Raw genomic sequence first — 144,179 nt, forward strand, 5'->3', positions numbered from 1 at the left:
TGCAGAAGTTCTCTTACTCATATGAATATTTGTAGTTGGTGGTGCCTCCAGAGAGACAGATACTATACAAACCTATAGGTATGCCTCAGTTGCCTCCAGGAACAAAAAGTATAAATATTTATACAGGCAATAAAACACCCAAAATAGAAAACACAATTTTATTTAAAAGGTTATCTGAGCAACATACAATGGCAAATGCAGTGGATTAATGCAGCGTTAGTTATTATAACTGTCTGAGGTCAGTAGGTAGCACTTCTATAGTTCAGCTAATGGCTGCAGCTTTCAACTGCAACATAAACCTAACCAACACTCTTATTATACACAGATCCACCCCATTCCTGAATGCACCGTCTCCTTTAAGTTTATAGTCCTGGGCTCTCCTTTGTGCATTGGCATGCTGGAGTTCAGGCTAGTGCTCTGTAAGTCTGGCAAAGGCAATTTAGTTGAAATAAAAAGGAGTGAGGTGATTTTGAACTGTGACCAGTTTAGGATTGCACAGTACGAGCTGATAATACAGACAGTTATATCAGAGAGCAATAGCCTGTGAATTTGATCATACAATAAATCCCTCCTTCTTCTTAGACTTAAATGTAGCCACACAGCCTTAACACTGCATCTTCAGCACAGAGAGCATAGACCCAGCACTAGCATGTTGTCAACAGTAGCTCAGTCTTAACCCTGGTCGCATATCTTCAAACGCTGCAATTCAACAAAAGGGCTCCATCACAGCTTTTCTTTGCCCAAACCACAGAAAGGAGCAGCAACTCTCAGTTTCTGACCTGGGAAGCCCAGTTCAGTTCCAAAGGGCACCCACCAGGGGATCTGTAGTCCTTGAAAGCCAGTGTCTAGTACACAGAGGTTGGTCTAATCAGAATATCTCGGATAGAGTTCAGAGGATCCTCAAATAAAGGCCTACACCATTTTCTCCATCCCATAATGCTTGTTCCATCCTATAATTTTTGTATTTTTATATTTTTGTATTGTTTTTATAACTCCCACAGTCCTGTGCTCTGCTTTTTTAGTCTCCGCCATATCTTTGGAAGAAGCATGGACCTTGCAGAGCTCAATGCAGTTCTAATGACTGTTTCTAATATAGGATGCACAATTCTCATAGAATATCAGGGTTGGAAGGGACCTCTGGAGGTCATCTAGTCCAACCCCCTGCCCAGCGCAGGACCAATCCCAACTAAATCATCCCAGCCAGGGCTTTGTCAAGCCTGACCTTAAAAACTTCTAAGGAAGGGGATTCCACCACCTCCCCAGGTAACGCATTCCAGTGTTTCACCACCCTAATAGTGAAAAAGTTTTTCCTAATATCCAACCTAAATCTCCCCCACTGCAACTTGAGACCATTACTCCTTGTCCTGTCATCTGCTATCACTAAGAATAGTCCAGATCCATCCTCTTTGGATCCACCTTTCAGGTAGTTAAAAACAGCTATCAAATCTCCCCTCATTTTTCTCTTCCGTAGACTAAACAATCCCAATTCCCTCAGCCTCTCCTCATAAGTCATGTGTTCCAGACCCCTAATCATTTTTGTTGCCCTTCGCTGGACTCTCTCCAATTTCTCCACATCCTTCTTGTAGTGTGGGGCCCAAAACTGGACACAGTACTCCAGATGAGGCCTCACCATTGTCGAATAGAGGGGAACGATCATGTCCCTCGATCTGCTGGCAATGCCCCTACTTATACACCCCAAAATGCCATTGGTCTTCTTGGCAACAAGGGCACACTGTTGACTCATATCCAGCTTCTCGTCCACTGTCACCCCAGGTCCTTCTCTGCAGAACTGCTGCCTAGCCATTCGGTCCCTAGTCTGTAGCGGTGCATTGGATTCTTCCGTCCTAAGTGCAGGACTCTGCACTTGTCCTTGTTGAACCTCATCAGATTTCTTTTGGTCCAATCCTCCAATTTGTCAAGGTCCCTCTGTATCCTATCCCTACCCTCCAGTGTATCTACCACTCCTCCCAGTTTAGTGTCATCCGCAAACTTGCTGAGGGTGCAATCCACACCATCCTCCAGATCATTAATGAAGATATTGAACAAAACCAGCCCCAGGACCGACCCTTGGGGCACTCTGCTAGATACCGGCTGCCAAATAGACATGGAGCCCTTGTTCACTACCCGTTGAGCCCGACAATCTAGCCAACTTTCTACCCACCTTGTAGTGCATCCACACAGCCCATACTTCTTTAACTTGCTGACAAGAATACTGTGGGAGACCGTGTCAAAAGCTTTGCTAAAGTCAAGGAACAACATGTCCACTGCTTTCCCTTCATCCACAGAACCAGTTATCTCATCATAGAAGGCGATTAGATTAGTCAGGCATGACTTTCCCTTGGTGAATCCATGCTGACTGTTCCTGATCACTTTCCTCTTGTCTAAGTGCTTCAGAATTGATTCCTTGAGGACATGCTCCATGATTTTTCTGGGGACTGAGGTGAGGCTGACCGGCCTGTAGTTCCCAGGATCCTCCTTCTTCCCTTTTTTAAAGATGGGCACTACATTAGCCTTTTTCCAGTCATCCGGGACTTCTCCCGTTCTCCACGAGTTTTCAAAGATAATGGCCAATGGCTCTGCAATCACATCCGCCAATTCCTTTAGCACTCTTGGATGCAACGCATCCGGCCCCATGAACTTGTGCACATCCAGTTTTTCTAAATAGTCCCGAACCACTTCTTCCTTCACAGAGGGCTGGCCACCTCCTCCCCATGCTGTGCTGCCCAGTGCAGTAGTCTGGGAGCCGACCTTGTTCGTGAAGACAGAGGCAAAAAAAGCATTGAGTACATTAGTTTTTTCCACATCCTCTGTCACTAGGTTGCCTCCCTCATTCAGTAAGGGGCCCACACTTTCCTTGGCTTTCTTCTTGTTGCCAACATACCTGAAGAAACCCTTCTTGTTACTCTTAACATCCCTCACTAGCTGCAACTCCAGGTATGATTTAGCCTTCATGATTTCATTCCTACATGCCCGAATGAGTTTGTAGGACTTCAAGTACTATAATAACCAGAAAACAATTTGACAGCTTCCTTTACTTTATATTCCTTTCCTAATTCTAGTAACCTGTGCAATGGGACAAAGCCAGGAATGGCTTAAAAAGCAAGGAATTGAAATTAGAAGGTCTGAAAGTCCTTCTTTGAAGACTTTCAAGTTTAACTGATATTTTTCTTATGGGTTTGTTTGTTCAGTAGTGTTTTTGTAAACTGTTATTGTTTTAGCACTAAGATTTATAAAGTTATTGGGACTATTTCCCCTTAAATGCAGCCTAATATCTATTAGAATGAAGCTACTCCCCCATTTTAGAAGTATTTTTTCATATTTGCGCAACATAAATTATTGCACTGTGACATCACAGAATATCTGTTCGGACCTGATAACAAGGGATGTCAGTTTATGCTTATTGGACTTTGACTTTTACCTAGTTACCAGAAATTTATTACTAGCACTGAATAAAGATCACTATGTAATAACTCATCATTCAGAGTTCAGATAAAAACAGATTACAGGATTTTTTTTTAACCCTTTGAGCAGGTTTCCTGCATTGTAATAGTGAATATTTCTTAGGTCCTGGTTTTGCCACAGAACCTACAGAGCTCATTGAAAAAGCAGGGCCCTTATATTTTGTTTCAAATAAGCATCGGACCCAACAAGTACATTACAGTTATTCCATTTTATTTAAGACTATACTTTATGCGGGGGGTGGGGGGGGAAGAGACCAAACAATCGTGAAAGCAACCAGCCACACAAGACTTTTCAGATATTACATGTTCATTATTAGCCTATACTTTTTAGAACTATACAAGCCACAATGACGTTATTGGTCTTCACTGCTGAATAAAGATTTTTACCCCTCTCCCACCATACCGCTGCCCCTTTTAGTAGCAAAGACAATATTTTTCAGGGTCACTACATGGAATCCAGTTACCTGTGGATCTGGGATGTCTTCAAGATAGGAGTAAACTGTTTCCTTTGGGAAGACCCAGCTGTAAATACCATCTTCAGGAGGCACAATGATACATGCACCCTGAGAAGACAGGCGAAAACAAAAAGTCTCCCCCTAAACACATCTAAGTACAGAATAGCCAATGACAGTACCTGCAGGGCTGCTGTCCTGATGGCCCCTTCCAACACGTCCGTATTTTTGTTCATCAGCATCAAAGCATCTTCAGGAGAAACTGGTATTTTGGTGTCCTCTGACAACAGAATTGAGCGCTTGTACACTGCTGCAATGTAGCTGTCCAAGGCACAGGCCTTCAGGACAGGCAGAATAAAAGCTGCAGTGTAAACATGAGGCTGGGAACAGGCCATATTTGAAGCTTGATAGTTGCTCAAAATGACTGCAAGTGCAGGCAAGGTGGGGGGGGACTAAATCAGAAAAGGGATTGCCTCGCTTGGGAAACGTATTCCCTATTTAATCAAGGCATTCTGTTGCAAGAAGCCAACACTGTGCAACACACAGTTACCACATCTAGAAAGTCTTACACCATAAAGGACAAAAGGCCTGCACAAGTAATGCTGTGCCATTTTAATTACCTTTTTGTTGCCATAGAAGTCACTGGGAAAAAGCTGCAGAAACACAGCAGTGCTGATGTAGAAACAGAGCAAGTCTGTGGCAGAGCCAATGGTGTAAATGTAAACAAACTTGTTTGTCTTAGCGATTGGCTGAACAAGAAGTAGGACTGAGTGGACTTGTAGGCGCTGAAGTTTTACATTGTATTGTTTTTTGAGTGCAGTTATGTAACACATAAATCTACATTTGTAAGTTGCACTTTCATGACAGATTACAGTACAGTACTTCTATGAGGTGAATTGAAAAATACTATTTCTTTTGTTTATCATTTTTACAGTGCAAATATTTGTAATAAAAATATACATTTTGATTTCCATTACAACACAGAATACAATATATATGAAGCCAGCCCAGTAGAAAAACAAGTAGGGGAAAAAATCACAGCAGGATCTGGTTACTCTTTACCTTGTTACTTATTTATACATGCCGGGCTAAATCCTTCTGCCTTAAATCACACAAGCAATTTATTTACTGAAGTAGGATCGTTTGCATGAGTAAACCAAATAGGATTTAATGGAAGGAGATAAAAGATGAAAGGAGCCGGAACTCCTAGGAACAGCATTTTAATAAATAAAACTGATTTTAAAAATAGCTGATACAGTTAGACAATCTTGAGAACAATATTTTAGTAAGGAAAACTAATTAACAGCACACCTTCTTTAACCTGTTTGGGCCCAGAACCATTTTTAAGATTAAAAAAGCCCCAGAACATTAAGTTCTGAAGTTGCACAGATTACCAAGATTATACAAAATAGGTGAGAATAATCTAATGCTAATGAAAAACCCATCTGAACCGAGCTTTCACTGGCCATTCGAGAAAATAAATCGCTTTGTTACTAAAATCACTCCGAATACACTGCTCCAAAGTGGCACAGAGGATGAAAATGATACATACACTACAGCTAACTGGGAGCAACAGAATACTTATGAAAAAACAGACCATACTGACCTTTAACTACCCATTTTGGGCAACAAAGTAATTATGTATTAATAAAGCCACTAGAGCTGTTGATTAATCGCAGTTAACTCACGCAATTAACTCAAAAAAATTAATCACAATTAATCGCAGTTTTAATTGCGCTGTTAAACAATAGAGTACTAATTGAAATGTATTAAATATTTTGGATGTTTTCCTACATTTTCATATATATTGTATTCTGTGTTGTAAAGGAAATCAAAGTGTATTATTTTTATTACAAATATTTGCACTGTAAAAATGATAAACAAAAGAAATAGTATTTTTCAATTCACCTCATAGAAGTACTGTACTGCAATCTCTTTGTCATAAAAGTGCAACTTACAAATGTAGATTTGTGTGTTACATAACTGCACTCAAAAAACAATACAATGTAAAACTTCAGCGCCTACAAGTCCACTCAGTCCTACTTCTTGTTCAGCCAAATCGCTAAGGCAAACAAGTTTGTTTACATTTACAGAAGATAATGCTGCCCTCTTATTTACAATATCACCAGAAAGTGAGAACAGGCATTTGCATGGCACTTTTGTAGCCAGCATTGCAAGGTATTCATGTGCCAGATATGCTAAACATTCATATGCGCCTTCATGCTTCGGCCATCATTCCAGAGGACATACTTCCATGCTGATGATGCCCGTTAAAAAAAATGCGTTAATTAAATTTGTGACTGAACTCCTTGGGGGAGAATTCTATGTCCCCTCTGTTTTACCCACATTCTGTCATATTTCATGTTATAGCAGTCTCGGATGATGAGCCAGCACATGTTAATTTTAAGAACACTTTCACTGCAGATTTCACAAAAGAGGGTACCAATGTGAGATTTCTAAAGATAGCTACAGCACTCAACCTGAGGTTTAAGAACCTGAAGTGCCTTCCAAAATCTGAGAGGGATGAGGCGTAGAGCATGCTTTCAGAAGTCTTAAAAGAGCAACATTCCAATGCGGAAACTACAGAACCCAAACCACCAAAAAGAAAAAAAAAAGAAAAAAAAATCAACCTTATGCTGGTGGCATCTGACTCAGATAACGAACATGAACATGCGTTGGTCCACACTGCTTTGGATTCTTATCGAGCAGAACCCATCATCAGCATGGACACATGTCCCCTGGAATGGTGGTTGAAGCACGCAGAGACATATGAATCTTTTAGTGCATCTGGCACATAAATGTCTTGCGATTCTGGCTACAACAGTGTCATGAGAACGCCTTTTCCCACTTTCAGGTGACATTGTAAAAAAGAACCAGGTAGTATTATCTCCTGCAAATGTAAACAAAAACTTGTTTGTCTGAGTGATTGGTGTAATAAGAATTAAGCCTGAGTGGACTTGCAGGCTCTAAAATTTTACATTGTTTTATTTTTGAATGCAGTTTTTTTGTACATAATTCCTCATTTGTAAATTCAACTTTCATGATAAAGAGATTGCACAACAGTACTTGTATTAAGTGAATTGAAAAATATGGTTTCTATTTTTTTATAGCACAAATACTTATAATCAAAAATAAATATAAAGTGAGCACTGTACACTTTGTATTCTGTGTTGTAACTGAAATCAATATATTTGAAAATGTAGAAAACATCCAAAAATATTTAAATAAATGGCATTCTTGTTTAATAGTGTGATTAATCATGATTAATTTTTTAATTGCTTGACAGCTCTAAAAGCCACCCAAAACACTCAGTTTCGACACTGGATAAAGAATTAAAATATTGCATATAATACAACTAAGTGAAACTGACATAAATACTGCTTGAAAAAAACAAAAACTAATCTTCAGGTGCCCACTCCAGTCAGTATATCAGGGTATCCAGAACTACATATTGTTATGTTATTGTTTGGGGATTGATACTGCTTTTGGGGATTGATCCTGCTTCGAGCAGGAGGTTGGACTAGATGATCTCCTGAGGTCCCTTCCAACCCTGACATTCTATTGGGGGGAGGGATAGCTCAGTGGTTTGAGCATTAGCCTGCTAAACCCAGGGTTGTGAGTTCAATCCTTGAGGGGCCATTTAGGGATCTGGGGCAAAAACGGGGGATTGGTCCTGCTTTGAGCAGGGGGTTGGACTAGATGACCTCCTAAGGTCTCTTCCAACCCTGATATTCTATGATTCTATGATCAGAGCAAAAAATATAAAGGTAAAGTGGGCCTATACCAAGAAAAAAACCCTGAGTTTTAACCCACACAAAGAATTCTAGAAGTATCTTTATTGAAATTGATTTAATTTGTAAGTACACTAAAATCTTCATTCTTTAAACTTGTAGAACATTTATGGTGGCAAATATTTTACAGAAGATACTGGTTACTTCCAATTAATGCTGTTTTCCACCTAAAGATGAAAACCCTTTGTTGTTTCTCAAATGCTTAAGATGGCATAAGCTTCTTACATACATTTACAAATATTTTGTACCTAAATGCAAGGCTTCATATAACAACTGCCTGATATTGTTGTATGAATAGCAAGATGTTTTATGTACAAATATAGCAAGGTAATTTGATGCTAGACTAATTAGCAATGTAAGAAGCCATTTAAGTATTGAATATTTATATTAATGGGGAAATTAATTACTGGCAGTGCACAAACAAACCCTCACCCAATACAGGAAAAAAATTCTCAGAAAATGAACTGGGGCGGGAAGAAAAAAAAGAGAAGAAAAAGAAGTTATTTGGACCTTTATGGCTGCAATACAAACAAAGGCAACTACAGAAATGTTGCACATTCTTTAAAACAGACTATATATGGAGGAGCGGAAAGTGTAATCTAAGCCAACCCCAAAGGCCTGGAACCTAAGAAATAGTGCCCATTTAAATCTAAACAGGCACAAAAGAGGTGTGTTTTCCTACAATTTCATGAAAATAAGAAGGGCATAAAAGACTCTGAAGTGAGCACCTCGTACTTACATTCCCTGCTACTCTGCTAGCTGAAAAGCATTACCCAATACACCTTATCCATCTCTCCAAGCAACCTCCACAAACAGATAAGAAAACAGAGAAGAAGCAAGAAGAAACCAACCCAAAGACACCTGCCCAAACTTTTAAACATGGATTGATAAAAGAGAGTTAATTAAGACACTGCCAAGGGGTTAGATTTAAACTTGTAAAATGATTTTATTGGGATATTAAAATGCTATTGGAACTTAAGATACTAACAGTTTCTCCTGTTAATCACCAAGTGGTTAGACCATGTATTCTTGGAGGAGATGAGGGCTAAAGATTGGTAAACAGAGACACAGTGAGATTTAATTGGATTTAAGATTCTTAATATTGGTTAATTGGCCCCTTTAAGACAGCTCCTTAAATGGCTTCTTCTAAGTAACTAATTTAAATAATTTTCTTCAGTTATAGTTAAGATTGCTTAATTTGCTGGCTATAAACTGACTAGTTATTTATAGTTATAGTTTTATTAAAAACCAACAGGTCCACCTGCCCTGAAATCTCAGGAGCGCAATCTCTGTTTAAAGCTCTCCACAAAGTAGCATACATTAAAAAGAGTGTAACGGAAATAACCAGTTTATAATTTGTGTTCAATGCTTTAATAATAAAATAGCATTAAAACTGATTATTTGCTTGGTGTTAATCATGGTATCTCCTAAGGTATGTTAAAAAAACAACCATAGGAAGGACTAAACAATGGAGCCACTCCGCTGAATTGGCAGTAAAGAGAAACAATTATTCAAAATACGCCTATTCCATTTCTTGTTTCTGTAAGTTGATTTTTTAAGTAATTTTCAAAGGAAAAATTACTTGGCATCCAACAATTTTAAAATCCCCTTTCAACTCACACATTTCATTTTGACCTTTTCAAACAGAGGGAGGCTCCCCATCCTGCCCTGCAGCCAGGAAGCATGGGCTTCTGAGGACCCAGGAAGCTTGAACTAGTTGCAGGCCAGGTGAGCAAGTTGGTAGGAAACCTGCCTGATTTCCAATAGAATTGTGTCTAAAACACCACCTTTTCATGAAACTTTTGATTTCATGATAAAACTGGCATTTTCCAACAGAAGAATGGTTCCATCATGAAGTTTCCCACTAGCTCTACTGCCTGGGGGAAGCAAAGATGAAAATTGCAAATCTCAGAAAAATCCAACATCCTTTCAGCCAAGATTCTCAGTGTACTGTGAAGAGCTGTCTTGTGTAAGCATATCCGGGGTGGAAAAGTCAGTCAAGTTTTGAAAGCAGCTTTTGTTGAGGCTGTGGGTTTCAAAATTATACCCAAGTCCTCAACAAAAAATGTCTGTGTACAGGTATGAATCATAGAATATCAAGGTTGGAAGGGACCTCAGGAGGTCATCTAGTCCAACCCCCTGCTCAAAAGCAGGGCCAATCCCCAATTAAATCATCCCAGCCAGGGCTTTGTCAAGCCTGACCTTAAAAACTTGTAAGGAAGGAGATTCCACCACCTCCCTAGGCAACGCATTCCAGTGTTTCACCACCCTCCTAGTGAAAAAGTTTTTCCTAATATCCAACCTAAACCTCCCCCACGGCAACTTGATACCATTACTCCTTGTCCTGTCCTCTTCTACCACTGAGAATAGTCTAGAACCATCCTCTCTGGAACCACCTCTCAGGTAGTTGAAAGCGGCTATCAAATCCCCCCTCATTCTTCTCTTCTGTAGACTAAACAATCCCAGTTCCCTCAGCCTCTCCTCATAAGTCATGTGTTCCAGACCCCTAATCATTTTTGTTGCCCTTCGCTGGACTCTCTCCAATTTCTCCACATCCTTCTTGTAGTGTGGGGCCCAAAACTGGACACAGTACTCCAGATGAGGCCTCACCAATGTCAAATAGAGGGGGACGATCACGTCCCTCAATCTGCTCGCTATGCCCCTACTTATACATCCCAAAATGCCATTGGCCTTCTTGGCAACAAGGGCACAATGCTGACTCATATCCAGCTTCTCGTCCACTGTCACCCCTAGGTCCTTTTCCACAGAACTGCTGCCTAGCCATTCGGTCCCTAGTCTGTAACTGTGCATTGGGTTCTTCCGTCCTAAGTGCAGGACCCTGCACTTATCCTTATTGAACCTCATCAGATTTCTTTTGGCCCAATCCTCCAATTTGTCTAGGTCCCTCTGTATCCTATCCCTGCCCTCCAGCGTATCTACCACTCCTCCCAGTTTAGTATCATCCGCAAATTTGCTGAGAGTGCAATCCACACCATCCTCCAGATCATTTATGAAGATATTGAGTTGTCCTGCACCAAAGAGTCTCATTCAGAACTCAATTTCAGAATATTTAGGTTAAAAAAATAATTGTTTGCGATAGGCACCTAGAAACAGGAAGAGCTATAGGATGCCAAGACGGTGAAAGAGTCCCTGACAGCCTATCAAACAGGGTTATCAAGGGCAAGCGGTCAAAGAAGGGTGTGAGAGACAGCATGCTTAAGCAGCTAGACCAATCATGAACAAAACATCCTAATTTTCCAGAGGTGTTCAAGTAAATAATACTGAAAACAAGGTATCACTGGTTTCATTATCATAAGCCAGCTGACCAACCTGCCACTGGCCCCACAGTCCATCACCCTACGATCCTCTTCTAGCATTTAGATTATCTTGGGATTCAGCTTCTGCTGACTTCAAGACTGGTATCAAAGGCATGCAAGGGATTTGAGCTACCCCAGATCCCAAAGCACATAAAACCAGAGATTTGGTGTGATTCATAGTCCGGCATGCACAATGGGGAATCACTGCAAGTGTGCCTTTGAAGAGAGGCAGGGAGCACTGCATTGGAGCAGGTGGCAAGAGCTACCCCCACCCTTCCCATTCCCAGAGAGAGAGTAAAGCACAAATAGGAACCACATGGGAAGAAGCAGAGGTGGTCAAATTTGGAATTTCTGTTCCATAGAATATTACAACATATTGAAAAAAATTCATTCTCTTGGAAAGTTTTTGACTAGCTCTAGTGAGAGGTTCCTTACCAAAAAACAAGTAGCACTTTGGCATCCTCCCCACTACAAAGCAATATCCAAATCAAGTGGAAACATGGTTTAATTATTGCTGCATGTTAATAGTACAGCTGGGGACAGGGAGCCTAAGGCTGAGAAGCCGGGCTGGCCTTACCATGAGGCGGCTGCCTCAGGTGCCAGACTGTGGGGGGGCGCCACAAGGACCCAGAGTGTAGAAAATTGTGTGTGGTGCATATGTATTCTCTCTGCTCTAGATGCACAGAGATGGTGGGAGTGCTGTGCTGGAGGAAGGAGGGCACAAGAGACATAACAGGCAGGCAGGAGAAAAGGTGAGAGGCAATAACAGAAAGCAGCAGGAGCTGTAGGGAGAGAGAGGAGGAGGAGCCTCTTATGTACCTCTCTAGCACGCCCAGGAGCCTGGACTGATTAACACCAGCTTCTCAGGGAGCTTCCTGTTTCCTGCTGCTTCCCTGAACCCACTTGAGGAGAACAGGCAGTCAACTGAAGTAGTAGGAGCCAGTTAGCCCCTTAAGACGTTGATATCTTCCCTCACTCAGGCCTTGCTACCAGCCTGCTTATTTGTCCCCTTCAACTGAGTTTTGAGAGCCACTATAGCTGGCACAGAATAGCAGTCATGAGTGAAAGAAGAAAACGCCCCTCTGGGGCAGCATTCAGAAAAAAAGAAAGAAAGCAAAGGAAGCTTTTCTATCTAAGCAAGAAGGAGCTGTCCTGAGATACATAGACATAAAATGTTCACGGCGAGCCTTCCAGCCCCAGTGAGGATGTGAGAGGTGAGGAGATGCCTGATCTTCTAGTTAGTCAGAGTGCAGGTGACCCGGCAGCTACTGCAACATCCATATCTCCGTCTCAAATGGATGTAACCCTGCACATTTCTGAAGAAAAGTGTAAATCAGAGAAGAGTGTGGTGGAGGCGCAAGAAACAGCTGCTGCTGAGTTTAGTTCCTTAAGTCTAGATGATCCAGGACTGTGGACCCACTTGAGCAGCAGTCTGAGGGACTTCCTTGTACTGCATGGGCCACAGCAAGTGAAAAACTTCATGTTCCCCAAAGTCAATGAAAATAGAAGTTTCCATCCAACACATTACTAGTGCGAAATCCCCAATAGTGACAAAGTGGAGAGGCCATGGCTTACGTACTCAAAAACCCAGAATGCTGGATACTGTTTTTGTTGCAAACTCTTTCAGTCTAATGTTCCAGCCACATTGGGTTCTACAGGAATAAAGGACTGGAAAAATCTGGCTAGAAATCTAGCATGCCATGAGAAGGCAGCAAATCACCAGAGAGCATTCCATAGGCAGAAAGAGTTTGAGATGAGACTAAGGTTAAAGGCCACCATAGATGATCAGCATCAAGAGAGGATTGCATCAGAGTCTCTTTAATGGCAAAATGTTCTGAACAGGCTCATTGCCATTGTGAGAATGCTTGCTACCCAAAACCTAGCACTGCATGGCACTTCAGATCAGCTGTATGTGCCACACAATGGAAATGTCCTTAAAACTGTGGAGCTGATGGCTGAGTTTGATGCTGTATTCCAGGAGCATCTAAGAAGAGTCACCGCCCAAGAAATGTGCGCACAACATTACCTTGGAAAAACAATTCAAAATGAGATCACACAATTACTGGCAACAAAAGTCAAAACAGAAGATTGTGGCAAATCTGAAGTCTGCAAGCTATTACTCTGTTATTCTGGACGCACACCTGACATCAGCCATACGGAACAAATGGCTTTAATGGTGCATTTTTTTAACAGATCCTAGTGAGAAGGTCCCTGCAATGGTGACTGTCAGAGCATTTTCTAGAATTTATTGACACTGATGATACTACAGGAGCTGATATGACAAATGTGCTTCTTCAAAAGCTGGAAGATACGGGAATTGTGATAGCTGACATGAGAGGTCAGGGCTATGATAATGGTGCCAACATGAGAAGAAAGAGGAGTGCAGACACAGATCCGAAAGTTAAACCCTTGAGCCTTTTTTGTCCCATGCAGTTCTCATTCATTGAACTTGTGATGAATGTCAGTGATGCAGCATCAGCATCTAGTGAGGCTGCTGAATTTTTTAATGTAGTTCAAAGCATCTGTCTTTTTCTCTGCTTCAACTCATTGATGGCAAATTTTGAAGCAACATCTGGGAACATCCTCTCTGACACTGAGAGCCACACGATGGGAAAGTTGAGCGGAGGCGATAAAGCCTATCAAACACCAAATTGGGAAGGTAGATGATGCCATAGTTGCCATTATGGAGGATAATGCTATGACAGGAACTGTTCGTGGGAGAACAGTGGCAGAGGGAAATGGAATCACCAGAAACATACATAACTTCAAATTTCTGTGTGGCTTAGTGTTGTGGCATTACATATGGTTTGAAATAAATGTTGTAAGCAAGAGACTCTGAGGTGTTGACCTTGATATATCTGGAGCAATGGAACAACTGGACAAAGCAAAGTCATACCTACAATCTTACCGGTCAGATGAGGGATTTTGAAACGTTCTGAAGAGTGCACAGAAGTTGGCAGAGGAACTTCTCACTGAAGCTATTTTCCCACCCATTCAAGAATACAAGAGTCACCGAAGAAGATGACATTTTGATTACGAGGCATGGGATAATCCCATAAGAGACCCCAAACAACAATTCAAAGCTGAATTATTTAACCAGGTGCTAGATTGTGCAATACAGTCAGTTGAATAATGTTTCATGCAGCTCAAGGAACACAGCAGTATATTTGAGATGTTGTATGATATTCTAAAACTGCTCACTATATCTGAAGAAGGCCTACACCAGCAATGCAGGGCACTAGAGACAGTGTTGACACACAATGACATGCGTAATATTGTTGCAAGTGATTTAGGTGATGAACTGAAAGCCCTTTCAAGATACATTTCAGCAGGATCAACTCCAAAGGCTGTTCTGGAACATATGTGCACAAATAAGAGGCCACCCTCTTTCTAAATGCTTTTGTTGCTCTGCGCATACTTCTAACACTTCCTGTAACAGGTGCCAGTGGAGAACGCAGCTTCTCCAAGCTGAAGTTAATAAAAACACCTCTACGCTCCACAATGACACAGGAGAGGCTGGTCGGCCTTGCAACTATCTCAATAGAGCATGAGCTGGCCCAGACTGTGGACCTTCAATAGGAAGCAGTTCAAATCTTTGCAACTAAGAAGGCTCGGAAATCACCACTTTGATTATTCAAACAGATAAAAATGCCAGTGCTTACTATGCAGACAAGTCACATTTGCTGTTCAGGCATTTGAAAGATAAGCGTTACTTAAAATTTTTGAACAAGGCTTTTTAAGTTGTTAGTTCTCCTTTATTGGGGTAGGTAGCAGAGCAGTACCATGAGAGTAGAAGAACAGGAAGAAGGCAGAATTGAGACCTTTCAAAGGTTTGGCCTAAGCGAGGGGGCATGGGGGTGTCATTTGAGCTCCCCGCCTCAGGTTGTGGATCGGCTTTGCTGAGAAGGTGCCATCAGAACATGGCTCCAGAGATCAGGAGTGTCCATGTCACTAGAAGTCCTCAGAGTAGAAGCTAAAAAAGCTACCAAAACCACTCCCCTCACTCTCTTCTCAAGTAAGGGTGCCAAAAATCTCTCCTAAAGAGACAGAGGAAACCCCCACAGCTTCTATAATACCAAAATCCTTAGCCAAGAGAAAGGGCTACCTCTCCCAGTTCAATATTGCGACAGTTGTCATCAGCCAAAGTGCTTAAAATCCTCTTGGTATACAGCAAAAATGCTGCTGGCAGGTCGATCTTAACAAAAGCCCCTTGAGTTTGGGGCTCACTCCCCTCACTCCTAATTGCCTTCAGAGCCTATTTGTTTCTCCAAGACTTTGGGGAAGGTTGTGGTAGGGGTGGGGTTTATCATTAGAGTGCTGCTGGCTGCTCTCAAGACGTGAGGCTCACTGGGTGCTCCTGATACAAGTTATGGTGCTTTACAGCGATGGCAGAGTGCTCAGAGCTTTTTGAGACAGAAATCTTTCATGTATTTTTTATATATTGAAGAAATAAACTCCGCTATAATTGCAGAGGTAAGTGGCCCAACTGGCATCCACTAGTAATACAGGCCCAAAGTCCACCCAACTCCATCTTCATCACAAGCCAAATTCAGTCCTAGTCTAAATAGGCCCAACACCATACTACTTTAATATGACCCACTGTGTAAACTCAGCCCTCCCACTTTAGCCTTTCCTTCCCACTCCTGAGTTTATTAGGATGACATGGGAGATTGCGGACTTCCTTTCCACCCTCACTTGTAATCTCATTTGGCTAAAGAAATTCACAGAATTTAGAAATAAGAAGTTAATTGGCTTTATTTAACAGATCACTACAATCACTGCTTCACTATTTCAAAATTCCCTTTGAACATCTTATAGTATATTTTGATATTTTTAACCACTATCTTCCCCTTTAAAAAAGTAAAATACACACACATTGGGGGAAAAAAAAATGGTAGTGACAGACTCTCTGGAATAGTCCCCAGCAGATATAAATACAAAAAGTAGAACATCTTGAAATAAAATTCTTTCACATTGGACAAAACCACTCTTCAGAACACTGTACAGTGAACACAGATAAGCAGACTGACATCTAATAGTTACCAGTTCAACCAATGCACAGCAGGAACATCCAAAAGAAAGGCATTCGATATTTAATATCCAAGTTTCAGAACAACCCTGGAGCAATGTATTGCAATTACAAATAAACCACAATTCATTGTGCATTATGGGAAGATATCCCTCCGCCCCCCAGCTCTAGAATTATGCAGCATTGCATGTTTGTGCGTGTGTGAAGTCCACTCTTCTCATCACTAAGTTAACTATAAAAAATGAACAGTGATCCAAAAATATTTCTGGCTATGTCTCACTAGCCAAAAGGTGAACTGTTTCTTCATTTGTACCTGGAGGAGTCTGCAGGCTGGATCTGTTTGAGTGGAGGGGAAGGGAAAAGAAGGAAAGGCAATGTGTGACAGAACTTCTGGATACTTTTTGCATACATAATGCTAGCATTATTTAACAACGCACAAACAAAAAAGCCAAACAAACAAATACAAGTGTGGTCTGTGCCCCCAGAAGTTTCTTCCCTTACTAAGTTGATTTTGTTTTCTCTTTAATGAAAGCCTTTTAAATCTGGTTGGAAATGGATGTAAAGAATAAAAGTACCACAGTACCTTCTTCTTCGTGAGGCCTCTAGGATATAGAATATTCCAATAGCTAGTCCCTTTAAAGAAATGGACACCAATTATTACAGTTGTAATATTTGTGTTATATTTTACAGTTGCAGTCTGCAATAAAAGCAACAAGCAAGAATACTATCTTTACTTACACTTAGTAATGCCCATCCTCCTTGTATGGCGGCAGCCCATTCAAACCCCAGCCTCTCATTTAGGAATCCACCTAATGTTGGTCCTACAAAACCTCTAAAAATATCAAAGAGAAGTATGGGTACCTCAAAGAAGAGATTACAACATCCACAGCTAAAAGAGATTCTTTATCACAATACGTTGAGACAAGAGGTTTCAGATCTATAACTTATGTACAGATAGCACATCAGCTGGCAGACCTCTAATGAGTAGTCCCATGCAAGAGTGGTTTGACATAAGGACTGTCAGTGTAGTCCATGCACCAATTTGAGGTTCTGTGAAGTGATGGGGGTAAAAAGCTATGCAGAATATAAAACTAACCTGTGTTTTCAGACTTGTGTCTTATTGACTCCTGTGTCCATGCAGAGTCCCACTGATTTAAATGGGACCATGCCCAGGTCTGTGCTAGAATTCAATGCAGGAGTGGGGCCTTGTGTTCAAAGTTAGACTACTTATACAGGGGCCTGGTTTTCTGAGGTGCTGAGAACCTTACAAGGTCCATTGATTTCCATGTGAATAGTGCGTGTTCAGCTTTTTTGAAAGCACAGTACAGTATCATTCTCATGCAGTATCACAACATTATTGTTTACAATTAACTTCACTTCTTGTAAAAAGCTAGTTCAGTTTACACAACCTAAAGACATATTTAGCAACAGGAGGGGACTGGTACAGGTGACCTTGCACTGTACACATCTTTACTACGTCCACCAGGCTGCTGTCATATACCCAGCATTGCTCTCAACTCTAAGTAGGACATCCAGCATTTCAGTCACTCAGCAGAGAGCATCCACTCTTGTTCCGTTAAATCCCATCAGTTGCGGATGATAAATCAGGGCAGACTAACACTCTGGAAAATGCTGTCCAAAGCTATGGTTTGTGCTCCTGTTGCCTGTGTGCTGCTAGCAACACAAGCAGGGTGGGCAGAGCACTGGCTGTGGCATACCTCACGTCTTCCTCAGCTTCCACTCACTTGATGGCAGCAACTGGGTGAGAAACTCTGGGACCTCTCCTCTCTATCCAAATACATACAGGGCGGGATTCAGGGGCAGGTGACCCAGGCAACTTGGACTTGGGACACTGGGCTCAGGGTGCTGTTTTTCTCTTTAAATGACAAAAAGGGAAAATAGAATGTTTGAAGTAAAATGTTTCAGGTATTCCACATGTGGATTCATTTTTCACTAACCTCCTAGAATGTTCTGGACCTTTCTAGAATCTTGTGGAACCTTCCAGACTTTGAGAACTACATTTTCCTTGAACCTCCTAGAATGTCGTCAGCCATGCCCTCCTGGGTATGTAAGGAGCGGGGTGTCAGTCAGTGACATATAAAAACCAAGTGAAGTGAGAGCTCAGCTGCAATATTGTGAACCTTGTTTTATTGTGTGATTGTGAAAGTGTACTTGTGTTTTAAGACTTGAAGAGCAACTAATAAAGGACATATTTAATGAGACACCAGAGATATCTATTGAACCCCTATCTAAGCAACAATATAAAAGAAATACGTTACTTCTTTTGCTATGCTTAACACGTAATGTTTGATGACTTTCTAAGACTGCGGAACAGACTTTTGCTCTCCCCAATACGGTCTGTTTTCCCCCATAGAAAATAAAAGATACCCTCAAAAGATGTCTTCAGGAGCTCAGTATAGGAAGTGAAAAGCTCAGTTGCAATCTAGATTGCAGCAAGGGGTAAATTTAATGGGAAAATATCTGAAACAGAACAATATAGACTGGGCTTTAGGTAGTAGCAATCGTCCCAGTGCAAAGAAATTGAGGAGCAAAACATAAATGATTGAAGTCCTATTACTAAGGAATTAACAGATTTACCTGAAGACAGGGAATGGAAATGTGAGTAAAGTGATGGAGAATCGCCCAGTTTTCCTGGAGGCATAAAGGACAGCAATGATAAAGAATGTGGCTCACGTGAAAAGGAGAGTAATGTGAAAGAAAAAAAAACTGGTTTACATGAAAACGAGAGAAATGATAAAGAATCAGCCTGGCACGATGACAAACAGCAGTGAGAAAAATTGCACACCGCAAATTGATACGTCAGATCCTGATTTATGGCCAGCAAACCTAAAAACCTCTGCCAATATTGATTGAACATTTTTGAATGGGCCGGGCAAAATTGAGGATATGATGTTTCCAATAAATGGGCAGAAATGACACATTTCAAAGTCACGCTGCAAAAGAGTGCTCAAGAATGGTGAGAAACTGAATTGACATGGGCTAGTTTACTCAAAATCAACTGACAAATTGTTCTGTTAGTGTTGCAAAATATTTGACAAAACCAAATCATTGCTTGTGCTTTCCAGGTACAATTACCAGCATAATTTAGCTGATACTCTGAAGCAACATAAAAAATTATCCAGACATTTTACAGCCTACTCCAAATGGATGGAGGTTAAGTCCGGGCTCAAGCTGAATAAATGCAGACACACAGAAAACGAACGCATTATTAAATGTACTAACCCAGCATTGGAGGAATGTGCACAATCGTCTGATCTCAAAATTACGTGCAAAGAATAATTTGGCTTTCTGGGGCTTGGCAGATATGTTCAACAACTTAATGGTAATTTCCTCCATTTGGTAGAGCTCCTTGGGAAATACAACATCATGAGTGAGCACCTACATCATCAAGTAGTTCATAAAGAAGCTATGGACCATTACTGTAGCAAAACAATTCAAAATGAATGGATTGACCTTATGGAAAGGAAGGGACTTAACATATTGATGTGGCTTGGCAAAGCGAAGTACTTTATGCTGTAATAATGGACTGCAGTCCTGACATTAGTCACAATGAACAGATGTCATTTACAGTAAGATTTGTTGATAAGGAAGGCTGTATCCAAGTAAAGAAACACTATCTGTTTCCAGTCAGTGGATGGCTCTACTGGACAAAGCTTAACAGTAAACATCTGATGAAGTGAGCTGTGGCTCACGAAAGCTCATGCTCAAATAAATTGGTTAGTCTCTAAGGTGCCACAAGTACTCCTTTTCTTTTTGTGAATACAGACTAACACGGCTGTTCCTCTGAGAACTGTTTATGAATGTTTTGAATGAGAATAAAATAAAGTTTCAGGATTGCCGCAACCAAGGCTACAACAACAGCGTGAACACGAAGGGAAGAAACAATGGCATCCAGGCAAGGATCCTGGCACTAAATCCAAAAGCTTTCTTCATGCCTTGTGGTTGCCATTCCCTCAACCTAATTGTGTCAGAGACAGCAGCATCTTCTTTAGAATCAGTATCTCTCTTCAGAGTATTGCAAAGGATATACATCCTGTTTTCAGGATCAGCTATCAGGTGGGAGATCCTCATGGATAACGTGACAAATCTGACCATGAAGCTGCTAAATGACACTCATTGGGAGAGCTGTATCGACAACAGAAAGCCAGTGAGCTACCAAGTGACTGAGGTTTAGGACGCCCTGATAGAACAGGTGCAGTCGAGTAAAGCAGAGGCCAGAATCCGACCCGAGGTGCAAAGCCTGGCAAATCAGATCACGGACTTCAAATTTCTGATCTCAGTTGTGGTTTGGCACAATATCCTGTTCCAAGTAAATGTTGTAAGCAAGGCACTACAAACTCAGTCAATAGACATTGCAACCGCTGCTACTTTGACAAGGAGCTGCCTTGATTTCCTTGTGGCCTACAGAGATAATGCATTTGAAGGTGCCATCACTGCTGCCAAAGAAATGGCAGAAAACTTAGGAGTTGAGCCTGTCTTCAAGGAAACTTGTATTCATTGGAAGAAGAGAGAGTTTGGTTATGAGGGGAAGATGAGGTGATGGGAAGCTCGGAAGAAAAATTCAGGAGGGAGTTTTTTTGCTCACTCATTGATGCTGCTCAAGTATCCATCGAAGAAAGGTTTAGACAAATGAAGTACCATGAAAAGACCTGGGGTTTTTTGTATGCCCTTAGTAAGCTGCCAGTAGACAGAAAATCACTCAAACAATTATACAGATCTTCACTGGATGCAGACACATGGGGTATGTTCGGATGTCAATGATAAAGACCTCCATGTCGAATTGGACAACATCCATCACATTTTGCAACATGGGAAGCACTCTTCACTCCAAGTTCTCCAATTCATTCGTAATGCAAAGCTGAATGACACTTTACCTAAGGTGTGGACAGCTTTGAGGATTCTGCTCACAGTGCCGATCACAGTCACGAGGGGTAAGCATAGCTTTTTGAAGCTCAGGCTCATTAAAATGTATATCTGATCAACGATGGCTAAGGCTGCGATTCTGCCATGGAGATAGTGGAAGTCACGGATTCTGTGACCTTCCGTGACCTCAGTGACTTTTGCAGCTGCAGTGGCCAGTGAGGCTGATCCCAGGGCCAGCTGCTTGGGCACCCCACAGCCAGCCACACTGGCCCTGGGGAGCCCCCAGAGCAGCTGTGTCCTGGGGGCTCAGGAACTGCTAAGTTTTAGTCGGGGTATATATATAGTAAAAGTCATGGACAGGTCACAGGCCATGAATTTTTGTTTATTGCCTGTGACCTGTCCATGACTTTTACTAAAAATACCCATGACTAAATCTTAGCCTTAATGATGGTCAATGAGAGACTGACATCGCTTGCTATTTCATTGCTTGAAAACGCCATTGGCCAGTCTTTGGATCTCTGACACTGTACTTCAGCTCACAAGGGCAGAGGTGAGAAAAGTGACCTTCTGAACTAAAGGATTATGGCAGGGGTAGGCAACCTATGGCAAGCTGATTTTCAGTAGCACTCACACTGTCCAGGTCCTGGTCACTGGTCTAGGGGGCTCTGCATTTTAGTTTAATTTTAAATGAAGCTTCTTAAACATTTTAAAAACTGTATTTAGTTTACATACAATAGTTTAGTTTAGTCTAGTCTGGTTTAACAAATGTTAAAATGTATTACTGGCACACGAAACCTTAAATTAGGAGGTGAATAAATGAAGACTCGGCACATCACTTCTGAAAGGTTGCCGACCCCTGGACTAGAGTTAACATTCTAAGGCTGTCTCCTACTGTAACACTATTTAATACGGCTCCACCCAGAGTTGGTGCATAGTTCAATTTTGTGATGTTCATATACTTCAGTTATTCTTAAAATTAAAAAGTTTCTATAAGCTTAGAGGAAAACATTTTTTATATATGGCATGAATAAATGCAGATTTACAGATCCTAGCATGCAAGTCTTATATGACAGGGATAAATCATGCATGCAAATCGTGCATCAAAGTCATGAAATGGTCTACAAATGCAAAATTTTTATATATATAAATTTTCAAAAGTTTAACAAATGAGGGGAGGAGCACCAAAGGCACTCCTTGCCTGGGGCGCCATTTGGTCTAGAGCCAGCCCTGAACACACCCACCCACCCACCCTCAAAATGCCAAATTAGCCACACATCAAACTGTCCAGACAATGAAGGGGAAAAGGTGGCAATTGGCAGGAGAGCGGAGGGGGAGACAGAGGGAGTAGTGATGGGAACATCACTATATCCTTCATCTCAGGCACAAGCATCCCTCCCTGTACTATTGGGAGGTTCATGGTCACTGTCTTTAAACTAGCACACACCAAGAGTTTTGATAGCCAAGAAGTAACCACACACAGGGGAAGTGCAGGCTCACCCAGCCTTAGTCACCAACAATTATTTCTTGATGTGAAAGACACCACCATCTAAAGGAAGATTAGTTCAGACTCCGTCCTGTTATCCCTTTCCTGCACATTTTGAGTCACTGCAGAACATGCCCACCTGGCAGCAATTAAGTAATGAGCCTTTGGTCCAAGGTTAACACAATGACAGGCATAAAAGTTAAGTGATTTTTCTTTATCAATTTGTCACTGGGAGACTGGCCCCTTTAAGAGGAAGCAGGGTCCAGCGCATCTGTGACTGACTACCTGCTGCCCAACTAGGCTTAAGAAGAGGTATCCGGGAAACAGGAGACATGGAAGGGCTACCCATGGATCTCTCTCTCTCAACACAGGGAAAGAAGGGAAAAAATTACACAGGCAGCAGCTGAAACGGTCCCTGAAGGAAGCTACTGGGAGCCTAGAAGCACAGACTTTGGCAAACCAGTAAAGTGCCTGAAACCACTATGGCTTATTGCTAAAAGCAGCCAAGTCAGCAGGCTGTAAATTAGCCAAGTCAGCAGGTTTAGCTTAACAAAGGCAGGGGGGGAGGGGGGTTGGGTGCCACAGAGAGGGCAGCTTGACCCACATCCTTCCTGATAAGGATTGTGTTGAAGTTGCTGATACATGCGTTTTAGAGGAGCAGGATGTGCCCCAGGAATGTCTACTGGGGCCTCAATGCTGCAAACTCTGGAAAAACCCACACCTGGTTAATCGATAATCAGAAGGAACCTCTCGCTTGACCATTGAAACTGCTTGCTTAACAAGTTTGCTCTAAGGGACATGTCATTCTATTACTAATGTATAAATAAGGGGAAAAAGTTTGAGGTAGGGGGACTCTTCAGGCCTGGACTCTCCCTCTGGATGCATCTTGTGTTTCCCACCGGCAGTGTCTGCCACTGTGCCACTCGAGAGCCACACTCAGCTTTGGTAATTATCAAGGGTTGGGGGTGTTTTACTAACCTCTTGCAGATGTGTGTATAAGTTCTTGAGACTAAGTAAAGTTTAGCTTGAAGTGAAAGCACTCTTGTGTTGTCCTGTTTGTGCCAGCCATCTATTGGTCGGACGGCCGTGTCTCCCCTGATTTATTTCCTGACACCACCTCTCACAGAATAAAAGTAAGAGCTTTGGGTTGGAAGAATCCTGGGTAACACCCCCTAGAAAGAGGGCTATGCAACCCCTGAACCTGAGGGGACAGAGACTGCAAGCCAAGGCGGCTTCATTTTGAATCTGGGCAGAAGAGACTTTATTTCAAAAAAGTCTTTGGACTTCATAAAGTAGAACCCAAGCAGGGGAATTTCATGTTATACCTTTGGACTTTGTGGCATTCTTAAGGGGTCCTGAGAGCACAGAATATTGAGGTAGGACATTGAAGAGCCATACTTAGCCAGCAGGGAGGTGCTACAGGGCAAACCAGCTCTTTTACACACTTAAGCAGCCCAGCAACATTACAGTAACACAGAGCAACCAAAACACCAGAAGTTTATAGAGCATGACTGTGTACCTACCCAAGGGACCACACTGCACCACAGAGCCCAGACACCAGTCCCAAAGCACTTAGCCCCTGCTCGAATCCATTCTCACTGGAGAAAGACAGACAGGTTATTTCCACTAAGTACACTACTTTCCTTTTAAAGTGCTCCATTGCTGGGGGAGGTGGGGAATGTCCCCCCCACAGGGAAATATGAACTACATTAATATACACACAAGTGCAGCCACTACAGCACAGAGAAGTTTCTCTGTGCAGAGGATCTACAACCTTTTTCCCCATGTCTTGCCTATTAAGCCATCTGGCACCACCTCCCTAGGAGAAGGAAGAGAAGGACAATGTTAAGTGGTTTCAGAGTAACAGCCGTGTTAGTCTGTATTTGCAAAAAGAAAAGGAGGACTTGTGGCACCTTAGAGACTAACCAATTTATTTGAGCATGAGCTTTCGTGAGCTACAGCTCGCTTCATCGGATGTAGCTCACGAAAGCTCATGCTCAAATAAATTGGTTAGTCTCTAAGGTGCCACAAGTCCTCCTTTTCTTAATGTTAAGTGGGATTCACAGCACTACAGTGTAATCACCTTTGAGAGTGTGATAAGTAGATATTAATATCACACACAGTCAGTCTTGTGATGGGGTATAGGAGAAGGAAAGCTGAGAGAGATGGGTCTGAAAAAGGGGAAAGCCCTTGGTTCCAAGGAGAAATACACATTGGCTAAACATGGAACCAAGAGGACCTCAGCCCACTATGGCCAAGCAGCATGAGAGATGGGAAACTGTATTTTAAGTAATCCTGACTCCTGCGGATAGAATTGTTGCTATGGTGTCTCCCAGAGAGACAATGGTATTTGCTGGATATTAATCCTTCCAAAGTCCCCTTAATAAATACATACATTAGTCTTATGGCTTGCTGTACAAACCACCAAAACCAGCTGGACCCCATGACCCTATTGAGATCATCACACCCCCTTACCAATAGATAAAATTCAGAAGTGCTTAAGTGATATAGAAGCCCAGCTCATTTTTTTAAAAAAAGCCAGAAAGACACTTGACAAGAGCCTAAGTCACTTTTTCAAAAGATTCACCCAACATCTGAGGCTCAGATCAATTAATTAATTACTTCCCCCCTCCCTCCCTCTCAGAGAATGAAAGGGTGGCTGGAAATTGTTTGCAGAGCTTCCCATTATTAGTAATATAAACAGATCGAATTACTTACTAAGCACAACTGAGCATCTCAGGGAACAGTGGGATAGAAGTCAACGCAAAGGAAAAGCCACAAAAAACCAGCACTAGGACAAACATCCAGAGTTTGCTGCAAAATAAGCATTTAAAGAAGTTTTACGCCATTCCTTTCAAATTAGACTTTACTTTCATTAGTTAGGACTGTTACACCAGTTCTCCATGATTCAGAGATTAGTTTTCCCTTCAAAACATCGTTAGCTGTAATATTTGTTTTAAATCATCCAGTAAATAGCCTTGCATGTTTTGACAGAAGAGATTTCTTAAGAGTGCAGCTCCAATTTGAAAAATGGACTTTGTGAAAAACAACAAAATTCTGTGATTCCATTTTTGTTGCGTCAATGATTTCCTTATGCAGGGAGCTCAGTTTATAAACAGAGAATGGTTTTACGAACTGCTGACCCTGAAAATTCATCCTGGGATTGTTAAATCCAAGATATGGTCTTTGTTTCACAACACTAAAGATTCTGCAGTCCACAGTTACATCGGTGTAGAGATAGAGGATGGGGGGAAAAAAAACCCTACAAGCTACTTCCTGAAGTTTCTCCTCCACTCACCCCTCCTCCCCAAATGTTTGATATTGGTTATGTTCTCCTTCAAAAGTTAGAAAAAAAACAACCAGCTCTACACCTTTGCAACCCTGGCCATCATTGTTATTTCACAGATGTAATAGAATAGATCATTGGAAGACAATAGGGGTAGCACAGGTGGCTTTACAAATGGAACACAGACGCTCTTTGCTTTTTTTTTTTTGGGAGGGGGGGGGGGAGAAGAATGATTTTCCATTGAGCGGCATTTCAATGTCATGAATATTCAAGGAGAGACAGGCACTGTAGTTTATTTCAGTGTAGTTAGTTGAGGTAAACATCAAATGCAGGCTATAGCATTTACCTCATCTAGCTACACGGAGGTTAAACAAATAAATCAAAACACAGTACCTATCTCCCATTAGATATAACATCAAGATGGCTCTCTCAGTGGGAACTCTCCCTCCCGCCCTGTGAAGGCATAGCTGTAGTTGCTTATGCATCCCAAGCACTAACCAAATAAATCACTTTGCTCTCCCACAGCCATGTTGGTCCTGGAGGACTTACCAGTAATAACAAAACTAAAAACTTTATTATTCTCCACCCCACACACAGACTAAAGTGAGCAGATACAACTCTGAAGAGGCACAGGATGCAGGTCAATACTGAGTTATTTTTTCTAGTCATTTTTTAATTATAACCGTATGTAAGTATTCTGAAGCTCCCATTTGTATTCTGCTGCTTGAGCAAGAAAAACAGTATCTCTTTCCAAAAGCTCAGTAGATAAAATCCTCTTGTATTGAATGGCTACATAAAGTGGTCATAATTAGACAGAATGCCAATTAATGGGGAAAGCTCACTTGATAGGGTTAGAGATAAAAGGCGGTAAACTGTACCTTTCAATGTGCAAGATGGGAGCAGGTCCTAACAGGAAAAAGGACAGTGCTGCCAGTAAGCCCCCAAAGACCAACCACCATTTCCTTAGGTGCTGAGAAAGAGAAATCAAAGGTCTAAAGAAATCCAAACTCAACCAAACTCTTATTTGCTAAACTAGCACATATGCAAAAGTAACTTGCGTAAGGTGCTTCTGGCCCACCAGGGAAAGGAAGATACTTGGGACTCATTCAGATGCATTTCCCTTCCTTCAGAAGCAGTTCAAACCTCTTGTGGGTGAAAGCAGGGAGTGGGATTTAGAACAATAATTTTTTAGAGAAAGTTAATATTTTCTCCCCATCACAACAGCGTACGAGTCCTTACACTTAACATTTGCCACTCAGCATTAGTTATGGCAGCACAGTATCTCCTATTCTCAGTGTAAGAAGATGCTGCAGACATGACCGGTATTAGAGGCAAATTTGTTTAACTGGATTACCTCAATCCCAAGCTTTTAAAAGTGGCCCCTGGGGAAAACTCCTTTACATTCTGACTGAGGCTCCATAGGTAGATGTATGGGAGAGGCACTAATTAGTACATTTCCTATCATGCCCTCTCCCTGGCAAGTGTGCCTACTGTGGCGATTACATCGGGAAGCTTGCAGATGACAAAATCAGGAGGTAAGGGTATTTCAAGTCACTGTGACTCTCTTGCAAGCAGACTCTGCTACCAGGGGCCCAAAGCTTGGTTTTCACCAGCAGTATGATTCAGGACCTACTTTTCAGCAGTATTTTAAAAAAAAAAAAGTTTGCATGTGATGCTAATGTAATATTAATCGCTCCCAGTACTATCAAGCGCTTGCTGCCATACAGAGTTGACCATGCATCTAATTTTGGATGTTCAATGTCTCTGGTAAATGGCAAAAGACCACAGGAAAAGCAGTGGCAGCCAATTATGTATCAAAAAGTGACACATACTATGTCAAAATAAGTAGACATTTGCACCTGTGATCAGATAAGGCTTAAACAAAGATCTCCAAAGGTAAAAGGCTGTCACCAAAGCCTCCTAGCCCACACACATACAGAGCTCCTTTGAAATATATTCCTATAGTGAGCTTTTCATTAAGAGTGTCAAGATATGGCTGGCCAGTACATTTGTCCAGAAGGGGGGAAATTTCTTTTTAATTTCCTTATTGTTTGTTCACCACCCTACACCCTCTCCCTCCCCCCCGACCCAATTCCAGCTCTACCTGGAGTAGTGATTCTTTACATCTAAGAGGCAGATCATCCATTTAGCCCATGTAAAACTCCAGCTGTGTATCAGCTATAATGTACATAGAAACAGTAAAGATAATGAACAAGTGTATTTGTGATCTTAGTGTAGCCCCAGATCCTACAAAGGGATCCACTGACTTGATGAAAACGTGATTCAGTGCAGGTGTAAAGGCCTGGCAGATGGATCCTTTTGCAGAATTGGGGTCTTGGTCTAAGACTTCAGAAATGAGATTTCTCTGCTTTTTTACTTTGCATATTTAAGCTAGTCACGTACATATGACACTATACAAGCAACAAGAGATTTTACTCACTGGTATTTTATCACTTAGAAGCCCAAATAATGGCGAAGACAGGGAGTAGGAGAGTGCCAACGCTAGAAATACTAAACCCACATAACCAGCTGGTAATTTGAACTGTAAAATACAAAGTTTTTTTTTTTTTTTTAAAAAAAAGCACAGAATGATTGAAGTATTCCATAAGAATCACATTTTAAGTTAAGTGGCTGAAGCCAATAATTTTAACTCCTTATGAAATATATTTTTCAATACTTGCTACTCCAATATCAGCAGTAGTTTTGGGGTTCCCCCTTAACCCCAAATCTATTCAATTCATCAGATTCCATCACTCCATAGACATGTATGGCTCAAGTGTAATCTCAAAGGTAGACAGAGATTTGCCCCCAATCCTGAATGCTGCATTTTAACAGCTCAGAATCTGGGGTGTTTGAAATCTATATCTCAGAGTTCAGTACAAGTGGCTTTGGTATTTACATCTCCTCCAGTGTTTAGTTTTGTTAATAGTAGATTACTACAGCATTTGTACCTTCCTACTAGGTGAATTTATTTTACAGCATGACTTGCCTTTAAGATTTCTTTTTTCCAGTTTAAAAGCTATAATTTGATATTTTTTTTTGAGTAATAAACCTTCTGTTGTTGTTTGCATTGTTGTTGCAGCCATGTTGGTTCCAGGATATTAGAGAGACAAGGTGGGTGAGGCAATATCTTTTAATGAACCAACTTCTGTTGAAAGAGACAAGCGTTTGAGCTACACAGAGCTCTTCTCCAGGTCTTGGAAGGGCTCTCAAAGTGTCACAGCTAAATACAAAAGTATGGAACAGACTGTTTAGCATCAGTAGTTAGCATATAGTCTAAAGGGTCCATTAATGTGAAGTAGCTCATTAACACCCTGCTCATAGGTCAAAAAGGTGGAGTAGTGGGTTACAGATTGTTGTAATACACCATAATTCCCATGCCTTTATTAAAACCATGATTTTAGTGTCTAGCAAAGTTATGAATTTAAGAATGTTCTGTCTTTTGAAGGTGCTGTCCAGTTTTCCTTTGAGGAGGAGGACGACAACTGAGAAGTCAGATATGAATAGGGTGACCAGATGTCCTGATTTTATAGGGACAGTCCCGATATTTGGGGCTTTGCCTGATTTAGGCACCTATTATCCCCCAGTCAATTTTTCACACGTGCTGTCTGGTCACCTTGGCTATGAAGTGATTGTTTTGTGAGAAGTGTCCGCCCATTGGTGATATGGTTTTTGTCTTTTGTCATTTTTGTTTGTGAGTTCATTTGAGAAAATAATGACTGTCTGGTTATGAGTGGTTATTGGGGAATATAGTGCACTCGATGAGGTACACCACATGTTGTGACTGATATGGATGTGTAGGACCCATGGATCTGGAAGGCTGCACTGTGGGGGGTATTGATCATTGTAGCCATAGAGATGTGTCTTCAAGTTTTGCTTCTGTTGTTATGGCAGGATCTGGTGCCATTTGGAGTTGGTGGGTTCTGGTGTGTGGAGAGCTTACTTCAGATGACCTTGGAGAGATGAGGGGTTGTTTCAAGGCCAAAAAATAGGATTCAGGAAATATTTCTTTCAGGATGAGGTCCTCACAAAGTATGGGTTATAATTATTTAATGATACCCCATAGGGGTTCCAGTATGGGGCAATTGGTAACTTAAATCTGTCACAACCTATCTGCCTGGGGTGTCAGGTGATCAGGCTGAGGCCGCAGAATCGTTCGGGAAGGAGATGAAGGAGCACACTAAGTGACTAAAATTTTAAAGCTTTATTAATAAAATAAAGTAAAATAACAGCAGAGAGTGCTGGGGGTTCTCCACGTCACTCAGAGGAAGGAAGAAAGTATTAGTGCCCCAAGCCCTAACCCACTTTCATACTCACACACGTACTACCCAAAGCTGGCCAAGCCGGAGTGTAATGTAAGAAGGGGGGAGGGGGGAAGGGTGGACAGGAGTTCTGTCCTGTGTATTGATTGTCCAGGGTCCGCTGTTGATCTCCAACCTGCCCTGGCTCTTGGGAGGATTTTTAAGCCCTTGGTTCTTCTGGGGGCATTCTGTTCAGGGACCTCTGTTCCCCATGCTCTTTGTACCAGACCAAACCAGCTTTTGCAGCTTCCTTGGCTTTCCCAAAACACTTACCGACTTCAGGGATGTGAGGACAGTTATTTTTCACTTGCTGACCTTCGCCATCTCACTCATTTTCGCAGCCCCTGCAATTTTGTTCAGCAGGTCTCCTTTTTCCACAGCTGGTCAGGGTTGGAATCTCAGCCCCCTGTCTTTCTTGGCAGGTAGAAGAGAATTTGTTGTGTGCAGTGACCTTGGGCTGGAGTCGTCAAGTAAACTTTGGGTTTAGCTGGAACATTGAGTTAACCTTCTCCTTTCTCCTCCCCACCTCCCCTTTTGGCCTCTCAACCTGCAAAGAAATTTTTCACTCCACATTCATACTTTGCCCTTCCCAAGATCCTTTCCTTTACATATAATAGCATTAGCAATATATAGAACCCTTGTGCTTCCCCAGGGGACTCCCTGAGTGGGGGGGGGGCAGTTCTATTGTGACAAGGTGACAACTAGGGTCGTGCAGAGACTGTTTTATTTCCATATTGAAGAAGATTCTCAGGGTGTTTGGGGGGCCTGTTCCCTGATGCAATCTATGTCTCTGGTGGAACGTCCTTGTCTGGTGAAGGCAGTTTTAAGTGTCATAAGATATGGATCCCGGACTTTCTCTTCAAAGCATATTCTGTGATATCTGAGTGCCTGACTGTAGATAGATTTCTTGGTGTGTTTTGGGTAGTTACTGAATCTGTGAAGACAAGCGTGGTGATCCGTGGGTTTCTTGTACACAGTTTTCTGTAGGGATCCATTGTTTAAGCTGATTGTGCTGTCCAGGAAGTTGATGCTGGTGAGGGAGTGTTCTAGAGAGAGTTTGGTGGATGGGTGGTGGCTTGTTGAAGTTGTGGTGGAAATCTCTGAGGGAGTTTAGATGAAAATGCTATCCATGGATCTCTGGTACATCATTGGTTTCATGGTGCATTTGTCCAGAAATTTTCTCTCAAGGTGACCCATGAACAGGTTGGCATATTGGGGAGCCATCCTAGTACCCATGGCTGTTCCCATGGTTTGAACAAACTGTTTGTTGTTGAATTTGAAATTGTTATGGGTGAGGATGAAATGGAGAAGTTTGGTGATGTGTTTGGGGTGAATATCTGAGTGTTTATGGTCTTGTAGATATTTGGAGGTAGGCAGTGATGCCTTCATTGTGAGAAATGTTGGTATAGAGGGGGTGACATTCATGGTGGTAAGGATGGTGTTTTGAGGGAGCTTGTTAACGTTGCAGAGTTTTTGCAGGAAGTCTCTTGTGTCCTGGATGAAGCTGACCTTTTGTGTGGTGAGTGGTTTGAGGATGGTTTGTATGAGTCTGGATATTCCTTCAATAAGAGTGCCATGGCTAGGTATGATTGGTCTGCCTGGGTTCCCTTGTTTGTATACCACAGCAAGCATGTAGAAGATCCCTGGGGTGGTTTTGTGCAGGACGAAGTTGTAGAGTTTCTCTTGGAGTTGCTTGAGGAAGGATTTGATTGTATCTTTAAATTCCTGGGTGAATTGTGGTGTGGGGTCTTCTCTGAGTTTGTTATAGTAGGCATTGTTGGAAAGTTGTCAGTTAACCTCACTGATGTGGTCATCATGGTTGAGAATTACGACAATACTCGCTTTGTCTGCACGTTTGATCATTATCTAGTGGTTGGATTTCAGGGACTGTACAGCTACCCTCTTGGCAGTGGAAAGATTGTGCTGGATATGATGTTTGTTAAGGATTTCACAGTCTATTTTTTTCCTGAAGCAGAAAAAGTGTGGTTTTGTCCAATGTGGGGTGTCCAGTAGTGTTCCCTCTAATTTTTCCCACATATATGTGGAATGAATTTTGTTATGTGCACCATCACCTCCATATTGGTGCACATAACAAAATTAATGTGGCAGGAGGTGGAGCCAAGGGGTTCAGAGTGTGGGAGGGGGCTCAGGCAGAGGGTTGAGGTGCAGGGGAGGAGAGCTCCAGCTAAGGGTGGGGGGATGGTGACAAGGGGCTCAGGGCTTGGGCAGAGGGTTGGGGATGAGGGCTTTGGGGTGCATGCTGCCCCAGGGCTATAGGAAGGAGAGAGAGAGAGAGAGGACCCCCCCCCCAGTGTTCTCTCTCCGCTGCAGCACCTGGGTTCAGGGGGGAGAAGAGGTGCCTCTCCCTGCTGTGGCAGCTCCGAGGCTGGGGCCACGGGATAGGTGCCTCTTCCCCATCCGCGTCAGGTCTGGGCCGGTCTGGGTTGCGGCCGGGGTGCCTCTCCCACCCACAGCTGCAACAGGTCCGGGGCGGGGACACCTCTCCCCCTGCCGCAGCAAGTCCAGGGCTGGGACCAGGGGATAGGTGCCTCTTCCCCATCCACGGCAGGTCCGGGCTGAGGGAGGGGAGAAGGAGGAGGGGCACCTCTCCCCCAGCCACAGCAGGTCCGGGGTGGGGCTGGGCTAGGGGCAGCAGGGAAAGGTGCCTCTCCCCACCCCAGCAGGTCCAGGGATGGGATGGGAGAGAGATGCATGTTTGCGCAGCTTAGAGGAAACTTAAGTGTCCAGTCAGATGATTCTTTTTTTCTTATGACTGTGGGTGGGGATGTAATAGTGGTGGGTGATTTTGTCACTGTTGTGAAAGAATACTTGGAAGCAGTCAATGGAAGAGTTATTATCATTTTCCCACGTTAGTACGGTATCAGGGTCTGTGGTGGGGCAGAAGTTTGGTCCCTTGTAAAGAACAGATAATTCAGCTGCAATTAGGGGTACTCTTGATAAATTGATGATGTTGGGTTGTCATACCTGCACGAGGAAATAAGGAAATCGATCAACAGAGCCAGACGTGTACCCAGAAGCCTCCTATTGCAAGACAAGCCCAAGAAAGAAACCAACAGAACTCCACTGGCCATCACATACAGTCCTCAGCTAAAACCTCTCCAACGTACCATCAGTGATCTACAACCAATCCTGGACAACAACCCTGCACTTTCACAGGCCTTGGGAGGCAGGCCAGTCCTCGCCCACAGACAACCTGAAGCATATTCTCACCAGCAATGACACACCGCACCATAGTAACTCTAATTCAGGAATCAATCCATGCAACAAACCTCGATGCCAACTCTGCCCACATATCTACACCAGCGACGCCATCACAGGACCTAACCAGATCAGCCACGCCATCACCGGTTCATTCACCTGCACGTCCACCAATGTAATATACGCCATCATGTGCCAGCAATGCCCCTCTGCTATGTACATCGGCCAAACTGGACAGTCCCTACATAGAAGGATAAAGGGACACAAATCAGATATTAGGAATGGCAATATACAAAAACCTGTAGGAGAACACTTCAATCTCCCTAGACACACAATAGCAGATTTAAAGATAGTCATCCTGCAGCAAAAAAAGCCTCAGGACCAGACTTTAAAGAGAAACTGCTGAGCTTCAGTTCATTTGCAAATTTGATACCGTCAGCTCAGGATTAAACAAAGACTGTGGATGGCTAGCCAACTACAAATGCAGTTTCTCCTCCCTTGGTGTTCACACCTCAACTGCTGGAAGAGGCCTCATCCTCTCTGATTGAGCAAACCTCGTTATCCCTAGCCTGATTCTTGCCTGCATATTTATACCTGCCTCTGGAAATTTTCACTATGTGCATCTGATGAAGTGGGTATTCACCCACAAAAGCTTATGCTCCAATATGTCTGTTAGTCTATAAGATGCCACAGGACTCTTTGCCGCTTTCACTAAATAAGGACACTACACCAGAGAAGAGGATCGTATCACAGACCAGACCTCCCTAATAGCCCAAGAGAGCTTGCTCCATTACAGAGCAAACAAAAATTTTGATTGCATATACCCACTTGACAGTTACCACCCCACACCAGAGCCCGTATAGGGCATCATTAAACAATTACACACCATGCTCAATGGGAACTACATCCTGAAAAAAGTCTTTCCTGAACCCCCTCTTCTGGCCTTGAAGCAACCCCCTCCCCCCAACCTCACCAAGCTCCTCATCAGAAGCAAGCTTCCTGCAGACTAGGGCCCACCAACTCAAAATGGCACTAGACCCTGCCAGAACAACAGAAGGAATATCTCCACTGCTATAATGATAAATACTTCACCACAACACAGCTTTCAAGATCCAGTGGTCCTACACGTGCCTATCACAATGTGAGGTTTACTTCATCCAGTGCACTCAATGCCCCAACAATCAGACAATCACTATGCTGTCAAATAAACTCGCACAGAAAAGTGAAAAGACAAAAACACCATATCACACATGGGTGAACACTTTTCACAAAATTATCACTCCGTATCTGACCTCTCAGTCCTCCTCCTCAAAGGAAACCTGTGCAACACTTTCAAAAGATGAGCCTTGAGCTTAAATTCATAATGTTGCTAGACACTACGATCAAGGTCTTAATAAAGATACTGGCTTTATTACAACAATCTGTAACCCACTAACCCCACTTTTTTTTGTTCTATGACTGGAGGGGTGTTAATGGGCCACTTTACCTTGAATGGTCCCTTACAATATGTATTAATTTCTTATGCTAAAGAAGCAGTTCCACTTTGTATTTAGCTATGACACTCTGAATACCCTTCCCAGACCTGGAGAAGAGCTCTGTGTAACTCAAAAGCTTCTCTCTCTCACCAACAAAAGTTGGTCCCATAAAAGATCATCTTACCCACTTTGTCTCTGTAATATATAGAGAGATTCAGAACAGGGCATGGGAGGGAGAGGAAAGTGGTCTCAGTGATTCAACAAACAATAGAATAAGAAGTTAGAATATTGTAGAGTAGGCTTTGTTCGCTTGTCATTTGCCTTTCCCTAGTTTTATAGGCCAATGGCATGAACAATTCACAATTCTAGATTTGAAGAGCTCAGTCAATTCAAATATTCCAAGATTGCAGCTATTTCAATTAAAACCTCAAAATCTGTAAATACTCTTCTTACCCAATCACATGCACACGAACCCCCTGCCACTCACACATGCATTATCTGTTCATCTTATCCAGAGACTTTAAATGGAAAAGAATCAGGAAAATTTTGCACTTGGCAAAGTTGCAATTAAGCTTGGTTTTCAAGTTTCCTGATGGGGAAATATAATGACGACATCATTAATACATACCTAATGATTTTGTTAGCAGGCACTTTATTTCAGCAGGTCATACAAGCATACAAACAAGTTACATTATCCATCTTAATGGATAAGTGACAAGGCCGAGATAGCGTCTGCAGAACAGACTGTTGAAACAGTTTGTGTGGTTTTACAAGCAGAGGTGGAGCCAAAACAGCTTAGCCCCAAAATAAGATGCTTTTGCTTAGGACAATGTTCTGTCACAGTGACTATTATCCCAAGGACAAAGCATTTACTCATTTTATCTGACAGACAGGGGTGCATGAAAGGGAGAGTTGCAGTCACAGTTTGAATACCTTAGGGAAGGAACTTGTGCAACTGGAAAAAAATTTAAAAGAGCACTGTGGAAATCAAATTACTCTGAATGGCAAGTCAACAATATACAGTATTAAGCTTGGCTAACGCCGATGACAAGCACGTTTGTTAAAAAAATCCAATTTATTAGGACATCCATTTTAAAATATTTGAATTAAAGTAATCCATATTGCTGAAGTCATTAACCCATCTCTTGCACATTAAGATGACTCACCTTCTCTGAAATGAACAGTGACATAGTGGGATCCAGAAAGCCTAAACACGCACTTAGTGAAAGTCTAGTAAAACAGAGAAATAAAACTTTTGGCAGAGTAATGAGCATCCACAACGAGTCCTTGGTAGCGATTGCATCTGTTTTAAGAGAAGAAACGAAACTGTGTTCTTTTGGTAGCATGGGTTGTGTTTAATTTGATATGCTCATAACCCACTCTCTTGCTTCCAAGATTTGGTATTCTCCTGCTCCCACTGCTTTAAAGATGGTCACCTCATACACAGCCTCCAAAATTGGAAGATAGACAAATTAACCCGGGGGGGGGGGGGAGGGTGGAGGAGGGGAGGAAGAGAAAACAGAACTTAATTTTTCCTATTTAATGCCTTCATTTTAGATTAAAGTAATTGAGCTATTGCCTATTAAGTGAAGCAAAAATATTAAATACAGCCATTTCTCTACAGTACACCATCTGCCATTACATAAAATCAGACTAGATAATCTAATAATTCATTCTGGCCTTAAAAAGAAAAAACAAACACATTGTGCATCATAAAACCACATGTGGAAGTTCTCCCTTTTCAGGGTATTCCTAGTTCAGACATGTGCTACCAAAACAAAAAAGATTTTCAGTTGTCAAACCAAATTCATAAGTGTATTCATGGAGTTACCTGATCAGGCTTCCTGCACCTTGGATACGAACTCTAGACAAGACACATTTCAGGTGCCATTGTGATGTCTTTTCATTTCTAAGTTATGTTCCATTGCCCTGCTCCTGCGCACACTTCAATATGTGCATGATCTCAATGTGTGTACAATGAGACTGCTACTCATATGCATCATCTACAAGATCAAAACCTATGACTATTGTATAATGACTTCCACATAGCAAAATTCCAAAGCTGCATAATTCAGAGTATTTATATCCAAGCTATACACATCTTTCAAAGACAGACAAATTGTTAACCAGCATATCCCATCTAGTGGTAGTAAGCAGGATACAGACTCATATGTATGTGTAAAAAAAAAAAAAAAGAAAAAAAAGAACAGGAGTACTTGTGGCACCTTAGAGACTAACAAATTTATTTGGGCATAAGCTTTTGTGGGCTAAAGCCCACTTCATCGGATGCATAGAATGGAATATATAGTAAGAAGATATATACACACACATACAGAGAACATGAAAAGGTGGAAGTAGCCATACCTTAATTAATTAAGATGAGCTATTATCAGCAGGAGAAAAAAAGGAAAGCTTCAAAAAACAGACTCCAATTAGAAACTGCTGAGCTTGAATTAATATGCAAACTAGATACTATTAACTTGGGTTTGACTAGAGACTGGGAGTGGCTGGGTCATTGAATCATATTGAATCTATTTCCCCATGTTAAGTAGCCCACACCTTCTTGTCAACTGCCTAAATGGGCCATCTTGATTATTACTACACAATTTTTTTTCCCTCCCCTGCTGATAATAGCTCATCTTAATTAATTAAGGTATGGCTACTTCCATCTTTTCATGTTCTCTGTATGTGTGTGTGTGTGTATATAATCTTCTCACTATATGTTCTGTTCTATGCATCTGATGAAGTGGACTGTAGCCCACGAAAGCTTATGCTCAAATAAATTTGTTAGAACAGGAATACTTGTGGCACCTTAGAGACTTTTTGCGGATACAGACTAACATGGTTGCTACTCTGAAACGTGCGTATTATATATATGTGCTTTCTCTCCTGTGATTTATTAGAGTTACTTACCATCCCCTCACTTGAAGCTTTATAGAAAGCCCACAAAGTGTTTAGCCATCCTCCAAAGTTATCACGTCTCCAATGTTCCATTAGTTTTGTAGTCCAGCAATCTGGTGATGACTACCTTCTAATATTAGGCTGTTCATATTATATGGACCATTAACTTCTAGCTACCTTTTCTCCCCAGAATGCATCAGGGTTCAAAATACTGCATGCAGCTGAATTCTCTTGTATGTGTTAATTATATCTTGAATTGTGTGGAATACAATACATTGGAATCCCTTTGTCCTCGGTACTGTAAGCCTCCAACTAGCCTCAAAATGCTACTAAGCAAAGACAACTAATCATTTCCAGTCCCAAAGCCCAGAGACACATGTAGAAAAATCTCACTGCATTTCAATGCAACAGAGAAAGCTAGCATTTACAGGGATGGACAGAAAACATTTGGTTCATTCCAAGCCACATGCACCCATTATTTTTAGTTATGTTCAACAAGGACCTGATCCTGCACCATTAAAATCAGTTGCAATTTTGCATAAAAGACTTCTTATGCCTGATCCAGCTCCAGGAATCTCATACAGATAGTTACACACAAGAAGAATTAAAATATTGTACTAGAGTATGCATCTATCTATCCATCCATCTCAAATTTGAAATACTGAGCAAAGGAAGTGGGAGGAGAAGAGCCTACCGTATTTTGGTAAGAGGTACATGTTCAGAGGCACCAGGATCAGCACTACACATCCTAGCACTATGAAAGGGACTTCATAGCCAAAGGACTGATACAAAAAGCCACCTATAGGTGGGCCCAGCACCAGTCCAAGCCCTGTAAATGTTTCAAGACAGCCCTAAAGAGGGGGGAGAGAGAGAGAACAAACATCAATTTTTGGGTGCATCTGAATTCTTCAGCAACAGTCTGGAGACAAAAATCACTTCCTATGAGGAGCATTCAGTGTGATGAGGTTGGTTAGATAGAAGTGAGGCTCTGTCATTGATCAAGAGCTAGAACAAGTCACAACCATCAACAACCACCTTCACATGCAAGGACAGCAAAAGGAGTCTGAAAAGTTGTCTAGGTAAAGGAATCTGATCCTCTTATTACAGCACAGAAAGGACAGGACCAAGTATAGTTCTTACTTTTTTGGTATTAGCCACTCAAGTACTGCCTAACATACCTGGTTCCTGGGGCAAAATACCTCCATTGCTGTTTCATATACCCAGTACATCTGCAGGGATGCCAGCAATGAAGTGACTACATTTCCCAAATACAAAATTACATTAGAACCTGAAGGGGAGAACTTAGTAAGCATATTGCAATGAATCATCATTAAGTCACCTCTTTGGGGCTTGGGTGAAAGATGCCTTAAATTAAATAACTTTTCTACCTACATACAATTGGTCAAGTTCAGCCCCTGCATCTATCTAATGAAGTCCATCAAGTCACAAAATGGGTATGTTTGACCCACTAAGTCTGGTTTCTTTTATCAGATGCTACCTCAAAGAATAGGATGAAGGGGGCCTATGTGGACTTAGTCTCCATTAGTTACATCAGGGGTAGTCAACAGGCGGACCGCAGGCCAAACCCAGACCACCACATGCTTTTGAATGGACCCAAAAATCTATTTACTTATCATATGTTTTATAATTATTTTCTCTGGAGTCTGGACCGTGACCAAGAAATTTTGATTTTGACAAAAATAATTGACTACCCTTCAGTTACATTGTTGGATCAGCCTATACTTAAGCTAAGAAATGTTCCTGGGGGAAAAAAAAAGAAGAAGAAAAAGGAGAGTTGTTAGCCATAATATCCCCTGGGAAGTGATAGAACAGTGACAAGAAAACCCACATAAGGGCATGTCTAGACTAGAAAGATGTACTGCTTGCACTATATGGGTAATGCTTTCACCAGTATCATTATTCCCATGCAGGAAGGAGAAAAACTGCCCTGGTAGAAATCACCTTTACACTAGTATACCTGTGTCTACACAAAGGCTTTTGCCACTATGACTATTTTGGTTAAAAAAGGCCACCCATAATTAAAATATGGGTAAAACTTAAATGTATACCAGACTTGTGTCTCCACTTGGTCTCCTTTGAGTTAATTTGCTCACACACACCCAAAAAATTAGGATTACTTCTATCTAATTGAACAGCAGCACCAATTCCTACACCAAGTCTCCAGCCATATCCATGTCTTAGATCCCTCCTCCCATTGCTACTGGTTTGCTGTTTTTAAAGCAAGGGCACAGGATTAGTATCATGCAGGGTTTGGTCAACACTCCCTCCCTTCTGTCTACTCCTAGTGAAGCCATCACCAATGCAGCTGGACACAACAGCATAGGGCACTTCGTAACAGTCCCACTTAGGGTGGCCAGACAGCAAGTGTGAAAAATCAGGACAGGGGGTGCGAGGGTAATAGGAGTGTATATAAGGAAAAAGCCCAAAAATCAGGACTGTCCCTATAAAATCGGGACATCTGGTCACCCTAGAATGGAGGAACCTTTAGAAGAAAAAAAATCCCAGATGTGATGGTTTAACTTCTCGCTGAAGCACCTGGTTAAAGCGGATTTGATCCTTAAGCAGAAAGCTGTAGGATAAGCCAGATCATTTTCCTTTGTTGTGTGATGTCATATGACATACGGAATTCAGTTTTCATGAAGACTAGATTAAGTGGTTGCATTTTTAAAAAGCTTTCAGATTGTACGTTGTCTGTCAGTATCCTACCCATGTTTCAAAGAAGGCCGGTAAATGGATCACAAAAAGAACATAATCAAAAATCCCTCCTCAACTAATCCTCAGAAAGACATGAAGGTTTTTTTTTGTTTTTGTTTTTGTTTTAAAAAAAAACACACTCCTGCATATGTTACTGAATGAGCTCAGTTTTACATCCTCATTCCTTCCATTGTTCCAGGACTTGCATAACTTTTATTGCAGTTGAATCATGATTATTCACCTAGGGTGATATAGTTTTTTTTTAATTCAAATTAGAGACTTTTGTCAGGCTTTTTAAGTTTGAGGAGCTTATATTAGACACCTGACATGATCTGTAGGGTTACAGTGGCTGTCTGGTACGCACAATGCACAAAGATGTAGGAGAGTCATTAAAACACTTTTATTCTGGACGTTCGGCCATAATGTGTAGTTCTGTACATACCATTACTGTAGCTATGTTATTGGGAAAAGCCTTTGCAAGAATAGAAAATGAAGCTGTCACTGCTGCAGCAAAGCCCATGGCATCCATCGCTCTAACCAGAAAACACAAACCAATGAATACTAGCCCATCAGGTGCTCTGTCCAACAGACTGAAAGAACAAGGAAACAAAACAAAATGAAATAAAACAAACCAAAAAGATAATAGCTTTAAACAGTATGGTCTAGTGGTCAAAGCACAGGGCAAGTCACTTGCCCTTTGTCAAATGGGAATAACTCTTACCTATCCATCACAAAGAAAGAGCTTGAAACATTTAGACACCTAGCAGGCAATGCAGGCTCCCCCACCTCCATCAGAGTCCAAGGACAGTGTCCTGGTGAGAAGCTCAGTTCCACTTTCACTCTCAGGTGCTGTGGAAGGTGCTGTCCCAGGACCTGCTTGGGTGCTCCAGCTTTTGCACGTATTTGATATATTAGAAGCTCCAGTATCTCTAGTGTATGTCTATACTGGATTGTAAATCCATGCTAAGACTCAGGTTTGAGCCCAGACCTCCTTTAGCATCCACACACAAATATTCTGACTTGGGTCAATAAGCTCTCAGACCCCGGTCCTAGGACATGGGTGGAAAATTAACACGAGATAATATATGGAAGAGTCAATTTTGGCTTATGCCCCAATGAAATGATTATTGGGGGTAGCAGCATGTAGCTGCTAAAGGCAAAACACATGCCAGCACCCTTGTGTCACCCCCCCACTCCCAGCCGCCACATTGAATTCAAAATGGATTCCGGGAAGTGAAAACAAAAAGTTAAGCAGTTATGATGAAATTTTTTACTAAATATTCAGCCCCTCCCCTTGTGTCAAAGATGCTTTATGGAGATAAAGAGCCTTTTACTGATAGTACATAATGCCATACAAATCGGTACCATTGGACCATGCCAAGCTGGCTGTCCAATTACTCTCAGCTGTAATGGGGATGGGGGAGAATTTATAGCCCACAGGTGCCTTACTAACTGTCCAAAATGCACCTGGGGTTGTATCTACTCCAGGAGTCCTGTATTAGGAGTCCAGAAAGATGCCAGGAAAGGGGGGTGCTTTTCAGTCCCTTTTACTGAGCTATGATCCAAACAGGGGAGGGGTAAAAAGTTATTTAGGCTATGGATGCCCTATGAGGAATCCAGGCTGTCCTTGGTGTGTGTGAATAGTCTGTGGGTGCCATATAAGGAGTCCAAATTGATCTGGGGTGTCTGTATGTAACCATGGGGGCTGTAGTGTAAGCTTAAGCTGCACTGGGGTCAGTGCAGGACTGCAGGGAGCTTGCAGGGAGGCTTCACTATCTGCAAGAGAACTCAGCATCCTGTTGCTTTCCCCACAAGTTTTCCACACAATCCCATTTGCTGATGATTGCAAACTTTTCCCGCAGCACAGACTCCAAACGGGTGGTCACATTTCAGTGCAGGGCATGCTCATTAGGGCCTCCTCCGTAGGCCCTTCCACTAGTAGATGTACTGGCCAGGCACTATAAGTCTAAAATGATTAGAAAACCATAGGTAGTAAACCATGACAAGTGGTCGCCCTTCTTCCACCACAAGGGAAAAAATGGACTGGAATGTTAGAAATAATTTAAATTGATTTTGTAAATCAGACCTTATCATAACGTGATTGGTTTCTGCTCAACTCTCAACAGTATCTAAGAACCAACTTTTTCTAAGAATAAAACCCAAAGTATCATTTTTGACCTTGACTTTTGCTACAGATGAAGTCAAACTTCTTTTTGAAATACTCAGACAATAATGTGTTCTTTCATTTGTCTTGCCAGCCCTTTCACCTCTGCAGGACAGTCAGTCAACCAGGACCTTTTTAGGGGTCAGGGGAGGGGGCAGCCCTATGCGGCTACAGAGATCAAGGAGGAAGCAGGAAAGAAGAATTGATAATTGACACCCTGGATAAACCAGGTCATCAGCAGCAATACCAATGGGATGAGGACGTATGCCAGGCTGACAGAGAGAGAGGCTGCAGCACATTAGAAGAGATTGGCAGTATAGTTTCTGGAGCCGAAGCAACACTTGAGGGAGAAAAATCAAGTGCAGCAGAAAGGTTAGGGAAGCTGCTTGTGCTCAGGGCAGTGAGACTGAAGGTTCCAACCACAGTTACATCTGTACCTCCTGCTCCTGTCCCACACCCTGAGCCCCACCACGCTACTGTATCCTGCAGCCCCAGAACCCTTTGGACTATTCTGTGATCGGGTGGTACATGCTACAAGGCATGAACCCCAGTTGGAATGGGCACGTGTGCCACATTCATTCTTCCAGTCCTGTGAAGCAGCCAGTGCATACATGACACACTAGAAAAGCCAAAGAACTGGGGTGGGAGGCACTCAGGATTGGTGAAACAGAGCTGGAGTTTTTTTCTCTCGGAGTGGACAGGATTATGAGTCAGTTAGCCACCTGTCTCAGCAAGAGAAAGACCAACTTAGTGGTGCTGAACTGGTACCAACTCCCTGCCTCACCACTTTGTTAGCCACCCAAACAATCTCTGGAGAAGCTGTGCCAGCCTTTACTGTACCCTGCAGGTTAACATTGTAATCCCCACGCTCCCTAGAAGAGTGTTCCCTGTAATATCCAGATCCTGTCACTAGACACTCGCAGAAATTACCAAGTTGGCTGTCTCCAAAGAGAGTGTACTCATCAGCCTGTTTTTCAGTTCAAGATTCACACTTTACTAAGTACAAAAGCACCGAGATAAATTTATAATAAACCCAAGAATAAGCTTATTGATTAAAGCCACAGGCGTAAGTGAAACTGACTAAAATGGTGAAAGGAGAACTGGTTACAAATAAGTATAACACTTCTCAGAGACTAATCAAAACTTTTAACAGGTGGAAAGCTTTGCCTAAGCTAAGTTTCTTGCCTACAACAACCTCTCAGCATCACCAGCCTCAAGGCCAGGATCTAACTTCCATGGAAGCAAAAAGCACTGTCCATTTTGTTCCCTCAGTGATGGACAAAATGTTGTTTTATTTCCCCAAGACTCATTGTTTTGATCTCGGACACAAGACAACCTCCTGGGCTTTAAGTCTCTAACATCATCTTATGCTGATTACTCGTTTATGGTTAAGCTGATTGCTTCCCTCCCTCTCTCTGAACTTTACTCTTTTGTGTTTCTGGCTTCCCTATTTACTCTGCAGCAACGCTTCTCTTATCTAAACTAAAGATCCCTGTAGCACCCCAAAATACTGTGGGGTTTGCTCATCAAGTGGGTTACTACCAGAACAATTGTGACAAGAAAGTGGGGAAAGGGATATGCTGAACCTGTGACATATGAGGGTGGCAGCTTGGAAGTGTTGCTGGACCCAGTCTGCCAAGTCCAGGGGCATATGAGGGTGGCAGCCCAGAAGTGCTGTTCGACCCAGCCTGCTCAGGCTTACTCTATTCCGGTGCAGTACCTGTGGCATACAAGGGTGGCAGCTTGGAAGTGCTGCTTGGCCCAGGCTATTGAGCCCAAGGACATATAAGGGCCAGCTTGAGAGTGCTGATTGACCCGGTCCACTCATACTTGCTCTGTTAATGTGTGTGTGCTCATCTGATTTTGGGGCTGGAGGAACCCAGTCCTGGGGAACCTACGTCCTGCAGGATACCTCCACTGGGAGGGGACTTGCAGAAGGGAGGAATAGAGTACCATATGAAAACAAGTGACACAAGCAGTACAATAGAATTACAGAACCCCTGCCCCCCACACCCCCAGAAGAGTAACTCTAATAAATGAGCATACCCCAAAGTAATGGGCAAATCTGGTAACAAAACAGCCCCAGTAGGATTTCAATCTGTCAAAGGCACACTGAACCACCATTCTACAGCTACTGAAGGTGTAATTAACCTTTTTTGCCAGGCCTTCTGAGATCAGGGTACTGTTTCATAAGCCATAAGGGGTATGTGGAATTCCCTAGAACAACAGTAAGGACAGTTACTCTATTTTTGACCATCTCATTTGGTGGGAATAGTGTCCCAGCCTGTCCATGAAGATAAAGTCCTGTTCTGCAGAAAACCTCGGCACCATGTACTTTGCTGGAACAGCCCACATTAGCACCCATGAATTAGCCTCCGTGGTCAACCAGGGCCTCCATAATGATTGGGTTGTATCACTTGTAGTTTATGCACTCATGCTCCTTGGGGAGAGCAAATTAAGGACACAGGAGTCCCATCCATACCCCAGTGCAGTTTGGAAAGCCCAATCTCTCAAAATTATTTCAGGGACTTCGTTTATGCCCATTAACCTTTAGGTAAATCTCAGTTCCAGTTACCATGCAAACATCCACCAGCACAGCTCCCAACATTGACTTGCCAACACCAAACTGGTTAGCCATGGATCAGTAGCAGTCAGGGGCAGCCTTCTTTCAGATGACTATAGCAACCTTGCTCTTGACCAGCCTGGCCTCCCTCACATGTGTCCTGATGCTGAAGTGTCAGGGCAAGCTGATGACAAAGCTCCAGAAACATCTGCTTCTTCATGTGAAAGTTCTGGAGCCACTGCTGGGCATCCCAGGTCCACATGATCTGATCCCATTAGTCGTTCTCATGGCCCTGCTCCAGAAGCACCAGTCAACACATGGGGAAAATCTGCAGTTATAGCAAGAATCATGAACAGCACCCACCATCTGGAGTCTGCTACATCTGTATTCCTTTCTGAGAAGTGCCTCCAGTAGGACCAAAAAAATCACTATTAAAATAACCACCAGTGTCTCATGGACACTCTACTGTTTTCTGAAATGGGAGGGAAAGTGCAAGTTAGACAAGTTCTTCCAACAGTGCTTCACCCATGGTTATGGCTCTGGTTCTTGGGAGGGGGTGTAGACCCAAAGATGACTCAGCTGGATGCGTTGGCAGGCTGAGACAACTTCCAGTCGAGCGCTGTAGGATGGACAGTCAAGTTTCCCCACAATACACAGTGAAACAAGGCCTAGAATGGCTACAGCTAGAGGCTACACTAGGAAGCCTGGAATATGCCCCAAGAATAAGGTTTGACTGGGGTCAGCATAGCACAGTATGGATGCGTCAGCATGATTGCGAGACCCAGGTCCAGAAATGATAAACTCAGGTTCCCTATGCAGTGTGGATGCAAAACAAAGATACCAAGTCTGCAGACTCAGATTCCACAGACCCAGGATGATAATGCACTGTAGACATACCTCTAGCAGGACCGGCTCTAGGCACCGGCAAAGCAAGCACGTGCTTGGGGCGGCACATTTCCAGGGGCGGCGTTCCAGCCATCCATTTTTTCGGGGCAGTTGCGCTCTCGGAGCTGCGTCATTTAGACGAGGCGAGGGCACCGTGCTCCTGGCTGCAGTGGGAAGGGGAAGCCCCAGCCCTGGGATGCTGAGCTGCCAGGGCCCTGCCGCTACCTGGGGAGGAGAGAGCGAGTCCTGCCGGGGAGCCGGGGCTGCATCACCTCATCTGTGCACTGGCTGCTGTGCTGCCTTGTGCCTCCCCTTATATTGGGGCTTCTCTGCGCAGCCAGGCAGGGGAGGGGGGGAAGCCCCTGCAGGCGCTGGGAGAAGGTGACGTCACTCCCTCCGCTTCCAGCGCCGCCTGCAAGCCCCAGCCCCACCTGAGCTTGGGGCAGCAAAAAAAAAAAAAAAAAAAAAAAACACACACCCATAGAGCCGGCCCTGATCCCTAGTGCCTGGACAGGAAAAGGAGAGCTCTGCCTGCTGCTGGGAAGGGGAGGGAAACAGTCTCTAGCCCTCCTCCAACTCCCCTGCCCCGCTTTGGGGGCAGAGGGCCAGCACAGCATCCTTCTTCCCTGTGAAGAACTCCAGTGCCTTCCTCCGATACTCCTCATAGTTCTGACAAGCAACTTCCCCACAAAGCTGAACTTGATTTCACAGTTTCACAGCTGCCCAATGGGGAATAGACACTTTATTTTTAAAAAGCCTACACATTGCACAAGTTGGTGCCTTAGCTCCTACAATGGCAAACAGGCAAAGTTTCCAATTTCCAAATGCATTTAAAACAATTGAAAAATCCCCTTTTGTAAGCTAGATTTTGTATGCACTTATTACCATACTTACTTGAGGTTTTTCCAATAACTAAACAGCAAATTGCATTTATGGCGCCTTCCAGACAAGGGTCTCAGTCCTAAACAAGCCTTATAGCCCTAGGAGTTAGGTAAGTATTATTCCCACTTTACAGAAGAGGAAAACTAAGAAAGAGAAGTTAAGTCATCAGCCCAATGTCAGAAACAGAACTGAAGTCTTTTGACTCCTATCCCTGAGTTTTAACAGTAAGACCATCTGTTTTTTGTAGAATTAACAACACAATGCAAATTTCACACTACAAATAAGATGCAAGAAAACACACTCACCCAAACAGAATTGTAACACATCCTGAGACAAACATCCCAGCTACAAACATGAATTTGGCTCCAATTTGTACAAGCTGCAATTGGTGAAGAATAAATATTACATTTTAATTATCTCCAGTCCATTTTTATCAAGGAAATTTGGGGAGTTTTGTTATGAAATAAAAAACACTGTGTACATTCTAGAAAAAGATCACTGACTCCCCCCACATTTAACTTGTAACCAAACCATTTAGAGTATTTTTAGGTTAAGTGATTTAACCTACTTTTTCCCAACAGTAAGTCACTGGTAGAGCTAACACTCTCACAGCCATTTGCTGTAGCCTCTATACAGTGGCAGAATGCCCCAGCATTCTTATACCAATTCGATGGAGTGACTCACATACATCCAGCATTGCCTATAGTAGGCAGTAATGGTGCTATTAAGGTACATGATGGAAACGGCCATTTTAGTCAGCTCCTTCTTTGCTCATCTATCTAACAGACTAGAAGCTAATCCAAGACAACAGGGTATGCAGTACAGGGCATATAATCTCCAAAAGGCAGTAAACACAGGATCTGTGGAAGACTAATTATTCAGGGAAAAGATCATTCTGTCATAGAAGCCAATTTTAAAAGAAACTAGTGACCATCTCTGAGGTAGGGAACGCACCTCACTTCTCCCCATTTTCAGAAATGCCAGAGGCAAGACAGCATGGCCTGCTTTCACTACAGTCTCTACCAGCTAGGAAATGGATGGCTGAGGGCATAGCCTATGGCCAGGTCACCTTCAACAATATAACCCTGTGGGACTTCTAATTGCATTCTAACCCTCCCTTAGCATGAGCAGATATTTCAGTTTCTTTGGATTGTTTGGGTCTAGAGAACCAATTCCTGTACTGCAGCCTGTTTTCCTGAAGCCAGTGGTTTGTCCTGCTTTCAGTGAAACCCTGAGATGTCTGATCACTGATATAGGCTACTCACTTGTCTCTTCCATTAGTAATGAATTGTGCATTTCACACAGCAGCACCCCCAGTGGAGGCCTCTCAGCTGCTCCACAGCCCCCACTCACTTACCTTGCAGTTGAGAAGTCACATGCACTCCTAAATATTGTCAAGATACATAAAGACTACAACTCCAATCAAAGCTACCTGTGGGGCAACCTCGTGGCTCAGCAAGAGGAATATTTTCAGCCTTTGTGAAAGCACTTGGAGAAGTGTAACTTATGTGGGGGGAGGTAGCAGAAGAGAGAGACGGATGTAGACTGATGGAAAGGAGCGAGAAAGAAGGTAAACTTAGAACTGGTCAGGAGGTGGGTAGAAGAAAATGAATGCAATAATGTAAATATATTAGCAGTGCTGAGAAAACAGCCAGATGCCTCTTTTTCCTCCTCTACATTACCAGTCTATCGGGGTGAAAGTAAAATTGAACTCCGACTGGTACGGTATCGCCCCAGAAGGGGTGGAGGCCTCAGGCAGAAGGGGTGGGGCTGGAGGTCAGCATCCCCCAGCCAGCCCATCTGCACTGCCTGGCTCACGCCACCCGGAGCTCCAGCAGGGATTTAAAAGGGTCCAGGGTGGCGGCCGGAGCCCCAGGCCCTTTTAACTCGCCGGCCCCAGGGCAGCTGCTCCTTTCACTCCCTGTTGGCAGCCCGGGGAGGGGCAAAAGGGGCAACGACATTAAAATGCTGTTGCGGCAGCACTTAAGTAGACCCCTTAAAGCGCTGTCGTGGCAAAGTCAGCTGTACAGACCGGTACTGGTGGCCACTTTTACAGCAACCCATACTGCCTTACTTTCACCCCTGTGGTCTGTTGTAAGGGCTTTTATTCTTTTTCTTGTAGATTGAAGGGACTTTACATTGGAAACACTAGAGGTCTAATGACACTTTTATTGAAAAGATTTTCAAGTACTATCCCCCTATCCCCCCCCACACACACACAGTCCACCCTCCCCCCCCCCCCCCAAAAAAAAGGAAGGGGCAAAAGATAACACACTCTTAACACTAAAAAAAGTGTAGTTAGGGCCTTAAAGCAGCCTGTACACTAAACTTAAGAACTATATTTGATAGCCATATTTAAGGTAAGAACCTAGAAGACATTTTCCAGCTTTAAAATGTTTTCTTGCAAGGTTTAGCTCCATGCCCACTGACTGGCCAGACTGTAATCACTGCAGTGAGGGGGTGGGGGTGGGAGGAGTGTCAATTTTGAAAGAGACTAACAAGGGGTTTCTCAAATCTTTGAGTACTAGTCACGAAGAGAGGCAAAATTGAAATTAAAAGAAGATACTTCAAAAAAAGTTCTCCTGTCCACTTTTTTTTTTTGATTACAGCATATTCTGGCCACAGGTTTGACTAGGGCAGTTAACTCACAAATGAATTGCGATTAATCACACTTTTAAACTGCACTGTTAAACAGAAGACTAATTGAAATTTATTAACTATTTTGGAATTTTTTTTGTATTATAGTCTGTGTTGTAATTGAAATCTAAGTGTATATTATTTTTATTACAAATATTTGCACTGTAAAAATTATAAACAAAAGAAATAGTATTTTTTAATTCACCTCATACCAGTACTGTAGTGCAATCTCTTTACCCTGAAAGTGCAACTTACAAATGTAGATTTTTTTTGTTACATATCTGCACTCAAAGACAAAGTCCACTCAGTCCTAATTCTTGTTCAGCCAGTTGCTCGACAAACAAGCCTGTATACATTTTCAGGAAATAATGCTGCCCTCTTCTTATTTACAATGTCACCAGAAAGTGAGAACAGGCATTTGCATGGAACTCTTGTAGCCGGGTATTGCAAGGAATTTATATGCTAAACATTCATATGCCCCTTCATGCTTCAGCCACCATTCCAAAGGACATGCTTCCATGCTGATGACGCTTGGAAAAAAAAAAAGGGTTTATTAAATTTGTGACTGAACTCCTTGAGAGAGGATTGTATGCCCCCTGCTCTGTTTTACCCACATTCTGACATATTTCATGTTATAGCAGTCTCTGATGATGACCCGGCACATGTTGTTCTTTAAGGAAACTTTCACTACAGATTTCACAAAATGCAAAAGGTACCAATGTGAGATTTCTAAAGATAGCTACAGAACTTCACCCAAGGTTTAAGAACCTGAAGTGCCTTCCAAAATCTGAGCAGGATGGGGTGTGGACCATGCTTTCAGAAGTCTTAGAAGAGCAACATTCCAATGCAGAAACTACAGAACCTGAACCACCAAAAAAGAAAATCAACCTTCTGCTGATGCCATCTAACTCAGATAACAAAAATGAAAATGTGTTGGTCCGCACTGCTTTGGATTGTTATCAAGCAGAACCCGTCATCAGCATGGAAACATATCTTCTGGAATGGTGGTTGAAGCATAAAGTGACACATGAATCTTTACTGAATCTGGCACGTAAATATCTTGTGATGCTGGCTACAATAGTGCCCTGAGAACACCTGTTCTCACTTTCAGGTGACACTGTAAACAAGAAGCGGGAAGCGTTATCTCCTGCAAATGTAAACAAACTTGTTTGTCTGAGTGATTGGCTGAACAAGAAGCAGGGCTGAGTGGACTTGCAAGCTCTAAAATTTTAGATTGGTTTTGTTTTTGTATGCATTTGTTTTGTACATAATTCTACATTTGTAAGTTCAACTTTCATGATAAAGAGTTTGCACTACAGTACTTGTATTAGGTGAATTGAAAAATACTAATTTCTATCTTATGGTGCAAATACTTGTAATCAGAAATAAATATAAAGTGAGAACTGTACACTTAATATTCTGTGTTGTAATTGAAATCAATTTGAAAATGTAGAAAAATCTAAAAATATTTAAATAAAAAAGTATTCTATTGTTGAACAGTGCAATTAATCATGATTTATTTTTTTAATCGCTTGACAGTCCTAGTTTTGACCTCTTCTCCTGGGAGGTCTGTCTCAGAGAACAAAGCACACAAACTATTGCTTCTAACCCAGCTGGCTGAATGTGCCGTCAGAGAGAAAGCTGCCTTCTTTTTAAAAAAAAAAGAAAAAAAAAACAGCAGCTTCTCTACTGTAGAGTGCTTGCTGATGATCAGCAGAGTAACTTAGTCTCATGCTGCTGGTTGTCTTCCTAATTTCTAGCTGAATTTACAGGTGTCCAGACTCTTCATTGAAAGGAAGAGCGCAGATGTCTGTAAAAGCAATTGGAAAATAGGAAGACAAAATAAATATGTTTACTAGAGTATGGAATGAGTCTCAGAGTGCCCATAATTAGTTTTTCCTGACCACTAAACACCCGGGAATGGGTGACAGCGGATGGATTACTTGATGATTACCTGTTCTGTTCATTTCCTCTGAAGCACCTGGCATTGACCACTGTTGAAAGACAGGATACTGGGCTAGATGGACCTTTGGGCTACCCCAGTATGGCCATTATTATGTTTACATATCTTTTCACTTGCTTAAAAGAGCAAACATATATGTCAGCAGTCACAAATTGGTTTATCTGGACCAGACTCTGAGTAAGGTTGTTAGGTCCTATTCCATAAGGAAGTCAGTACTGAAAACTGTAGAAATACTTACATAATTGCCTACTATTAAAGAAGTCAAGAAATTAGATAAAGCAAAGCATCCAAAAATCAGTCCAACGACTGTGTCACTGGCACCCTTTTTTTCTGCCTGTAAAAGGAAACACCATGACAGCCAGACTTAGGAGAGAGACCTCAGTACACAAAGAAAAATGTTAGCATTAAGTAAAATACTTTTAATCAAGTCTTTCATCTTCATCCTTCTTACATTGTACCTGCCAGTATGGTCATAAAGCATTTTCTCTTTTAAAGAATGGGAGATTCAGCAGTAACTCGACAACAATTTAAAATTGCACCACAATTCAGTATTTCTATAGTCAGGAGCAGAAGCAGCATCTATTCCACGTGGAAGCAGGTGTGAAGGAAGGAAATTCTAAGTTGCTTTGTTGCACTACAGGTCAGCTAATTGGACCTTACTCAGGGACAGAACGCATTCCCTAAGTCCGTACGCAGGTGGAACCTGGTGTGCACAGACCTCATCCCCCCTGCAAGGAAGTGGCAAATGAAGGAATCTGCCGTCTCCACAGCCTGGTTCCTGTACCCCCACATCCCGGGCTGCCACAGAGGACACCCTGCAAATTTTGGATCCATGCAGAGGAAGGGTGTGGAGTGGGCAGGGGGAAAGATGACAACATCTCCCCACTGGCCTTATAGAAATTACCTGGGAAGAAGTAATATGTTCTGTAACTGTACTTTTCCTTTCCGCTAGAACTACACTGCCAGGGGGGAAGAACCAGAGTGACTCCAGCACTGGAACAGAGGTACAAGGCCTCTGCGCAGAGAGCACTGGCCTCTCAGATCCTGGTGGCTATGCAGCCTCTGGGGGCAAGCTTTGAAGATCACTCCATCAGGCAGGTGAGTGGAACACTGAAATGTTCCAGGAGAAAACCCTTAGCCCTCTCTTGTAGGCATTGCCCCAAGGCCTGCCTCTCTCTTTCTCTGAGCAATTGCTTACTCTGATGTGTCATGGGGCTCTACATGCATTTATTTATTTTTCTCAGCTTGCACATTAAGTTTGCTCAGTTTAATATGACAATAAAGGTGGTTTTCCTATCTGCCAGCCAGGCAAATTTTAGCCTGGGAAAGACTGAGGGGGAAGTCATAAGTGGATGGGGGAGGGGAGGGAAGAGTGATATCCAGAGGATAAGGCATTGGAATGGGAGTCAGAAGACCTGGGTTTTATTCCTGGTTTTCCTACTGACCTGCTATGTGAGGCAGGGCAAATCACTTCACCTCTCTACGATTTAGCTGCCTCAGTTAAAATAGGCTGCAAGTGCTTTGGGACAGGAACTGTCTCTTACAGCGCCTGGCACAATAGGGGCTTGGGCTCACATGTAGCCCTAGTGGTGATGCTGCAATATAAATGATTATTTAAAGTAGAAGTAACTTAAAAAGATCTACAAAATATGCAAGTAATTTGAATAATAGTTTGCAGAGCTGTATATTGTTTACCTCTCTTGGAAAAAAGGGCCCCAGGATTGAATAGCAAATCATCGAACTGAAGTTCAAACAAGCTGTTGCTGCCATTGTGAAGAGCTGATCTCTGGTAAACCTGCTTGACTCTTCACTGGGAACTTCTGGTCTGCCATTTTCTAAAACTATAAATATTTGTATTAGGCTCTGATAAACTGGGACACAATTTCAAGCTGTCTGTTTACAAGAGATGTGCCCTCCAGGAATTTGGAATTAGTAACCTAAACCCATGGGTCAGGAAAAGGTAATTGATGTTCTGCCATTAAGAGCCCTAAAACCCACCATTTCTGAATATATTACTGCACCGTTTTACAAGGCAGTGTCTACTCTGCACAGCTTACAAGCCTTGGTGCAGCTGTAAGGTAAGCAGTGTAGCCACTCTTCTTGACAAAATAAAACCACCCCACAACGAGGTGTTTTTTTCCCACACCCCTGAGAGTAGGGTGACCAGACAGCAAATGTGAAAAATCAGGACAGGGGAGGTGTGTGCGGGGGGTGGGGTGTAATAGAAGCCTATATAAGAAAAAGACCCAAAAAATCGGGACATGTGGTCACCCTACCTGAGGGACAATAGTTTTAATGAGAAAAGCGCAGTGTAGACATAGCTTAAGTGAAACCCTTCCCACAACTCTGCAAGCTGACCTGTATAGCCTCTTGCACCCAGGGTCCCCTTAACTTCTGAGAGTCTCCCAGTCTCTTTCTGCATTGAGCAGCTTGCAGCATCAATTATATATATAAAAAAATCTTGCCACTGTGACTCACACATAGCTCCACTGAAGTTAAGTGGATTACTTGTGGGAGTGAGAACTTCCCATCTGAGTAGTGGCTGCCTGATCAGACCCCAGGGTACCTTTAAGTGAACTGTCAACTTCTAGCATATAAAGTTGCAGTAGTTTGTCTGCACAGTATTAATGTGCTATAAAAAGGTCTATAGCTCATCCCTCACATACACTTTGTTTCTGGGTCTCTGGGCTGTAAAACAATCAGCTTACAAATAAAGATGTAAGAAACATTTAAGATACAAAAAGAACAGGAGTATTTGTGGCACCTTAGAGACTAACATTTATTTGAGCATAAGCTTTTGTGGGCTACAGCCCACTTCATCAGATGCCTAGAATGGAAGATATTTATATATACAGAGAACATGAAAAGGTGGAAGGAGCCATACCAACTGTAAGAGGCTAATTAATTAAGAGGAGCTATTATCAGCAGGGAAAAAAAACTTTTGAAGTGATAATCAAGATAGCCCATTTGTGAGGATTTCCCCATGTTAAGTATCCTCACACCTTCCTGACAACTGTCTGAAATGGGCCATCTTGATTATCACTTCGAAAGTTTTTTCCCCCTGCTGATAATAGCGCCTCTTAATTAATTAGCCTCTTACAGGTTTCAGAGTAACAGCCGTGTTAGTCTGTATTCGCAAAAAGAAAAGGAGTACTTGTGGCACCTTAGAGACTAACCAATTTATTTGAGCATAAGTTTTCGTGAGCTTATGCTCAAATAAACTGGTTAGTTGCTAAGGTGCCACAAGTACTCCTTTCCTCTTACAGTTGGTATGGGTACTTCCACCTTTTCATGTTCTTTATATATATATATATATATATATATATATATATATATATATATATATATATATCTTCTTACTATATGTTCCATTCAATGCATGTGATGAAGTGAGCTGTAGCCCATGAAAGCTTATGCTCCAACAAAGTTGTTAGTCTCTAAGGTGCCACAAGTACTCCTGTTCTTTGCCAGCTCTTTGTATCCATCAAAGAAGGTTTGCAATAGATAGTATTTAAATTTACTACTTTCTTTCTCTCCACTCCGCCATGCGTATATTTTAAGCGTTCCTGATATTCTGCACTCCAGAGTGAGGTTGAGGCCAGAAGAGAGTTCCCAGAAAAACAAAGATACCCTTTTGCTCTTTTTCCAAGGTATTTTAAGACAGTTATTTAACGGGTTTGGCTTCAGGCCCCACTAGTAAGGCTTTTCGGTATTTGTCTAGGGTCAGAGAGTTTTTAAATAGCCAGCAAGAAACTTTCGAATTCGTCCCTTCATAGTCTTTATAAACAGACAAAAAGCTCCTGCGAAGCTTCAGCTACCCTTCACACAAAGTCAAAAAGCCAATTGAACACATTACCCAAGAACAGAAGATGAAATGGGTCAATTTCAACAGTGGGAGATGGAAACATGCACGGCAGTATGTGCCAGACAGCGATCTTCGTAGTTCTGAGTTCTTCTGATGTGCAGAGTTTAGTTACAAAAACAACCAAAGGGCTGAGGGGGTGGCGGGGGGGGGGGGGGGGGAGTGCAGACAAAACGCGTCCACTGCCCTCAAAGTTGCAGTTACTCAGAAAAAATCAGGTCCAACCTTAAGGAAACGCAAACCACTAACCTCAACAAAAGAAGTCAGCCGGGTTTCAGAAGCGTTCAGACAATGCTTGGGTAGTCACCCAGTTTCTGCGGGGGGGACCCACAACCCAAAAGGTTAAAGAGAGCAGGATCTGAAAGAAACAAATTCTCCTACACTCACCTGGGGTTTGCAAAGTCTCCTGCGTCTCTGCTTCCCAGCTGCCCATAGCGAGGGGTCATGGATATCGCAGCCCAATGTAGCTTCACCAGAGTACCAACGTCCCTCTGAGAATCTACCCCGGTTTTGCACAGGGAAGAGATCCTGACCGCAGCGAAGAACAGATTTAGGACAGTAGCTTCAGATGTTAGTGAGCATGCTTAGCCCACCCTAAACCCGCTCATTAGCCGCACGGGGGGAGCGGCTGACACAGCCGTTCCCTCCTAGTTTTTCACTGACAAGACACAGGCTGCTTCACCATATTTGCTTAATCCGCCAGTCAGCGGCTTTAGTACATATTGATCCTTTTTCTACTCTGAGAATTTGTGAAGGGTGATAAAGAACAGCTGCGAATTTATCGTCACAGCAAAACAGGGACATTACACCTGAGCACTGGAATCACATCCATGGAAATGTTCTGTGGTTATTCTGACAGGTTTCAGAGTAGCAGCCGCGTTAGCCTATAGCCCCAAAAAGAAAAGGAGGACTTGTGGCACCTTAGAGTCCACTCCTTTTCTTTTTGGTTATTCTGTCATTCAGTGTTCCAAGCGCAAGACAAACCTGTGAGAGCCACACAGGGGTGTGTGTGTGTGTAGGTATGTGCAGCATGGAGCAAAGTAAGAGTGAGCATTACCTAACATTTAGGACAAAGACTATAATGATCATCTAGTCTGCCTTCCTGCATAATACAGGCCACAGAACCTTATCCAGTAATTGCTACATCAAGACCATAACTTCTGTTGGAGCTATGTTTTAGAAAGACATCCAGTTTTCATACAAAGACTCTGAGTGATGGAGAATTCACCGCATCCCTAGATAATTGTTCCAATGATTAATTACCCGCACTGTTAAAAAGTTGCACCCTGTCTTGCTTCCTGTTCCAGTCATTGGCTCTCATTAGGATGGTACACCTACAGGAGCTGTCTATAACTCAAGCTTCAGCCATTCATGATGCCAAAAAGAGCTGCCATTTCCAGTAGAATGTGTCGATCTTTATTTGCTTATGCTTTGATCAGCAGTGAAATAGTTGGTATTGAGATTTACATCATCATCATTAAGGTCAACATCCCCTGGAGATGAACAGGAGCAATTCATAGTTTTCTGGGCTAAGGTTCAGGCAGAAGCTTAGGATTTTTCTTCCATTCTCCCAAAGATTTCCAGGTGTATATTTTTTGAAGCAGATCTAACTTATTCTGCTCCCATGAAGACACAAATAGGGCAGCAGGTCAGCTGTCCCCCTGTGCAGGAACAATGGAGGTGAGGAACAATTTTGAAAGACATCCCAAGAAGACAGGAATCTGGGCATGGTGGGTGGGTACGGCTGGATGCTGGATGTTACCTGTTTTAGGTTTTCAATAAAAAAACCCACCGAGTTATCTAATGCGTATTTCTGACCTGCTGAAATTTAGTGGTTTCAGCCTAGGTCAGTTCTCTTTCAACTCAAAAGGAAACTTCTATAGGATGCAAATTGAAAACTTTAAATTTCACAAAGCTTCAAGAAAGTCTTATTTTTTCCTCTTACTTGTTCATTTGAGTTTTTGTGTACTTTTTTATGTTATTGACATTCATTGCACATTGTGATAGACACTTTTCATGTACAGGGTGGGCCACCTATGCCCACCCTCATGGCCAGAAGTGATACTGCAGATACACCTCACCCTACATTGTCCTACTGGGGTGTCAACAAGTGTGCTTGCTCAGATCAGGGCAATGAGAAACCAAGCACACTAATTAACATAAGTATGTCTCCCTTTTAATTAAGCTCCATGAAAGGAGCAGTTGGAAATCACTTTAAAGGCCCTTACCTCAGGACTAAGGTTCAGAACTCCCAAATCTTAAAAGTCCAAAACAAAAGTCTCGCTGTTGTCAGTCTCTCTGAGCTACAGAGAGAGAGAGAGTGAGAGTTCTTACATGCTCTTCCTTCCAAGCTGGCAGCAATCTCAGATAATGGGGCTAAAAGGAGACTTTGTCCTACCCACAACTGCTCTGGATGGGATGGCATAAGAGTCTGTGTGTGTGGAGACTGCTGCAGAAGTCACTATGAACAGATCAGTGGATCTATGTGGTGCTATCAGCTGATGTTATAAACTTTATTCCTGTGGTGCTTGGGGGGCGGGGTTGTGTCCCCAGGCCAAAGGTACCTGTAGGTGTAGCTGGGGAAGCTGACTTGGGATCGGCACGGAGAGGGAGGATGAAGAGACCAGCAATAGGAGTACATGTTCAAACGGAAAGAGAGCTTGCTTTGAAGCTCCCTGCTGTTGGGGAGCAGCTGCCAGAAGGAGCTTTGGCTATGGAGGAGTGGATTAGGTCCCCTTACTCTTGCAGATGGTTTGCAGGGCATGCCCTCCATTTTCAGTTCTGCATGGGGTTTAGAGGAGGGGCAGGGATACAGTGGAACTTTAACACAGTCAGGCTGTATCAGAAATGTAGAGGTAAAGGGCAGTTTAGCAATCACACATGTGGCTTCCTCTTCCCCTGTGAGTGGAGATGGGGGTAGTACTGGGATCTCCTCTGTTGTAGGAGCTCCATTTGCTTTACTCCACTCGGGATTATTAAGGGTATGAGTGGACGAGAAGGAAAAGTGGTCCAAACAAGGCATTTTTTTAGAATCTGAAGTGGTGGTTTTTTTGTTTTGCTTAACCATGGGGATCCCAGCAACACAAAGGGAAAAATCGGGGCTGAAGAGAGAACATGAAAGCCTGTTGGGAGTTAGCAACTGAGGAATGGTGACAATAAGGAAGGATCTGAGGTATCTGTTTCCAGCAATGGGTCCTCTTAGGGGCCACCTAGGAAGAATCCTAGCAGCAGTCACAGCTGGCAGGACTGATCTTCTGGGCGAGATTCCTCATAATGGAAGAATTATTTTAGGATGCCTCAGCAGAGATAGGTGATTTGACTACTGTATACAGGGGATGGGGACAAATGTCCAACTAGCAATGTTGTTGTTGGGACTCCGGTTAAAATAGTTAGGATTGCACAGCTGAAAGCTGTGATATGTTTGCCAGGCAGCAGAGAATTCTGCTTCAGCTTTTACTCTTATATTCTAGTGGATTTTTCTGGGAGCAGTTTGGAATGAGGAAGGGGACTAGGGATTGAGAGTAACTGTTTTGTTACCCCAACCTTGATTAAACCTGTAACTACTTTCTTCCACAATTAAAATATCCATGAAGCAGATCTTCTGATCTGGGTTCCATGTTACGTTAAAGTGGTGCAGCCTCCAGTTAAAGCTGATTTAGGGTTTGGAATGGTGAACTAAAGGCCCCTGTCAAGGCTGATTCCCCACTCTAGCGCTGCAGGTGCAGAAGATGGGGTCCCACAAGCAATGAGATATAGGGAAATTAAAGGTGCTAGCGCCCCTTGCCTTTTGGCACTGTCCTCTGGCAGCCAGAATATGAAAGGCAGAAGTCCATTACCTACCTGTATAGCCCTGACCAGGCCAACAGCCTTTCCTGGGTTTTATCCTTTCCCAGGTGCCCCATGGTTGGTATAGTGTGGGCCAGCTGTAGGAGCTCCCATATAAGGGGTTTAGGCATCAGGTTAGAAGGTGGCACAATGTCTAATTTCTCCATTCAAACTGGGGAAACACTGGGTGTTCAGTCTGTCACAAATATTCTGACAATGAGTAAAGCACTCTTGGAGTGTTGAGTCTTTGTGCTGGTCTGCCACAATGTGGAAGTTGTGAGGCAGGGCACTGTACTCCAAGACCATAGCTTAATCTGAGATGCCCTTTTGCTGGGCACCAAGATATCTGGACTGCTGGGCTGTTCCCTTTCCAAGATCCATTCTCTGAGAAGGCCCTCCCTAAGGCTCCATGATATCACAGGCACAGGTCCAAGCTCTTCTGTCCTTCCTTTGCTTGTTCTGCAACATGAATTTAATGCAAGTCTCAAAAAATCTGAATAGGTGGTGGGGAATAGATCCAGGCATCTTCTGAGTAGGCTCCTTCTTGCCCCTCCAAGAACTCAGACATTGAGAGAATGGATTCTCCTCACATGAACACTGGAAGATATTTCCAGTCCTGCCCCAGTAGCAGCAACCAGAGTAAGCAATCCAAGACTCCCACCCAGTCAGCCCACCTGGTTCACTGCCTGTAAGATTAGAGGCAGACAACCAGACATCACCATGGATGCACAAGAATCAAAGAGGTTGTCCTGGATTTAAGACCTTGGGCAAAACCAAGTCCCTTTGATGCAAGGTGTGCCTGCAGCCCAAGTCTAGCAGACCTTCCATGATAGTTTGGTCCAATTTTTACTTGGACTGCTTAGGGAACGAGGGAGGCTTACACGTTGGTTGATTGCCTCCCCAGACAGACTGAAACTGCACCTCAGACCATCACATTCCCTCAGTGGGCATTCACACTTGATGTGACCCTATTCCCTACAGCAATGATAAATCATTGGACTCTCCCCAGTGGGTGGCCACAACACCTGGGCGGCTGAAGCTTTGAAAAAGTCAGTCTTTTCAGTTGGGGCTGTGGCCATGGGTGGACCCTGGTTCCAAAGTTGAGTAGCTCTGGGCCAAGCTCTCCTGCAAATGTTTCTGGGTCTCAATGGTGTCATCTTTTGTCCCCATTCCAGGCCAGGCTAGCCCATTGTGGGGCTGGGTTTTCCAGCCCTGGGCACCTTCGCCTCCAGGAACATTTCAGTCATTTCCAAGGCAGCTGCTACAGGCAGTGGCCAGAATAACAGATCCACACCTGTATCTGAGCTGGGAGGACATGTGAATATTGCTTGAAGACAATTGTTCATTAGTTTCCCCCGTGGTCTTGGTCTCCAGATCCTGGAGTCATTGGGCTACTAGTTCCCCAAACAAAATAAACTACATCGGCAAAAGGACTTTTTTGTTTGTATAACTGCATCCACACTAGGGCTTTTGCCACAGAATAGCTATGTTGTTTGGGTGGAATTTTTTTCACATTCCTAATCAACATAGCTATAATAGCAAAATGTGAGTGTGGACCAGGCCATAGCTTTCTAGGCATTCTGCCTTCTAACTGGCAGCTCTATGGTGCTACATCTGAAGTCACTCAGCTCACCCTGCAGACTTTCTGGTGTCCTTGTGTGGTGCGCAGAAACTTTGCCACCATTACCTGCCCAAGTAACATTTCTGCTTCAGGCTTTTAGGCCTCATTTCCAGAGGTGCTGAGCACTCACTAGTCCAGTTACAATCAATGCATGCTCAGGATGCTCAGCACCTCTGAAACCAGGCCCTAGGATTTTTCCAGACTGATCTACTATGCTTTGGCTATCCAGCTCTGTCTTATGTGCCTAGCAGGTATTTTTAATACACAATCACCAAAACTATCTAGGCACCAATTATATTAAGATTAATCACAATAGGGCAATGTAAGGACAAACGTTCCCAGTTATCTAACTTTAGGACACCACACTCCATGTGGCAGAATAGAATAGAATGATTTTTTTATAGTGAGATTAAGAAACTTTAAAATCCTTTCCCAGTCACCAAGAATAATAAAGTTATACATCCTTCTTTGCAGCTATGTATTTTGATGGTCTATAGAATGCTCACAGTGACTGAGCAGTGATATTGTTTCTCTTCTTTCATTCCTCCTACAGAGCTGCTGCAGGAGCCTGAAGCTGTGAGGTTAGAAGGTTCCTCAGAACAGACTTGATCTGTGAATATCCGCCTCCAGAAAAACAAAACAAAATCTCTGTGGTAGAGTAGAAACTGCCCCTTGAACAACCTCAAGATGATGATAGGGGAAGAAACATTGTTGGCGATTCTCAGTTGAGCAAAAGGACAAGGGCAGAATGTTGGCATATGTGGCACAAATATAAGGAAATCAGGGAAAGCTGCAGAGAGAGGGATTAGAGCTGTGAAAGGAAGAAACGGTAAACCAAGCCTCCATTTTTGAAGGCAGAGAGAAACAATCAAAACAATCTGTTCAGGGAGATGATGAATACTTTCCGTATACCATCACTGCCCCCCTTATAGCTGTAGCTTCCTTACATCAAAAGGCCCCCACGATTACAATTCAGCCCTCTCCCCATTCCTTGCCTACCTCGGTCTAGTGATCTCTCTCAAACACCAGCTTCTTTGTATCCATCCTCTACTTTTAGGACCTGATTCTCTTCTCACTTATTCTGACATAAAGCAGGATTCACTCCACAGAAGCCCATTGACTTACACTCATGTAAAACCAGCATAGGTCAGAGAAATTCCTAGTAACTACTATGAGCACCACCACACAGGGTTTGTAGGCAGCTCACAAGAGTCAACCATTAGCTCCCATTATGGATGCTTAGCAGTAATTTTAAAAAGTAACATTCTGCTGGAACAGTCACGTTTAAAAAAAAGCTATGAACTTTGTATGCTGAGGTATAGCTTTTAAGTAGTTAAGTGTGCACTGTTATAGAAAAATGGATTCACTAAACCAGTGTGCGGACTCTTATGTTTAAAAAGGGAAATGATCAAAATGGTTACAAATATTTATAGATTGTAACTTTGGAATTGGCACTTGACACTGACATGTGACAAGATTAATAGCCACAAACATGGGTTCACTTTGAGGCCTAAAAGGAGGAAAAACAAACCATTAAAGTGCTTTCTTGCTTATATCAAGCCCCCAGCAACTTTTCAAGTCACCCTCTGGTCAGGATCCAAATTACATTGTATGACAAACTCATGCCTTGGTGCCCCAGGCTCTTTATAAATGCTGTCACTTCTTTTGACCTTAGCAGATAGCCAAAAAATTAGCAGGTTTTTCCAGTGAATAGGAGAAATTGCTGATATTCAAGTAGTTCTTTGATGTGGTTTTGTTTATTTACAGAGTCCTGTGTCTCTGAACACAGAAGGAATCAAACAGCAGGAAACAACTTCATTGCTCACAGCACCAAGAACACTCTTTTCAGCTGACCTCTCCTGACTTTTTGTGGTCAGGATGAACACTCTTCATCCTGACCACAAAACCTCTCCCCAGGTTTCTTCAAAGGCCATACACCATGTTTGCAGCAGCTCCTTCAGGCTGTTCATTTGGCTCTCTTGGTCCTCTGTGTTCTGCCAATCTCTCTCTCTCTCTCTCTCTCTCTCTCACCTCAAACAATACTCAGCAAAAGCTCTTGGACAGGGTCACATATTCCTTCTGCCTTAGATGAGGGATTGTCTTTTCAGTTATGTTAACTGAAAGGAGTACTCACATCTATCAATCTTAATGTGCTTTTAACTTAACCCACAACAAGGTTTCACCCACCTCATAACAATACTATTGATGAAAGTCTGCATTCATTTTTAAATTTTTTGTCCACTACATGAAAATACAATAAGAATAATTTCCCCTCAAAACACCATGGGAATATGCATTTCTCACTCTGGTACTGTACATTTGTAAAGGCCTGTAAAATATTTTTGACCCTTCCTTCAAGAGACATAACTGACTGCTGTCCGCTGTGATCACACCTCTCTGAACAGGGCCAGCCCCAAAGATTTTAGGAAAGTTTTTTGACACATTTTATGTAAAAAGAGAGATGCGAATCTTTCACTTGTGCTGAAGTCTGTGCACAGTTATCAACATTTTAAAAAGTGTTTTTAAGAGTCATTTGTCAAAATAAGCTGGGAATGTGGGAGTCAATGGATTGTCCAGTTGTTAGGGATTTTTTGGGTGAATTTTGCTGAATGTTAGCACTTTATAAACCTTAATTAATCATTTCAACACTCCTGTGAAGTAGCATTATTATTCTCATTTTACAGATAGGAAACTAAGGTTACATCTACCATACAAAGTTTCATTGATGTAAGTTACATTGATGTACTACCAATGACATTTGCATATTGCCTGAGAGTATGCCTCTTGTCTGCTTGCGATGGCACTCCATTACTCACCAAGAGGGGTAGCATCTATGGAAAATGTGGTGCACCATGGATATTTACATAGATATTTATCCCTGTGTGTCCTGCGCCGCCATCCAGTCCAATGCCTTGTGGGACATTTTTACAATGCTTTGGGAATACTTGTGATTCGCTCATAGATTTCTGGGAACTTGGGATCAAATTTCCATAAAGCCATTTTCTCCAACACATAATGCTTGTTTCATTCCATAATTTTTGTGCTGTTATTACAACTCTCACAGTCCTATGCTCTGCTTTTCCATCTCTGCCATCTCTCTGGCAGAAGCATGTGCTCTGCAGAACTTCAGACAATATTAATAACTGCTGCTGATACAATACACATGAATCTCCTGTATTTGTGGAATTTCAAGTATGACTACAACCATGTGTGTGAGGAGGAAGAAGAGGAGATGTTTGATGATAATGACTGGGTGCTGATGCACAAAGCAAATAAAAATGGCAGGTTGCTGTTGACTCTCACAGAGCAGCTCTACATGGTGGATTGCTGCTTCTGGGACCAAGAAACAAGAACTGGCTGGTGAGGTCACATCAGAATGCAAGTTTGTGATGATGAGCAATGGCTTCAGAACTTTCAGGTGCAAAAGGCCATGTTCCTGGACCTGTGTGCCAAGTTTGCCCTAGCCCTCCACTGCAGAATCACCAGCATTAGAACTACATTGACAGTAGAGAAGTGAGTGGTGATCACACTAAAGAAACTTACAATGCTGGATTGCTATCGGGAGGGATATCAGTTCAGAGTTAAAAAATCCACAGAGGGTTCCATTGGCATCCAAATGTGCAAAGGGATAGTTTTCCCATAGTTATGCAAGAGCTGGTTGCATGATGCTTACATCTTTAAGAACACAGGTCTTTTCCAAGAGCTGCAAGCAGGGACATTCTTCCCTGGTTGCTACATTCCCATTTGTGCTGTTGAAATGACAGTAGTGATTCGGGGGGACCCTACCCTTTGCTTCCTTGACATCAATGAAAGATTCATCTATTCCAGTGGTGGGCAACCTGTGGTTCACGGGCCACACGCGGCCCATCAGGGTAATCCACTGGCGGGCCGCGAGATAGTTTCTTTACATCAACCATCCACAAGCACAGCGGCCCGCAGCTCCCAGTGGCTGCAGTTCACCATTCCCACCCAATGGGAGCTGCGGGAAGCGGCGGTCCGAAGGTTGCCGTCCACTGATAAATTGGCTGAGCAGGTGCAGGATTATTGTTGAATGTGCTTTCAGTAGAATAAAAGGTTCTGGTGATGTTTACTAGCTAGACTGCATCTCAGAGAGAAAAAATATCCCAATGGCTATAGCTACCTGTTGTGTTCTGCATAATATCTGTGAGATGGGGGGGAAAGGCTACCAGCAGGGTGGATCAGCTGTCTGCTGAGTTTGAACTGCCAGGCACAAGGATTATTAGAAGAGCCAGCCATACAAGGGCACCATTTAGGGATGCCAGGGGAGGGCTGCAGCCCCTCCACCCCAAGTTTTGTACCGCCAGTTGGGAGCAACGCTGCTTGCTCCTCTGCCTCCTCCCCTCACTAGCTGGGAGCGAGAGTGACGCACACTGCTTTCGTCGCTTACTCCTCTCCCCGCCACCCCTCACCAGTCAGCAGCAATGTGGTTCACTCTTCTTTCCCCTCCCCTCCCTGGGCTGGCAATTCTTTGCTTGGCCAATAGGAATGAAGAGGTGTATCTGGCAGAGCCAATAGCAGGACTGGGAGTTTCAGCAGCACTTTTTTCAAAATGACAGGTTTCAGAGTAACAGCCGTGCCACAAGTACTCCTTTACTTTTTTCAAATTAATTCCTGAAACAAACAGGCTCAGGGAGTGGTGTGGGGAAGGAAGCTCTGGGCTTAGGTCAGAAGATGCTTGCTGCAGATTTCGCCATTCACCTTCACATGGTGACATGTTGCAAAGGCAGGAGCAAGCCCCTTGTGACACCAGTAGATACAGGGCTGCTCAGGCTGGAGAGGGGGTAGCTGCCCCAGGCACATTTGGGGATAATTATCCCCACAGCCAGACCAGCTTTGGAAGTTTCAGGCAGCAAGAGTAGAGCTGAAGAATGACCACCTGGGATCTTTCCCTGCTGCCAAGAAACAAACACGTGCTGTCACTAGGGTTGTCAACTTTCTAATTCCAGAAAACTGAACACCCTTGCCCTGCCCACTGCCCCGCCCCTTCCCCAAGGCCCCGCCCCCTGCTCACTCCATCCCCCCTCCCTCCATCATTTGCTCTCCCACACCCTCTTTCATGAGCTTATTTTCACGGAAAGGCCCAAACAGGCATATTTATTGTTTTGACAGATGTATTATGCTAAGTCCAGGTTTTATTTGTTACAGGACACTAGAGCTCGCAGCAAATTAGTCAAAAAGGGTAATTTAAAAAAATGAAATTTCACAAACATTTTCATGATTCTTTCCCTCCCCTCTTCCCATTTTTTATAACCAGCTCCATGTTTTTTGTTCACGAAAGTAATTATAATTTTATGTGTGGAATTAGGACCACACATTATCACAGCTGCAATGGGTCCATTAAAGGCCCACTCCTGAAGCCCAAGAGCACAACCACAGAAATGCACACCTGTCCAGATACCTATAAAAATAAATCTGTAGAAACTGACTCCCACACCTACATGCAGATACATGAGTATTCATGTGTACACATCAAGCATGCACTAACACATATAACTCCACATTATTTATTATTACAATTGTTGTTTAGTGCCTGGAGACCCCAACTAAGATCAGGGCTCCAGGGTGCTAGGTGCTGGACATACACATAAGAAGAGAGAATCTGCAACAAGGAGTTTATAATGTAGCTAGACAAAGGTGGGGAGAAATGTATGATACGTTGGCTCTTCTATTATTTTCCTTGTTTGATCTAATACATCCCTTTTTAGCTGAGCATACTTCCACCTACTGGATAGAATATATATTGCATAGGTCATTCTATAGTTCCCTGTACAGAGGTGTAACAAGCCTCATGGTCCACTAGTGGTTGCCTCCCATGATAACCTGGATGGAAAGAAGTGGGGCAAAATTCTATCAATGCTGTGGGTACCAGCAAGGTGATAGAGGGATACATTGCAGAAAAAGGACGGAGGATTCTGGTTTTGGTTTCTTTAGTTACAAAGCTGTGGCTACCAACTTTTGTTCTCCTTCTCCCCCCACTCCCGCCACACACACAAAATCAGTTTTTTTGTTTCTGTGTTTTTTCATTCTCAGAATTTTCCAGTCTTTGTATTCTACTTTGACTCTTTTCTGAACACATTCTTAGGCTACAGAAATCTTTTCAGACACAGTGGAGAAGAATATATATAAATGCTGAATACTGAAACGTAACATTTACAAGGTGTGGGATGTTTCTGGTTTAAATGCGTCTTGTTAACAATTCCTTTAATGTGGGAATATCTGAAATTCTTATAGTAGGTCCGAGGGTAGTTGTCATGTTTTTGAAATGTATCTGGTTTCTGATATACAAATGTGTATTTAAGAACTGTGGCTAAATCTCCAAGGTCTTAGTTTTACTTCTGAATTAATTCACACCCATATGTCATTGTCAAAGTTGGTTATTGAAACAAAACAGACCTCATTTGTGCCATTGAAAATATACCCCAAAGTTTCAATATAGTTCTGTAGTTCTTGCTTTATTTGTAAGTATTATTCTCATTTTACAGTTGGTGAAACTGAGGCATTCTTCAAGACTGAAAGTATCTTCCTATACGCGTGAAAAACACCTGGCATAGTGCAGGCACTACTAGCATAGACATGACAAGTGACTTTTACCAGATCACATAGTGAGTTTGTGGTGGAGCAACTGGGAACAGAACCAAGATGGCCTAACTCCCTCTCCCCTGCTCTAACCACAACTGCATCCCAATAACCATCTCATAGTCGAATTTCATCTTAGGCTGTTGGGCTCTCAATTTATTTGCTATCTTATACAAAAAAACTTTGGCCTGACAATGTCTTTTTAATTATTATTGATACCTGTATTACAATAGTGCCTGCAGGTTCAAACCAAGATCTGGGCCCCATTGTTCTAAGAGTTGTACAAACACTCAGGGACTTGTCTATGCTGCAGCCACAGCAGCGGCAGAGCCAGTGTACCTGTGCCACATAGCGACATAATAGCGTCTATGTTTTCTACAGTGACAGGAAGGGGTTTTCCATCGATGTAATTAATCAACTTCTTTGAGAGGCGGTAGCTAAGTCAAGAGATGAATGCTCCTATCAACCTAGCTGCATCTAAAGTGGGGGTTAGGTCAACCTAACTATGGTGCTTTGGATGTAAAATTTTTCAAGGCCTGGAGCAACAGAGCTGAGGGCTGATGTACACTACAAACTTACACTGGTATAGCTACGTCTCTCAGGGGTGTGAAAAATCCACATGCCTCAGAAGCTCTCCCGCCAACATAATGCTGTGCATATGAGCGGTTATGCTGGTGTAACTATGTCGCTCAGGGGGGTCATTTAGGCTATGTCTACACTGCACTTTCATCGTTAAAATTTTTGTCACTCATGGGTGTGAAAAAACACTCTCTGGACAACAAAAGTTTTAATGACGAAAAGAGCCGGTGCAGACGGTGCTTCATCAGTGAGAGATGCTCTGCGGCCAATGAAGCTACTGCCCCTCCTTGGGGGTGGTTTTATCTTGTCCTCAGGAGAGCTCTCTCCTGGAGACAAAGAGTGGCTATGCTGCCTGCCTTACAACAGCAAGGCTTTAGCGGCACGGCTGTGCCACTGTAAGGTGCGCAGTGTAAGCACAGCCTTATTTGCACCCATCAGAGCCATAAATTATGCTGACATAAGCTGTAGGGTAGACATAGCCCCCTGGGAAAGGAGGTGGGGAGGAGTTGAGCTGTGGGAATCACTGATCTTCTTCCCGCTGGCGGGCCCACGGGAGAACTGACAAACAGCATGGCTTTGTGGGAAAGGAAAGGGGAACTCTGAGCGCAGGGGCCACAAAGGATCCCAAGCAGACATGCCAAACCTGTGGGAAAAAATGCAGAAATTGGGCTGGTTTTTGGCTTAATTGGCTTGAGAGTTGCTTGTTGGCTAGTTTGGGGCTTGTAGCGCCTCTTTGGGGGTGGGGGGGGGGGGATCAGCGCCCGGGCAAGCACCGCGGGCAGGGGGATCTGGTCCCAGGGCCTGTTGGGGCTCTCAGGGATCGGCTTGTTTTGAACTGGGATTAGCCTGACTCGTGGCTCAGTGTGAAAGTCGGGTGCTTATTTACCGCGCGCAAGCTGGCAACTGTGAGCCCAAGACGGGAGCAACGGGAGCAAAGGCAAAAGCAGAGGGGCGCTGACTCCACCAGGGTCTGTGGGAAACGCGCGGACTGGCCCCGGTCTCCTTTCCACAGGCGGTTCCCGCCAGCGGCGCGGTTTGGCCCGAGGCAGCCGGGCCCCGCCGCTCCGCCAGAGGCTCCCGCCCGCCCCGGCACGTTGCGGTGGAAAAAAGTTTGGGCGGAAACACGTCACCCAGCTCGGGAGGGGGTCACGGGGGGGGGCACAGGCAGAGGCGACTGGGGGGAAGGTGTTGTTGTCAGCACTGCTTGTGAACGGGAGTCAGTGACTGACAGACAGTGACACGCACGCACCGAGCAGGGCGCGTTCGCCCCCCGCCCCCCGCTCCAGGGCTATCGCCGGGGATCAGGCGCTTCTGAGGACACCTCTTCCGGGAGCGCGCGGCGCTGCCGGGGTCCTCGCGCCCTTAAGTAGGTGCCGCCGAGGGCCCCGCCCCCTCTTTCGCTGGTGACTCGAAGAGGCTGCGGGGTGAGTGGGAGCTGGGCCGCGGCGCGAATTCAACGCCCGCCCGCCGGGGCATCGGGCCGGGCCGGGGCTGCGGCCACCGCCACTAACCTTCTCGCTCTGCCTCTTGTGTTTCAGCAAATCCCGGGCGGGAGCGACCCCCACCGACCATGGCCGAGGAAGGGTGAGAGCCGGGGCCGGCGGGCGGGCGGGCGGGCAGGGGTGGGGGGGCGAGTCGGGGGGCGCTGGCTCCTGGGGAGCGGGAAAGACGCGGCCGCGCCTGGGCGATGCCGGGCTCAGCGCGCCACGTGCCGCCCATGTGGCTCCGCCGGGCGCTCCTGGCCCGGCCCAGGCCTGCGCGGCCCCGCCGCGTGTTGGGAGCCTGCGGGGTCGCCGGGTCGGGGGCTTCACCCGCAGCCGTGGGAGTCGGGCCGAGCTGCAGCAGGATTGTGTGTCCCTGCGCGCACCCCCCCCCCCCCCCCCCCCACGCGGCCGGTGTGCTGTTGCTCCGGGGCTCCTAAGGCGGGAGGCTGGCAGGTGAGCGAGGCGCTCTGTCTCTGTGTTCAATTGTGTAGCATTGCTGCTGGAGGTGTAATGGATGTTAACACCGCCCTGCAAGAAGTGCTGAAGACCGCACTCATCCACGATGGCTTGGCTCGTGGTATTCGTGAAGCTGCCAAAGCCTTGGACAAGTAAGTCTTACGTTAGGGCTAGGTATTGTAGCGAACAAATGTGTTTGTTTAGTTGTGTTAATGTAGGTGCAGTATCTGGTTTGTATAGGTATTTAGATATATATATTAGCCTGAAAAGGTTTTGGCTTGAAATCTGATCCTTCTGTCTACTGCTATAGGTAAAATGGATAAACCCCAAAATTACAGGTTACAGTCCCAAAATGCTGGGTTTCCTGTGCTTGTGTTATGTAGTTGCATCATGTAACTGAGCGCACACAAACAAAAATAGCTCTCATGAACAGTTGTGGGAGTTTTAGCACACACAACACAATTTTAGTTTAGGAAATCTGAGTCTGAGTGTAGTTTGCTTGAGCCTCTACTTTAAATGTAGTTTAAGACTAGTATGGCCCTTGTTTTGGAGAGCTGATACATTTCTTCTAGGCCACGGATTATTGGAAGATTGAGTTTTTTATAGACAATATCAGTCTGCTAAACTTAATAGTGTGCCTTTAACTGGGGATAAAAATCTTCTCAAGATCTCCTTGAGAATAGGTCTATTTAGGAAAACCTGTCTTCAGCTTTTTGGTAACCTTTAATTTATTTTCTGGTTTCATTCGATGAACTTCTATATAATATATTGCAAAGAAAATCTTATAAAACAGAACAGGAAGCTGAAACTATGTCTGTTAACATATGGTATGTGAGTTGGTCTCAGAGCACACAGTGGCAAAGTAAGATAGAGATGCATGTGTGAATAATCTCTTTAGGTTCAGGTATATAATAGCTTTCAAAACTCCAATAAAACTACAGTGTTTGAATGATGACTCTCAAAAATGTCGGATACCCCTTCACTCTTTTTATGAGTGATAAAAGTAGTCTGACAAACCTGTAAGTTCAAGGGAATAAACAGAAAGATAATATAAAAACAGGAGTGAGAAAAGAAGACAGACTATGTACAGTCAACTGCCTAAAACATACAAGTGTGTTAAGTACAGTACTAGGAGCCTGCTTTTAGCCACATTCATCTCTTCAGATGATCAGATGTGTGGTGCAGGATGAAATAGATGGAGTAGCATCATGGTTGTAATCAGGTCTGGGTGTAATGACTCAGATCCTCATGATATTCACATCTCCCTTCCATTTCTTGCATGAGGAGGATCAGGAGAGATCAGAGCCAAACCCATGCCCAGGATTCAGGTGGATCCCATTCTTTTTCAATGGTGCCCTCCCGAACCTTTATCCAATATATGTTATTCATAGAACTTTAACTTGAGAGATTGTGAACAACTACAGTAACTCCATTCCAGTCGCCAGCAGGGGAATAAAATTGCATACAAAGTTCCAACAACTCCAGTCATTTTAATGGTCAAAATGCATAAAGTAAAGATATAAAATTCATGGCTTGTGCTGCTGGGTTTTTTCTTGCCTGGACTCCTGTAACTGCCTTCTTTCAGGTCTCCATCACTCCCATCTTCCTCTTCAAGCTATCCAAAAAGTATGTATTGCAATAGTGTACAGAGGTCCTAATAAAACTTGAGGTACTGTCATGATAGCTGCTTTGCAAACAGGCAGACAAGATCCCTGCCTTGAAGAGTTTATAATTTAAATTTCAAATATAACTAGTGGACATACATTTTTACTTCACAATCATAGTTGTGCTAATGGATTGCTGTCATTTGAACTATGCAGCGAAGGCCTCACTTTTGCAGTTGACTGCTTGCTGTAATATGGAGGTGTGCCTATATGCAGTCATTTGGAGAATCTGGGCTCTAACTACATTACACTGCATTAAATCAAGGGCAGCGGTTCCATGTAATCAATGGTTTTTGAGATTGTTTCCAAAACTGAAGTGGATTCCTGTCAGTTAAACTAGAACTCTGATATTGATGCAGTAAATCCTTCTAAAGCTTGATTAAAAATTATTTATTCTCTTGTAAACTGAATCTGAACATATTGGTGGGATCAGATAGGTTTTACAAAAAGTTGTGTAATGCAGGCAAATAGACATTGAATATTGTATTTTAGTTCATGGCTTAATTACTAATGAAAATCTATTGACTTCGGAATAACTTGTTGTGTAACTTGTGTATAAATGTTCTTTGTTTTAGACGCCAAGCCCACCTTTGTGTACTTGCTTCAAACTGCGACGAACCCATGTATGTAAAGTTGGTTGAAGCCCTTTGTGCAGAACACCAGATCAACTTGATAAAAGTGAGTATTGAAACTTCAGTTACAAATTGAGAGCTGTATCAGTATTGTACTTAAAAATATACGTGGTGCCATAAGTGATCTGATACAGTAGTCTACTCAGCCAAGACCCATTTCTGTTGGACTAACATTTTAGTGCTATGAACTAAGCATATTAACACTACGAAACCACAAAAGTATAAAATATAAGGCAGAGGAAGAAAATTAAGCTTTTTCAGTAAGTAATGTTGAAGTCCAAGTAGACTGTGATGCATTTTGTGCATTGTAAAACTCAGTGGCTGCCACTTCTGCCTACAAATGAATTTTGTTAGTCTGAGGCTCTTAATTTCAAGTCAAAGCCACATTTACTTTCTTCAGAATCCTGTTAGAGCTGTACAGTGATGATAGTTTGGCTCCCTCTACTGATATTTGTGAGGAAAGCAGCCACAAATGTTACCCAATGTTTCTGAGTGTACAGCGGCTTTGATCTTATTCTGAATGCACCAAGGAAAGTGCAGTTCTAATGTACTAATGTCTTTAACAGGTTGATGACAACAAGAAACTGGGTGAGTGGGTAGGTCTTTGCAAAATCGACAGAGAAGGAAAACCCCGCAAAGTAGTGGGCTGCAGTTGTGTGGTTGTCAAAGTAAGAGTACAAGTTTTTTCCATGTTTCCTCGGTTTCCAAAAAATAAGTAATAAACCTAGAATATAGTTTTAAATAGAAAAATATTTCTACTTTGAAAATTCAGTGCCAGTTTTCTGTTCCAGAAAAACATTGTTTCTTGTATTGAAAAAAATAGGCATACGTGAACTAACATTAGTATTTTATAATTAACTTTAGTGGTATTTTTAGAAACAAAAAATTTTACCAATCCCAGCTCAATCTAATGTGTTTTCTTTTGTTGCTGGTTATTTTATAATGCATAACTAGACATTTGAGTACAGGATTGGTAGAAAACAGTAATGTTTTAGCCTTCAAACAAATTTAATATTACCCTTTATTGGAAAAGATCTGATTCTGTTTTAACAAATAACCAAATGCCAGTAAATTATGTCTGCTTAACTTGAAAATGTTTTGCAGAAATCATTAGGATGGTGCTGGCAATAACAAAGCCATGGTACGAGCCTTAAGGACTTGCTAGTCCTTGAGGTCCCTGAAAATGGCTACATATTTTCCATAGTGGACAGCACTAATGGTTACTCTGAATATTTTCATATTTCTGTCATTGTTCTGGATTTTAATAAATGGATTTCCTGTGATCGCTAAGACTTTGCCACAGATTCCATGTTATCACAACAATTAGGTATGCTTGCCTACATTTTACTATTAGGTTCCCTTAAGTCTCAGGCACTCATATGTTGTAGGGTATTTTGGAAGAGTAGCAGAGTATCTGGGAAAGTGCAGTCCACTTGAGGTTGCTAAAGGAGCACAACAAAGAGATGGTAGAAGCACGCTGCTTTTGAACACACATTTTTTGGTCAAGGTACAGGGGATTATTGGTGTTTTTGAGGGGAGTCAAGAATGAGAATAGACTTTCAAAAATACTGTGTGTGTGTATATATAGAGGGAAAATCTAGCAGTTAGTATGCATGTTTATCACTGGATACCTTTTATCCCAACTTCTGCACAGCTCAGTTTCTTCAAACAGTGGGAAGTAGATGAGGTGTGTGCAACTTATTAGTATATTAAGGAGGCTAAAGTGAATATTTAGGGCTTAGCTACACTTGTGAGTTAGAGCGCATTAAAGCATCCCTGGGCGCCCTAGGTCACTACCCGTCCACACTGGCAAGGCACATAGAGCGCTCTGACTCCGCGGTTAGAGTGCTTTTGGTAGTCCACCTCGGCGAGTGGAATAACGTTTGATGCGCCTCGACTGCAGACGCTCTGGTGTCAGTGTGAACAAGGTGTTGCGTTACTGTGCTCTGATTGGCCTCCAGAAACGTCCCAATATCCCCTTAAGTCAAGTGGCCAGTCTTGTCATTGTTTTGGAATCCCTGCAGGAAAGCGGATATGCCCTTTTAAAGCTCTGTTTCTGACAGCCAGCATGCTTATCTGCTCCAAGACAAATCAAACCATTACTGTGGAATGCTGTGTGAGAGAGAGGCAGGGGGGAGGGAGGCCTGCTGCTGTCTGAATTTACAAGACAGCGTGCTGACATGCTCTCAGCCCCCCAAAACCTACTCTCTCTCCCCGCACATACACACAACGTGCTCCCTGTCACACTCCGCCCCATGTTGCAGTAACTTGCATGCTGGGATAGCTGTCCATAATGCACCGCTCCCAGTGCTGCTGCAAATGTGGCCACGCCAGTGCGCTTGAACCTGACAGTGTGGACAGACTGCAGCGCTTTCCCTACTGCTCTCTGCGAAGGCTGGTGTAACTCAAAGCGCTCTACGTCCGCAAGTGTAGCGATGCCCAAAGAGTCTCTGGTTGTTACTCATGAGGGTGTACATGAAGAAGTATATACATACCTGTACATCGTACTTGAAGAATAAAGTTTGTGTGCCCATATTTCTAACTGCTGAATCTTCCACTAAAGTTTACCCCAACATAGCCAAACAAAAATATATTGTAATTTAGCATTTAGCTTACTCTGAACAAAGATGTATTAATTTTCCAAAGATGTGTGTATTCCATTAATTTACTGTTTTATATTATAGGACTATGGCAAGGAATCTCAGGCCAAAGATGTCATCGAAGAATACTTCAAGTGCAAGAAATGAATGAAAAATAAATTTTGTCAAGCCTGACTAATTTGTCTTTTTTTGATGGGCGGCATCTATCATGATCTCTCAAAAGTACACTTTCTAACCCCTCCTTTCATCTTAGGTCTTTTGAGGGTAGTTTATAATTCATTCAACTATATCCACGTAATTACGCAAACTCTTGCTATCAATTGTAGAGAGAACCTAATTTTGTTTGGGGGGGATTGAGAACCTCTATTGCAGCATCTGTGATGAAAATTTGGCTCCCTCTACTGAAACAAGTGAGGAAAGATGCCTGAATTGTTACCCAAATCTTCTGAGATGCAGCAAAAATTCCTTAAAACTAGCTTATTTTGGCACTTTTTAATTAACACTGGATACATTTTAAGTATGGTTTTTCTATCTTTTGAGAACTTAACTACACAGTTCTAAAGGAAATTCAGGTTTGAATTTGAGATTTCAGCTCAAATATGTTTTTATAATGTGCTGAATATAAGTAACTTTTACCCCAACCTTTGTGAGCTTCTGGATTTTGCTTTCTTATGTTTAGATATGTTCTGATAAGGAGTTCTGGCTTTGACTTCTCTCTGTGAATCAGACTAAGTAATCCTTGTAAGGTCCCATTATACGTGAAATGCTCAGATTATTTTGACCTCTTGACCATACTTCTTCCCTACTTTGTGTACTGGCTGTGGCTTAATTCTGTTAAAAGTGAATGTTAAACTACCACTGTTCTAATTAGATTGCATTTTTGTTAGTGTGGGGAATGCACTGACTGAGTTGTGAGGGAATTTATAGGAACCAATTTGATACCTTCATGCTAATTAATGGTGAGGTGGATTTCCTTTATATAATATTGTGAAAATGTCCCTATTGGAGTTACAATTTTCAAACTTGGCAACTAGATATTGTGATTAAAACTTGTGACAAAAGCTGGACAGCTACAAGAGTGATGTTGGCCTTAGAATGATAAAGGTCCCTTTTCCTACAACCTGAGAAGGAGTTGGCTCAGGTCATTAGGGACACCTGAGTCCAATTCAGGGCTGCCTGAGACTTCTAAAAATCCCTCTGGTGAGAAGAGAGATAAGCTGCTGCAGGGCTAGTGGCAGTAGGGAGAGAGGCTTCTCCCTACAACAGAAATAGCCAAAACGGAGTACTTGTATAGGGGAAGGACTAACACCCTGGGCGCATAACAGGATGATACCCCTCGGGGGGGAGGGGGAGTGAAAGGTTTCCCCCTTTATTTTGTGTTTGAATATTTTTGTGTGGTGGAGTACTTCAAAGCCTAACTTGAAAATATTGATAAACATAGTGGGAAGGAAGACCCACTGTCCAGAGTGTGACTGATTTACTGCAGGCCCTCCTACAACCTGATGGGGAAATGCCTTAGTTTGTGGCTTTTGTTTAGAGTTGAAAATTGTTTAGAGTTGTTTAGAGTTAGAAAATTTTTGTATACCAAATAGGGTGTTTTATCAAACGAGAAACATGAAAGCCTAAGAGTATAGATCTGGTTAATATTTGTCCATACTTTCTCAGCCCCATTTATGTCCAACTTTTTGCAATAGTTTTTTTCAGTTTTAGCCCAGGTTGGTTAAGTGCTCTGAATCAAAGTCACTTGCATACTCCTAGCAAGTGCACAACATTTTATATGTCATGTTTGTGGTGCACTGCCTAGCATTGTGGTCTGAAAATAATGCTATAAACTTGATTGTGTAGGAGATATGGACTTAAATATTTTAGTATTTATTACTGTGCAAAATAGAGAAGAAAGAGCCTTGGTCAAGTGTCAAGTTGGTTTTACTCTTTCCTATTCCATGAAGCCTGCTGTCTTTTGACTGCTGATGGGAATAGATACATCAAGGTTTGCAGACATCATCTGCAAGGGCTAGTATAACAACCTAAATGGAATTACATACACAACTACACTTGCAAAGCTGAGCATTCAAAAATTGGGAAATGCCAGAAAAATGGTTGCCTGCACAACCATAATTCTGCTGCCTTTGCATATGCAGTTTTCTTCACAGGATTTTGGCCTTATTGCACAGAATGGATATTGCATTTTGAATGAGCAACTTTTAATTTTGTTACATGATTACTGTGTATTGTACCATGCCTGTCATACTAAATACTGTTCAAACCCTGCTCTGATTACAGAGTATTTCCTCAGTTTTTTCCATGGGATTCTTTGCTGTAGTTAGGAGTGCTTCACAAACAGTAGTTTATGTTTGCAACACTTTCTCTTCCCCTTCCTCCTCCGCATACCCTGGTGTGTATGTTTACACTGATAAAAGGCCTGTAGCATGGTGGCTGCTGCTGGCCCAGGTCAGCTGTCTGGTTTTGGGGCTACAAAATTGCAATGTTAGTTGGACTGGAGCCCATGTGGGAGGGAGGGACTAAGAGTCACAAGTGCCAGTCTAAGCGTGAACTCCACTAATTTTTAGCCCGGCAACCGAACTCAGCTGACCCAGGCTGTGAGACTTGGTGCTGTGGGTTTTTTGCAGTGGTGATGTACCCTCTGAGGTGACCTGGTATTCCCATTTTATAGATCCATAAGAGAGCATAGGTGCCACTCGGATCCTGAAACTCCTTTCTACTCCTGCGTAATCAGAAAAAGGTGCATAAAATCCCATGGCACCAGGGATTCCATAGTTAAATCTAAGCCTCTGGATATGTGCATACACTCTGTTGCCTCAGGCTAGGTCAGTAGTTCCCAACCTATTTACCATTGTGGGCTGCATGTACAGCTCTCTGTTATGTGGGTTGCATCCACACTGTACTACCTGTATGGCCCTGAGGATGTCACATGGGCTGCAGCTGTGTGCTGATTGGGCCGAAGGTTGGGAACCACTGGTCTAGGTGTACATGTCATGCCTAAGTAGGCTCCTCAATCTAGGTTGTCCCCTTTGCAGAGCCTGAGCCAGTAGGTGTCCTCAAAACATGTTTAAACCTGCACAAAATGGATGCAGGGGTGTGAGGCTGGCTTCCCTTTAGCTCAGTGCTTAGGGTCTGGGAGACCTGAGTTCGTTTTCCCCCTTCTATGTGATATGAAGCAGAGCTTTGAACTTGGTTTTCCCACCTCCCAGGAGTGACATAGCTATTGAACTATGGGGTATTTTAGCATTGGGGGGTGGGCCTCTCATTCTCTCCTTGTGAAGTGGTGTATGATGAATTATTAAATATGGGTTGGGCTAGGGTGAGAATGATTATAGTGCAGTGATTAGAAATCTCACCTGAGGAGGGAGATCCACATTCAAATCCCTGTTCTGCATCAGGGAACGGTACATAACTGGACCCAGCTCCCCCACATATCAGATGAGTATCCTGACAGTACAGGCTCCTAACTCCAGGAGAGGGTTCGCTGCTAAGAACGCCAACCAGAGATAGGTGCCTTCCTCTGGCCCACAGATTGCGCAGGCTTCTACAGAGGGGTAGAGCTTGTGCCCAACCTTTCTCAGGATTTCTGATTGACTGGTTTAGATGACTCCATGCTCAGCATTGGCTTTTGGGGATCCTATTCTTAGACGCCTATGCAATGTACAGAACAGTGATTCTCAACCTATTTACCATTGTGGGCCACACATGTGGCCCACAACATGTTATGTGGGCTACATCCAATGATACCTGTGTGGCCCTGAGGATGTCACATGGGCTGCAAGTTGAGAACCGCTGGTATAGAATGTCTAGGCACTTAACTTGGGCTGTGGATTGCACTAAGTGGAAAAGTGCCTAAAAGGTGGTGCAATGCTGAGAGTTGCAATACCTAAATCTGTGATTCTAGGCCAGAAAGTTAAGATCAAAAGTGACCAATAATTTTGGGTGCACGATTTGAGATCCTGCTGACCTCTTTCCAAAGTACTTAGCTTTTATGTGTTCAAAGCACACCCCATTAATTTCAATAGCAGCGATATGTTTTCAGCACTTTTGCAGATCAGCCCAGGGTATCAAGCCAAGCATCCACGTGATGATCTCATAACTAGTGATAACCCATAAAATGTTTGGCTTAATTGATTTTCCCAACATCACATGGGAACTCTGTGGCAGAGGTAGGAATAGAAGCCAGTTCTGCAGTGCAGACATTTAGCTGTTAACCCAGAGACCATCCTTCCCCTCCCCATGATTCTATTCTTTGTTCACTGGACAAATGAACCATTCTGATTCATTCTCAGAGCACCATTCTGTGCACCTGATGAGCCGTGGTTCTGTAGAAAAAGATGATCATGATGCATATTCCCAATGGATGTATTTCCTAACTTTTGAATGCTTGATTTTGCAACTTTAATTTTCTTCTAACATTTCTGTGATTTCACAGCTTTTTTAAAAAACAATGTGAAGAACAAATACCATCCTATAGAAACCTAGAAATAGTGACGTGGGTAATCAGTATTGGAACCTTTAGATGTTCAGCACAAACATCAGCCACTCATGCTAATGGACTACCTGACACTTTGCTGTCATCCTTTGCATGGACCTGCATTAGAGGGAGATGAGCTGCACTTTGCCAACGGATTTCACAGCTATTTGCAGATAACAGGAATGTTGAGACTCAGAAATCTTAGGCTATGTCTACACTACAGAAGCAATAGGGACATAGCAGCCTACAGTGATGGAAGGGGTTTTTCCACTGGTGGAGGAACACCACCCTGAACAAAGTTGCGTAGACAGAAATGTTCTCTTGCTGACATAGCTGCATCTACACTGTGTATTAGGGCAGCATAGTTACTTTGGTCAGGGTAACGGGTTTTTTCAAACCCTGATTATCATGGCTATGTCAACCTAACAAATGTAGGTCAAACCTGAGGTTCTGAAGAAGAGTGCTGTTGTGGTCACAGATGCTTATGTCTATTTCTGTGCTTCAAGGAAAGCCTGACCTGCTTCTTCTCCAGCCTGTCTGTAGAACAGGCCTATTTCTTGGCTTCTCTCCCTGGCTTCTCATCCCAGTTTTTCCTACGAGGCTCTTTACCTCAGTTTTCCTCCCAGTTTGCCTGCTGTCATGATCTGTCTTGTTCTCAGGAGAAACATACTCCTTGCTCAGTTTCTACCAGAGTAGCTCATAACAGCTGGGAGCAACAGTTGCAGGGAAAGTTCTGCTCAGTCCCTGCAGCTCCAGGTTGGAGCATGTTCAGTCATTCTCTGGGAATAGTGCATGTGCAATCTAGGCAGTATGTGGCAGCTGTCATGGGATGGAGTATGCTCAGTGCAGAATAGAATCTTCAGAGAATTTAGTTGCCAAATTCTAAGAAGTCTCTACTGAGCATGTGCAAAGTTGCTTCAGACTCTCATAATTTGGCCAGATTTGGGTATTTTGGGGAACTGCAAAAGACACATCCCAGAAACCAGGGTGACTCCCTCTCCCTTCCCACCTCACCCCCAGGTCACATTTGAAGTCCCTGCTCCAAAACATGGTGGTGCTAGAGCATCTCAACAAAATAGGCACCATTTTTTAAGATGGGCTAAGCAATGTAATTTCCTCTAGACTCTTTCTCAGCAATGGTTGAACCATGAGCTGAAACCCATCGACACAAAAAAATAGCCTGAGGCTGACACCCAGCATGGAAAATTTCAGTCCCAGCAGTTACAATTCGGGAACCTTACAAAGATGTGAAAACGCTCTCATGAGAAGGGTGAGGCAACCTAAAAATAGACAATTTCACTTATTGTGCACGGGGGGGGGGGAGAGGGTAAGACTCATAGTAATAGCCATCTGAGGACCGTACTTGGCACTTATCCACATTTGAAGTCTGTGAGCAATAGCTGAGTTTTCTCCCCATATTTTTCATGTATATATTCATTATTTGTATTACCATATTACCTGAGTTCCCGGTTCATGACCAGGACTCCTATTCTTCTAGTTGCCATACAAACACAACAAAAAATGGTCCCTGCTCCGAAGAGCTTACATGAATTTTAAATTTTGTGTGCGGTTAAATATGGACAAAAACTGATATTCTCCCCCCAAAAGAAGCCAGCTTGTGGAAAAGATGATGAACAACATAGTCATAAAAAGAAAAGGAGTACTTGTGGCACCTTAGAGACTAACCAATTTATTTGAGCATGAGCTTTTGTGAGCTACAGCTCACTTCATCAGATGTATACCGTGGAAACTGCAGCAGACTTTATATACACACAGAGAATATGAAACAATACCTCCTCCTACCCCACTGTCCTGCTGGTAATAGCTTATCTAAAGTGATCAACAGGTGGGCCATTTGTTTCATATTCTCTGTGTGTATATAAAGTCTGCTGCAGTTTCCACGGTATACATCTGATGAAGTGAGCTGTAGCTCACAAAAGCTCATGCTCAAATAAATTGGTTAGTCTCTAAGGTGCCACAAGTACTCCTTTTCTTTTTGCGAATACAGACTAACACGGCTGTTCCTCTGAAAATAGTCATAAAGAATTTCTTGTGGGGGGACCATCTCCAAAAAAGGCAGCCCAGAACAGCACTGATACCTCTTTAATTTACTTAGATTTACATACCTTTACATTTACATACATAAATTTACTTAATTTACATACATTTTGGCTAATTTTTATTTGCAAATATTTATACTCTCACAACTTCAGCAGGAAGGCCATTCTACCAACTAACTGAATAGCTCAATATGTTCTTTCATGTGTTCTCTTAAAGCTCTGTTCGCTAGTTCTCTTAAATTTCTATCTGTCTTCGTATAGATAACAATTCACAGCAGTAAATCCCATTTTTTCCTTTCTGTAAACTCCCATTACTCATCTTTTTTGATTTATGCCAAATGTAGCTATCTAGTTGTGTGGAAGGGAGAGGGGGTTATCATCTGTGTACACCTGTACTGATTGTTCTCCTGATTCCAGCATCTTCTCCACTTTTCCCATCTCTGTGACTGTGGTCTACACTTAAAATTTATATTGGCAGGGATGTGAAAACCTCTCCACACCCATGACCAACATAGCTAGGCTGACAAAACCCCCAGTGTAGACACAGCTATGCTGTTAGAACAGTGTTTTCTGTAGGCATAAATAAAGTTATGCGGGGAGATGGTGTTGCTACACTGGCAGAAAAAACTCCTTCAGTCAATGTACTCTGTGTCTTCACTAAAGGGCTGTGCTGGCATAAGCTCTGTAGTTCAGTAGTTCTCAAACTTTTTGTTTTGCAGACCACTTGAAAATTGCTGAGGGTCTTGGCAGACCACTTGATGATCTTTCCAAATGTTGTTTGTACCGTTAGCTAACTATTGTAAAGCACTTTATAAAAAAAAAAAAAACCAACCTTAATAATAAAGGTTTTTTTGTTCCACAAATAAAAGCACACAACTCATATTTTAATATCAGTAGTCTTGCCTTTCTAATGCAATGGCTGTGCCCTCCCTCTCCCACCATGGCAGCCCCCGAGCTGGGGCTGGGAAGGAGGGGGTCTCCCCTGCCACAGAGCTGAGGCTGGGAAGGAGGGCCATCTCTCCCCGGCAGCTGCAGCCCTACAGCTGGGAAAAGTCACCTCTTTCTCTTGCTGCCGCAGCCCTGCACATCCCAAATTCCCCCCACTCCCTCTTCTCACCACACTGTCCCCTCCCACCTACCCCCTATTCTCCCCAAGGCCACCACCTCACCTTACATGTGCATCTTCTCCAGGGTCCAGGTACCTAATTAGTGGAACCACGCCTGCACAGCTCCCTTAATTAAGTGGGTGGCCCTTCATTGTCTTGTATGCGGCAGGCCAGGCACACAACTTAGAGGGCACCACAGTTTGAGAACCTCTGCTGTAGTGTATACATAGCCTATGTACAGGCTCTTTTGCATGGGGAGTTTTTCCAGAATAGCTATTCCTGATTGATTAATTCTGAGTATAGATGCTCCTCTTCTGGAATAAAAGTGTTATATTCTGAATTGACTTAATCCACTTTGGAAGTGAGTCAAACTAATTTAGAATAAGGGTATGACTACATTACGTCCTCACTACCATGGCTAGCATTGACTTACAGAGTGGTGCACTGTGAGTAGCTATACCGCAGTCTTCGCCAGCCATTGGAATTCCGGGTTAAGCTCCCAATGTCTGATGAGTCAAAAACATTGTCGCGGGTAGTTTTGGGTATATGTCGTCAGGCCCCCACCTCCCTTCCTCCCTCCATGAAAGCAATGGTGGACAATCATTTCACGTCTTTTTTCCTGGGTTAGCCATGCAGACGCCATATCACGGCAAGCATGAAGCCCGCTCAGCTCACCGTCACAGTACGTTTCCTGGGTGCTGCTGGCAAACACGGTACTGCATTGCTACAGAGCAGCAGCTCCTTGCCTTCGCGGTAGACGGTGAAATAGGACTGATAGCCATTGTACGTTTCCTGGGTGCTCCTAGCAGACCTCGGTGAGGTCGATCAAGGGTGCCTGGACAGACATGATTATCCTGCTCTTAGAGCACCTAATGGGAGCCAGAATCTCCAGGTCATTCTCTTCTTTTTCGTCTCATGGAGATTCAGTCCTGCCTGGAATATCATTCAAGCTGGAGGCTTCTGCCTCAGGCTGCTCGCCCAGCCGGCAGCACCGTGCAGTCGCACCTACCCCAGCCTACCCCTTGCTCCAATGGCTCATGAAGCCTGGACAGTAGTAAGGAGCAGTTCAACTATAGGCTGAGCAAGTGCAGAATGATGGTAGAATGTGCCTCTGGATGTTTAAAAGCTTGCTGGCGCTGTTTGCTGACTAGGTTAGACCACAGTGCAACCAACATTACCATTGTTATTGCTACTTGCTGTGTGCTCCACTATATCTGTGAGAGTAAGGGGGAGACGTTTACGGTGGGGTGGGAGGTTGAGGCAAATTGCCTGGCATCCGATTTTGAGCAGCCAGACACCAAGGCGATTAGAAGAGCACAGCAAGGCATGCTGCGCATCAGAGAGGCTTTGAAAACCAGTTTCATGACTGGCGAGGCTTCGGTGTGACAGTTGTGTGTGTTTCTCCTTGATGCAAACCTGCCCCCTTTGTTGATTTTAATTCCCTGTAAGCCAACCACCCTCCCCACTTCAAAATAAAGTAACTATTGTTTTGAAACCATGCATTCTTTCTTTCTTAATTAAAAAAAAAGAGAGAGAGATAACAGACAAGGTAGCCCAGGTGGGGTGTGGGAGGAGGAAGGGACAAGGCCACATTGCTTATTGTAGCCACACTAACAATCAAACTGTTTGAATGACAGCCTTCTGTTGCTTGGGCCATCCTCTGGAGTGGAGTGGCTGGGTGACCGGAGCCTCCCCCTGCCCCCCTTCCCCTGCATTCTTGGGCGTCTGGGTGAGGCAGATATGAAACTTGGGGAAGAGGGCATGCAGTTATACAGTGGATGCAGCGGGGGGCTGTGCTCTTGTTGGCTTTCCTGCAGCTCCAACAGACACTTCATCATGTCCGTTTGCTCCCCCATTAGCCTAAGCATCATGTCCTGCCTCAGCTCTTAGCACTCACTTAATTCTTTCCTGGCCTCTGCCACTGAATGCCTCCATGCATTAAGCTGTGCCCTACTAGTGCAGGAGGACTGCATGAGCTCGATAAACATGTCATCACGAGTGCAGGGGGTTTTTTGCCTTCTAATCTGCGATAGCCTCAGGGATGGAGATGATAGGGGGAGCATAGAAACATTTGCACCTGGAGGAGATAAAAAGGGAGAGTAAAATTTAAGGTGATACATTTCTGAGAACAAAAGGGAGACTCTTTCACAGTGAATCAAGCAATTCACAACAGACAGCACATGTGCTTTAGGTACAAGGTCACACTTTGCCTTTTATATTGAGCACCTGCTGGTCTGGTGACACATCACACACACACGGCTGGGCAACAGAAATCGGTCTCCAAGCAGCCATGGTAAGCCTTTTGGTACACGGGGATGGCTTCTTACGCCTTCATATGAGGGGAGATACGATTGCTCTCTATAAATATATCAGAGGGATAAATACTGGAGAGGAGAGGAATTATTTAAGCTCAGTACCAATGTGGACACAAGAACAAATGGATATAAACTGGCCAACGGGAAGTTTAGACTTGAAATTAGACAAAGGTTTCTAACTTCAGAGGAGTGAAGTTTTGGAATAGCCTTCCAAGGGAAGCAGTGGGGTCAAAAGATCTATCTGGCTTTAAGGTTAAACTTGATAAGTTTATGGAGGAGATGGTATGATGGGATAACATGATTTTGGTAATTAAATATTCATGGTATAAAGGCCTAATGGCCTGTGATGGGATGTTAGATGGGGTGGAGATCTGAGTTACCCAGGAAAGAATTTTCTGTAGTATCTGGCTGGTGAATCTTGCCCATATGCTCAGGGTTTAGCTGATCGCCATATTTGGGGTCGGGAAGGAATTTTCCTCCAGGGCAGATTGGAAGAGGCCCTGGAGGTTTTTCACCTTCCTCTGTAGCATGGGGCACATGTCACTTGCTGGAGGATTCTCTGCTCCTTGATGTCTTTAAACCACGATTTGAGGACTTCAATAGCTCAGACATAGGTGAGAGGTTTTTCGCAGGAGTGGGTGGGTGAAATTCTGTGACCTGCCTTGTGCAGGAGGTCAGACTAGATGATCATAATGGTCCCTTCTGACATTAGTATCTATGAGTATCTATGTGGGAATGTTTTCAAACTGCAGTACCCTCCTTTTCCAGAGCAAGCAATGGGTTGGGTTTCACATTTAAGAGGAGGGGCTGTGGTTTTCGGGTGGATATGCAGCACACACCTCCTCCCACCCCTCCCCGTGGCTCTTCATCTGATGAAGTGAGCTGTAGCTCACAAAAAGCTTATGCTCAAATAAATTGGTTAGTCTCTAAGGTGCCACAAGTACTCCTCTTCTTTTTGTGGATACAGACTAACACAGCTGCTACTCTGAAACCTGTCTAATTTTATTATAATTTATGCCAAAGATGTTTAGAGCCTTGGATAGGTTAATTTTTAAAATATAATAAAGAAGCAAAATGTTTGTAGAATGACATAATACAAAAGTGAAGTGTCTTGTTCTTCCTGGACTTAGAATTGCTGTACTACGGCTTTGAGTTTTGACATGGGGCAACTGAAATCTTTGGGGGCAAATTAAAAGCATTTGTTTTTATTCTCTTTTATTCCTCTTTTAATAGTATATTGGGAGCATAAACACTGCTCTTTATTGTTGCCTAGGGCTGTAATATTGTTAAGGGACACTCCTAAAGTTCAGTCTGCATTGCAAATTGGAATTTTGTAACCAAGTTCTGTGGTGCAGTTGTAATTGTAGAGTAACTGGGTCCTAAAGGGAAGAATATTGCTTTTACATTTCTAAACCACTAATAATCCAGGAAATGAGAGACCAACATCCTGACTGAACTTTTAATAGAAAATTCTACTTCATTCAACACTTTTTAACTCATTATACTGCAAAAATGTTTGCCAGTTATCTTCAGTGTGAGGAGAATAGTAGACCTATTAATTATAAAAAAAAAAAGTTTACAGCTTTATTCTTTGGAGTATCTGTTTCACTGAAATACAACAGTAAAACTAGTTGGGTAAAATCCTAGCCCATTGAAGCCAATGGGAATTTTGTCACTGATTTCAATGAATCTAGAATTTCAACTGCTGTGTATACACCAGGGATTTTAGGGAAATCTCTCACAGTTGCTATCACAAAAGTACTAGCAAAGGTGGGAGCATTAGTAGCAGTGGTAGAGTGGTTGTTGTGCTGACCCCTAACCCCGCAAGTAACAATGGGAGACTTCCTTAAAATCCTTATTGTACAGAAGGCTTGTATGTCTAGCCACACTTGTGTTTCTCGTGTAATGGTCTGAAGTGAAATGATTTACATTATTTGTATTTAAGAGGTCATAGTTCTCTCTATTAGAACAGATGGATGTTCACAGCTCTCTGGCTGCAGACTCAGTGAGATAACATGTCTTGATCCTAAAGGACTATCTGCTTTCAGAAGTAGAAACTTATTTTTTTAAATGAAAATCTGGAGAGCTCAAACAACTCCATAGGAAGGTCATAAATATAGTAGAATTAATGGATTTCTTTTGTTTTAACTTACAACCTTTTCCCCAGGTATATTTTTAATTTGCTGAGTCAGTTTATGATATGTTAAAGTAGTCATACTTGAAGGCAGGAAGCAATCTGGCTGGTGAATGAGTGGTTTGAGGCCTGTAATTATTTGAATGTACCTCCACTGGTTGGAGGTCATTACTTTCATATGAAATGTTATCAGTTCACAAATTAAAATGCATAGTAAAACATTTACTATGCCTTTAAGTTCCTGTTCTCTAGAATTTCAAATGTTGAATAGCTGGCAATTTTTAAACTTGAAATGGTATGAAATTGAGGATATGTAGAATATAGATCCTATCTCAGGATTTTCTCAGATCCTGTTTAACATTAGAAAAACTTGCATTGCTGTTATGACTTCAATGAAGTTATATTAACAACAAGGAGTCTGGTGGCACCTTAAAAACTAACAGATTTATTTGGGCATAAACTTTCGTGGGCTAGAACCCACTTCATCAGATGCATGGAGTGAAAATTACAGATGCAGGGATTATTACACTGACACATGAAGAGAAGGGAGTTACCCTACAAGTGGAAAACCAGTGCTGACAGGGCCGATTCAGTCAGGGTGGATGTAGTCCACCCCCAATAATAGATGAGGAGGTGTCAATTCCAGGAGAGGCAAAGCCGCTTTTGTAATGAGCCAGCCACCCCCAGTCCCTATTCAGGCTCAAATTAATGGTGTTAAATTTGCAAATGAATTTTAGTTCTGCTGTTTCTCTTTGAAGTCTGTTTCTGAAGTTTTTTTGTTCAAGTATAGCTACTTTTAAATCCGTTATAGAATATCCAGGAAGATTGACGTGTTCTCCTACTGGCTTTTGTATGTTACCATTCCTGATGTCCAATTTGTGTCCATTTATTCTTTTACGTAGGGACTGTCCGGTTTGGCAAATGTACATGGCAGAGGGGCATTGCTGGCACATGATGGCATATTAGTAGACGTGCAGGTGAATGAGCCTCTGACGGTGTGGCTGATGTGTTTTGGCAGTAGCATAAAATGGATCTTGCACCAATGCAGCTTCAGATTTTTGTGACTCTGAAGAGAACATTTTTAAGGGAAAGAGACGGAACTATATCTTGTCCCCTGTAATCACAGATATTCCCATAAGAATGCCAGTTGTAATTGTGTGTGTTGCGAAGTAGACAACTGGACAGAAACTGGACAGTATCAAGTGGACTGGTTACTTAGGGCCAGATTTTAAAAGATATTAAGTGCTTAATGATACAGAGAGGCACCTTAGTGGGATCTTTAAAATGCTTTGGCACCTAACTCGCATTAGCACTTTTGAAAATCCCCCTTGGTACATATCTGCCCCAAATCTGGCCCTTAAGCGCTTTTGAAAATGGGACTTAAAATGTTTTTTGTGAAAAGGAATTCAGTTTAAATGTCCATTTTCAGATCGAAAAACCCAGGTTTTCAATTCACATCTTTCTTGAAGTGTGCAGTCTTCACCCTGGACCTCAGAAATCTTCCCATCAAAAACATCTCTGTGAAATATTTCAGTTTCTACCAGACAGCATGAAAAAAAAAAGTTAGTTAAAAATGTTCCGATCCGCACTAATTATTCTTGTTCGAGTGCTTGATCATGTCCATTCCATGTTATGTGTGTGTGCTCATCACATGGACCGATGCCAGAAGTTTTTCCCTCAGTGGTATCTGTAGGGGACTGGCTCTGGTGCCCTCTGGAGTGGGGCGCATATGCACTGGTAGAAGGGGTGCCGCCAGCTCCCCCCTCCCTCAGTTCCTTCTCACCACTAGGGATGGTGCTGGAACATCTCCTTGCTTCAGCAAGTGCTCTTACCCAGTGGTTCTTCTTATCATTCATTCTGTAAATAGTTCTTAGCCAAGTAGTTCTTTTGTTCTCTTAATAGTTAGCTACTAGTACTGTAGATAAGTTAGATAGTCCCCTAAGGAACTTAGCCTAGGAACCAGGCATGCCCGATCCCCGGACTTCAAGCCTTGTGATTGCTGCAAAAAGCCTATGCCGATCAGCGACCCTCATCAAAGCTGCTTGAAGTCTTTGGGGGAAACCTATGTTAGCAATAAGTGTCGCATCTGCAAGAGCTTCAAGCCTAGAACTAAAAAGGAGCAGGACATAAGACTAAGAGTGCTCCTCATGGAGTTGGCCCTTGCGCTGATCTCCAAGCTGCTGAGATCAGACTCTGCTCTGAGCACAGCAGCATCAGTGTGAAGCATGGCACCAGCCTCCTGATGCCAGTCCCAGTCCCCGGTACCTACTAAGAAGCAGAGGAAGCACACCGGGAGAGGGCTTCCCTGACATCCCATACTGAAAAGAGAAAGTCCAGAGAGCAGCATAGGCCCATGTGAGGCAGCATGTCTCCAAAGCCCAGCCAGGCACCTGCATAGCCAGCTAGGCTATCCAGCCCTCCTAGGGACCCGCCAGCTGCTCCGGGTAGTGGCAGAGGTCCCCGGCAGCTGGAGGTTCCATCCATGCCGGAGGCCTTCCAGACTGCAAAAGACATCATATCTTTGCCGGTATAACTGACGCCACGTCAAGATGTAGTCGTCTCTAGAGGGAAGCTGGCACTGGAGCTATGCAATGGTCTCCATCTATGCGGCATCGCTCCCCGGCACCGCAGCAGTCAATGTCGAAGCAGTGATCCCCAGGGACACCCTTCTGACCTTCCCATACTGACTGGAGTTCCCAGCATCATTCACTGGACTCTCGGCACTGGTCCCCGAAGGTGTGGCATTGCTCACCCAATGGTTGGCGCAGAGCCATATCATGCCACCGATCCCCCGAATCATGCCACCAGTCGCCGGAGCATGGGCATCACTCCTTGGGGCAATGAAATTTGTTAGGACCAGAATGCTGATCCCCGGGACCATGGGACCGGTCCCCGGCACTGAAATGCAAATCGCCAGACTCACATCACTGCCCCCACCCTCACCTCCTCATCATCCTTACCGGATGAGGCAGTGGCGGGACCGTTCCAGACAGTGCCACAGGATGACGCCAAGGCACACAAGGAACTGCTAAAGTGGGTGGTGACATACCTGCAATTCGAAGCAGAGGAGTTGGTGGAACCCTCTCTCCCTCAATTTGACATTCTAGCTACGGAACAGGAAGTGCCATTGGTTCTGCTCCCTTCAAGGGCTCAACAGCAGGTCACTCTCCAACGCTGTTCTCCTGTCTTGGGCAGGCAACCTGATGTACTCCTTTCCGCCAATTCTGCTTATCAGCAGGACCCTCCTGAAAGTCAAGAGGGACAGGGCCAAAGTCCTCATGATTGCCCCAGCCTGGGCTTGCCAGCACTGGTTCGACATGCTCATAGACTTGGCAACAGCGCCTCCATGGATGCTTTCCAACATCCCAGACCTGTTATCTCAGGATCACGGGAGGTTGCTGCACCAAAACCTCGCCTCTCTCCATCTCACAGCATGGATGCTGAGTGGCTGAACCCGGAAGAGCAGGCCTGCTCTGATCAACTCAAGTGCATTCTGTTAGAAAGGAGAAAACCCTCCACTAGAGCAACTTACCTGGCAAAGTGGAAGCACTTCTCCTGCTGGACATCAGAGCGGAGGATCCTCCTGACCCAGTCTTTTCTGCAGTCCATTGTGGACTATCTGCTTCACTTGAAACATCAAGGCCTGGCCTTCTCCACAATCAATGTGCACCTGGCAACCATTTCTGCCTTCCATTCCCGTGTCCAGGGCAGTCTCTCATGAAATGACCATCAGGTTTCTTAAGGGCCTTGAAAGGCTTTTTCTGACACTCTGGGACCCAGTCCCTCAAGCAACACATGGGCCTTCCGGCCTATGGGTGCATATGTCACCATCCCAGGGGTGGGGTTGGCAACAGGGAGTTAGGGGGACCCGGGCCCACCCTACTCCACCATGTCCAAGCCTAGGACCCTAACAGTGGTGGATGGGTCTGCCACTGGGTCAGCAGGGATCCTCCCAAAACACACTGACTCATCTTCAGGCAGCAGAACTGGACTGGAGTCTAGTTCCCCTGGGTTGCTTCCTACCAGAATCTGGGTGTAGGGTCCAGTGATCCTCCATCTCCTTGGGGTACTTGGCCACTGGCAGGTCCTTGGGGTCCTCATCTGTCTCCCCTGATGGCAAGGTGTCAGTCTGCTCCAGGGCTGGGCTGGGCTCCTGCAGAGGTGTCTGCTCCCTAGAAGAGATGTCTGCTGTGTCTCATGGCTCAGCAGCAACTGAGTTCCAGGGCACTCATCTCCTTTCCTACTTCCTGTCCTGCCCTGATATTTTTTTTTTTGGGGGGGGGGGGGGGGCGAGGCAGGGCGGATTTGGCTCCACCCAGCCAGGGGAATTTAGTGGTCCCTCACATTCCAGTTCAGAGGGAGGCCACTCCACCTCACTACATTGGCAATAGCAGAATTTTCCTGTACTTCAGATATTTCATGTTTGGTTATATCTGTAACCCAAGCTTTCACTTAATAGTTCTACTTCCTTTCATTTTTAATCACTTAGAGACTGGGTGATGGAGTTGATCTTTCATTCCATGTTGATCCTGATTAAGAAGGAGGTGGGTATGAATTCTGATAATGCTTGGTGAGACTTATATTCCTGGCTGCTCTTTGGAAAGTAAATTGTTACAAGACCAGTTCTCATTCACATCAGGATTTCCCACTATAATATGCTGATATATTTTGCAGTAGCACAAATGGCAGGGGATCAGGTCCTGTCAGCAAGAAATCGGTCTCCTGTATAAGCACATCTGCAGGTTCCAACCATTCCTTTAGAGAGTATTATTTATTCTGCATGGTTGCCAAGAGAAAAAAATATGTATTCCAGGATTGTTAAACACAATAAGTATGATATTGTCTGGTGTGCACTAATGTCATGAAACTAAAATATATTTATAGTTAAGGCTGACAAGCTGTCATTAATTCCTGCTGTTGTTAAGCATAAGAACTTGAGTTCACTCATAAGGGCTCCTCAACATAAGGACTGTTTACCCAGTTTTATTATTTATTTGTGTAGTAGCACTTAGGTGCCCCAGTCATAGACCAGAGCCCTATTGTACTAGATACTACAGTTACACTGAACAGAAAGATGATCCCTGCACTAAAGAACTTAGAGTTTTTATTAAAATATGACAGGTTTCAGAGTAGCATCTGATGAAGTGAGCTGTAGCTCACGAAAGCTTATGGTCAAATAAATTTGTTAGTTAGTTAGTTTGCCACAAGTACTCCTTTTCTTTTATTAAAATATGGTAATTTTTTCATCCACTGCTGTAAAACATTTCTGACCACACATGAACACATCAGTTTTGCCTGTGTATTTTAATGTGTCACCAGCATCCAATAGCAGTTAGGATTCAAAAGTCTAGATACACAAAAGGGACTTAGAATTGTAACTGTAATTATGGTATTGTAATTGTGATCTGAAGTAGAGCTCTTTGTAGATCAAAAGCTTGTCTCTCGCACCAGCAGAAGTTGGTCCAATAAAATATATTACCTCCCCAACTTTGTCTGTCTTGGTAACCCCTAGCATTTAGGTCTCCAGTCCCCTGATGCCTCATGGAATCTACAGCTCTGCGTTAGGCATCCAAGCTCTCTGTAAATGCATGAGGAGAGTTAGGCACCTAAGAACGGGCTCCATCCCACTGAGCGGGAGCCACCTAAGATAGGCAATAGGAAACAACAAATGACATAGGCACCTAACAGGGGCTATATTCCTCCGCTTGGGATTTATGACTGACTCATGATTAGTGTTAGGTGCCTAAGCCAGGTCATTCCTGTCTCACAAAAAACAAGGGGGAGATGATGCTTCCCCCCATCCTCAATAGCCCAGGGTTTAGCACACCCACCTAGGATGTGAGAGATTGAGGTTCAAATCCCCACTGTGCCTGATGTGGAACAGCGATTGGCACTCCTAGAGGAGGGTTTTAACCACTGGGCTATAGAGGCATTCTTGTTCTGTCAGTCCAGAGTTTTAAGTTTTTCTTTGCTTGAGGGAATTAAAACAGATCGGATTTTTAACCAGGCACAGTATTGTGGTTTGATTTATTTTATTCTGAAAACTGGATAAATTACCAAAGGCTTCTCTCCAATAGTTTGTAACTGTTACTTTGGTTTATTAAAGAAATGATGGGCTTTTTCATTGACTTGAAGAGCAACTATGGCTATATTGCCATGGATCGTCAAGTGAAAAGTTTATGTTGAAAACTTTTTAACATGTGTTTGATGAAAACATCAGTGTACTTTTCAAGGACACAGTACCATTAAACCTTTTCCTAGTACACTGAGATTACTCATGTGAGCATGGTTTTGCAGAGCCATGCCCTAAAACTATGTTTCATATTGCAGAGCAATAGCAAATGATCAAATAATAATATGCATAAGCAAAATGCAAGGTATCACGAAAAAGCTATTATGCAAATACTAGTTAGCTTTCAGATATTAACTGTATTTTTTCCCCAATTCCAAGAAGTGTCTGGGCCACATTACATTACACGAGCCAATAAAAATAATTTTAAAGTCATTATGACCAATGGGAGCCTAAAAAAATTCATCCAAAATTTTTATACTGTTAAAATCTAAGTAACTTTAAAAATATTTGTACTGAGATACATGCAAACAGTACAATATTATATAACATAGGGATACATTTTCATGTAAGTGGAGTACTTGTCTTTTTTCTTAACCTAAGCACTGTATTAAATGTCCAAATTGATATAAAAACTTAGTTTGTACCCACTTCGCTTGTTATTAAAAAAACCTTTAAAGGCCCTATGGTACTTCACATTGCTGACATTCTAGATTAGTATGTGCAAAGTGGAGCTATAAAAATAATAAATACTGTATCTCTGAGGGGAAAAGAAAATATTGAGATCCAAATCAATGCAAACTTACAACCTTGTCTTGTTTTTCTGATCTGATGTTTGAAACATTTGGATAGGTTCACAGGTCAGCAAATGTGATGCTGAACTGGGAATATATTGGGCCAGTTCATCCCTACTGTAACTCTACTGATGTTAATGGAGTTACACCAGAATGAATTTACCCTTTGTGGCTCAGAGACTACAATGCTATACACTTGAGTAATAAAACTACAAGAATACCATTGTGTGATCAGCTGGACATTACTTTAACTGAAATAAACAAGCTACTTTCCCCACCCCCAGTTTTTCTTAAATGTTGAAATAAAGCATTTAGGCCAAGATCCTGCATGCCAAGTTTCTGCCCAGTAAAGTTTTGCAGCCAAGTTATAAAACAGCAAAAAAATATATATTATGCTGACATGTAGACAGGCCTTTATTAAAGCAAATTTTATCTGATGTTTTTTCTTACTCCTAAAATGTGCATAATGCTAATTATGCTGTAGTTTTGCTTGCTTGCTTTTTTCAAATGGTTCTAAAATTTTGGTTTTCGTAGCAAGCAAGTTTAATTCCACATTAAAATAGGCTTTATATTGTGGAGGCAGAGTAAAAAACCCATGCACCCTAAGTGACCTTTTATATTGATTGTATTGTTAGCAACTGGAGTGTTGGATAACATAATACAGATGCCTAGGACAGGTTTAAGAAAGGAAAAAATTCTGAAATGATTCCAATTTTAGAAGTGTGTGTGTTTTGGGGAATAGAGGTCACATTTTGTAGAGCAAGTAGAGCCCCCAAATGAAAAATGAAACACCCTCAGATACCCATACACTTAAATGTGTGTGTAGCTTCAGGTTGTGATGTGTATTTTCCTTTTCAGCCCTTGACTTGAGTGGCCAATATTGAGGTAACACAATTGTTTCTGTTTCACCAGGGCAACAAACAATCTGATATTTAAAAGCTCATAAAGAAAATGGGTATGTGCATATAGAACAAATGCACTAGATTGCAGTCTGGAAGCAATATTCGCTGTAGGGCTTTTGCTTTCCTAAGCAAACTGGATAATGTCTCTTCTCAGTCCATAATCACTCACACTCTACTTGTGCCATTCTCTCCCTATGCATGCATAACACTTATTAATATCAATGTGGGTTTGGAACATACTGAGTGTGTGTGAGTGTTTGCTGTTCATTATTTAGTGAATGTATTTAAAATAGGGACTAAATTAAGAATTCTGGAGACTTTAAGTCCTCTATGCACAAAACCAGTACAGCTTGGCAGCAGAAGTGCAGATTTTCACATCTTTTTCCAAGAATTAGATTAGGGAAAATATGTTTGTGCCCATGTTAAATCCTTACAATCTTTTTTCTGGTAAGGTCTAGGGCCTCCCTCCATGCAGGGTATTGAAATTTGGCAGTGGGATTACCATGCATCAGGGATGTGCCCTTTGCTATCCCCATGAAAATCCACCCAAATTTGGCTAAGTTATGAGCTTTTGAAAAATCACAGTTCATACATGCTTAGTAGGCATTTGTTAGTTTTGCAGCTAAATTCTCCAGAGCTTCCATCTGCAATGAGCATGCTCCAAGCTGTCAGTCCTGTGTCACCCACTGGTCTGAGTACATGCCATCTCCACAGACCAAGTGACCAGGGTCCATCCCAGGGTTTATAGGGGCTGAGTAGGCCTTTCACTGCTATTGCTACTGATGGCAATACTAGGGACTATTTTAGTTCCAGAGAAGGGAACTGAGAGAAAAGAGACTGTGTGCTCTCTATGCTCCCCTTACTGTGCTCAGGCAACATGGAGGATGAAGAGGAAGGAATGCAGGGGTGTGAGAAATGATGGGCAGCAGAGAGTAGGGAGGAGCTGAGGAGCAGCAGAGGGGAAGCAGACTGATGATGGTGGGTAAATAGGTGCAGAAGGAGATGAGAACTGGAGCCAGGGGAAGGGCAGTTGGGTAGGAGCAATGGAGGAGGGGTAGGAGCAGTAGGACAGCGAGGTGGGCATTGGAAAGGAGCTATGAAGAGGAAGGGAGGGGAAGAGGGCATGGATTGGTACAGAAGGGGGCAGAGGTAGGGATAGGACATAAGGGAAAAAGGATCTAACCAATAGACAATACTCCCTTTGAAAACCTGGAATTGAACCCAGGAATCGAACCTAGGAATCCTCAGTCTCACCATTCTTCTATTGTTAGTAAATATCTGAGAAACCGACTGGTAAAATGTCCCCACCCCATCTAGTGCTGGTCCACATAGAGGATGACAACCTACTACAGCTATCAGCGACTCCATTAGCTCAAGTGGTAGATGTTTGTGGAGGGAATCTAAAGTTTTCCTCCCTGATGACAAACCATGTCACTATGATGTTATGTGATGAAATTTGTTTTTTCAGGTTATTTTTTTGAAAACCTAGGAGATTACACACAAAGAAGCTATGTTAAAAAAAACATTATTATGGTTGCAAAGTGAATCACTCAAAAGTTAGGAAATGCCAGAGTTATGGTTGCCTGTGCAACCTTAATTCACAGCCCTTGTGTATATGCATTATGATACAGTCTTTAATTACATGATCACATACTAGTTTTTCTGCCTCATTCAGCGCAAAGGCAAGTTCTAGGAGTGAATCAGGGTTGTATAGTGAAGGAGGCTCTTATTGGTCAGAAAAAGCAAGGATAATATGGTTCAGACAGTTGAATGCTACCTGGACAATTGGCTTTTATCCCTGCCTCTGTGACAGAGCTCCTATGTGATACGAGGAAAGTCACTGAAACAAAAACTTTCTTAGGTTGTCACTGTGTTCCTGATGCTGTAGATGCCCAAAGTCAGACCCCTATGGCCAGATCGGAAGAAGTACAGAGCTCCCACTGCTGCAGCTGAAGTCAATGGGAGCTGTGCTTTGAACATATGAAGTGCTTTAGAATGCTAAAAGAAAAGGAGGACTTGTGGCACCTTAGAGACTCGAAGGTGCCACAAGTCCTCCTTTTCTTTTTGCGGCTATAGACTAACACGGCTGCTACTCTGAAACCTTTAGAATGCTCAGTACTCTGAAAAATCAGGTGCTAGGTATCTCAAATTAGGCAGCCCAAATTAGTGATCACTTTTGGGAATTTTGGGTTAATCTATCCCTGTCACAGTTCCCAAACTGTAAAATGGGATTAATAATACTACCTAATCTCAGAAGGGTGTTGTGAAGGTAAATTAATTGTTTATGCAACACACAGATATTATTGTGAGAGCACCATAGAAATACTTATGAAGAAATTAGTAATTTTGTGGTAAATAGGCCTGGTGGAGGATAAAAAGAAATACTGAATAACTACCCATTCCCTGAATTAAGCAGGGGATCTGTGGAAAGAAGCAGTATGCAATTAACAATATCATAATGCATATGCACAAGGAGGCAAAATTAAGTTTGCGCAGGCAATCTTAATTCTGGCATTTTCTAACTTTTGTGTGCTTGACTTTGCAACCTTGCCATTCTTTCAACATAGTTTTTTTAAAAAAAAATGTAATCTAATATGGTAGAATATATTGTAACTCTTTGTAAGAGCTGCAGTGTCTTTTTTAGTCCTCAGATGGAAACTATTTTTGTACTGATCACACAGATGTGCTGATAGCTGGTGCACCCCGTATGGTGGGATGATCCTTCTCATTCAAGGATTCTGTGATCTGACTACAGATTGTGTTCATCTCTAGACTCTTCCAAATGTGGCCCTAGATCTGCTACAGTACCCAGGCTAAAGGGTTAGTCCATTCTAAACACTGGTTCCTGGTTTAAACAGGAGATGGCAGCGTTGCTACAGCTAAAACAAAACAACAACAAAAAAGCAGGGCAAGACGGCGGGGGGAGGGGGGGGGGGAACCGGATTGAGATGAGAGTTATAGCAGCACCTGCTGCTGTGATCCCATCAAGATGGGCACAAAGGGGAAATGAAACTGGTCAATGCCTTTGAATTGTAGATTTTTACACCTATTTTCCAGTGTTGTAGCCCTGTCCCTTGTAAAATGTAAATGGGTCAGATGTTTAGACCTTTATGGGATTCAGAAAGCTGTGCATGTAAAACAAAGGGCTTTGCTGTACAGCTGTGACATTTTTAATCTGTTTCCCCCAAGTAATAACCCACAGAACAAATAGCCATATCTGCTTTCTTTAACTCAGGTATTGAATTCGAGAAATGAAATGCAAACTGGTAACGATGCCCTGAGTTATTGAAACTTTTGTGAGGATGTATAACCAGTCATTTGTTTTGCAGCTCGCCTTTATACATTGGCGAGACATGGAACACATATGAGTTACGACTGAAGAACACCAGGTCTCATATTAAGCATTTAGGGATCCTTTGGAATGTATGGGGCTGTATAAATGTAAGATAAGCAGCAGTGTAGGTGAAGTTTCTTTCACCACCCCAAGTGTCTGATGCATTACAATGTTCAAAGCAGTTCAATATGCTTACAAGGCACTCACACATATGCAATATATTTGAAACATTCCTACCAAAAGGATTGTGGTAAAAGCTGTAACGTACAGCTTGCTGGGTTTTCACTGTAAAGTAATACAATCTCCACATGTGTGAAGGCTAACGCAATACAGTGTTTTATTTTTCGTTTAGCCCAGGGGATGTGAAATGAAATTTATCAGCTAAAGAATTTACATGAGAATCCATAAATATTTTTCGACATCCATCAGTGGTATATGAGGAGAGAGGGAAAAGACAAAACTTTGCTTGACAGAACAGGTAGCTTTAAGCCTTCATCTTCTCTGTAGGCTATTTTTGAAAACTAGTCATATCAGTCAGTGCTTGAGGCATTAGTATATTTTCTCAATGATAAAAATAGATTTTAAATGTGGGGAGGTTTTTTAGTCACTGATTTAATGGAAATTTTACATTCTATTTTATGGAGTTCATAGAATATTTGTGAATTTTTTTTTCCTTGGATGGTGATGCAATCCTCTCAATCACTTATAGATTCATAGAATATCAGGGTTGGAAGGGACCTCAGGAGGTCATCTAGTCCAACCCCCTGCTCAAAGCAGGACCAATCCCCAATTTTTGCCCCAGATCCCTAAATGGCCCCCTCAAGGATTGAACTCACAACCCTGGGTTTAGCAGGCCAGTGCTCAAACCACTTGTATGTGCAGAGGAGATTAAAAGGCCAAAGCGGAGGCCTAGAAACTCTTGTCTCTTACCACAGATATAAATAGATATCTAGAACCTTTAAGCACAAATGCAAACAGATAGAGGTCTAGCACTTGTATCTCTTGGTATTCAAGAGGCCCAACTAGGATGCCTTGTTTCAGGTTTAAATAAAGACCTTCCTTGTGGACAAGTGACTGTCTAAGCTTGGACAAAACATAAGAGCTAGCTGGATAAAATGTAATATGTCCAGGACTGAGAAGATGCTGGTGGGCCAGGGAAAGCAACTGGAAGATATAATAAGGATTATAGCTACCCCTATGTTTGTGGATGTTTATTTGTTGAGCTGGATGAATTTTTTTGGACAAATACTGCATTTTTGGGGGGGGGGGCAAATAAAGTATCAGGCAGAGGGAAGCTATTTGCAGATTTGACATAGATGTGTCAAATAGCTTTGGACATTTTTTTTTCCAGATCTACAGTCACAAGAGAATTTGTGCACTATTCACAAAACTGGTGGAGGAGAAGGTGGTGCTGTAATCATTATACCTTCTAGTCCACTCATCTGGGAGACCCAGCTTTGAATTTGTGTTTGGGAGCAAAGACTGAACCCATGTCTTTACGCTGCTAGGTGAGTGCCCTACCCACCAGCCTGGTGGGTATTCTGGGGTGAGGGGCTCTCATTATCTCCTACTGAAGCTATCCCACATTAGGGCACTCACTTGGGAGGGTGGAGACCTGAATTCAAGTCCCTGTTCCAGTGTGGGAATTTGAATCTGGACCTCCCACATCTCAGGTGAGTACCCATCACTTTCTCCTCCTCCAGTGTTGTAACTCTAACCCTATCTTTCCTTTGCTTTCATTAAAAATAGTTTAAAATGTCTGGCAATGAGACATTTTGTTTCAGTTTGAACACAAGGTTTTGTCTGATCCACACCAAAGATATTCCACCATTTTGATTTGCTGAAATGTTTGGTTTCTGTTCAATTCACACCATTTTTTTTTGTACAATCAGCCCTACTCATTTGCTACTCCTGTTCACAGTCTAGGAGATTGGTTAGGTTCCAAGCTACTGATGAATGATCGGATTAGTAGTATCACCCAGGATTGCTATTTTACATCTGCACTTGCCCAGAAAGTTGTATCCATGCCTTCCTATTGTTCATCATGTCTTTGCTATCTCAAGATTAAGTTACTCAAATGTGTTCTACATGGGGCTACCCCTTAAATCAGGTCAGAAACTGAAGGGGATGAAGAATTTGTTGGCCCACTTGTTAAGCACAGTATCTTACCATATGGAACCAGCTTTGTTGTTATAGATATATATCATGGTCACCTCTGCTGATGAGCTGTGCATGGTCACCTGCAGCTTGCCACGCTGGCCAAACAGGAAATGAGATTCAAAAGTTCGCGGTTCTTTTCCTGTCTACCTGGCCAGTGCATCTGAGTTGAGAGTGCTGTCCAGAGCGATCACAATGGAGCACTCTGGGATAGCTCCAGGAGGCCAATACCGTTGAATTGTGTCCACAGTACCCCAAATTCAACCCAGCAAGGCCGATTTAAGCGCTAATCCACTTGTCAGGGGTGGAGTAAGGAAATCGATTTTAAGAGCCCTTTAAGTCGAAATAAAAGGCTTCATTGTGTGGACGGGTGCAGGTTTACATCGATTTAACGCTGCTAAATTCTACCTAAAGTCCTAGTGTAGACTTAATAATTAAGGCAGTAATTCAAAAGCCTACAGGTCTTAAGCGTGTAAAGACAATAGCTTAGCCAAACCTAAAGACTCAACATAAACAACTAACCAGTAAATGACCCTATGTCACAAGTATAGGGATGTTATAAGTAAGCCCTGGTCTACACTAGGACTTTAGGTAGAATTTAGCAGTGTTAAATCGATGTAAACCTGCACCCGTCCACACAATGAAGCCCTTTATTTCGACTTAAAGGGCTCTTAAAATCGATTTCCTTACTCCACCCCTGACAAGTGGATTAGCGCTTAAATCGGCCTTGCCGGGTTGAATTTGGGGTACTGTGGACACAATTCAATGGTATTGACCTCCTGGAGCTATCCCAGAGTGCTCCATTGTGATCGCTCTGGACAGCACTCTCAACTCAGATGCACTGGCCAGGTAGACAGGAAAAGAACCGCGAACTTTTGAATCTCATTTCCTGTTTGGCCAGCGTGGCAAGCTGCAGGTGACCATGCACAGCTCATCAGCAGAGGTGACCATGATGGAGTCCCAGAATCGCAAAAGAGCTCCAGCATGGACTGAACGGGAGGTACGGGATCTGATCGCTGTATGGGGAGAGGAATCCGTGCTATCAGAACTCCGTTCCAGTTTTTGAAATGCCAAAACCTTTGTCAAAATCTCCCAGGGCATGAAGGACAGAGGCCATAACAGGGACCCGAAGCAGTGCCATGTGAAACTTAAGGAGCTGAGGCAAGCCTACCAGAAAACCGGAGAGGCGAACAGCCGCTCCGGGTCAGAGCCCCAAACATGCCGCTTCTATGATGAGCTGCATGCCATTTTAGGGGGTTCAGCCACCACTACCCCAGCCGTGTTGTTTGACTCCTTCAATGGAGATGGAGGCAACATGGAAACAGGTTTTGGGGACGAAGAAGATGATGATGATGATGAGGTTGTAGATAGCTCACAGCAAGCAAGCGGAGAAACCGGTTTTCCCGACAGCCAGGAACTGTTTCTCACCCTGGACCTGGAGCCAGTACCCCCCGAACCCACCCAAGGCTGCCTCCTGGACCCGGCAGGCGGAGAAAGGACCTCCGGTGAGTGTACCTTTTAAAATACTATACATGGTTTAAAAGCAAGTATGTGAAAGGATTACTTTGCCCTGGCATTCGCGGCTCTCCTGGATGTACTCCCAAAGCCTTTGCAAAAGGTTTCTGGGGAGGGCAGCCTTATTGCATCCTCCATGGTAGGACACTTTACCACTCCAGGCCAGTAACACGTACTCGGGAATCATTGTACAACAAAGCATTGCAGTGTATGTTTGCTGGCATTGCAACAACATCCGTTCTTTATCTCTCTGTGTTATCCTCAGGAGAGTGAGATATCATTCATGGTCACCTGGTTGAAATAGGGTGCTTTTCTTTAGGGGCACTCAGAGGTGCCCGTTCCTGCTGGGCTGTTTGCCTGTGGCTGAACAGAAATGTTCCCCGCTGTTAGCCATGGGGAGGGGGAAGGGTTGAGGGGGTAGCCATGCGGTGGGGGAAGGCAAAATGCGACCTTATAAGGAAAGCACATGCGCTATGTATGTAATGGTAACAGCAAGGTTTACCCTAAAAGAGTGTAGCCACTGTTTTATAAAATGTGTCTTTTTAAATACCGCTGTCCCTTTTTTTTTCTCCACCAGCTGCATGTGTTTCAATGATCACAGGATCTTCTCCTTCCCAGAGGCTAGTGAAGATTAGAAAGAAAAAAAAAACGCACTCGTGATGAAATGTTCTCTGAGCTCATGCTGTCCTCCCACACTGACAAAGCACAGACGAATGCGTGGAGGCAAATAATGTCAGAGTGCAAGAAAGCACAAAATGACCGGGAGGAGAGGTGGTGGGCTGAAGAGAGTAAGTGGTGGGCTGAAGACAGGGCTGAAGCTCAAATGTGGCGGCAGTGTGATGAGAGGAGGCAGGATTCAATGCTGAGGCTGCTGGAGGATCAAACCAGTATGCTCCAGTGTATGGTTGAGCTGCAGCAAAGGCAGCTGGAGCACAGACTGCCACTACAGCCCCTGTGTAACCAACCGCCCTCCTCCCCAAGTTCCATAGCCTCCACACCCAGACGCCCAAGAACGCAGTGGGGGGGGGCCACCGGCCAACCAGCCACTCCGCCACAGAGGATTGCCCAAAAAACAGAAGGCTGGCATTCAATAAATTTTAAAGTTGTAAACTTTTAAAGTGCTGTGTGGCATTTCCTTCCCTCCTCCACCACCCCTCCTGGGCTACCTTGGTAGTCATCCCCCTGTTTGTGTGATGAATGAATAAAGAATGCATGAATGTGAAGCAACAATGACTTTATTGCCTCTGCAAGCGGTGATCGAAGGGAGGAGAGGAGGGTGGTTAGCTTACAGGAAAGTAGAGTGAACCAAGGGGCGGGGGGTTTCATCAAGGAGAAACAAACAGAACTTTCACACCATAGCCTGGCCAGTCATGAAACTGCTTTTCAAAGCTTCTCTGATGCGCACCACGCCCTCCTGTGCTCTTCTAACCGCCCTGGTGTCTGGCTGCACGTAACCAGCAGTGAGGCGATTTGCCTCAACCTCCCACCCCGCCATAAACGTCTCCCCCTTACTCTCACAGATATTGTGGAGCACACAGCAAGCAGTAATAACAGTGGGAATATTGGTTTCGCTAAGGCTAAGCGAGTCAGTAAGCTGCACCAGCGCGCCTTTAAACATCCAAATGCACATTCTACCACCATTCTGCACTTGCTCAGCCTCTAGTTGAACAGCTCCTGACTACTGTCCAGGCTGCCTGTATACGGCTTCATGAGCCATGGCATTAAGGGTAGGCTGGGTCCCCAAGGATACACATAGGCATTTCAACGTCCCCAACAGTTATTTTCTGGTCTGGGAATAAAGTCCCTTCCTGCAGCTTTTGAAACAGACCAGAGTTCCTGAAGATGCGAGCGTCATGTACCTTTCCCGGCCATCCCACGTTGATGTTGGTGAAACGTCCCTTGTGATCCACCAGAGCTTGCAGCACTATTGAAAAGTACCCCTTGTGGTTTATGTACTCGCCGGCTTGGTGCTCCGGTGCCAAGATAGGGATATGGGTTCCGTCTATGGCCCCACCACAGTTAGGGAATCCCATTGCAGCAAAGCCATCCACTATGACCTGCATATTTCCCAGGGTCACTACCCTTGATATCAGCAGATCTTTGATTGCGTTGGCTACCTGCATCACAGCAGCTCCAACAGTAGATTTGCCCACTCCAAATTGACTCCCAACTGACCGGTAGCTGTCTGGCGTTGCAAGCTTCCACAGGGCTATCGCCACTCGCTTCTCAACTGTGAGGGCTGCTCTCATCTTGGTATTCATGCGTGTCAGGGCAGGGCAAAGCAAGTCTCAAAGTTCCATGAAAGTGACCTTACGCATGCGAAAGTTTCGCAGCCACTGGGAATCGTCCCAGACCTGCAACACTATGCTGTCCCACCAGCCTGTGCTTGTTTCCCGGGCCCAGAATCGGCATTCCACCGCGTGACCTGCCCCATTAGCACCATGATGCCCACATTGCCAGGGTCCATGCCTTGAGAGAAGTCTGTGTCCATGTCCTCATCATTCTCGTCACCGCACTGACGTTGCCTACTCACCCGGGTTCGCTTTGCCAGGTTCTGGTGCTGCGAATCATAGAATCATAGAATATCAGGGTTGGAAGGGACCTCAGGAGGTCATCTAGTCCAACCCCCTGCTCAAAGCAGGACCGATCCCTGACTAAATCATCCCAGCCAGGGCTTTGATAAGCCTGACCTTAAAAACTTCTAGGGAAGGAGATTCCACCACCTCCCTAGGTAACACATTCCAGTGTTTCACCACCCTAATAGTGAAAAAGTTTTTCCTAATATCCAACCTAAACCTCCCCCACTGCAACATGAGACCATTATGCCTTGTTCTGTCATCTGCTACCACTGAGAACAGTCTAGAGCCATCCTCTTTGGAACCCCCTTTCAGGTATTTGAAAGCAACTATCAAATCCCCCCTCATTCTTCTCTTCTGAAGACCAAACATCCCCAGTTCCCTCAGCCTCTTCTCATATGTCATGTATTCCAGTCCCCTAATCATTTTTGTTGCCTTTCGTTGGACTCTTTCCAATTTTTCCACATCCTTCTTGTAGTGTGGGGCCCAAAACTGGACACAGTACTCCAGATGAGGCCTCACCAATGTCGAATAGAGGGGAATGATCACGTCCCTCGATCTGCTGGCAATGCCCCTACTTATACATCCCAAAATGCCATTGGCCTTCTTGGCAACAAGGGCACACTGTTGACTCATATCCAGCTTCTCGTCCACTGTAACCCCTAGGTCCTTTTCTGCAGAACTGCTGCCGAGCCATTCGGTCCCTAGTCTGTAGCTGTGCATTGGATTCTTCCGTCCTAAGTGCAGGACTCTGCACTTGTCCTTGTTGAACCTCATCAGATTTCTTTTGGCCCAATCCTCTAATTTTTCTAGGTCCCTCTGTATCCTATGATCCCTCTGTATCCTATATACTGTATCCTATATACTGCTGGATAATGCATGTGGTGTTTAATGTTGACACCTAGTTGACAAAAAGAAAAGGAGTACTTGTTGCACCTTAGAGACTAACCAATTTATTTGAGCATAAGCTTTCGTGAGCTACAGCTCACTTCATCGGATGCATACTGTGGAAAGTTTAGAAGATCTTATTATATACACACAAAGCATGAAAAAATACCTCCTCCCACCCCACTCTCCTGCTGGTAATAGCTTATCTAAAGTGATCACTCTCCTTACAATGTGTATGATAAACAAGTTGGGCCATTTCCAGCACAAATCCAGGTTTTCTCACCCCCCCCCCACACACACAAACTCACTCTCCTGCTGGTAACAGAAGTGAGCTGTAGCTCACGAAAGCTTATGCTCAAATAAATTGGTTAGTCTCTAAGGTGCCACAAGTACTCCTTTTCTTTTTGTGAATACAGACTAACACGGCTGTTATTCTGAAACCTAATTGACAAAGTGAGCTGAGCGGCCTCCATGCTTGCCTTGGTATGGCGTCCGCACAGAAAAAAGGCGCGGAACGATTGTCTGCCGTTGCTCTGACAGAGGGAGGGGCGACTAACGACATGGCTTACAGGGTTGGCTTACAGGGAATTAAAATGAACAGAGGGGGTGGCTTTACATCAATGAGTATTTCAGGCAGGACTTCACGGAGGGTTCCAATAAGAAATGGTGCACCTAAGTAATTGTTCTCATTGGAACAAGCAGGTTGGTCTGGCCTCTGATTGATACATGGCTAGATTTACCTCGCTGCACCTTCTCTGTGAGTGACTGCAGTGTGACCTAGAGGAATGAGTCCCCTAGACGGGGGGGCGGGGGAGGGAGGGGAGGAAGCAAATGAGTACAAAACAAATCTGGTCTATTTCTTGTTTTGATCCACTCCATCTATCTTTTACATCTTTGGCTGGCAGCAGACGGTGCAGAAGGACTGCATGCCATCCACATCTCATGGCTGCTCGGCAGAAGACGGTGCAGTAGGACTGCTAGCCATTCTCATCTCTTGCCTGCCTGGCAGAAGATGGTACAGTAGGACTGCTAGCAATCCGTATCGCCTGCCTGCTCACCATAAGATGGTTCAATAGGACTGACTGCAGGACTAAAGCGAATGACCTGGTCAAGTCACTTCTAATGTAATCCCTGCACCCATGTCTGCCCAGGCGCTCCTGGCCGACGTGGCCAGGAGCATCTCGGACATGACGATGACGGCTACCAGTCGTACTGTACCGTCTGCTGCCACAAGGCAATGGGTTGATGCTGCTGTGTAGCAATGCAGTACCACATCTGCCAGCACCCAAGAGACATACGGTGACAGTGAGCTGAGCGGGCTCCATGCTTGCCGTGGTATGGCATCTGCACAGGTAACTCAGGAAAAAAGGCGCGAAATGATTGTCTGCCCTTGCTTTCACGGAGGGAGGGAGGGAATGAGGACCTGACGATATGTACCCAGAACCACCCGTGACAATGTTTTAGCCCCATCAGGCATTGGGATCTCAACCCAGAATTCCAATGGGCAGCGGAGACTGCGGGAACTGTGGGATAGCTACCCACAGTGCAACACTCCGGAAGTCGACTCTAGCCTCGGTACTGTGGAAGCGCTCCGCCGAGTTAATGCACTTAATGCACTTAGAGCATTTACTGTGGGGACACACACACTTGAATATATAAAACCGATTTCTAAAAAACCGACTTCTATAAATTCGACCTAATTTCGTAGTGTAGACATACCCCTAGTGTAGCTAAATTGCCGACAGGTGAACCTGCTAAGTCAAAATCCACTCATATGTCATCTTACCTACTGTGGGCTCACCAGTAAAGAATGGCGTGAGTATGCAAGTTCTGATGCTCGTATTATCCCTGTCTATTTTGCTACACTGTAGTGTTTGCAGTACTGCTTTTTGTGCTAATAAAACTCCCCAAATTCAAAAGATAAGGATGTCTCTCCCACGTTAACTGTAATACTGTGGCTGATCTAGAGGCAAATGAATCTTGCCAAACCACAGAATGTTAAACTGGAAACTCTAAATAATACCTGATCAATAGAGCAGGCAACAGGATATTACACCAGTGCACCAGGATCTTCATAGGCTGCCTCATGGTTTCCAAGTGGAGTTTAAGGTGTTGTTTTCACTTTAGAAAGCCCTGAATGACTTAGGAGCTGCCTACTTGAAAGACCATCTCTCTCCACAGCTGATGCTCCCTCAGTTCTAATCAGCAAGGAAACAAGAGTTGGCACTTCCATGGTTTATTAGTGAGGGAGCTGCTGGCACTTTAGAACTCACTTCTGCTTTTGATCTAAAATAAACTAAATCTGTTGACCTTTCTAGCTCACTGCAAAGCTGATCTATTTGTTCAGGCTTTTGAGGAGCGATAGAATTGTGAGGCTGGTGATGGGGGCAGGGGTTTTTGTTTGTTTCGTTTTTCTGTTTGGTCATTGTTGGCTTGGGATTGGAAGGGTGTTGCTGGATTTCTGATTCCGAAGAACTGTATTTTAAAATATTTGTCAGTGGCCACTAGAGTCTGGGATAGGTGCTCTTTAAACTCTTTTTCTGGGCCAAATTGAAATAAATAAATACATAAATATGCCCCCCCTTCTCACCTTATTTATGACCTAGTCATGGCAAATACGTCAATGATCTCTTATCTGGCTTTGGGTTAGCTCCTTGCTGGGGTTCCAAACAAATAGACTCACTGTTTACAAGGCTTCTGAGATTATCCTTTCTACTCGTTGCAAGGACCTAGCTTGTTCCCTCCAGACCCTTTCTGTAGAGGCTGCCTCTGCCAATCATTTCTTGTATAATGTTTTTGCTATCATTTATTTTTTCATTCATATCACAAATGTATGTCTTTTTGTGCCCAGTGTTCTTAGTTAGAATATTTTACAACTATTTTACAACTAAAGTTTTTTATATAACTATTGCTTGAATTCCCAAAGGAAAATATGCAGCAGTTCTCTGTTAAGCTCTTTGTTCAGACTTATTGTTCCAACCTCCAAAATGTGTTTTCACTAACATAATAGTGTGATAAATTGAAGAAGAGGGTGTGCAGTTTAAACATTTGGTGGTGGTTCTGCTAGAGCTGTTATGATGGGCTAGCAATGGAAGTTTTCCTCATTAAGTGAGGTATTTTTTTCCCAATCTATCCTATCTCATGTACTCTATAGTCTCTGGGTCTAGGGTGGACTTTGAAAGAATTGTTTTATGCTCTCCAGATACATGCATTACAGATGTTTTAGACTGATCACTTGTGATAGCTGAGATACTTGGTGTGCTTAGGATGATCTCAATATTGTGTTTAATATCCTATTTCTTTTGGCTTTTATCTTTCAGAGTGGTAGGGCAGGGATGGTCCCTAGCCTCTGTTTGCCAGAAGCTGGGAATGGGCAACAGGGGATGGATCACTTGATGAATATCTGTTCTGTTCGTTCCCTCAGGGGCATCTGGCATTGGTCTCTGTTGGAAGACAGGATACTGGGCGAGATGGACCTTTGGTCTGACCCAGTATGGCTGTTCTTATGTATGTTCTTATGAATTCAGCTCTGTCATCATCTGGAAAGTATTTATGTGTATGCAAGACTTTAATGTCCCCTTAGGAGTCCGTTCTAATACTTCTTGTTTTTGTTTGTTTCTCTGGCACATATTTTCCCCTCCCATCCAGGCTTTCTACATCTCAAGAGAGGAAGGTTGGTTTTGTGATTTAATACACTAGATTGCATCTGGGCTCAGTTTCTGACTCTGCCACTGATTATCCTGTGCAACCAGGGACAAAGTTATTTAACTTCTCTGTTCTTCAGTTCTTCATCTGCAAAGGGGGATAATCCAGGAAGATTGTTGAGGGTAAACTCAGGTAAATGGTGCTTAGAATCATAGAATCATAGAATCATAGAATATAAGGGTTGGAAGGGACCCCAGAAGGTCATCTAGTCCAACCCCCTGCTCGAAGCAGGACCAATTCCCAGTTAAATCATCCCAGCCAGGGCTTTGTCAAGCCTGACCTTAAAAACCTCTAAGGAAGGAGATTCTACCACCTCCCTAGGTAACGCATTCCAGTGTTTCACCACCCTCTTAGTGAAAAAGTTTTTCCTAATATCCAATCTAAACCTCCCCCACTGCAGCTTGAGACCATTACTCCTCATTCTGTCATCTGATACCATTGAGAACAGTCTAGAGCCATCCTCTTTGGAACCCCCTTTCAGGTAGTTGAAAGCAACTATCAAATCCCCCCTCATTCTTCTCTTCTGCAGGCTAAACAATCCCAGCTCCCTCAGCCTCTCCTCATAACTCATGTGTTCCAGACCCCTAATCATTTTTGTTGCCCTTCGCTGGACTCTCTCCAATTTATCCACATCCTTCTTGAAGTGTGGGGCCCAAAACTGGACACAGTACTCCAGATGAGGCCTCACCAATGTCGAATAGAGGGGAACGATCACATCCCTCGATCTGCTGGCTATGCCCCTACTTATACATCCCAAAATGCCATTGGCCTTCTTGGCAACAAGGGCACACTGCTGACTCATATCCAGCTTCTCGTCCACTGTCACCCCTAGGTCCTTTTCCGCAGAACTGCTACCTAGCCATTCGGTCCCTAGTCTGTAGCTGTGCATTGGGTTCTTCCGTCCTAAGTGCAGGACCCTGCACTTATCCTTATTGAACCTCATCAGATTTCTTTTGGCCCAATCCTCCAATTTGTCTAGGTCCTTCTGTATCCTATCCCTGCCCTCCAGCGTATCTACCACTCCTCCCAGTTTAGTATCATCCGCAAATTTGCTGAGAGTGCAATCCACACCATCCTCCAGATCATTTATGAAGATATTGAACAAAACCGGCCCCAGGACCGACCCTTGGGACACTCCACTTGATACCGGCTGACAACTAGACATGGAGCCATTGATAACTACCCGTTGAGCCCGACAATCTAGCCAGCTTTCTACCCACCTTGTAGTGCATTCATCCAGCCCATACTTCCTTAACTTGCTGACAAGAATACTGTGGGAGACCGTGTCAAAAGCTTTGCTAAAGTCAAGAAACAATACATCCACTGCTTTCCCTTCATCCACAGAACCAGTAATCTCATCATAGAAGGCGATTAGATTAGTCAGACATGACCTTCCCTTGGTGAATCCATGCTGACTGCTCCTGATCACTTTCCTCTCATGCAAGTGCTTCAGGATTGATTCTTTGAGGACCTGCTCCATGATTTTTCCAGGGACTGAAGTGAGGCTGACTGGCCTGTAGTTCCCAGGATCCTCCTTCTTCCCTTTTTTAAAGATTGGCACTACATTAGCCTTTTTCCAGTCATCCGGGACTTCCCCGGTTCGCCATGAGTTTTCAAAGATAATGGCCAATGGCTCTGCAATCACAGCCGCCAGTTCCTTCAGCACTCTCGGATGCAACTCGTCCGGCCCCATGGACTTGTGCACGTCCAGCTTTTCTAAATAGTCCCTAACCACCTCTATCTCCACAGAGGGCTGTCCATCTCTTCCCCATTTTGTGATGCCCAGTGTAGCAGTCTGGGAGCTGACCTTGTTAGTGAAAACAGAGGCAAAAAAAGCATTGAGTACATTAGCTTTTTCCACATCCTCTGTCACTAGTTTGCCTCCCTCATTCAGTAAGGGGCCCACACATTCCTTGGCTTTCTTCTTGTTGCCAACATACCTGAAGAAACCCTTCTTGTTACTCTTGACATCTCTGGCTAGCTGCAGCTCCAGGTGCGATTTGGCCCTCCTGATAACATTCCTACATGCCCGAGCAATATTTTTATACTCTTCCCTGGTCATATGTCCAACCTTCCACTTCTTACCCACTTCTAATTTGGGAAAGGTGGAGGTTAGTCTATTCTTTTTTTTTTTTTTACCACTATGCCACAGGGATAATACTTCCTTTCTTCCACTGTTTGTTCTGTCTATTTTAGACTCAAGCAAACTGGGGCATGGGCTGTCTCTCGCCATGGGTATATACAGTGGGTCTGATCATGGAGAGAGCCTGTAGGTGATGCTACAATATAATAATGTTAGGATGGTGTGCTGACTACACAATACTTAGTAAAAAAAAAATTTGCAGGATATCTACATATTTACCAGCATCTGGTCATTTGACGGACTGTGCCTTTGAGTGTCAGTTTCAACTGTGCACTTGTTACAGAACCCTCAAGATCTCGGGGAACCTGAGTGCATGGCATGAGCCTACTTTGTTTCTCTAACACACACATCAAAGAACAGGGTTGGCGGCCAACTGCCCTTAGGGGGGCTGTAGAAGACTGGTAAGAGAAGATCCAGAATGCGTTGAAGTAGTAGGGACCTCTGGAGGAAAGCTTACAGAAACTCAACAGGTTTCAGAGTCTCTAAGGTGCCACAAGGACTCCTCGTTGTTTTTGTAGAAACTCAAGAGGTTCTCTAGTTCTATTTCAGATTTTATTTCAAACTTTAGAGCACAGAAATGAGTTACCATTATGGACAATGGTATAAACAATTATACTGAGGAAAATATTAAAAAAAAAAATTAAAAGCAATTTCCCCATGTAAACCCTTCAAGACTCAGAAAGTAAAGAGATATTGCAACAATAAGGAATGTTACAAGAAAGACTGATAGAACTTGCATGGCTTCAAACATTCGCTAACTGTATATCATTTTTACAAAGGTGAGGCAGGAACTAACATGTTAATATAGTCGCAACGTTAATTATTCCTATGGTCATCACTGGATGTGTGAAAAGAATGATTCCACTAAAGTAAGAAAAGATTCCTTTTTGCTTTACTCTTGAAAACTTGCAAATTCGCTATACTGTAACAAGTATAAGGGATAATGTAAATTACATGAAATTTATAAAAACTCAGAGGAAAATTCTGCATCATTATGCAGCTGTTAACCTCCAAACACCATATCTGGTCTTGAGACTTCTGGGAAACACAGTCATCTCCAAAAAAATAAAAAGGCACAGCATTCAGTCTGCATCAGAAAAGGAAAAAAGTAAACCTTTATCTACAGACCAAATTTTCAAAGGAAACATGGGGATATAGAGTATGGTAATTTCAATCAGATCATCAAGTCCAATATCCTGTCTGAGCGGGCAATATTAGATGCTTCAGATTGTGTGGGTTTGGGGGTTTTGTACCTTTTCTGAAATGGACTGTAACAGGGTGGCCTGCCCTTTAAGGGACTGGGGCTGGCCAGCCAGCCCTGGTCAATATATCAGACCCAGCTCAGAAGGGGTGTGTGTGTGTTTTTTAAAAAGGGCTGGTGTGGTGGCTGAGAGACAGAAACTGGCTCCTGTGATTAACCCTGTTGCAGAGTAAAAGGCCTTGTAGTTCTGACAGCTGGCATGGATAGTTTGTATTACTTTGCAAGTTTTGTTTGAATGAATAAAATGGTGACCTGGAAGAAAGTCTCAAAAGACTCGATGTGGCAGCGAGTCCTTCCTGGGAAGGTCAGGAGAATGTGGGCAGGCAATTGATCCTGGCCTAAAGCCAGATCAAGTGGAAAGCCCTGTGACATAGACATGTTATAGAATAACATGTCCACAGATTAAGTTAGTGGTCTTATGCCTAGACCAGGAGTGCTATAGGCCCCCCCCCATTTTTTTAAAGGTGTTTTATTGAATATAACTGTGGATGTTCCTTGATTAGACATTTACATGGATATTACTTTTTAGAATCCCATTGAGCTCGAGGCCCTAGTGATAACATGTGGCAATGAGTTACATATTCTTTGACTTATGTTAGAAAGCATTCCTTTTGATTAATTTTAAACTTGTCACTATTTTATTTAATTCAGAGTCCCTTTTATTCTAGCAGCAGGTGAGAGAATAAATAAGAGTGTCTAATTTACCTACTGATCTATTGAGGCTCTTTTATCATAGGAAACAAAGTACTCATGAATCAGGGAGTTCAGTGGGAGCATTATTAATTATTATTATTATTATTATTACTACTATTCCTATTTATTTACAAGCATCTAGTTAAAATGTACACTTTCACTAAATGATTTAATTCTCGGCAAATCCCCAAGCAGTTACCTCTAAATATCTAAAAGAGAGGCTGAAAATTTCATCAGCAATCTTAGGAAATCTAAAAATGGTTATATTTTTAAATGTTTTCAAAATATCCATTTTTCTTCTCAGATGAAAGATGTCAATATGCCTGTTAAGGACAATAATCTATAAGGTTTCCAGTTTACTCCTATCATTAGGTGTGGATTTGTATAACCCTTTCAACAGATTACTTTGCAATAACTAAATCAAACTCCATTTTATTAGACTTTATAAATTATCTAACTTTTTGAACTAATCTCTCTGTTTTTTCTGAATTACATGGAATAATTAGTGAGAAATTTCTTAGATACCATTCTAGAAATATGAAAAGGAGTACTTGTGGCACCTTAGAGACTAACCAATTTATTTGAGCATGAGCTTTCGTGAGCCACAGCTCAATGAATTGAGCTGTGGCTCACGAAAGCTCATGCTCAAATAAATTGGTTAGTCTCTAAGGTGCCACAAGTACTCCTTTTCTTTTTGCGAATACAGACTAACACGGCTGTTCCTCTGAAACCTGTCATTCTAGAAATATAGAGCTGGAAGGACACAAACACACACACACACAATTTCCCTGAAAGTATTTATCATCTAACCCAGGGATCAGCAACCTTTGGCACGTGGCCCAACAGGGAAAGCCGCTGGTTGGCTGGGATGGTTTGTTTACCTGCAGCATCCGCAGGTTTAGCTGATTGCAGCTCTCATTGGCTGCAGTTCGCCGTTCCAGGCCAATGGGGGCTGCAGGAAGCGGCGCGGGCTAGGCCACCTCTTCCCGCCGCCCCCATTGGCCTTGAATAGCAAACCACGGCCAGTGGAAGCTGCGATCGGCCGAACCTGCAGATGCGGCAGGTAAACAAACCGTCCCAGCCCACCAGTGGCTTTTCCTGATGGGCCACGTGCCAAAGGTTGCTGATCCCTGATCTAACCTATTCTTAAAAACCTGAAATGATGGGGATTCCACAACCTCCCTTGGAAGCCTATTTCACTGCTTTACTATCCTTATAGTTAGATATTTCTAACCTAAATCTTCCCTCCTGCAGATTAAGTACCTTAATTCTTGTCCTGTGTTCAGTGGACAAGAACAATCGACTACCATCATCTTTAGAACAGCCCATAACATATTTGAAGACTTATCAGGTCACCCCTCAGTCTTCTTTTCTCAGGACTAAATATGCCCAGGTTTTTTCACCTTTCCTCACAGGTCAGGTTTTCTAAGTCTTTTATCATTTTTCCTACTTTCCTCTGGACTCTTCAATTTGTCCACAACTTTCCTCAAGTGTGGCACCTAAAACTGGACACAGCACTCCAACTGAGGCCTCACCAGTGCCAAGCAGAGCAGAACAATTACCTCCTGTGTCTTACATAAACACTCCTACTACCCTTCCCCCACCCCCCAAATGTTACCCTTTTTCACAAGTGGGTCACATTGTTGGCTCATATTCAATTTGTGATCTACTCTAACACCAAAATCCTTTACAGCAGTACTACACCTAGCCAGTTATTCACAATTTTGTAGCTGTACATTTGACTTTTCCTTCCTAAGTGAGTACTTCGCATTTGTCTTTATTGAATTTCATCTTAATTGATTTAAGACCAATTTTCTGAATTCATCAAGTCAGTTTGAATTCTAATACTGTCCTCCACGGTGCTTGTAACCCCTCCAAACTTCCTGTCATCTGCACATTTTATAAGCCTGCTCTCCATTCTATCATTAATGAAAATGTTGAATCATATCAGACCCAGAACATCTTCTTCCCCCCATCCATTAGGCCAGTAACCCTGTCAAAGAAGGAAATTAAGTTGAGTTGTTCTTAACATGTTGATTGCTCCTTATCGGCCTATTATCTTGTAGGTGCTTATTAACTGATACCTGGAAAAATGCTTCAATAAATTATTAAACAAAGTTAGCTGACTGGTCTATAATTTCCAGAGTCCTCTTTGTTCCCCTTCTTAAAGATAGTATCCTTCACAATACCAGACAATTCTTGAGAGTATTCTGGGGTCCAAAGAACTGGCACATGGTCCATCTGTCCCAGCTGCTTTAAAACTGGGAGCACAAAGAATCGGGTAGAAAAATCCTAAGGTAACAATCCATTAGACCTTAAGAAGCTACAGAAATAGCCTTAGTGTGGAAAACTTCCTCTTTACTTTATCAAGACCCTTTACTTCACAGCTCAACTATTAGAGCCAAAGTAACAACCATAAACTTCAGAATCTCAGTTCTCCAACCACAGTCAAAATGGGTCCCTTTCCAAAGCTGGGATGTGTGTGGATTTCCACAGGGGAAAAATGGATCCTTTAGAACACAGCCTTCAAACTGCTCCATAACAGGGTAGCACATGGGGGGTTGTGGGAGGATGACAAGGGAAGGAAATCAAAGGCAAGGTCCAGCCCTGAAAATAGTGTACAAAATTACTAAGTGTCCACCTTAGCCCAATCCTCACAACCTAAAAGTTGTTCAGAGTCTCAATTTTGCTTTAACCCAAAACTCAGACTTCAACTTGGGGTTGTACAACTGCACAATGAACCTACCCACAAAATAGGCAGAAAGTCAGGTGAACAACAAACTATTAGCTTTCCATGACTGCGGGCAGCATTACGTCTAAAGCAAGATGATGCCGGTAGTCTGTAGCTAGAGGAAGTGATCAATTATTGAAGGGTCCATACAGCTTTAATGTTCTTTGAATGTATTATTTGTATTACAGTAGTACCTAGATGCTGTAACTACAACTGGAGCCACACTGTGCTAGATGCTATACAGACACATACTAATGGCAGCCCCTATGGCAAAGAGCCAGCAATTTAAGTAGACAAGACAGATGACAAAGGGTGGAAGGGGAAATGGACAGTGAGAGGTGAAACGTCTTGCCTCGGTCAGTGGGAGAGTCAGGAATAAAGTCCAAGTCCCCTGACTCCCAGTTCAGAGCCCCTAGCCACCAGCTTGCTATGTTTTTATTTTGCCTTTAATGTATGCGTATAATACATTAGTCTGAAAAGAAAAGGAGTACTTGTGGCACCTTAGAGACTAACCAATTTATTTGAGCATGAGCTTTCGTGAGCTACAGCTCACTTCTGAAGTGAGCTGTAGCTCACGAAAGCTCATGCTCAAATAAATTGGTTAGTCTCTAAGGTGCCACAAGTACTCCTTTTCTTTTTGCGAATACAGACTAACACGGCTGTTCCTCTGTAGTCTGAAAAGGGTTCCTATCTCCCCACCCTTGCTGATGCTATTGGAAGTTTATCCTCATTCCCACTTATGTAGAATATTTCCATAATTTGGATACAGTTTTATGAACATTGGCTGTATTCTGGAATGAAGCCAACGTCTTTTAGTTTAAAAAAAAATAAACATACTTTCTTTTAAAGCCAAAGTAACTTTTAATCTTTCTCCATTTTTCTCTTCTCTGCCAATGGTACCATATTTATCTAATTTCTCTGAGGTTTTTGTGCGGGTGGGGATTCTAGACTTTCATTTATGTCAGCAGCAAACTGCCTGAATCTTAATAGCATTTACGTGAGAGCAATTACTCACTTGGGTGCCACCCTATCAAAGACACCAGGGTTGTGTCGTCCCTTTCAAAAATGAATCACTAAGCTGACAGTATTACTAAAACATGACTTGGTTATTAAGTGGTTTTCCTGTAATTTTTCAATAATCAGCAGTAAAACATTATCACAAATGACAACGATTTCCTATTGTTTATACCTGTGACAGTGTAACTTCTATTAAAGTGCACTTACAGTTAGAGAAGTGACTCAAAATGGCACAGTGGGCTTCCATATTTATCTCTTCCAATGACTCGAAATAAAATTTTGTCACTTTAAACCATGCTTATTCTCATGGCCAAACCTGCAATTTGTGTCCTGATTTGGCATGCAGCTTGTCTTCCAATCTGCCTCAAACTTTTAAAAAGAATCCTTTTTATTAGAACTTAGCTGACAGTGTTAAGGATGCAAAAGGCAGAATAGAGTCCAGTTTGTTATTCATAGCTGTGTTGGTTCTATGGTGCAAAGATGAGAAAAATTGCTCTAATCAATCAGATGAGGACATATGTTACTTGGGAAGATAAAGGTGCAGATATGTTGCGTAAGAAGGTGCCATATGAACATTTCTGATCATTATCACATTTTAAGGATAACGAATTGTACATTCTCAGTGAGAGGGGAACATAGGTTTTTAGTGTTGAGTATTGCTCAAATACAGCAAGTTCAGGTAGATATACTAAATAGCATGGATCCAGCATCAACGCAACTGGGGATTATTCAAGGGCCAAGCGTGCAGCTTCTCCAGAAGTAATAGTCATAAATTGAAGTCACTAGTCTGTGGAAAGTTGAGATTCACTCTTTTAAGTCTAGACTGGAGTCTGAAATGACACCAAATGGGTTTATTTGTCCCTATAGCCTGATAGGTTTAATACAGATCTTGGGAAGAAGTGATTATTGAGCTATTCTGTTTCATGCTTTTATCTGTCCTTGCCTATGGTATGAGAAGTGCAAGTTTATATAACTCAAATTCTCAACAGACTTTGGGCAAGGAAAGATCTCATCTGGAAGCATGAATTTGTACAAATCATCACTAGCCTTATAAAATCAGATGTCTTTATTCCACTCTGTCCAAGCACAACTCACCCAGATAAATGCCTGAACTCTTAGGAGCAGAATTTCTGGTGTGGGAAGGAAGTTAAGCAATCCTCTTACTGAACTCATACCAGAAGTCTCCATGCACGCAGATGAAATGAGGCTGGGGAAAATGAACTAAATCAGTTGGACAGTTTAAGATAATTCTGCCAAGAGTGTGGAAGTATGAAACAATAACTTAGTTCAGTAAAAGTTTGTTTTTTCTAAAGCACACATCAGTGTGCAAAAATTGATGTAAATAAATGGGTTGAACAGCTGGATGCAGTGGTGGGTCATTTAAAATCTGCTCTAGGACAGTGTTCTGGTGTTAGATGAATGACAGCTTAGCAAAATCATTGGTGAGGGAAAAGAGGTTCCATTTGATATCATTCTACATATGCAGCAATCCATTTGATATCATTCTACATATGTGGTCTGCCATAACTGGTCCATGCAACTTCTCTGCCAGAGCTTTCTAATCTTTACTTTAATGCAAAATTAAATCTGGAAATCTAATACACAGGGTGTTACACAACTTCCTTTTTTATAGAACCCACAGATCAAACCCAATAACAGGACATCAAGTGTGGTGTCCCCACTCATCTCTCAAGCAGTGATTCAGATAATTACTAGTAGTTTAAATAAATGTGATAGAATGACTATTAGGTGCATTTCTTTTCCATCCACCCTAACAAGTCTAGACTTTATTAAGACTCCTTCACTTTGGGATGCATTGAAATAAGAAAAGCAGGGCACATTAGCAATGGAATGTTGAACTAAACGCTTTAAAATCATAGTCATGCAGGTAAACTGGAAATAAAATGCAGAAGAATGGAAGCCCTCACTTGTGTGCCCTAGATACTTGAGAAGAAGACAGGAGGAGATATGACAATACAAACTTTACTTTAAGGGAAATATAGACATCTACTATCTGGCCTCCTGAATATTTTCAAACTAAAGAGCAAAGTCTGATTTATTTAACAACTCTCTAGCAGTGATATCACCATTCGATTAGTGAACCTGAAAGAAGTGTAAATATGCAGTTTTCACTGTTAATTTATTTTTTCGTATTTCACTCAGTTTGGACTATGAAATTACTGGACTTGTCTACTTCACTCTTCTTGTTTAGTTTCACTTTCTGGTTCTCCCATGCTAACAAAACTTTATAGGGGAATGTTTAAATCTCTCATTATGGAAAAAAAATAAAACTGATTAGTATATTGTTATTGTCCAAGCTGAGGAAACTTCAAAAAGTAAACCAGCTACATAAATAAGTAAACTTGATGTTTAATATTCTTTCAGATTTAATACTCGTAGATGTATCAGAACACTGATAAAGGTTTCTAAATTATCTTTTAAATTCAAAGCTTCCCTTTCATACACAGAATCATCATCATATGGAATAATGTATATTACAACTGTACATAACAGGCCTGTAATCCTACTGAGCTGCTCTAATGATATCATGAACCACAACAGCATAGCCTGAGTAGTTTATTAATGTCAACAAACTCCCACATGGAATTACAATCTTTATATGCATTGTTTAGCAGTGTGCTATTCATTATAACATATGTCAAAGATTACCCTCTATTAAATATACAGCTGAGAATTTGTAGTTGACACACAATTGTTTGAAGACCAGAAGTAATCTAACGTTGAATTGGATAGTAATGTTCAGTGCAGGATTCAATTAGCTCCTTAGTGCCTTTTAAAGCAAACTTACAGGATGTAGGAGGCTTGGATCTGAGCCCTGTAAAGAAAACAATATTTGAGGTTTTTTTCTTGTGATGCCTCCTCCGCTGAAGCCCTACCCTCCAGCATCTTCATTAGATAAACCAAGGATGGCAAATGTATGGTCTGATTTGCAACTGTTTACATATGTGAGTCATTTATGACCCACTGATGTCAATTGGGCTACGTGCATGAGTGTGCACTACTGGTATGAGACACTTGGGATCCTTGTTTTGCCTGATCAACTTGGGTGTGGCTGTTGTGTTTGTATTCTCATGAAAAGAGATGAGAAATAAGTAGCAGAGAGTGGGAAGAGAGGAAAAGTATAGTGAAAAAGGAGCAGAGAGTGAAAACTGGAGACTGAAGGAGCTGAGAGAAACATTCCAAAGGAAAAAAATACATACACTAAAATATATACCCCTATTTAGGACACCTACTTTATTTCTTTTACTGTACAGCCTATTAGCCTGATCTCAGTGGGGGGCCCCATTGTGCTAGGCAATGTAGGTACACATAGTAAGGGATGGTACCCGCCCCCAAAGAATTTACTAGCTAAATAAATGGGACTCATAAAGGGTAGGAGGGAAAACAGAGAGACAGAGAAGTGAAATGACTTGGTCAAGGTCACACTCAATCAGTGGCAGAGCCGAGACCAGTTTAGTGCCTTATCCACTCAGCCACTTTGCCTCTAGTTTTCAACTTTAGCTTTTTTTTTTTTTGATGGTTCCACCCTTACTACAGAGAACCAGTTTTCCCCTAGGCTAAAATGAAACAAAACAAAAACCCCAACACCTGGCTTCCTTTTGTTTTTAAATGAATTCACCCTTTAAGAAAGCATGGAGTTAAATTTATATGGAATAAGCTTTTGTGAGTTGGAATTAGTTTGAAGAACACCCAAAATAGGTTCAAAAGGTTTGCACTACTTCAAACTCCAACAGATTCACCCATCTGTAATTTAAACAGATGGCCCCTACCGTGTTTGCAGGAGATATAAAAGCTCTACATACACATAGGAATGGCATGCTAAAAGCAGAATAAGTTAGATCTGGTGAAGTGGTGAGTGGTCTGTTTGAACCCAGGGACAAGAAAGCAATTCATAAGATGGCTGGAAGAGTTAAACAGGGAAGCATGGAGGAGCTATAAGAGAAGCATGACAGTGAGAACAACATAAGAACAATTTGGTATTTCCCTAGTGTGGTGCCACAACATGGTGGTAAGATAATAAAATGTAGACTTCTATAGATATAACTCTGTGTTACAAAAAATATTTCATGGGCTGGCCGGCTCTGAGAGACGAGCTGGACTCTTGACTTAACAGCTATCCCTCAGAGTCACTGATGAACTGGCAAAGTAAGGGCTCATTAGTCACCCCAGCTGGGAGTAATGGGGCCTACTTAGAGAGACTGACCCCAGCTGTGGGGGAACTCAGTAAAGGGAGAAATAAGGGGAGTTCCTCAGTGGGAAGATACTGAGGAAGTCAGAGTGAGGCACCCACAAAAAGCAGGGTAGGCTCTGGAGGAGTCTTGAGATACTGCCCAAAAGAAGCAGTAAGATCCTTAGAAGCCAAATGCTGTATGTTCTGGCTAAGGAGGCTGTAGGGAACCCTACTGGAAAAGAAGCAAGATAGAGCCAGGAAGCAGAGAACTTCAGGAGAGCCTGAGCAGGGCAGAAGAGCTATTAGTCTGGCCATTTGATTTGGGCTTTAAGTTGGATGTTTTGTTGTTTAATTTGGCTGGAAGGTTGAGCCACAGAAAACCCAGTGGGGGAGACTGGAGAACACCCTGCCTAGGACTGGCCATTGCAGCCAATGTGGTGGCTATTGGCGGTAGCATGAGAGGGGAAGTCCCTTGCAACACCCCATCCAGCACAAGGGATGCTCTAGAGGTATGTATAGGTACAGCAATGCTAACTTCTGTTTAAATAGCAAAAATTATGTGCACACTGGATACAAATGTTCTTTTAAAAGCCACACTGCAGTTAAGAGATTCTTTGTGGATTTCTGTAGCATGCTCTACATGTCTCTGTATGGGAGATGTGTGTATCTAAAGCTGTAAATCCCTCTCCTATGCCCCCCACATGATGCTTGAGTCACTCCAGTTTGCTGCTAACTGTCTGTAATCACTATCATGAGCAACTGCTACCACCAGCTTGTGCAGATTCTTTGGGCTGCTGATGTCGTATCAGTCTTCTCCTTTCCCCTTATCTTTGGATTGTTGCTGCCTTGCATGGAATTGGCCTATACTTGAGGCTATTTCACAGGTGCAGTGCTGTCTTGGTGGAGAAAATAGGGCCTGCCTTACGTTGAAAGATAGGAGAAGATAGTTGGGCCTTCTTAGTTATAAGGGAGGGACCAACCCCATCTGTTTGGGGGAGAATGCAGAAATCATTACAGCTTTGAGCACGTATTAAGATAAGGGATGGGGATTTGGAACTTCTTTGGTTCAATCAGCAGCTCTGTTGCTAACCCCCCATGTAACACTTGGTGAGTCACGTCTCTTTGCCATCACTCAGCTCACAACTCTTAAACTGGTATAACAATATTTCCCTGTATCCCAGGATGCTGTCAGTCTTAATTATTTGAGATCCTCAGATGGAAGGTCCTAAAGAAATGTATAGTATTATACTGTCTCTCTGATACCAGTGGAAGTTTAATGTGAAGAATGCATTCAGGATATGCAGCAGAGAGATGAGAATAGTGGTGGTGTCTTGAGTCAACTGCAATCTGTAACTTTCTTTTTGAAGCTGGAACTAGCCTATGGGGGAAGTGTGTGTTAAAGATCCCAAAACTAATATTTTATTTTAATAGTGTTGGCATTTAGAGCATCACCTCTTTTCCTAAATGTTCTTCTATCTATGCCTTTTGCTTTAAAAATGTACTTTTAGAATGCTTTTTTGTGAATCCAAGAAAGCACAAAGCTTAGACTTTCTTTCTATGCACCCTGTGATCCTAAGAGCCACCTGAATGCCAGAGGGCAAGGGGCTCCCCAGTATGTAATAATGAGCCTCAGCTGGTCAGGCCAGCTGAGAGTATCCCACCTCATTGTCATAATCGGTATCTAAAAGGTGTAATGTAAAGTAGGATATGAGAAGTGGTAACACAGTGGTGAATATTATTGTGTGGTGAAAGTATCATGGGTATGTGATGGGGTGCTCACCCCAGAGAGGATTAGAAGCAGTTAAGGGGGGCAGGCTGGAGGAGGAGCTAGGGAGTAGGGAACTAATTGGAAGCAGGTTCACCTGTGCAGGAACAGACAGGGCCTGTATAAAGCCAGATGGATGATGTGAAAGACTGCATGAAGGCAGGCAGGAGTCTCTCCCTGGAAAGAGGAGGGAGATGGTGTAGAGCTGGTACTCCCAAGAGGGGTGCGGCACAGTGAGACAGGAAGAGTAGGAAGCAGTCCAGGGAAGGAGCAGTGAGGGCTGTGAGAAGAGAGCCTAGAACTGCAGAGGCGAAGGTCCCTGGACTGGAACCCAGAGTAGTGGGCGGGCAGGCCTGGATTCCTCTACTGGCCACTGGGAAAGTTGCTGCATCAGGACAGCACAGAGAAGACTGCCTGGGACTGTGCATAGAAGGACTCTGAGTAACCCCAGAAGGGGGAAACACAAATAGTGTCCCGACTGGAGGGTTGAGTGAGGCAGGTTTGCAGGGTGAGGATGATGGAAGAGACACCACCTGAAGGGGGTGCACTGACAGGTAGAGCTAATTCCCAGAATGGCCAGCAGGAGGCGCCACTGTGGTGAGTGGATCCTGTGACAGGGTGATATATTGCCAGCACACCTATAACTTTTCATATGTTCTTAATGTTTGGCAGGTAGGGCTTAAATCATCCCACCCTAAACAAAGGAAGGTGGTTCTGCCTGCTTGAATGTGTCTCCAATGTAATTTGAACAAAGACAATGGAAAGTACACTTGCATAAAAGGATGGTTTTGTTAAACCGTCAGACTAGAGGGAGTGGAGATGCGGGGGTGGGGGATAGATGGAGAGAAGACAGCAAAAAAAAAAAAAGTGTCAGCTCCCTGGTGGACACAGCAAACTGAGCCAGCCAGGATTGCTTCCTAACTCTGAAAACAAAGAAACTTTGGGGATATAAGTGCAGAGAGAGTGCCATTTTGGCATCTTTCACCCAATGAGAGAAACCAATAGTTTGTGCAGATCACTAGGAACTGGTCAGCCATGCTGGAAGAATTGTGGTGAGAAAATTACTTAAAGCCGTTTGTTAAGCTAGATTTTAGACGTAGAAGCATATTTTTACATTTGTAACTATTTCTAGCTCAATTCCTTCTACATGGTATCACTTAATCTTAAGTTTATTAACAAGGAACAGATATTAGTTTTTCTGAGGATTTTACTCTTCAGTTTGAAACACTGCCCCGAGATGGCTGTGTAATAAAACAGACTGGTGCTGCATACTGTCCCTTTAAAGGAACAGAAACTTGATAAGGTTTGTGAGAATAGGGGCTAAGCATGACAAGGGAGACTCAGGACTGGAGAGGCTGCTGGTGTCCTCCTGCAAGGAGTAATCTTCCTGGTAGAAGCCAGGGTGAGGTCTGTGCTGTCAGCAGGCTGCAAGTATCAGGGTTTGGAGCCAAAACTGCAAAGCACAGAAAATCCCAGGTTACAGGGCAGGTTTTGATGCAGTCCTTTCCAGGTCTGTGTGGACCCCAAAGCATCTCTGACCCAACCAAAGTCACGTCTTGCAACAGTACTGAACATAAAACCAAACATTAATACATTCTACTCATGCCTGCCTGCACTTGGGGGTGTGCCTCCTAAGAGGGCTAGAAGTAGCAGGTGAGAGGGTTAAATAAGCTTTCTAAACAATTTCCATCCTGCTGCTACTTTATCTTAAAATCCCTGGATTATTCACCAGTAGGGCTGCTTATTTCATGAAGTTGTGAGGTTCCCCTGCTCAACCAGGATGTTTGTGGAAGGAGAATTATTCCCACATGATTACAATATTTGCTATTAAGTGTGAACTTCATATTTAATTGTAATTGCTAGCAAAATATAACTTAACAGCAAAATGTGCTGAACTTTTAACAAAGTACCCCTTTTATTTGAGCAGGAATATGGATGCTGCCCAAGTGTATCCGCATGGTTCCAATTAAGTGGAGGAATGTTTAATGTAAAACTCAACTTGATGAAAATGACTGAAGTTTCTGACAAACCAATAAATTAGTCTAGAAAGCTGTGCATATACAGTACAGTCAGAGGGGCGACACTCACCGGATCATCAATTTTGGTCAAGTCTTCCTGTTCATTTATACTAAAATAATACTGTTGAAGGAATTCAGTTTCTCTGCAGCTGTAAACATAAAATAGCATATTGAATGCAGACAAATGAGACTCTGAATTGATTTGCTTAGACACTTCACAATTTCCATGATGAAATTTTGAGAAACTTAGTGCGTGTGAGGGGTGGGGGTCATTTACTTGTTGACATGTTTGCTCCTAAAAAAGAGTCCAAATCCCACAAAAATCCACTTAATAAACTTGAGCATTTATTGATCGTGATCTGGATGTATAATTCCATCTAACAGCCATTAATGACACTGAATTTTCTGAAGAGAAGACTTCAAACTACCCAAGATCCAATCACTCTTGTTTTGGGGATAAATTTGAAGTTTTTGTTTTAGCTCCATGAGTGTCAAGACAAAATTGTCATCTTGGATATAGTGAGCTATATCCAAGATGATCTTCCATTACATTAGACTTTTTATTCAGCACTTGAGATTTCCAAATGGATAGCCATTTTAAAAGGGTCAAATTCTGAACTCAACCCAAAGGAGCTAATTATCTGTGTCTGTTGGTATATATTACAGAATAAAGCTGTGGGAAACCATGATATGTTTTACAAACTCTTTTACACGTATTGACTTCTGAACATTTGGGAAAGAACTTGTAAACTGTGAACAAGGGGAGAATTTCAGATAAAAACCCAGAGTACTTTATCAGCAGAATCTGGCCTGATGAGTTCTAGTCCATGTGGTCATAATAAGATGTTGTGTGTGTTGGAGCAATGAGCTAATTAATTTTTAATTACTAGTACAGTTTATTTGGTCTCGGAGAACATTAGTATAGGATGTTCCCAATACCTTGAAGATAAGACTAAGTGCAGTGGGGGGGGGGGGGGGGAAGTGGAACATGGACAACTAGATAGTGTAGATATCAAGTGGTGCAAACTTAAAAAAGTGTGATTTGTGGTATATAAATTCTCGTACTTGAAGGAAGGCTAACATTGACTGGGATCTGAAATATACTGTGCCTAACAGTATCAAACTAGATATCTCAGGAGATGGACCACATGTCTCATCCATCATGGCACTGCCAGTTTTGCAGGAGGGTTTGATACCATGAGAAATATTGCTTGGGGCAGAACTGCAGGAATTGGCCCTTCATTATTGATCTATATTTATATTTGTACTCCCTGCTGTCCATTCTGTAGGAACCTAGAACAGTCTTCAAAGAGATGGCTGCTCCTAATCTCACTCTCTAGATCAGGCAGACATTGCCTAAGGCTGGCATTTGAGAGCGGGAAATAGATGGCTTTAAGAAAAGTTGCTGTCTGTGAAAAATGGTTTTTCCTCAAGTGCCCGACTTAACTGGCACAGCTAACAGTGTTGTTACTTGGCACTCTTAGTGCTTTTCCCTCTTCAAGATGCTTTATAAACATTAGTACCAATGCAGCATCCATCTGTAAACTGGGAATGAGCTGAGACAGGGTGAGGTTAAGTGATTTGCTCAAGATCCCAGAAGGAGTCCCTCTTAGACTGGGGAAGAACACAGGAGATCCTGACTCCCAGGCCTTTACTCAAATCATTCTTCTCCCAATCTCTCTGCTAGTCCTGAATCTGATCTTTGTGTCTGTTGCTGCAGGACTTAAGTATCTGCTTGATCTTAAAACCTTTAAGTGTATATAAGGGTGATGCCATAAGTGGTAGAAAGGAATTCATTTGGTTGCCTACCTACCAACAGTAAAGGTGGGCATTTTAGTATCTCCATATTCCCTATCTTAGCTGGGCTACTGATGCAAACCAGCACTATGACAGGAAGAAAGATAACTAATCCCATGAAGCTCAAAGCCCTTCCTGATCTTTACCAATATGTTCACATAACATAGACCCCTTCATTTCTCCTTGTGCTTTGAGTTTTTGTGCTCACATGAACCCCAAGTGCAAGTCATCTGTGATGAGACTCATTGGAATACCCATCCCCCACAGATCCGTCTCCCTCCCTATCACCTTTGCTGGGGTTGTCGTCTTCAGTGTCATTGGAAATGTGCAAGAGCCTGCTGGCTGGCCAACCAGCTCCTTTCATTCTGGCTTTTGGGCTGGCAAAGTGGGCCTGCTCCCTGCAATCTTTTGCCTACATGTCCCCCTCACTTTCCTGCTGCAGTGGAATTGTGAAACTCTTCCCTTTCTGCTGCTGTTGCTACTACCAGCACATACTTCATTGTGCACCCAAGATGTCCCTGAGGGCACTATGGGTCAGATTTTTGTAAAGGTTTTCAGGAGCCTAAGGATGCAGATAGAACCTAATGGGCTTTTCAAAAGATGCCTAGGCATCTAACTCCCCTTGTCTAGGTGCCTGACTCCCCTTGAAGTCACTTCTGAAAATCCCACTAGGCACCTACCTCCATTTTTAGGTGCCTACAGATCTTTGAAAATCTGACCCTATGTGCTACAGGCAGTGCATACTTACCATGTTTGTTCCTTCAGGTAGGAAAATAGATCTCCATAATACTGAGTTTTTTTTTAAACTTTAAAAGTAGCAGCACAAAGTAATTTAAATTCAGGAAGGCTAATCTTACAAGCACTGTCATTAAATGATGAATAAGCATGTTGCTGTTTGAGGGATAAATTAGGAAAGAGCAAGGCTTTTAAAGCAGGGTAGATAAGGTTCAGAAAGGCCAGCTTGAAATTCTGCCTAGAACTTCAGGGAATATTACTCTCACCTGTTACCTGGAGTCATCCTTGTAGGATGATACTGCATGGTACTGGAGAAGAGCAAAAGGCAGTGGAACGGTAAACAGCAAATAAAATCCAGTTTACTAATAGTGTGATCATTCTTAGGCCAGAGAAGAAGCACAGCCTTGTGGTAATGGCACTGGACCTGCACTTGGCAGATTGGGGGGGGGGGGTTCAATTCCAATTTGGCCAAAGGGTCCAAATGATTGAGGCTGGCACTTTCAAAGTATCTTATGGGAGTTGAGCATGTAATCCCTTTTGCATTCCAGTCTGATTTTGGTATCAGACTTTAGGCTCCTTTTGAAAAATCCACCCTTAATCTCTGTGCCTCCTCTCCCACTCCCCTGCTGCAATCTGTAAAACTGGGATGATACTTCCTTTGTCTTGTCTAGTTAAACTGTAAACTCTTGGGGCAAAGACTGTCTCTTACTATGTGCACGTACAGCACCTAACACAATAGGGTCCTGATCTCAGCTGGGGCATTTAGAGGCTACTCTAATATAAATAACAATTAATATAAATTACACTCTAATACTATTCAGTCTGTTTGGCTATTTCTGTTCCTCTAAATGTGACTAGCACCTCTTTGCTCAGGTATATTGCGAAAGGCCCTCTTGTGAGTGTCGTTTCATCTTACAACTTGGTAAGACCAAAGAGAAGCTGGCTAATGTACCTCTTCCTCTGTCCCTGACAAGACTTTGGCTGACTGCAGCAAGCTAGGTTTCTCTCACCCCCACAAGGCCAATATATGAACAAATTCTCTAAAAGCAAGACTTGAAATATGTTTGCTAGGAATATTGAGCCACTTGGTCTTGTGACCAAAGCAAATCATTCACTTGAGGAGGACATGAAGGGCTTTTATTTCCTAGATTGGGAAATACAATCTGTTTAAAGCTTGAAAATATTCTCTAGTGGCAGATGTTTGTGGGTCAGTTCAAAGTTATGCTTATCTTGTGCTCTCATTGTCTGAGCGTTCTCTTGATGGGACTATGCTACAGTCAGCATTTAAGTTTCCATTTTTAGGCTCCAAACATGACTTAAAAATGAAAACAAAAAACAATTGCCCTGATTTCTCTCCCTCCCAGTAGCTTTACCAATTCAAAATACTTCTTCAGGTCACTGTTCTGGTAACAAAAATATGATATTTGAAAATCAGCAATGACTTAGAGGAAATGTGCATTAAAATCTATCCGGGCATACTGTTCTGTATTCTCAGCATCTTAATAGCTCAGACCATAAACCTAGAATGCTTAGGGTTAATCCCTATAGGATATTACAGTTTGTACCAAACTCCTGCAGTATTATTTTCAACAGAACCATCACTTGGCCCTGGCCTCTTCCATTTCTAGGTCAGACAAATCAAGCAATATGGTATTCCCTGAAGTCACTATTAGAAGACAATACAATGGGAGACTATGCCATATCTCCGCTTTCTATGATTGAAATATAAATGTTCCATTTAAATAACCTGCTACTAGATCCTGAAAATGGGGTTGAGCTGAGAGTTTTCTTTTGTGCTTTAACAATATTTTGACAAGATTCTGTGTAACACTTTAACCTCTACATCCATTTGCACAGTCATGGTGTAAGGGAAAATGGCTTTCTAATAAGAAACAAGTTAAAGGTCTAAACTCAGATCCCATATGTGGCATTGCAGTACCTTACTACTAGATCCCTATACTTTAGGCTGGTCCTTTCAGTGTGGATATCAGGTGGGAATTAATACATCTGGGAGCTGTGTGTAGTGGTTTGTTTTTGTTTTTTTAACTTCCTTTGGTCTCCTCCATTGTAGCTACTGGTCAACGCCTGCAGCATCAAGCCAATAGCGGTATGGCTGCTGCAGTGAGCAAGAATCATCCACTGAGCTTGGGGTTCTTTTCCTGCAATGCTGTGAAATGTACAAGGTTGAAACTTTTTGCCCTCAGTGCTCCCTGCAGCAGTCATGTTGCTATCAGCTTGGTGCCCCCATGCTTGCTCGTTTTACTTTACACAAAGGTTAATATTACAGCTTTGACGCTTTTCACATGCAATGTTTTTGGGGGGTTATTTAATTAGAAAATGGCCACTTTCAAAATGCTGAAATCTACTGCAACTTCTCTAAAACATAATTTAATTTCAATGTTACTGAAATGTTAAAATCACCTTTTTGGCAAGGAAACATGAGTTTTCAGGAAACAAATTTCAGTAACTTTTTTATTTAAAATTGTAATTAAAAAAAAGTGGAAACTCTCCCACAAAAACCGGGGTCCATTTTGAACCCTGTGCAATGGAAACTCTTCTGAAATCTGTATGTATCCTCCAACCAGATTTAGGTAATGGCTTTGTGGAATACTGCTGGCTTATTTTTAAACCATGTTCCCTGATTTAAGTGTGGGGAAGATGACTTGATTCCATTCTTAACAGCTGCACAAAGGAGAGAGGCTGGGCAAAATTTCCCAGTGTGTAACAGACCATTCTAACATCTGAAATCTAAACAAGGTGATGACAGACTATTTACACACTTGCACATCAGGAGAAAGGGATGCAGCTATTCATTCCCCTCTGCCCCCCAATTCCCCTCACCAAAAGGAAATGGTTTAGTTTTTCATCTTGATGAATGGGTTCCTTTTTAAAAAATGCTCATTCCCTCACCCCTTATTAGGAAACATATCTAACCTTCTTTGGTATCGCACGTTAGATCAACTTCTTGCACTGCAATGAGTCCAATTTATCAACACAGTCTTGTTTCAAAATTTTCTTTGTTTCTTTAACTGGTCAACTTAAACAAAAAATACAGTGAAATACTTCTTCACAAGGTAAAATTACCCCTCTTCCCATGCAGAAAACAAGACCAGGCCTTTACACCAATTTAGCCCTATCCTGAGGATTCAGATCATAGACGACAACTTTGAGATGTGTTGCTCACGTCTGTTCCATTGTAGGGGTGTGCTTGCCACATGCACTGATGCCGTAAGCTTTTTCCCGCAGCAGTATCCATAGGGGACCATCTCTGATGCCCTTTCAAGTGGTGCCTGTATGGCCCGGTATAATGGGTATCACCGGCTCCCCCCACCCTCAGTTCCTTCTGACCGCCAGTGACAGTGCTGGAACATCATCTTGCTTCAGCAACTCTTCTCATTTTCAATCTGTTGATCCGAACTTTTCTCTGTAAACAGTTGAAAGTTGTTAGTTGTTTCCCTTAGTGTAGTTAGTCCCCAACGGGACTCCGCCTAGGGATGGGGCATGGCCTGATTCCCCAGGCTTCAAATCCTGTGACCACTGTAAAAAAAAAAAAAAAATGCCCATCAGCGAACCCCATAGTAGCTGTCTGAGGTGCAAGACCCCATATCTGCAACAAGTATTGTACCTGTAAGGGTTTCAAACCTCAGACTGAAAAGGAATGGGACAGACATCTCTGGGTGCTCCTTATAGAATTGGCGCTAGCAGCAGCACCAGAGCTGTCTCGGTCAGACTCTGCTCCCAGCACCGCAGAATTGGTGCAGAGCACTCCACCAGTACCATCTTTGGACTGGCACCAATCCCTCTTCCTGGCATTGGCCAGGAGGCAAAGAAAGCCAGGAGAGGACAATCTCTTACATGCCATCAAGGGAAGGAGAGGGCCTGAGGGGAGCTAAGACCCAAGAAGGGCACCTCTGAGTGGGAGTCAGGCCCTAGCTCAGGTTGAGCGGGTTAGTCCACCCAGTGATGTGCCTGCCTGCCTGGACAGTGACGCAGGCCTCCGGCACCTGCACATGCTAGCCACACCAGAGGCCCTGCAGCTGGTGCAGGACATCCTACCGCTGCTGGTGCTGCCCACGCTGGCCATGGCAGTGCCTGATTCTAAGGGCAAACCCACCCTGGGACCTTTTCAACAGTCCCCATCGGTGCAGCACCACTCCCAACCTCAGGGAGTGTCCCACCAGTGCTTGCCTGCGTGGAAATCCCAGGTCTCAGACATGGGGAGGCCAGCCCGAAGGAGCCGCCACCAGATTCAGGGCACCACTCACTGGGCTCGAGACACAGATCGCCAGTGACTTGGCGCAGACCCATGAAGGCGCGCCTGTACCTGTAGCCCTGATGTCGAGACCAACCTAGCCGCTGCCCTAGTGTCCGGTACCATTCTAGGGATCCAAGCTGGTGGTCTGGAGCGCCAGTATGGGTTACCACCATCTGGCTGACATTCCCCATATCAGCAGCCAATTTGCTTCCACTCTTAACAGACCTGCACAATCAACCAGCATAAGTCATTGATCACCAGGCCATCATCGTCAATCCGCTGAATGTCATCGGTCTCTGGGAGCTAAACGCGGGGAGTCGTTGCACTCTGAAAGATGCCCGTCAGTGTCAGGATGGGCACCATTGTGACCAGGACGGTGCCAACTGATCCTCCCGGTCTCCCAGACATGATCACTCCTCTTTGGACTCTGCCAGCAGGCCAAGGTCCTGCGCCAGGTTTACCCATTCTACCAATGTCACCACCAGTTGTCATGGCCTTAGGGCCAGTGGCCTGCCCCCAGTACCCTTCGAGTCCCTAGCAGGTTTCCACAGCCTTTGCAAGGGCTTAGGTTGGCTTTGGATAAACTGGCAGCCATGGTCTTCCAGATGGGGAGAAAAGACCCCTCAGATTCATCCAGCTCCCATGGAGGGACCAGTTGAGCAGCAATCAGAGGCGGTGGATCCTCCAATGTCTACCTGCTTTCTCCTCCTCGCCTGATGAGGTGATCACAGGACCCCCTCATCCAGTTCCACAGGATAAGGCCCATCAGGAGCTGTTAAAGAAGGTTGCCTTGAACTTGGGGCTTCATGCTGAGGAGCTGGAGGAAATCTTGGACTCCCTATTCGATGTCCTCAGTTCAGCAGCACCTGCCAGGGTAGCATTGCCACCCCCTTGTACAAGGGCAAAGATCACCAAATCCTTGTGGCAGATGCCCTCATCACTGTCCCTTATCTCCAAAAGGGCAGAACACATCTACTATGTGCCCGCTAAAGAATATGAATACCTTTACACACACCCTGCCCCAAGCTCCCTGGTGATCTTAGCCATTAATGAATGGGAAAGGCAAGACCAAACAAGGTGCGACCACGAAAAATGGACTAAGAGGCTTGATTTATTTGGAAGAAAAACGTATTTGTCCTCAAGACTTCAGTTGCTAGTGGTCAACCACCAGGCCCTGCTTGGCTGCTACAACTTAACATGTGGCAGTCTATGGTAAAGTTTGAAGATTCTCTGCTTGAGGACCCCAAGAAGGAGTTCTGTACGATCCTCAAAGAGGGCAAAGTGGTAGTCGGAGCAGCCCTCCAGGTGGCCTCAGACACAGTGGACTCCATGGCAAGAACCATGGCCTCCACCATCTCTATGAGAAGGGCATCCTGGCTGCATTCATCTGATCTGTTGACAGACACACTGTCCTCATCCCACCAGGGGCATGAGAGACGTGCCAGCAGACAGCCGCTTCCGGGAGCGGCATGGGGCCATAACTGGCAGGCAGCCTGGCTGCACTGCTGGCTGGGAGCCGCCAGTGATAAGCACTTTCTGGTCTGAGCCTGCACTTTGTACCCCCTCCTGCACCCTGACCCCATGCCCCAGGTCAGAATCCCCTCCTGCACCAAACTCCCTCACAAAGCCTGGACCCCAACACTCTGCCTCAGCCTGGAGCCCCCTCCTGTACCCAAACTCATTCCCAGAAAGAAACTGATATAACAGCTGTTGTAAGGTAAGAATTCAAAATAGCCTACTTAACTATAGTCTACATGTTTTAAGACTGAAATGTAACCACAGAATGGCTTTGTTAATTAAAAGGCAAGTTTGCTATAGCATTAATAGCCTTGATGCCATAATTGTGGTGGTTTTTGTCCTAAATTAGGAAAGACTTGTATACAGGGGCCCCACAAAATCTAATAACCCCGGGCCCACAGGAGAGTTAATTCGGCAATGACCTTCTGTGTCTCTGATATTGGATGCTTCCAGCCTCAGCTGGGGAGCGCATCTCAGCACATTGTGGACCCAAGGGATATGGCTCCTAGAGGAACTGACATTGCACATAAACATCAGAGAACTCGGAGCAGTCTGCCTAGCCTGCAGAGTCTTCCTCCCGGTCGATCAGTACGAATACTCAAGGACAATACAGCCCTGATGGTTGACATCAACAGGCAAGGGGGAGCCCACTCATCAGCTCTGTCGGGAAGCACTCCGGTTGTGGAGCTTCTGCATCCAGCACGACATCCACCTCGAGGCGTCACTTCCCCAGCGTCCAGAATGCTCTGGCGTATTGCCTCAGCAGGTCCTACTGCTCTCCCCATGAGTGGGCCCTCCATCCAGAGATCGTCCAGATGCTCGTCCAAAGGTGGGAAACTCCCCCAAGTGGACCTGTTCTGTCTGGTGGGGAACAAAGTGCCAGCAGTACTGCTCCCCACAGGGCTTAGGCAGGGATTGCCTCTCTGCTGCCTTCCTTCTGTCACGGGAAGGGGATCTGGTGTATGCATTCCCACTGATTCCACTTGTCAGCAGGGTCATAGCAAAAATCAAGAGACAGGGCAAGAGTAATCATGATCGCCCCGGCATGGCCTCGCCAGCACTGGTTCAGCATGCTTGTGAATCTGGCAGTTGCTCCCCCTCCCCCATGGCCACTGCTCAACCACCTGGACCTCCTCTCACAAGATCACAGATGGCTTCTGCACCCAAACATTCCCTCCCTTCCTCTCACTGCTTGGTTGCTGCATGGCTGAACCTCGAGGAAAGGGCCTGCTCCAGTCAGGTACAGTAAGTCCTCTCGGAAAGCAGAAAGCCCTCCACCAGAGTGACTTACTTGGCGAAGTGGTTCTCCTGCTGGGCAGAGGAGCATGGCATCTCCCTGGCGGGATCGTCTGTGCGGTCTATCCTCAATTACCTGCTCCACCTTAAGCAGCAAGGCCTCATGCTTTCCTCCATCAAGGCGCATTTAGCAGCCATATCAGCCTTCCACCAGCAGGTCCAGGGCAAATTAGTGTTCTCACATGACATGCCCATCCAATTCATAAAAGGGCTAGAGTGGTTCTTCCCACGAGTATGGGACCCAATTCTGCAATGGTACTTCAGCCTCATCCTCTCGAGGCTCATGGGACCTGCCCTTGGCCTCTTGCTCCCTTTCACATCTGTCATGGAAGGTAGCTTTCCTTGTAGCCATTACCTCGGTGAGGTGAGTATCCATGATTAAAGCCCTCAATTCAGAACCTCCTTATATGGTTTTCTATAAGGACAAGGTCCAGCTGCATCCCCACCCAGTGTTCCTGCCAAAGGTGGTGTCCCATTTCCATGGTAATCAAGATATTTCTCATGGTTCTGTATCCAAAGCTGCACTCAACTGCAGAGGAGAGGCGGCTCCACACCTTGGATGTCCGACACGCCCTAGCATTCTATCTGGAGCGCACCAAGTCCTTCCGCAAGTTGTCCCAATTCTTCATCACGACAGTGGACAGGATGAAAGGCCTACTTGTGTCCTCCCAAAGGATCTCGAACTGGATCACCACCTGTATCCAGACTGGTTATGAGTTGGCACAGGCCGAGCTACCACCTATAATAAAGAGTCATCAGCTGCCATTGTAGCGCACATTCCCATCCAGGACATCTGCCATGTGGTTGTCACAATGCATTCTGCCATCAACCAGCAGGCCACAGATGATGCTGGATTTGGCAGAGCAGTGTTGCAATTGACATGTCCATGAATTTCTGCCCACTTCCAGTGGGACTGCTTGGGAGTCCTACAATGGAATGTACATGAGCAAGCACTCTAAGAGAAGACGGTTACTTGTTTCGTACCTGATGATGATCTTGGAGATGTGTTGCTCATGTCCATTCCACAACCCACCCTCCTTCCCCATTGTTGGAGTTTCTGGCAAGAAGGAACTGAGGGTGGGGGGAGCTGGTGATGCCCTTATACCATGCCGTATAGGTGCCACTCCAGAGGGCGCCAGAGCTGTTCTTCCCCTCCCCCCCCCCCCCAGCATTCTGCTGTGGGAAAAGCTTCTGGCACCAGTTTGTGTGGTGAGCACACACATCTACAATGAATGGACATGAGCAACACATCTCTAAGAACACTGGTTTGAAACAGGTAAGTGTCTTTTCACGCTGGCTCTCTATGAAGGGTGAATTTGCCTACACGCTGTGGGTGAATCTGTGGTTTCAACATTTGACATGGTGAATTCCAGATTTTTTTTAAAGGTGGTGGGTTTTTTACCATTGTCAACAAAATTTTGCAAGCTGTGAAATAACCTTTGCAGTTTTTAATCAAATCAGCAACAGACAGAAGAAATATTCCTTCCTAGGTGCATTGTTTTACTTTTTCCTCTGAATCCAGTCAGGATCATAGAAAGATAGAAATTAGAAGTGACTTAAAACTAGTTCATCAATAATAAACCAAAAATCTAATAATAAAGAAGTGAGAATAAATATATTTGCTTTGGTTCATTGTGACATTATTAGCTATTCAAGAGTACATAGATGTTTATGAATCCTGAAGGTTTTACAAATGTAAGTATGAATAATTGTCAAACTCAGTACAACTTTGCTATTTTTTTCTATTTTCCTAGTCTTACATTTTTAACAAAATAGGGAGCATAAGAAATATACAACTGTTTTGCTCTTCATAGTTCATGTGAACAGTTCATAAACAGCCCACAGTCTGAAAGTCTCCAAACTATTTGGTGAAAATTTTATTAATAAGTAATACACTTGAAGTAATACACTTGAAGAAAAAGAGTGGCTCACAAATGACTTCTAACCCCAAAAAGGAGTTAAATTTATAATACACATTTGACCAGTGTTGGGGAGGGACGGGGGCTGTTGCATCATTTGGTCTGTTCCCCACCAATCCAATTCCTTATAATAAACTTTCAAATGTTTTTCCCAGCCTAGTATTTCAAATCCCAAGAGAGATCTCCACTACTTCCTTGGGAGCCTTTCACAGTCTGTTACACCATTTAAGAAGCTTTTTTTCCTGAAATTCACCTTTTTCTTAATTTCATTCCAGTATTCCTAGCTATACCCATGTGTTCCATTGCAAATAACTACTCTCTATTAGCTTAATTTTCTACTCCAATTATTTGTAGGTTATGTGCAGTTGTTAGTTATCTAGGAGCCAAGATATACCCATTTAGCTCTTTAAATCTCATGCTGGAATAGATGTCCAACATAACCCCATGGCATCATTTAGTATTGCTGTTTCCCAGGAGTGTTTTATTATTTGCATTATGGCAGTGTCTTGGTGTTAGTCACAAATCCAGATGCCGTTGAGTCAGGTGCTCTACAAACACACAAGTGGCTCCTGCCCTCCACTCTAAGCAGAAGATGAAGCAACAGGTGGCTATAACAAATGTGTGCAGCACACAAGGGAACAATGAGCCAATAATGTACAATCTGACAATCAGAAGTCACAGCACATCAGCTGTTTAGACATTGTCAAGTGAAAAGCAGAATTTTGCTAACGATGATAGTGTTAATCAAAGCCCCTATTCAACAAAGCAGTTGCTTAAGTACATCCCAATTTGCAAGAGTACTCAAGTGCATGCTTAAGTTTATGCTTTGCTAGAAATTAATAGAGATGGGCTGCTGAATCAGAGCCCTCAAGCAGTTAATTGTAATTAGGGTTGGCAGAATTACTCTATTTAAAAAAAAATGTGAATAGATGTTTTTAAGCATCTTTTTTTATCAACTCTAAATTTTCACAGTTGAGGAAATTGGGGGTGGGGTAGTCAAATGACAGATGTCAAGATTCAAAATCAACTTCATAACCTTTCAAACAAATCAATGTCACATGCCAAAATATACAAAGTAAATATCCTTAAAGTTCTCAAGAAAACCTTTTTCTTTTTTTGCTTATCTATAAATTTCATTTGATGGAAATAGTTTCAGTTTGTGTGTATGGTGGAATTGAAGTTTACTGATTTTTTTTTTTTTTAAATCTAACCCTCCCAAGCCTACTTTTAATCCATTGCAGTAAGACCTTTCTCAGAGAACTAGGTTAATCCTCAAGATATCTTCCAGGATAGTGGAAACCTCTTGGTTTTTGTGTGTGCTGTTAAGCAATTTAAAAAAATTAATTTCGATTGATTGCACTGCTGAACACTAGAATACCATTTAAATAGTTTTGATGTTTTCTACATTTTCAAATGTATTGATTTCAATACAACACAGAATACAAAGTGTACAGTACTCACTTTATATTTTTTATTACTCTTATTTTACAGTGAAAATATTTGTATTTTGCACTACAGTACTTGTATTAAGTGAATTGAAATCTCTTATCTTGAAAGTTGAACTTACAAATGTAGAATTATATTCAAAAATAAAACAATGAAACTTTAGAGCTTACAAGTACAGTCAGTCCTATTTCTTGTTCAGCCACTCACTCAAACAAGTTTGTTTTACATTTGCAGGAGATAATACTGCCCACTTCTTGTTTACAATGTCACCAGAAAGTGAGGACAGGCATTCGCATGGCACTGTTGGAGCCAGTGTTACAAGATATTTACATGCCAGAAGCACTAAAGATTCATGTCCCTTCATGTTTCAACCACCATTCCAGAAGACAAGCTTCCATGCTGATAACGAGTTCTGTGCGATAAAAATCCAAAGCTGTGCAGACTGACACATGTTCATTTTCATCATCTGAGTCAGATGCCACCAGCAGAAGGTTGATTTTTCTTTTTTGGTGGTTCAGGTTCTGTAGTTCTTGCATTAGTGTTGCTCTTTTAAGACTTCTGAAAACATGCTCCACACCTCGTCCCTCTCAGATTTTGACTGCACTTCAGATTCCTAAACCTTGGGTCAAGTGCTGTAGCTATCTTTTAGAAATCTCTCACTGGTACCTTCTTTGCGTTTTGTCAAATCTGCAGTGAAGGTGTTATCATCCGAGACTACTAGAACCTGATATATATGGCAGAATGCAGGGAAAAACAGCTGGAGACACACAATTCTCCCCCAAGGAGTTAACACATTTTTTAAATGACTGAATTAAATTTAGGAGCATCAGTGTGGCATCATGTCACCTGGAATGGTGGCCTAAGCATGAAGGGACATACAAATGTTTAGTATATCTGGCATGTAAATTACTTGCAATGCCTGCTACAAAAGTCCCATGCAAACTCCTGTTCTCGCTTTCTGGTGACATTGTAAAGAATCAGGCAGCACTATCTCCTGCAAATGTAAACAAACTTGTTTGTCTTTGCGACTGGCTGAACAAGAAGTAGAACTGAGTGGACTTGTAGGTTCTAAAGTTTGGCATTGTGTGTGGGGTTTTTTTATACTGCAGTTATGAGATGAGAAAAATCTCAATTTGTAAGCTGCACTTTCAAAATGAAGAGTGCACTTCAGTACTTGTATGAGGAATTTAAAATACTACATTGTCTTACAAATTTGCACTGTAATAAAAATGTACAGTGAGCACTGTACACTTTGTATTTGTTGTAATTGAAATCAATATATTAGAAGTAGAAAAAAATCCAAAATTTAATAAATTACAGTGCAATTAAAAGATTGATTGCGATAAATATTTTTAGTTAATCACGTGAGTTACCGGCAATTAATCAACAGCCCTAATATATAAAAATAATATGCTTTTCTTGCTGCAAGAAAACTTACTTCCTCATTTCATATCCTGTGTAGGCTGAAGACAGAACAATTACACTTAATATATTACTATTTTAACAATTGTCACAAATATATTAAGAAATGTCACACTTAACTCCAAGGGCTAAAACAATGCAAATCTAAATTCTAGTGTTCGGAGAGAAAATCAAGAGCATTTTTCTCTTTTCTCCACCCCCCGCCCTCCCCCCCAACAGTAGTTTTAGATGTTGAAAGGGAGAACAAACCAAGATGCTTTGTGAGGTTTGGAACAGAACTCAGGTGCTTAAAATCCTACTAGGAAGTACCAGATTACTCTAACCAGCAGAAATGTGGACTCTAGAAATGCCAGGATCATAAAGTATGAGAGAAGATCAAGACAATACTTAGGCAGTATGCTGTTTGGGACAGGGATGAGCTTTATTTGTACACCACATAGCACAATGGGGTTCTGGTCCAGGACTAGGGCACATAGACACTACTCTAATACAAATAATTATATGAAATAGCATTGCTCATAAGGGTAGGAAGATTTTCTCCTGTCTTTCATTTGGTAACATGCAGGTTAGCAGCAATGCACTGTTGCCTAAGCAATGGTACCAGTGTGTTAAAATTTGTTTTATTTTCATAACTACATACAACTAAAGCTGTTCAGAATGAAGGAGTCAAGTGTCATTAATAAACTGTTCAATGTGTTCATAACAAGGAATGTTAGTTTCTGCTTCTCTTTTAGAAGCATGACTTTTTTTAAATAAGCCAACGCTGCTTGTGATTTTTATGGAACGCTGCAAAGAGACATGGTGGTGGCTAGCAATGAAACGGCACCCAAGCCAGTGGGCAGCTCTGCTGAAAGGCTGCTGTTATATACTGCCTTCTGCCCTTTCCGTAAGGGTGAAATTCACCAAGGGTGCTCAGGGCCATTGCATAGCCCTCTATACTATAAGATGGACATAGTTGCCCTGTAAGGGACTGTACCTGCAATGCTATAACTTGAAAGGGGCCAGGATTTCATTCTAATATGAAGTCAATGGTAGAGTTCTGAGTCATCTGAGGTAACTACCTGTGAGTCTTAAGGGTCTAACCAGGTGATCCCAAGGCAGGTGTATCAGTTACTAGTGAAAGCAGCCACTCTTAATCTACTTAAATTGGCCCTGCCCCTATTCCAGCCACAGCCAGTTGCACATGTGTCTGGACAATACCTCCTACACATTAATTCTGGAACCCCTACGGCTTGAAGTGGATTCCATCATATATAGGGTTTACAGTTTGGTTCAACGGCTCTCAGTAACCCCACTATACAAATTGTTCCAGCACCCCACCTCCTACTTACTGTAGAAAGGGTCTCTTCATATGTTCATGTCATTTAAGGCCAGAAGGAACCATTAGATCATCTAGTCTGACCTGCTATATATCATAGGCCATTACATTTAATCCACTTGGCCCTCAGTTGAGCCCCTTGGAATAGCTATTGCATAAAAGTGTCTGGCTAAAGCATATCTTCCAGAAAGGCATCTGTGATAGGTTGGACACCCCCCCCCCGCTCCTGGGGCACTACCTGATGTGCTCGGGTCTCCCTGAACCTGTCTTTTCCACCAGCCTGGTTTTCTTCACCCTGTTTTTGCTGTACTAGATTCTCAAGCGCGCACACACACAGGTAAGGCTGCACCCAGCTGCAGAGACAGACTGAAATCAGCTCTGTGTGGGAAGACTTAGCAAGGAGAATGGCCAGCACTCACATGCACACCACCTGTGGGGGTGTAAACCCAAACTAATATTGTCTTGCACTGTATAGAAAGATCTTCACAATGCAAACTCATAAAAATTGCTCCTTCCCTCAAGGTGGAAAGAAGCACAGATTTTTGCCCGCTCCCCAGATATGAATTGCACAAACTAGATTTTGAAATTAACAAATACTTTTATTAAATACAAAAGGTAAACCTTAAGTGATAAGGGATAGCAACAGAACAAAGCAGATTACTGAGCAAATAAAAAAAACACACAAACTAAACTAAATACACTCAAAGAGGTTATAGAATGCAATTTCTCACCCTCAATGTTTTAGGCAAGTTGCAGAGTTTCTGTAGGTTAGCATTCCAGTTATTGCTCATTACAGACTGGACCCCCGTCTCAGCCTGGACTTAACCCTGCCTTTCCCTTCAGGTGTTTTTTAGCAGTCTTCCTTCCTGGGCAGACAATGGAGGAGAGTCCTGAGTGCCTTCCTTCCCAGTCTTAAATAGAATTTACATATGGCAGGAAGCCTTTGTTTCCCATGGAAAAGTACCAGCAGTGTCCAAGGTGGTATTTTGTACCAGGTAACCTTAGCACCAGACCTTGCAGTGTCAAAGCAACCATGAAACAAGGTTTATTTGCAATGTCCACAGGAAGGAACTCCAGGGAAGATGGGAGATCCACATCTTCAAAGACTCAGTCTTTTCCTAATGGACCATTAAGGCTGATTGCTTACTGTTTGGTACGTACGTGTAAACACACACTTGTAGTTATTACATAGACAATATTCCTAACTTCAGATACAGAAATGATACATGTATACACATTGGATAAACACATTCAGTAAATTAATACCTTTCAAATAATACCTCACATGACCCATCTTGCATAAAACATTTTAGTTATGTCATATTCATATCCTAACACTATTTTTATGAATGATATGGGGTGTAACATTATAGCATCCATTCTTAATCTAAATGCTGAGAGATGAAGAATCCACCACTTCCCTTAGTAGTTTGCTCCCAGGGTTAATCACCCTGTTTAAAAATATGTGCCTTATTTCTAGTTTGAATTTGTCTGGCTTCAGCTTTCATCCTTTGGTTCTTGTTTTGCCCTTCTTCGTTAGATTAAAGAGCCATTTAATATTTTCTGCCTTTGAAGGCAGTTGGCCACTATAATCAAAATCAGTCAGCTTTTTGATAAGCTAAACAGATTGAGATCTTTGAGGTTCTCTGTTTATTTATAAGGTACTTTTTCCAGTCCCTAAATCACTTTTTGTGTGTGTGGCTCTTCTGCACACAAGATTTTTTCATTTATCTATCTGAATACTCTTCCCATAAATTGCATTGTCTGGGGGTAGTTGCAATGCCAATCGGTCCCATGCAAACAGCCACCTGGAAGAATGCCCTTTAGAAATCTGAAGAGAAACATTGGTGCCTGATCCAAAGTTCATTGAAGTCAAGTTGACTTCAATAGACCTTGTATCAGGTGCTTGTTTCCAAGGGACATGTGAAATTTTTGCTCAGCTCTCATAAGATAGTTTCCTTAATTCTAGTGTTTTCTTTGCATACACACTACTAAGGGCTAAAATATAAAGACATGGGCATAGTTTTACACCCACATGGAATAGCTATTGCATACAAGTTGCCTTACCCTTTCAAGCAGAAAGCTTGCTTAACATAGCAATAAGATTGCATCCTAAACCCTCAGATCTCTTCCTTGACTTCTGACTATGATTAGGTGCAAAGCTATATGAAAGTACAGTATTATAACCACACTAACTAGTGATGGAAATAGGTCATCTGGTGAATCCTGAGATATTGGCCCTTAAGCCCCAATTCAGGAAAGCAGCTCTATTCTGAAACGTGCTTGTGTCAATGCTTAACTTTAAGCATGTGCTGAAGTCCCACTGAGGTGCTTTCCTGAATAAGGATGTACTGAAGCATATACTTAGGATCCTGCTTCAGAAAAGCACCTAGGAGCATGTTATACCCTAGATAGATTCCTGTGGTCAGAGACCACCCTGCCTTTACTAGAAAATCTTCAATGACCTGAAACTCAAAAGTCTTACAAAAAGTGGAAACTAGGACAAATTACAAAGGATGATTATATAAATATAAAACCCTAACAAAAATGTAGGGACAAAATTAGAAAAGCCAATGTACAAAATGAGATTTAACTAGCTAAGGATATAAAGGGTAACAAGAAAACACTTTACAAAATATGTTAGAAACCAGAGGAAGACTGAGGAGAGAGAAGGCTCCCTACTCAATAAGAAGGGAAAGACAATAACAGAAAATACAGCTATGGTCCAATTGCTAAATACCCTTTTTTTTTTCTTTTGGTTTTCACTAAGAGTTAGCAGTGATTGGATGATTAACATAGTGAACATCAGTGTAAATGGGGTACGATCTAAGGCTAAAGTTGGGGAAGAACAAGTTAAGAATTACTTAAACAAGTTAGATGTCTTCAAATTGGCAGGACCTCATGCATCATAGAATGCATAAGGAAGTGGCTGAAGAGATCTGAGCTATTGGCAATTATCTTTGAGAACTCATGGAGGATGTGAGAGATCCCAGAGGACTGGAAAAAGGGCAGATATAGTGCCTATCTATAAGAAGGGGAATAAGGACAACCCAGGGAATTATAGACCAGTCAGCTTAATTTTGGTATCCAGAAAGATAATGGAGCAAATAATCAATTTGTAAGCACCTAGAAGAAAAGGTGATCAGTAATAGTCAACATGGATTTGTCAAGAACAAGTCATGTCAATCCAACCCAATGTCCTCCTTTAAAGCATTAGATGTAATATTTATTGATTTTAGTAAGACTTTGTGTATTGTCTCTCATGACCTTCTCATAAATAAACTAGAGAAATATCACCTAGACGAACATACTATAAAGTGGGTGCACAACTGGTTGGAAAACCATACTCAGAGTAGTTATCAATGGTTCATAATCAAGCTGAAAGGGCATATTGAGTGGGGTCCCAGAGAGATCTGTCCTGGGTCTAGTTCTATTCGACATCTTTGTAAGTGATTTGGATAATGGCGTAGAGAGTACGCTTAAAGTTTGTGGAGGGTACCAAGTTGGGAGGGGTTGCTTTAGAGGACAGGATTGGAATTCAAAATGACCTTGACAAACTGGAGAAATGGTCTGAAATAAATAGGATGAAATTCAATAAGGACAAATGCAAAGTACCTCACTTAGGAAGGAAAAATCAATTGCACATCTACAAAATGAGAAATGACTGCCTAGGAAGGAGTACTTCAGAAAAGGATTTGGGGGGTCATAATGGAACACAAACTAAATGAGTCAACAACAATGTAATACTGTTGCAAACAACATTCTGGGATGTATTCGCTTGGGTGTTGTAAGCAACACACCAGTAATTCTTCCCCTCTACTCAGCACTGATAGGGCCTCAGCTGCAGAATTGTATCCAGTTCTGGGCACTACATTTTGGAGAATGTCCA

General features: G+C 43.1%; 2 protein-coding genes and 4 non-coding genes across 7 annotated transcripts; 5 read left to right on the forward strand and 1 right to left on the reverse strand.

The window, feature by feature from the left end:
- Positions 1-15,803: 15,803 nt before the first annotated feature.
- LOC125634158 (MFS-type transporter SLC18B1) lies at positions 15,804-55,703 on the reverse strand. Of its 2 annotated transcripts, none has more exons than XM_048844523.2 (14): positions 55,658-55,703; positions 53,104-53,249; positions 51,647-51,742; positions 47,114-47,187; positions 40,757-40,904; positions 38,294-38,450; positions 35,865-36,001; positions 28,144-28,245; positions 26,582-26,673; positions 25,136-25,231; positions 23,941-24,015; positions 16,789-16,882; positions 16,634-16,683; positions 15,804-16,386 (listed from the first exon to the last, which is right to left on the reverse strand). In XM_048844523.2, the coding sequence occupies exons 1-14, from the start codon at positions 55,701-55,703 to the stop codon at positions 16,320-16,322; spliced, it is 1,380 nt and encodes a 459-aa protein (XP_048700480.2). In that variant the 3' UTR covers positions 15,804-16,319. The 2 variants fall into 2 exon arrangements, with proteins under 2 accessions (XP_048700480.2, XP_048700478.2); XM_048844521.2 differs by having other exon boundaries at positions 55,652-55,703.
- A 13,499-nt stretch (positions 55,704-69,202) lies between these two features.
- On the forward strand, positions 69,203-74,902 carry RPS12 (ribosomal protein S12). The gene is made up of 6 exons (XM_048844517.2): positions 69,203-69,316; positions 69,431-69,476; positions 69,868-69,984; positions 72,072-72,174; positions 72,695-72,796; positions 74,813-74,902. Exons 2-6 carry the CDS (start codon positions 69,463-69,465, stop codon positions 74,873-74,875), a joined length of 399 nt encoding a protein of 132 aa, XP_048700474.1. The 5' UTR covers positions 69,203-69,316; positions 69,431-69,462; the 3' UTR covers positions 74,876-74,902.
- Positions 70,775-70,849, forward strand: LOC125635032 (small nucleolar RNA SNORD101). Its single transcript, XR_007356128.1, has one exon. It is a non-coding gene; the product is annotated as a small nucleolar RNA SNORD101 (small nucleolar RNA).
- Positions 72,541-72,629, forward strand: LOC125635044 (small nucleolar RNA SNORD100). Its single transcript, XR_007356139.1, has one exon. It is a non-coding gene; the product is annotated as a small nucleolar RNA SNORD100 (small nucleolar RNA).
- LOC125635043 (small nucleolar RNA SNORA33) lies at positions 73,190-73,323 on the forward strand. The gene has a single exon (XR_007356138.1). It is a non-coding gene; the product is annotated as a small nucleolar RNA SNORA33 (small nucleolar RNA).
- Positions 74,903-75,098: 196 nt separating the features above from the next.
- LOC125635045 (small nucleolar RNA SNORD100) lies at positions 75,099-75,183 on the forward strand. The gene has a single exon (XR_007356140.1). It is a non-coding gene; the product is annotated as a small nucleolar RNA SNORD100 (small nucleolar RNA).
- Positions 75,184-144,179: the final 68,996 nt, after the last annotated feature.

This window comes from Caretta caretta, chromosome 3 (genome assembly GCF_965140235.1).
Source record: "Caretta caretta isolate rCarCar2 chromosome 3, rCarCar1.hap1, whole genome shotgun sequence".
In the NCBI taxonomy this organism is placed as follows: domain Eukaryota; kingdom Metazoa; phylum Chordata; order Testudines; family Cheloniidae; genus Caretta; species Caretta caretta.

Coding starts and splice junctions, on each gene's coding strand:
- LOC125634158 (XM_048844521.2), bottom strand. CDS start 55,703: ATGGGCAGCTGGGAAGCAGAGACGCAGGAGACTTTGCAAACCCCAGGT. Junction 53,250..55,651: donor TTTGCAAACCCCAGGTGAGT/GTAGGAGAATTT, acceptor AAATATTTATAG/TTTTAGAAAATGGCAGACCA. Junction 24,016..25,135: donor GAGATGCTCAGTTGTGCTTA/GTAAGTAATTCG, acceptor GTCTTTCTCCAG/TGAGAATGGATTCGAGCAGG.
- RPS12 (XM_048844517.2), top strand. Junction 72,175..72,694: donor ACCAGATCAACTTGATAAAA/GTGAGTATTGAA, acceptor TGTCTTTAACAG/GTTGATGACAACAAGAAACT. Junction 72,797..74,812: donor GCAGTTGTGTGGTTGTCAAA/GTAAGAGTACAA, acceptor TTTATATTATAG/GACTATGGCAAGGAATCTCA.